The sequence below is a fragment of the Stomoxys calcitrans genome, chromosome 4 (genome assembly GCF_963082655.1).
Source record: "Stomoxys calcitrans chromosome 4, idStoCalc2.1, whole genome shotgun sequence".
Taxonomy (NCBI): domain Eukaryota; kingdom Metazoa; phylum Arthropoda; class Insecta; order Diptera; family Muscidae; genus Stomoxys; species Stomoxys calcitrans.
Genome location: NC_081555.1, coordinates 33,758,034 through 33,878,168, shown reverse-complemented (window position 1 = coordinate 33,878,168; position 120,135 = coordinate 33,758,034). Strand labels below are relative to the sequence as shown.

The following is a 120,135-nucleotide window of genomic DNA, read 5'->3' as shown; positions in this document are numbered from 1 at the left end:
GAACATTCCACTAAGGAATGGGGGCAAACTTCTCACATATCAATGAGTGCAGTCCGATTCAATTTTTAAGCTCAATGATAAGGGGCCGCCTTTTTAAAGCCGAGTCCGAACGGCATGCTGCAGTACGACACCTCTTTAGAGAGAAGTTTTACATGGCATAGTACTTCACAAATGTTGCCAGCATTAGGAGGGGAAAACCACCGCTGAACATTTTTTTGATGGTCTCGAACCCAGGCGTTCAGCGTCATAGGTGGACATGCTAACCTCTGCGCTACGGTGGCCTCCAAACGAGGATTGCCTTTTAAATTTCGGCATTAAGGTTATGCGTACTCAGAACGTTTTGACATACGAGCGCCATTTGTGTTGTTTACAGTAACTTAAAAGATTCATCTCGCCCAAAAAATGGAATAAAATCGTGAGATTATTTTTAACAATTTTCGACGTGGATTAACTCAACAATAGTGCCATTAGTGGAACCAGCATACATATAATATTGCATGTACATTTAAAATTTGTTCGCTTGGGATCCCACACAATTTGTCAATCGCTTCAAAAAAGGCTCGTATCCAAAGAAATGCTCCAAAAATACGCAACAACTGCAATTTTTTGTACCCACCACCATAGGATGGGGGTATACTAATCTGGTCATTCCGTTTGTAACACCTCAAAATATACGTCTAAGACCCCAAAAGGATATGTATATATTCTTGATCGCCTTGAGGTTCTGAGACGATCCAGCCATGTCCGTCCGTCTGTAAAAACACGATAGCGGTCGAACGCGTAATACAGCCGCTTGAAATTTTGCACAGATACTTAAAACTGATGTAGGTCGTTGGAGATTACAAATGGGCCATATCGGTTTCGATTTAGATATAGCTCCCATATAAATAGATCTCCTGATTTAACTTCTCGAGCCCCTGGAAGCCCCAATCTTTATCCGATTTGGAAATTTTGCATGTAGTGTTCGGATATTTCTTTCAACAACTTTGCTTAGTTTGGTCCAAATCGGTCTATAACCTGGTATAGCTCGCATAAAAGAATTGCTTTGCTAATTGAATTGAATGTTGGAGACCACAGTAGAAGTAGATGTGAAAAATTTCAGCCAAATCGAATAAGAAAGGGGCTCAAAAAGTAAAATCGGGAGATCGGTTTATAGGGGAGCTGTATCAGGCTAAAGACCAATTCAGACCATATTTGACACGTATGTTGGTGGTCATGGAAGAAGTCGTTGTACAAATTTTCAGCAAAATCGGATAATAATTAGGCCTTCTTGAGGCTCAGTGGCAGCTATATCAGTTGTTGGAAGTCATAACAAAACACATGCAAAATTTCAGCCAAATAAGAGAGGAATTGCGCCCTCTAGTGGGTCAAGAAGTCCAGATTCAAGATCGCTTTATATGGCATCTATATCAGATTATGGACTGATTTGAACCCTACCTGGAATAGTTATGGGAAATCATAACAAAACACGTCATGCAAAATTTCAGCCAAATCGGATAGAAAATGCGCCATCTAGAGGTTCAAGAAGTCAAGACCCCAGATCGGATTATATGACAGCTATATCAGGTTATGAACCGATTTGAACCACACCCAACACTGTTGTTGGAAATCATAACAAAACACCTCATGCAAAATTTCAGCCAAATCGGATAGGAATTGCGCCCTCTAGAGGCTCAAGAATTCAAGACCCCAGAAAGGATAATATATATGACAGCTATGTCAGGTTATGAACCGATTTGAACCATACCCATCACAGTTGTTGGAAATCATAACAAAACACCTCATGCAAAATTTTAGCCAAAGCGGATAAGGATTGTGTCCTCTAGTGGCTCATGAACTCAAGATTCCAGGTCGGTTTATATGGCAGCTATATCAAAACATGGACCGATGTAGCCCATTTACAATCCCAGCCGACCTACACTAATAAGAAGTATTTGTGCAAAATTTCAAGCGGATAGCTTTACTCCTTCGAAAGTTTGCGTGCCTTCGACAGACAGGCGGACGAACATGGCTAAATCGACTTAAAATGTCATGACAATCGAATATATCTTCTTTATGGAGTCTTAGACGAATATTTCGAGGTGTTACAAAAAGAATGACGAAATTAGTATACCTCTATCCTATGGTGGAGGGTATAAAAATATATTTGCAATGAAAATTGGCCAAAGTGCCAGGACGCCCTAATACGTTGCATTTACAATCATTAAAAGAAATTATTTCCGAATATGAACTTTCCATTTAATTAAGAAATTCACACTAAAAGATTGTTCAAAAATATGTAAATTTTACCAAATAAATAAGCTAAACTAAGAAGATAATCATTTAGCATGGATTTCTTCTTAGTTTAGCTTATCAATGTACCAAATGGTCAAATCAAATGATGACCACAGCCAACAAAGGTGAGATAATAAAAAAAGAGGGGAAATGTATCTGTGTGTATTGACTGCCCAAGAGAGAGAGAGAGGGAGAGAGAAATAATTATATTACAAGATTACAATCCTCTCACCAACTGCTAAGTTTGCTTCCACAATTACCGTTCAGTGTTCTTCTTACACTCACAACAAGTGTACTTGTGTGTGTGCTCTTGTGGCTCTTTTGCCGTTCATTTGACCCACAGAAACAACGCCGTTGAAGATTTTCTATTTTGTTTGGCGGCAAGGCGTAAGACTTAAGCTATGCACGACTCTGTGAATTGTTATAAAAAGCAACAACACATTCATTAAGTTTGTCATTCGTTCTGACGATTTTCAAACATAAACAACGCTCACTCGAGCTTTAGTTGTGCTACTAACTCACTCCTACTGCACAACAAGTATAGCGCGGCGGTATTTAGAAAAATATTGTTTTTGTAAAGTGCATTTAATAGAAAGAAGAAGTTTTAAATTTGTTAACAACTAATTTACATATTAAAGTAAAAGAAACCACCGTCTAAGAGCTTGAAAATGCCTTTCCCACGCGAGCAATTAGAATCTGCCAGCAATGAAAAACTGTGCAAATCGGAAACCATCAAATTGAGAAACAAGCATATTGGGTAAGTAACGGACGCCAAAAAACGTATTTTTAAACCAATCAGCTGCCGGAAAACGAATAGAAAAAAAAACCAAGACTTTATTTTTATGTTCCCGAAAATGAAAATTGTTATAAAACTTTGTATAATAAACATATAAGCGATATAAGTGTTTATGTATAAAATTAGATGTGTATATGTAGGTATGTACATTTCGATAATTTTGTCATTTCTTAAAGTCCACGTAACAAGGATGCCGCATCCCCAAGGTCATTTTGTTGTTTTTGGTTAGTTCTAAGTGTTTGGTATCCCTTTGCCAAGGTCGTTGCCAAGTGTTGGCTGTATGGCAAAAAAAAAGGTCGGAGAACATCTCGGAAATGTGTAAATTTTATTACTCGTACACAGCTGACAAATTTGTTAGTGCGCGTTGAATAGTTCGTTGCCATTTGGCCACTGACAGCATCAGTGTTGCCATCATTTGGTTTAATTCTTTCAAAATTTGTTGTCGTAATTCTTGGCATAGTGAGGAAGTAAATTTTCAATTTAAAAACAAAACTAAAATAAATGCAAAAATTTTATGAAAACAAAGCATTGAAAAATTAACAATAAATATAACTAAATTGAAATTAAGAAAATAAAGTACAAATGTTCTATTAAAAAATCAAATTAAGAAAAAAATTTAAAACAAGTAGAACGAGCCGAACAAATGAAAAGGTTTAAATAAAAGGCCAACCATACACAACACAGCAATTGCAACAAGTAAAAGCGTGCTAAGTTCGGCTGGGCCGAATCTTATATCCCCTCAACCATGGATCTCATTTCTCGAGTTCTTTACGCGGTATCTCTTTTTAGGCAAACAAAGAATATTGAATAAGAACTGTTATGTTATTGAAGCTAAATCAAGTTATAGTTCGATTCGGACCATAAATGAATTGAATGCTAAACATTGTAGAAGTTATTGTGGAATATTTTAGTCCATTCGGATAAGAATTGCGCCTTGTAGGGGCTCAAGAAGCAAAATCGGGAAATCGGTGCTACTAACTCAGGGAGATGTATCAAGCTATTGATCGATTCAGATCATATTATTCATTGATCGATCATTTTCTTGTCCGATTTGACTGAAAAATTGTACGTGGTGTTTTGGTGTCACTTCCAACAACTGTGCCAAGTACGATTTAAATCGGTCTATAACCTGATATAGCTCCCATATAAACCGATCTGCCGATTTTACTTTTTGAGCTCCTGGAGGCCGCAATTTTTGTCCGATTTGGCTGAAACTTTGCACACAGGGTTCTGTTGTGACCTACATTAACTGTGCCAACTACGATTGGAATCGGTCCAGAACCTAATATAGCTCCCATATAAACCGATCTCCCGATTTGACTTCTTGAGCTCTTACAAGCCGCATTTTTGTCCGATTTGGCGGTGTTCTGTTACGACGTCCAATAACTGTTCCAAGTACAGTCCAAATCAATCTATAACATGATATAGCTCCTATTTAAACTGGTTCTCGATCATTCTTGTTTGGTTCCTAGAAGTTTTAATTTTGCTGGTTTTACGAAGTTTTTTATGTAGAATTAAATTATTCCCTTCAACAAAATTTATTTTGTATAAATTTTTAGCACAATCCATGGTGGTGGGTTCTTAAGTTTCGGCCCGGCCGAACTTAGCACGCTTTTACTTGTTTTTTGTTTTAATTTCGACAATCAAAATTGTTTAAGTTTACCTCTTTCTGAACCCGAGCTAGAATTTCTTGGGTATTTTTTTATCTATTCGGCGTTAATGGAAATCAGAGTATTTCTTGCTTCAAATTTTATTTATAAAGAAGCATAGAGAAAAATGTTAATTTTCATGCGAAGCATAGAATTTAATACCAGATGAAATTCTTGTTTTTATGTTTGAGAACATTTTGATAGGATAAAACTGTGCTCGTGGCAACTCTGGCTGCCCCCATCTTCTCTATTTGTACCTGTCTGCCAGCATCTTCTCTGTTTGTACCTGCGTACTAGATAGAGAAGAGATGTCTACTCAAACTTAGAAAAAAAATTGTTTTGAGAATCATCTTTTGAGATATGAAAATAGAAATGGGGACAATAGTTCCTGTGGGTGGGGAAAGTGTTGCTTTTGGTGGTATATAAAACATACCTTTTGTTTCGATTTAATTTTTTAATAGTTTTTTTAATTAATTTTAAGGGAAAAGGAAATCATAACTAGGCCTTTACATCCAGACCATTTAAAAGTATATGAGTAAATGTTGTAATATTGCCTCGAACGATAGAAATTCATTCAACATTGCCGTTGTATCATGTAGAATGTCCATGTGCTATTGTGATTTGATATGTGTTACATTATTGTGATTCGAATGTCAAATGCATTCAGCATTGTCAGTGTGTCTACGACCACCTTTTATAACAATCCATATTATGTTCGAAGCCACTGATTCAATAGTTCTTCTGAATTTAATAGAGTTTGAGATTATTGTTATATACACCACTTGGCAACAGATTTGTATACCCACCACCGAAGAATGGGGTATATTCATTGTGTCATTCCGTTTGCAACACACTGAAATATCCATTTCCGACCTTAGAAAGTATGTATATTCTTGATCAGCGTAAAAATCTAAAACGAACTAGCAATGTCCGTCCGTCTGTCTGTTGAAACCATGCTACAGTCTTTAACACGTAAAAGCGTGCTAAATTCGGCCGGGCCGAATCTTATACACCCTCCACTATGGAGAGTTCTTTGTGCGGTATCTCTTTTTAGGCAAACAAAGAATAATGAATAAGAACTGTTATGCTATTCGAGCTATATCAAATTACAGTGCGATTCAGACCATAAATGAATTCAATGCTGAACATTGTAGAAGTCATTGTGTAATATTTCGGTGCATTCGGATAAGAATTACGCCTTGTAAGGGCTCAAGAAGCAAAATCGGGAAATCGGTTTATATGGGAGCTGTATCAAGCTATAGATTGGTTAAGACCATATTGAACACGGTTGTTGAAGATCATGGGAGAAGCCATTGTACAAAATTTCTGCCAAATCGGATTAGAATTTCGCTCTCTAGAGGCTCAAGAAGTCAATATCCCGGATCGGTTTATATGGCAGCTATATTAGGTTATGTACCGATTTGCGTCGTACTTAACATAGTTGTTGGAAGTCATAACAAAACACCTTGTGCAAAATTTCAGCCAAATCGGATGAGAAATGCGCCCTCTAGAGGCTCAAGAAGTCAAGACGCAAGATCGGTTTATATGGCAGCTATATCAAAACACGTACCGATTTGGCCCAATTACAATCCCAACCGACCTACACTAATAAAAAGTAGTTTTGCAAAATTTCAAGCGGCTAGCTTTATTCCTTCGAAAGTTAGTGTGCTTTCGGCAGACAGGCGGACGGCTGGACAGACGGACGGACGGACATGGCTAGATGGACTTAAAATATCATGACGATCAAGAATATGTATTGGGTTGCCCAAAAAGTAATTGCGGATTTTTTAAAAGAAAGTAAATGCATTTTTAATAAAACTTAGAATGAACTTTAATCAAATATATTTCTTAACACTTTTTTTCTAAAGCAAGCTAAAAGTAACAGCTGATAACTGACAGAAGAAAGAATGCAATTACAGAGTCACAAGCTGTGAAACAATTTGTCAACGCCGACTATATGGAAAATCCGCAATTACTTTTTGGGCAACCCTATATATATACTTTATAGATTCTTGGACGCCTATTTCGAGGTGTTACAAACAGAATGACGAAATTAGTATACCCCCATCCTATGGTGGAGGGTAGAGATATTGAATTGAAACTTTGCACATATTCTTTTCTTGTCCATAAGCAGGTTAAGTTCGAAGATGGGCTATATCGGACTATATCTTGATATATTCCCCTTATAGACCGATCCGCTGATTTAGGGTCTTAGGCCCATAAAAGCCACACTAATTGACCGATGTCGCCGAAATTTGGGACTGTGAGTTGTGTTAGGCTCTTTGACATCCTTCTTTGATTTGGCCCAGATCGGTCCAGATTTGGATATAGCTGCCATATAGACCGATATCTCAATTTAAGATTTTGGGCCCATAAAAGGCGCATTTACTGTCCGATGTCGCCAAAATTTGAGTTAAGTTAAGCCCCTTGACATTGTTTTGCAATTTGGCCTAGATCGAAAAAGATTTGCATATCTCTGCCATATAGACCGATCTCACGATTTTAGGTTTTGGTTCCATAAAAGGCGCATTTATTGTCCGATGTCGCCGAAATTTGGGACAATGAGTTAAGTTAAGTCCCTCGACATATTTCTGCAATATGGCCTAGATCGAAAAAGATTTGCATATAGCTGCCATATAGACCGATCCGCCGATTTAGGGTTTTAGGCTCATAAAAAGCCCATTTATTGTCGGATTTGGCCGAAATTTGGAACAGTGAGTTGTATTAGGCCCGTCGACATTCATGTTCAATTTGACTCAGGTCGGTCCAGATTTGGATATAGCTGCCATATATACCGATATCTCGATTTAAGGTTTTGGGCCCATAAAAGCCACATTTATTTTCCGATGGCGCCAAAATTTGGGACTATGAGTTGTGTTGGGGCCTTCGACATACTTCTGCAATATGGCACAGATCGGCCCAGATTTGCATATAGCTGCCATATAGACCGATCTCTCGATTTAAGTTTTTTGGTCAATAAAAGCCACATTTATTGTCCGATGTCGACGAAATTTGGGACAGTGAGTTGTGTTAGGCACTTCGACATGCATCTTCAATTTGGCTCAGATCGGTGCAGATTTGGATATAGGTGTCATATAGGCCGATCTCTCGATTTAAGGTTTTGGGCCCATAAAAGCCACATTTATTGTCCGATGTCGACGAAATTTGGGACAGTGAGCTGTGTTAGGCCCTTCGATAGCCTTCTTGAATTTGGCTCAGATTGGTCCAGATTTGAATATAGCTGCCATATAGACCGATCTCTCGATTTAAGGTTTTGGGCCCATAAGAGGCGAATTTATTGTTCGATTTGGCAGAAATTTGGAACAGTGAGTTGTGTTAGGCCCCTCGACATATTTTTGCAATTTGACTCAGATCGGTCCAGATTTGGACCGATATCTCGTTCTAAAGTCTTGGCCCCATAAAAGGCGCATTTATAATCCGATTTCACTGAAATTTGACACATTTACTTATGTTAGGCTTTTCGACATCCGTGTCTTATATGGTTCAGATCGGTTTATTTTTAGATATAGCTACTAAAAAGGCCAATATATTGTTATATTTGGTCTCAATCGGAACATATTTCGATATAGCTGCTATGGGGCATAAGGTATGCATTTTACATCGGATTTTGACGAAAGGTGTTTTACAAATTCAACAAAAATTATAATAAAATAGTAATGGCCTTATGCACAAAACGTTATGAAACCTTAAAACAGTTTTATTGGCAGTTCTATAAAGGAAATACCTTTGCCAAATAAACCTATTTCAGATATACACTAAGTTATGTGAATAAGGCCGTAACACACCGGGGGAGACTAAGGTAACGAATCCATGTTCTGTTTTGACACTCAGAACTTTTTCAAAACAATTAAGGAAAATAGCACAAAGAAATATACATATATGTGTTTATATATATAACACGAGAGGTGTTAGCATGGGGGGGTCTTTCCGACTTTTACCTTCTCATTTGTTGCCGTTGTTGCTTTTTTTAAATGGTTCATATTTTCCTTCCAAATAGTCCCGCCTAAGACAGTTGACAATTATTATGTTTTTCTTGTCTGTTCTTTGTTTAAATTTTATTTCTTCTACAATATGTTCGCACAGAAAAAAAATGCTTTGATAAAAATTACTCGTGTGTTTAAGTTAGAATGAAAAAAAATTCATAAATATACAGCTGTACACAAATATCGGTTACTATAATTCACTGCGATGGCTTTCCTTAATTTACTTTTGCTGGTCGTATGAGGTTGCCTCATTATCGGCTAGGTAATCTATATGATTATCGTTTTTAAATAAATTCTATCGACCTTTGTTGTGACAGAGTTCTTTGCAAATGAAATAATAAACAAAAATAATAATAATAATGCATAAAATATATGCGACCCGACAACAACGTTGTTGGTAAACGGCCATAGACTTACCTGCTACTGATAATCCAAAATTTTGATGACGACACAAAACTTATTTGTGTGATTTTTTTTTTCAATTGAGAATTTGTTGTTCTATTTTGAATTCTATATCATCAGACGCAGTGATACTATGGACATATTTACTAAATTTTAAAAATATATTCATAAATGATGGGTACCAGGGACGTAGCCAGGATTTTATTTGGGGATGTGGGTGCGTCACCCCACACATTTATTCAAAATCTAAATCTGCCTCTTATATTTTTATTGAAAGTTGTGCTGCAAGTACTGACCACGGTGAAAGTCAGAAATTTTGTACTACTTACCAACACACTATCCTAATCTTTCAAATCCTTCAAAATGTGGTTGGGTGGGTTATTTATTGCTCGATTATGCCAAAATTTCTGACAGTGAGTTGTGTCAGGCCCTTAGATATCCTTCTTTTATTTGGCCCAGTTCGGTCCAGATTTCAATATAGCTGCCATATAGACCGATCTCTCGATTTAAGGTCTTGGACCCATAAAAGGCGCATTTATTGTTTGATTTTGCCGAAATTTGAAACAGTGAGTTGTGTTAGGCTCTTTGACAAATTTCTGCATTTTGGCCCAAATTGGTCCAGATTTCGATATAGCTGCCATATAGACCGATCACTTGATTTAAGGTCTTGGGCCCATAAAAGGCGTATTTATTGTCCAATTTCGCCGAAATTAGGGACAGTGAGTTGTGTTAGGCTCTTCGACATCTTTCTGGAATTTGACCAAGATCGGTTCAGATTTGGATATAGCTGCTATATAGACCGATAATTCGATTTAAACGCTTGGCCCCTTAAAAGGCACATTTATAATCCGATTTTGTTCAAATTTGACACAGTGACTTATGTTAGGCTTTTGGACATCCGTGTCGTATATGGTTCAGATCGGTCTATATTTGGATATGGCTTGCAAAAAGACCAATATATTGTTCTGCAAAATTGATCAAAGACTTGTTAAACTTATTCGTCCCAGCTCTCTGTCGTGTTCTCTGTTAGCTCTCTGTCTGTGTTCTTCTACTCTACTGGTTTTACGCGGCGTTACTCGTTCGAGACATCTCTTTTTGAATGGACAGACATCTCTTGACAAGATCTACTGCAGTATCCAATACCCTTGCATCCTCCAAAGGCATATTAGGGGGACCCAGCTTCTACATCTGTTCCTTGAACTTCATCCAGTCGGTCTTCCTTGGTTTTCTGTAGGGTCTCCTCTTCCCTATTTCGTGCTCGGCCTAAAAACATATTCTATCATGATCCGAAAAGGAGCACTGGGTGGAGACGTCCCAAAACTTTTACCGAGTCACTGCTCGTCACAAAAGTTATATCTATAACCTTTTCCCTGATCCGGTTGTAAAAATAGGGGCGTTGCCCTATCAAAAAAGTTCGGCTGGACCAAATGGGTTATATGTTTCAACATTTCTATTTTTATAGACAAACGATTTCTTTTTATAGACAAAAACTACAAAATAGTTAATAAGAGGTCATGGCTTTATGTTTGATCATATTTATGATTTTATCTCTTCTACAGCCAAATTTTATTGCTCATTGCTGACATTTTAAGCCATAATTATTTTGATCAATCTATAATTATATGTTTTGGCACAAAAGTTTGTAGAATGAATTCCATTCAGTCTTTAGTAGACTATAAATCAGAAAGGTTTCCATTTGACAATGTTCTCCATTAAATTGTTATTAGTATTGGTCATTTCATTCTATGCATTGCAGACTGCAATCTGTTCGGTATGTGTTTTTTTACAAATTACTTTTAAATCCAATTAATTTTCATTTTTCGATCTCATACTCAGCGTACGTTTGTCATGGAAATCGATAACATGAGATATGAATATGATTCAAATTTAGCTAAAGTGGATTTAAAATTGATCGATCACAATAAGCGTATGAAAATTAATGGATCAGTAGAGTTTTTGAGAGATTTCTATGATTTAAGCATTTTCAATTGGGCAATGGTCATTCGTTCGAATGGGAAACGCTCTACTCTATTCAATATCACCATTAATGATGGTTGCAAGTTTTTGGAAAATTCTTTTGGAAAAAATAATCTTTTATTTATGGGTGTGGTGCAGAATGTTAGGAAATTTGTTACAAATCTTCCGAAAAAGTGTCCCATTAGCAAGGTATGCAGATACATACTCAACAATTGAATGAGCTTTAATGTTTGTTGACTTCTATTTCAGAATCGTTTATTTTCAATAAGGAACTTCCACTATGATGAGGACATGTTTCCGCCCTATATGCCTGAAATAAATTTTACCTGCGCTGCTGGCATGCTGTATAAAAGAAGTTGCATATTCCAAGTGTTTATAACAGGTCACATAGCCTCCAACAGCAGTGCAAGGGTGTACCGAAAAAGGCTTTAGGTTAGAATCTTCAAATAAACAAATAAAACTTTTCTCATATCTTAAAATGTGAAGATATTTTACCAACTTGACATTGATTTTATATAACCGAAAAAGCCAACAGCGAAAACTATCAAACCATAACATATACCACTCTCTTGCCGATTATTAAGTAAACCGAAGGGGGTTTTTACGTATGATTTAATGGATACAATGTAACGAGTGGCTTTAACTTGGCAAAGTGCCGACCTATCTGGGTTGTTCTTTCATCTAATCAATAGACACTGAACATTACGCGGTGTCACCTGATGGGTCTTTCTTTTCCGTTTATAGTGCCTCGAAATTTTGATATAAGACCCCATGGTTCTCGAACGTGATGACATTTAAAGTCGATCAAACAATGTCCCTCTGTCTATAGACAGCACGCCATATTTCTAATGAGTATTGCTGGGTTAAGTTAGGTAAGGTTAGGTTTAAGGACAGTCTGCAATAAGACTCACTAAGACTTTAACGACCATTGTGATGTCACAGGGACAGAAGAAGGAAGATGCCTGCTAGTTCATATGGTTGAAACATCAAGGGTGCCCCCGTAGGCACCCCAACCCAAATTAAGTTACCAAATTTTGTTATACCCACCACCGTAGGATGAGTGGTATACTTATCTAGTCATTCGGTTTGTAACGCCTTGAAATATTGATTTATGGCCCTATAAAGTATGCATATATATTTTTGATCATCTTGACATTCTAAGTCGATCTAGCCATGTCCGGGACAGTGTTTTGTGTTAGGCCCTTCGACATCCTTCTTCAATTTAGATCAGGTTTGGGCCCATAAAAGGCGCACTTATTGCCCGATGTCGCTGAAATTTGGGACAGTGAGTTGTTTTAGGCTCTTCGAAATTTTTCTGCAACTTTGCCGAAATCGGTCCATATTTGGATATAGCTTCCATATAGACCGATATCTCGATTTAATGTCTTGGCCCCAAAAAAGGCGCATTTATAATCCGATTTCACTGAAATTTGACACATTGACTTATGTTAGGCTTTTCGACATCCATGTTGTATATGGTTCAGATCGTTATTTTTAGATATAGCTACTAAAAAGAGCAATATTTTGTCATACACAATTGAGCAATGACTTGTACTTATTAGTATTTGGTCCAAATCGGAACATATTCCGATATAGCTGCTATGGGGCATAAGGTATGCATTTTCACCGGATTTTGACGAAAGGTGGTTTACATATATACCCGAGGTGGTGGGTATCCAAAGTTCGTCCCGGTCGAACTTAACAGCATTTTTACTTGTTTTTTAAAACGATTTGATATTCAATTAAATTCCAATTGAAAATTTTTAGAAAGATGTTTTTCTGAATAGAAAATGTACAGATTTAACCTTAAAATGTACTTCACAGTTTTACTGATTATTGGCTAAGTTTTAGGTTAAGTTTTTGGTTTTTGTGTATTCGGAGATTTATGGTAGAGTTTAACGACCATTTTGTATAATATTTTGACCAGCCACGTTATGAAGGAGCTTTTAACATTTTTTAAAGAGGGACCTTAAAGTCACCTTTTGTGAGTCGCTTGAGGGTTAAAATTTTCCACAAGAATAATGGTCGCAGTCTTGTCAATAATATTGCCGAATACACTGTACACCTGAAATGAAAGGATTACGAGAAGTCCTCGAAAAATTAGAAAAATTTCCAGAAGGGGGTAAATTTCCCCTCTAGTACGGTAACTCTACGATGTAAACTTTCACAAAGCCGACACGTGTTTCTTTTTGTCTCTTCTTTCTTTCCTGTTATTTTTGGAAAAGTGGAATTTTGTTTCACAGTGCAATACAACGCTTTATCTTTTGGTATTGTCCATCGCACTAATGCGGAATTGTTGATCTTCTACATTTCTAATAAGCATATTGCACCTTCTCTAATGGAAAGACTTCTGAAATGTCAGGTAAAGATTAGCAAATTATGGACCTTACATTTGCTGTCCCTTTTTCAGAATATTTTTTTTTTTATTTTTACAAGAAGGATCGATGTTTTTATAATTTAAGAATGCGAAGTTGCTGATCTCTTGCACTACCATTTTAGGTAAAACTTCATTAACATCAAGTATAAGATCTCTCATCGAGGGATAAAATAGGAAAAAAATTCATAAATATCAAATATAGAAGTTCGAAAATTGACTCATTAAATTAAGTTCAACAAATGGATTTGTATTTCTGAAATAATTTTAGTTTTTTTTTTGACGAGCAAAAATTAATTTGGCGTCTTTTTCAATGGCTTAAAGATCATAAAATTAATTTATGGTGTCTTATTTCATTTCAGACAAGCCTGTCAACTGTTCTATCGCTCCGATCCACTTAAGATTGTGCGGGGTCAGGGTCAATATATGTTTGATGAACAGGGAACTTGTTATCTGGATTGTATTAACAATGTGGCGCATGGTAAGTGTGTTTCTATAGAGATTTTGACCTTTATTCTAATTTTTGTGATAGTAAACTTAAAAAAAATCTCTTCCATTTTCAAGATTCTTTTTAAAGAAATTCTATCTGTCATGGGAATTTCACTGAACTGAACTTTGTGCGAAAAAAATTATTTGAAAAAAAAAAATGGAAATCTAAATATTGCGCTATATATTCTGCGTAATTATTCCAAAAATAATTCAACTGATATGAAAACAAAGGAAATCCTAAGAACTCAATTGAATTTACGCGTGCACACTTCACATATAATAAAGAGTTTAATATGAAGTCATTCATATAAAGGGTGATTCATGAAAAGGTTACGTTTCAAAATCGTAGAAAAGAAATGATAGAAAGAAGGGAGGGAAAATTACATTCTGTTTAATAACAGTATACCGCTTCATTTATATGGGGCTAGATGTGCCACCTTATACATGTCCTTTATGGTTATCGATAATGATTCGCCAAAAATAATTTTCAAGTTTGCGGCGATTATTGATCATTTTATGAGTACTGCTACTATCGAGATCATTAAATCGAAAGGTTATCATTTTGGTGTGGTCTTGTGTTTTGTTCCCATAATCAAAGCACTCGAATGCTAATAAACCCGGGGCGTACGTGCAAATATATATAAGTGGTGTTCGGTTGCTAAAACTCAATAATTGCCATGCCCATGTGAAATCTAAATATAATACTTGGATTTCCCAAGTGACAAGCATATAATATCAATATCAAGATTTGGAACTTCTGCCAAATGAATAAGTTCTTTGCAATTCATTTTTAAATGGTGTTTAGCCTATTAGTCTGCCGCATGGTCAGGGAAGCTCTTTGCACAATATCGAAAGAGAAACGTATCGATTGCCATAGATACTACGGGAGACTCTCACAGGGTTTGACCTGGCTGAGACCCATTAGCCTAACCATTTTCCCTTTGTTTTAAATTCATTGACCCCTTTTGCTCTTTGCGCTTATGCTGACACCTCCATGTGCGATGATGAACATTAATGCAGTAACCTGGACTTGTGATGGTCTAACACCTTGCTTTTTTGTGTAGAATATTTGTATCACCCATGGGCTATGTCATGGAAAAAACACACTGAGAGGTTTAAGTTTGTCAGTAACTGATTTCGAACGGACGAGACCATCACCGACCTTATCAATAATGAGAAGACTATGGTGACTCGGGAGTTTCGGAATATTGGAAAAGAGATCCGCAGACTTTATAACGGAGCACGTCGGCTTAAAGAATACAATAACATCATAAGAGTGGCAAAACATGCCTCCTGGAGGCTTTTTTGTGAACAGGTCGATAGGTTAATGGCGCCGCTAAGATGAAAAAGTTTCTCTTAAAAACCCATGTCCAAATTGAAACTAGTAGACGACATGGGAGTGAGAGCTGAAACAACGGATAACATGTGGGGATGTGATGCAAGAGAACCATTGGCAAAAGTTGGGGTTTTAGACCGCGAGTCATGCATTGGGTATATACAGCAGTTGTCAGACCTATAATGTTATATGGTGTTGTGGTCTGGTGGACAGCGCTTCAAAAGTCCAGACTGTTAGTTAGTGCATCACAGCCGCACTGAGGACGACACCATCTGACGAACTGAATTTAATGCTACATCTTATGCCTCTGGACATTGTGGCTACCCAAATTGCAGTGACCACTGCCGTGAGGTTAAGGGAGCTTTCGCATTGGTCATGTGGCGGCTACGGACACTGTGTTATCCTTGATACCAGGCAGTGTGGATTACAAACTACCTGAGCCATTTTTAGATAAAAAAGTACTGTACCACCATTCCTGATAGAACCGGATGGAACTACGATATCCATGGTAACAGATGTTACATAGACTTCTATACGGATGGTTCCAAACTTAACGACCAAGTGGGCTTTGGGATGTACTCTAAATATCTACAACTGGCTATATCGAAAATGTTACCCAACCACTGCAGTGTGTACCAGGCGGAGATCCTTGGAATTAAGGAAGTGGTGGAATGGCTATGATTTAATGTCATCAGACAGCCATTAAATCCGTGTATTTCTGAACATAAAAACCGCCATCGACTGTTGCAGATCTCTCAGCGTGATGCCTCAACAGTTCAAAATTCACCTGTTCTGGGTGCCGGGCCATAGAGATATCTCAGGGACTTGTAAAGCGGGCGAGCTTGCGAGACTACGAAATACCCTACACATTCCAGGGAAACTGGAATCTGTGGGTATGCCTCTAGCGACATGTATGCTAAGTTTTCAGGACCAGGCCCGAAGGACAACGAATGATAGATGGTCGTAAAGAGGGGGCTGTGAGCATTCCAAAACTATGTGGCCTCATCTAGACTTGAAGAGGTCTACTGCTTTGCTGTCATTGGCTAGAACAGACGTCTCAGTCATTGTGTCCGTCATGACAGATCACTGTCTAATCGGAAAACATGCTGACAGACTGATGGTTGCCAGTAACGACTTTTGCAGAAGCTGTGAGGACATCGAAGAAGAAGAGACTATAGAACACCTTCTGTGTGTGTGTCCCGCACTTGCGGTTAGAAGGAGTTTCACTTAAGGTTCTCATTTCTTTGAGAATCTGTCTTATTTAGCGGATGTGAACATTCGCAAGTTGTTGGGCTTTTTAAAGCGATCTGGATGGTTCAAGGGTATGAACTAGAAGGCATCTTCCTTCTTCTGTTCCTGTGGTATCACAATGGATGAAAACGTCTAAGTGAGTCTGATGGCAGACTGCCACTTAAACCTAACCTATGTGGAGATGTTTAATGAAAACGCATTTTCCACACAATACGACGGAACTCACTGAGACACCGGAATCTTGGAATAATAAGATTGATCGAAGGCGTATTATTGGGTTGCCCAAAAACTAATTGCGGGTTTTTCGTATAGTCGGCGTTGACAAATTTTTTCACAGCTTGTGACTCTGTAAGTTATCAGCTGTTACTTTAAGCTTGCTATAGAAAAAAAGTGTAAAAAAAGTATATTTGATTAAAGTTCATTCTAAGTTTTTTTAAAAATGCATTTATTTTCTTTTAAAAAATCCGCAATTACTTTTTGGGCAACTCAATATTTCGGAATTTATGATAAAGGAAGCCTTGAAGAGCTTCCAACCATTTAAATCACCCGGACCTGATGGAATATATCCGGTGTTACTACAGAAGGAGGCTGGCGCCTCATGTGGCCAATATTTTCACAGCGTGCCTAGGACTTGCAGGTAGGAGGCAAGAGTGGTATTTATACCCAAACCGGACAATGTGCGGACCGATACACTGATCCATTCCAGCACCGGGTGGCTCGGGTCCTTTGAGACTGAATAAACAATTTGCTAAGGAACGGGTGGATAATTTGTGGGTCCCATGACATTAATATAAGGCAGAAAGTGGCATAAGGCACGCGGCATTTTATCGCCACTTCTATTCAAGTTGGGCCAATTTGACGCTCCTCGTTTCGTAAAAAAACGACTTTGATATCTGACCTGGTCAAATACTTAGGAGTGGTCTTGGAAACTGGAAACTGAATTGGAAATGTTACATTCAGAAGCGTACCTAGAAGGCTCACAGATTTTGGACACTATATAGACGGGCCAGAGGCTCAAAATGGGGCCTGAATCCTCGGATAGTACACTGACTCTACAGTAGGGGGATTAAACCAAAGCCTACATACGCCTTAGTAGTTGAGTGGACTTCGATAGAGATAAAATGCAACGTAAGGATCTTACAACTGGTTCAGTGAATATGTTGTCATGGCATAGGGGGACCATGAGGACCACGCACACCAGACCACTGGAGACTATTCTAGATATCCGACCCAAAGACATACAGATTAAGTGAGAGGCAGCCACTGCGGCTATGAGACCCAAGGCGATGGGAGAATGGATTGAGGATGGAAGCAGGTCATACCATCGCGGTATAATCTAGGCGACGATAGAAAACTTCGATTGAAAATAATGACATTGAACGAACTCTGGTATTGCTCTGAATTGACGGACTTCTGGTATTGTCATCTGGGAGATCATGCAACACAGATGGGAGATCATGCTACAAAGCTAGAGGCCAGAGTGGGCCTGGGGACACCCAGGAACTGAGATCTGTTTTACGTAATGAGTGAGGTGGTGTGCTGTTACCGAGGGGACGATGAGTGTGAATTTCTCTGCAAATGCAAATTTTGCCCATGAACATTCCACTAAGGAACAGGGGCGAACTTCTCACATATCAATGAGTGCAGTCCGATTCAAGTTTTAGGCTCAATGATAAGGGGCAACAAATGTTGCCAGCATTAGGAGGGGAAAACCACCGCTGAAAATTTTTTTACTGATGGTCTCGCCAGAATTCGAACCCAGGCGTTCAGCGTCATAGCCGGACATGCTAACCTTGAGGCCACCGTAGCGCAGAGGTGTCTTTACGGACGGTAAAATGCCCACCAGGGAAATAACAACCTAGGCGGCGAGTTCACAAAGAGTATTAAGGAGTGTAAGAAGGATTTTGACGCCTTCTTTGAGGATGCTACGATCCACATCGTTTGCGTGCCAGACCACAGTGGAGTAAGAGGGAATGAAAGAGTAGATGATTTGGCAGTGAAGGACGGAGGACTGCCGTCAATAAACTTGGTTACCCCCAAACCTTTCGGTTCGACGCGGTAATAGTAAAGGGCGTGGGCGACGAACGCGCTTGTAACTCCGTGAAATGGCGAAACCGTAGGTAGGGCGGTGAAAATCCTATGGGGAGAACCGGATTGTGAGAAGACGATGCTATTACTGAAAGAAAGTAAGTAAGAGGTCAGTATAGTATTCACTTTCATAACGGGACACATAGGATTAACTTATGCAAAATCGGTGCGGCAAGTCATAGCATGTGTAGGGCATGCGGGGAAGATGATGAGACGTTGGAGTATTTCGCGGCAAACAGACACCGGGACTTAGGTGAAGAAACAATACCAGACATGAACCGACATACATAGGTGTGTGGTTTGGAAAACGATTAGGGATTTTGTAAGCAACACCGAATTCCTGACTTAGATTTTCTTTTTCGAGTTTACTTTTTTTGGATTTAGAGCGCACAACAAGTCAATTATTGGATTAGGAGTATGTCCATAGTAGCATAGGGCCGATTAATATCCTCATTCTCTTTTCAACCTAATCTAAGTGATTTCGCAGAAGTTGTTCGACTTTTGGATTCATATGAAGATATACTTCCTTTTGTATTACCTTAATCATCATATGCTCACAATTAATAGGCGTAATGTCAGAAAATAGTTCATATGTCATAGTTGTTTATAAATTCATTGACTTAAAATTTATAATTAAAAATTTCGTTTTACTTTTATAATCATATGGTCTTAATTAACACATTATCTTCAATTTACATTCAAAACAATTTTTTTTATAAATTTAAACTAAACTAACGGTTACAGCGTATTACCCTTTTGCTTACATGCTTTGCCTTATTTCATATGTTGATATTTACACGCTTTTGAATTCATTATCGGTTATTTGAGATTACTCAGTATTGAATTTTAATCACTTGTTTACACTTCACAACAGCACGCGATTTACATGTCGAGCAAAGAATTAGTAGGCGAATAAAGGGAGGTTTCTCATATTTAATTATTGTTTGTTGGAACATCTATTACACATTTAAATAGCTAGGAATTGATTTTAGAAACTGAGACTCGATAATACAAAAAATACCTAATGCAGCACCCATATCCGCTGTTGCACAATTTCAAAGGGCATTAATAATTCTTTGATTAAACCTTTGAAGAGGGAAATCCATTGGAAACGTGTAGTCAATTGTTGGCTTATGGTCAATTGATTGCTTTGGAGGTGAATCAGACTTGCATGCGATAGTTCTAATTATGAATGTAATTAATATAAGGCACATGTTTGAACAAACACTTTGCGTGTGAGTAGAAAGTGAGAAAGTTTATTTGTAATTACATGTTGTGTTGATAGTTGCCTTTGGTTGAAGGTTAATATCATTACATTCAGTCAGAAGATGATATTTAGCTCCTATAAGGAAACCGTAGAACTAGGAACTGATAATATATCACCGGCCGAACTACAAGTTGTGTTCGATAGAATGGCTGCGTTACACAGCTGCTAGGGCGACCCGGTGAGTTGTATTAGGTCCTTCGTATCCTTCTTCAATTTGGCCCAGATCGGTTCAGATTTCAATATCGCTCACATATACACCGATCTCTCGGTTTAAGGTTTTGAGCCCATAAAATGCGCATTTATTGTTCGATGTCGTCAAAATATGGGACAGTGAGCTGTGTTAGGATCTTCGACATCCTTCTTCAATTTGGCTCAGATCGGTCCAGATTTGAATATAGCTGCCATATAGACCGATCCCTCGATTTAAGGTTTTGGGCCCATAAAACCCGCATTTAGTGTCTGTTTTCGCCAAAAATTGGGAGAGTGCGTTGTGTTAGGCTCTTCGAAATCCCTCTACAATTTGGCTCAGATCGGTTCAGATTTAGATATAGCTGACATATAAACCGATCAAATGCAAATTTGCAAATTTTGCCCATGAACATTCCACTAAGGAACAGAGGCAAACTTCTCACATATCAATGAGTGCAGTCCGATTCATGTTTAAGCTCAATGATAAGGGGCCTTACTTTTTATAGCCGAGTCTGAACGACGTGCCTCTTCAGAGATGTCGCACCGAGGGAAGTTTTACATAGCATAGTACCTCACAAATGATGCCAGCATTATCAGGGGAAAACCATCGCTGACAATTTGTTTCTGATGGTCTCGCCAGGTTTCGAACCCAGGCGTTCAGCGTCATAGTCGGACATGCTAACCTCTGCGCTACGGTGGCCTCATTATAAACCGATCGCTCGAATTAAAGTCTTGGCCCCATAAAAGGCACATTTATAGTCCAATTTTGCTGTAATTTGACTCAGCGACTTATGTTAGGCTTTTCGACATCCGTGTCGTATATGGTTCAAATCGGTCTTTATTTGGATATAGCTACCAAATAGACCAATATTTTGTTATATAAAATTGTACAATGACTTGTACTTATTAGACCACTCAATGTCCGTGCCGAATTTGGTTTAAATCCAACCATATTTTGATATAGCTGCTATGGGGGCATACATTATGCTTTTTCACTGGATTATGATGAGAGGTGGTTTTCACATATACCCGAGGCGGTGGGTATCCAAAGTTCGGCCCGACCGAACTAAACGTCTTTTGACTTGTAGGGTATTTAATCGGGTATTTACATAATTACATATAGTATGGTAGCTGAAAACATTTTGTACCACTTTTTTATAATTTCTTATTCTTTGTATATATAGAACAGATCTTCTGATCTCATAAAATCGGTATTTGGTTATATATAGACGCTATATAGATCGATCTTCAGACTTAAAGTCTTGAGGCAATAAATTGGTAATTTTTCATCCGATTTCGATGAAATTTGGCGGTTGTGAGTCCTGTGTAAACCCCTTCACCATTTTCTTGAATTTTTTCAGATCGGAGCATATTTGGATATAGCTGCCATATAGACCGATCTCCCGATATAGAGTGTTGAGCCCATAAACGAAGAATTTGTTACATGATTTTGATGCAATTTGGTAGTGACTTTTATTAGATCTCTTATCCTTTTTGTTGAATCTGGTTCAGATCGGACCATAATTGAATATTACTGTCATATAGAACAATCTCCCGATATAAAATATTGATGTCAGCTGACTAATTTATTGCCTCAAGACTTTAAGTCTAAAAATAAACCGATCTAAACCATAAACGGCACGAATGTCGAGAAGCCTAACATAAGTCACTGTGTCAAATTTCAGTGCAATCAGATTATAAATACGCCTTTTAAGGGCGCAAGACCTTAAATCGAGAGATCGGTCTATATGGCAGCTATATCCAAATCTGAACCGATCTGAATTAAATTGCAGAAAGATGTCGAAGGGCCTAACACAACCCACTGTACCAAATTTCAGCAAAATCGGATAATTAATTGTGGCTTTTATGGGCCTAAGACCCTAAATCGGCGGATCGGTCTATATGGCAGCTAAATCCAAATCTGGACCGATCTGAGCCAAATTAAAGAAAGAGGATGTCGAAGGGTCTAACATAACTCACTGTCCCAAATTTCAGCAAAATTGGAAAATAAATGTGGCCTTTATGGGCCTAAGACCCTAAATCGGCGGATCGGTCTATATGGGGGCTATACCAAGATATAGTCCGATATAGGCCATCTTCAAATTTAATCTACTTATGGACAAAAAAAAGAATCTGTGCAAAGTTTCAGCTCAATATCTCTATTTTTAAAGACTGTAGTGTGATTTCATCAGACAGGCGGACAGACGGACGGACATGGCTAGATCGTCTTAGATATTTACGCTGATCAAGAATATATATACTTTATAAGGTCGGAAATGGATATTTCGATGTGTTGTAAACGGAATGACAAAATGAATATACTCCCATCCTTCGGTGGTGGGTATAAAAATATAAATACCCAACTTTTGGTATAAATGGGTGAACACCCGGGTATTTACCCAATTTACAGGATAAATACCTTTTGGGTATTTACCCAATTTACAGGATAAATACCTTTTGGGTATTTACCCAATTTACAGGATAAATACCTTTTGGGTATTTACCCATCGCCAATCTCTAGTCATTGGGTAAAATTTCAGTTAATTTACGCCTTGTAGGGGCACAATGAGTCAAATCGGTAAACTGTTAAACTGTTCACTGGGGGATGGAGCCTTAAACACCTTTGATTTTTCAAGTTATTACAAATGTCGCTATTATTGTTAATACGACAAACAGCCATAACATTTTTTTGCTAATATTTTTGCCAGGATTCAATCCCAGACGTTCAGTGTCGACTTGTCGACTTGACTTGTGGCGTTGGAAACATCACATTTATGGCGGTCAACGGCCAACAGTTGCCCTTTCTAAATACTCGTAATTTAATAATTGTGGTGATAAGCACAAATTGTCGCCAAAATTTTAGATTTTGCGACTTTGTGGCGATTTCAACATCCTGTACAGTGTATGACACAGCATAGCTGTGTCGGAGATTAATAGAATTGTCTGCCCATGTCTTAGATTAATTTTAATTGTTTAATTATGATTTTAATGAGATTTAAATTGAATTGTATTTAGCTGATATCTATCTCATTGGCAAAGTTCATACGAACTTAGTGTGTGTCGTCTTTAAAAACTGTAAGACGTCAAAATTGTTTTCTGCATACAGCGAAGAAAAAAAGTGTGGTATTGAAGTTATGAGTGTTGGGTAATATAATGGCAAACCATAATGGAATGCAAGGAGATGAAAAACACTATACGAGAGAAAGAAGTAGACGCCAGGCCACCATGGAGTAATATTGGGAAATATGAGAAGTGTTTGCGAAGATAATGTGGTGTCAACAGACGGACGGATGGACATCTCAGACTAACTATACCTGTATCTTAAGGTGGGTGAATTTTTTTAATCGACAAAGCGGCTATCGGATATGGATTGTCCGACGAATTCTAAGAAAATTTTCCCAAGAAACCATGGACCTAAAATCAAAATAGAGCTTCCGGTTTATAACGACAAAGTTTGTCCTTCGGGTGGACAGAGGCTATCAGACGGATGATAGCAAATTCCATAACAAATTTCGTGCAAATCTATTGAAAATTGTGGTCACTACATATTTATGTGTGTAAATAGGACGATATGTAGATATGGGAGCTATATCTTAATCTGAACCGATTTTTACAAAAATTCATATGGTTCTCCTTTAGTCTAAACAAGTAAGAGCTTGCCAAGTTCGGCCGGGCCGAATCTTATATACCCTCCACCATTTGTGAAGTTCTTTACGCGGTATCTCTTTTTAAGATAAGAATTCTTATGCTATTGGAGAATTATCAAGTAATAGTTCGATTCGGACCATAAGTGAATTGAATGTTGAAGAACATAATAGTAGTGATTGGGTAATATTTCAGTCTATTCGGATAAGAATTGCGCCTTGTAGGGGCTCAAGAAGCATAGTCGGAAGATCGGTTCATATGGGAGCTGTATCAGGCTATAGATTGATAAGACCATATTGGACATGAATGTTGAAGGTCATGGTGAAAGCCGTTGTACAAAATTTCAGTAAACTCGGATAAGAATTGCGGCCTCTATAGGCTTAAGAAGTCCAGATCCCAGATCGGTTTATATGGCAGCTATATCAGGCTATGGACCGATTTGGACCATACTTGGCACAGTTGTTGAAATTAACAACAAACAAGTGCATGTAAAATTTTAGCCAAATTGGATGAGAATTTCGCTCTCTGTTGGCTCAAGAATTCAAGATCCCAGATCGGTTTATATGACAGCTATATCAGGTTACAGGTCGATATGAATTATACTTATTGTTAATGGATATCATAGCAAACAACTTTATGCAAAATTTCAGCCAAATCGGATGAAAATTGCGCCCTCTATTGGCTCAAGAAGTCATGATCTAAGATCAGCTTATATGGTTGCTATATCAGGTTATCGACCGATTTATATTATACTCAGCTTACTTGCTAGAAATCATAGCAAAACACTTCATGCTAAATTTCAGCCAAATCGGATGAGAATTGCGCCCTCTAGTGGCTAAAGAAGTCAATATCCCAGATCGGTATATATGGCAGCTAAATCAGGTTATGGACTGATTTAAATTACACTTAGCACAGTAGTTAAAAATCATAACAAAACACAACGAGCAGATTTTTAGCTAAATCGGATAGGAATTGCTCAAGAATTCAAGACCCCAGATCGGTTTATATGGCAGCTATATCAAAACATTCACAATCCCAACCGACTTACATTAATAAGATATATTTGTGCAAAATTTCAATCGGCTATCTTTACTCCTTCGAAAGATAGCGCCCTTTCGACAGACAGACGGGCGACGGACAGACGGACGGACATAGCTAGATCGACTTAGAGTGTCATGACAAGGTGTTACAAACGGAATGACGAAATTAGTATACCCCCCATCCTATGGTGGAGGGTATAAAAAGTGATATGTGGAAAATTTTGTAATGATTGGATATCTAATGCAGGCTCCACTTTGATTACAAAAACAGACAGACGGACAAACGGTACGGAAAGAAAACACGGTTAGACGGACAAAGCCATGAATCCTTCGGCCGTTTCGTCTGGGTGTTGCAGATATATTTGTTGTTTACAGATTCTGTCGTTAAAACCCGGAAGCTCCATTTTGATTTTAGACCCATGGTTTCTTGAACAAATTTTCTAAGAATTCGTCATAGATTCCGATTTTGATAACCGCTAGGTGGATTTTTTTAGGTCCACACAAATTGACCACCCTTACTGTATATACTTAAGGGGATTATAAAAGACCCGGTAGCTGAATTGGTGGTGAGCTTGGAATGTCAGTGAGTGGGTCTTATCTTCGAATCACATCAAAGGCTTTAGTCCAACGCTTTGTGGTTTAACAATGGGCAAATATTGCTGAACTGAGTCGGAATTCCGCAATAACCACCCTATGTTTAGACAAAGCTGTTTTGAACAAACGACTCGTTTTTTCTTTACAATTTATAAGGGCAAAACGACTCGTTTGCCACAAGAACGGGTCATAACCCATAAGTTTTGCGTCGTTACACAGAATCTAATGACTGAGTGTAATTTCTGAAATTTTTTTCGAGTGTATAAATGAACTTAAATGAAATTATTGTACTTAATTTTATTCACTTGCTCTCAGGAAGTAACACAACATGACTTTCTTCTTGATTAGTTTACATAGCAAAGCCATACGTCATAGACATTTGGGACTAATGAAACCAAGTAAACAATAACAGTACGCTATACTTGTGTGTTTTTATTAATAAACTACGCAAGTTCCACTTAGTCTCTTTTGCGTTTTAGTTATGAGAATTTATTTTAATTAAATTGTTTTGACCTTTTCAACAGCTTCTCAACATTAGTCAATGATTACGTTGGCAAATAATCCACATAAAAATATTATTCAACATTAGGCGAGTCAAATTAAGGCTAAGAATGAGAGCACTTAAGTAAAGGGGTGTGAGTTTTTAGAGTGAGAGAACTATAATAAAGGAAATAAAATAACAAAAACTGTGGAATCAAGTGAATCACTGGTAGCATGAACAAAAAAAGAAACATTAATATAAAAATAGGCAAATTTGCAAAAATTTGTCCATGAACATTCCACTAGAGAACAGGGGCAAACTTCTCACATATCGATGAGTGCTATCAGATTCAAGTTAAAGCTCAATGATAAGGGGCCTCCTTTTTATTAGCCGAGTCCGAACGGCGTGCCGCAATGCGACACATCTTTGGAGAGAAGTTTCACATGGCATAGTACCTCACAGCATTAGGAGGGGAAAACCATCGCTGGAAATTTTTTCTGATGGTCTCACCAGGTTTCGAACCCAGGCGTCGTTCAGCGTCATAGGCGGATATGCTAACCTCTGCGCTACGGTGATCTCCAATATTAAAAATATGCAAACATGTATTAGGGCCAAAGGGTCATCAAGGCAGCCGAAATCTGGTATTCAAACTTTCACATTTATTTTAAAGTTTTTTTAATTTGTTCTATAGCCTAAATCTTTTTATACCCACCACCATAGGATGAGGGTACACTAATCTAGTCATTCCATTTATAACTCTTTGAAATATTGATCTGCGACCCCATAGAGTACATATGCTGGATCGTCTCGACATTCTGAGTCTAACTAGCCATGTCCGTCCGTCGCAATGATGATAGCGGTCGAATGCGTAAGGCTAGCCGCCTGAAATTTTGCACATATACTTCCTATTAAAGTAGGTCGTTGAGGATTGCAGTTGGGCTATATCGGTTCGACTTTAGATATAGCTCCCATATAAACCGATACCCCGATTTGACTTCTAGAAGCCTCAATTTACATCCGATTTGGCTAAAATTTGGATTATTTGGACTTGAGTAATGACTTCCAACAACCATGCCAAGTATGATCCGAATCGGTCTATAAACAGATATAGCCTCCATATAAATTGATCCCCGGATTTGACTTATTGAGCCCTTAGAAGCCTTAATTTTTATCCGGTTACGCTGAAATTTAGAACAACGACTTGGGTTATGCCTTTTAATATCCATGTCAAGTATAATCCGAATCGGTCTGTAAACATATATAGCCCCCATATAAACCGATCCGCGGATTTGGCTTCTTGAGGCCTTAGAAGCCTCTATTTTCTTGCGATTTGGCTGAAATTCGGAACATTGACTTAAATTATGACTTCCAACAACCATGCCTAGTATGATCAGAATCGGTCTATAAATAGATGTAGCCCCCATGTAATCCGATCCCCGGATTTCACGTCTCGAGCCCTTAGAAGCCTTAATTTTCATCCGATCTGACTGAGATTTGAGGCATAGAGCCAAAATGTTCGCCTGATTTAGCTGAAATTTGGCCCAAACCCCTATCTTATGACTTGCAACATCAGCGCCTAGTTTTATCCGAATCGGTCAATATGGTGATATAGGCCCCTCTAAGTACCGATAACCCGATTCTTGAGACCATAATAATTCAAATACAAACTTCGTTAATAACGGTACATTTTAAGCGGAAGCCATGGTGGTGGGTTCCCAAGATTCGGCCCAGCCGAACTTCGCACGCTTTTACTTGTTATACCCTCCAACATAGGATGGGGGTATACTAATTTCGTCATTCTGTTTGTAACTCCTCAAAATATTCCTCTGAGGCCCCATGTCATTTTAAGTCGATCTAGCCATGTCCGTCCGTCCGTCTGTCTGTCGAAAGCACGCTAACTTTCGAAAGAGTGAAGCTAGCCGCTTGACATTTTGCACAAATAATTTTCTTATTAGTGTAGATCCGTTGGGATTGTAAATGGGCCATATCGGTCGATATTTTGATATAGCTGCCATATACACCGATCTTGGATCTTGACTTCTTGAGTCACTAGAGGGCGCAATTTTTATCCGATTGGGCTCAACAACTATGCTCAGTATGGTTCAAATCGGTCCATAACCTGAAATAGCTGCCATATAAACCGATCTTGAATCTTGACTTATTGAGCCACTACAGAGCGCAATTATTATCCGATTTGGCTCAAATTTTGCATGAAGTGTTTTGCTATGATTTCCAACAACTAAGTATGCTTCAAATCGGTCCATAACCTGAAATAGCTGCCATATAAACCGATCTTGAATCTTGACTTCTTAAGCCACTACAGAGCGCAATTATTGGGTTGCTCAAAAAGTAATTGCGGATTTTTTATATAGTCGGCGTTGACAAATTTTTTCACAGCTTGTGACTCTGTAATTGCATTCTTTCTTCTGTCAGTTATCAGCTCTTACTTTTAGCTTACTTTAGAAAAAAAGTGTAAAAGAAGTATATTTGATTAAAGTTCATACTAAGTTTTATTAAAAATGCATTTACTTTCTTTTAAAAAATCCGCAATTACTTTTTGGGCAACCCAATATTATCCGTTTTGGCACAAATTACAAAATTTCAACGGCTTCTCCCAAGGCCTTCAACATACGTGTGCAATATGGTCTGAATCGATTTATAGCTTGATACAGCTCCCATATAATCCGATCTCCCGATTTTGCTTTTTGAGCGCCGAATCGGACTTTAACTTGATATAGCTCTTCCTCCTCCGCCCTTATTCATTATTCTTTGTTTGCCTAAAAAGAGATATTGCGCAAAGAACTCGACAGATGCGGTCCATGGTGGAGGGTATATAAGATTCGCCTTGGCCGAACTTTGCACCCTTTTACTTGTTTATTATTATAACATTTCTCTCTTCTTCTTTTTTCACTTTTGAATTTCTATCACTCCAAAAATCACCCCCTGCCATTACAAAAACCATTTTACTATATCAAACACAATAAGTCGGTCTATTTGCTGTGCTTATCACCCTTATCTTGAATAAAATTTTACAATTCTTTTGTGTGTCTATCTAAATGTCCATTCAAATGAATCAAAAGCGATCGCGTGTACTACACGTGATTCCGTTTATCAACAGCCTAGTTCGTATAGACTGTTGGGTATTTTTAATCTACTGAACTAGTTTTCCCACTTCCAAAACACTTGTAATATTATAATGGCACAAAAATAAACAGCCAGCAAGACATATGGTTTTTGAGCTTGCTTGCCCATTATCAATATGGCCACCAAAACAAGTTGTTTTCTATATATTTGGACGTCGATCGGTCTTTAGTGTTCACGTGAACATTATTTCATTTTCAAACAACAACAACTTTGTTTGAAAATTCTATTTTTCTATTTTTGTATTAATCAGTTGTTTTGCTTTGTTCGATTATTTGTATAGCTTTTATTACATATTTAATTTTGTTGTCGACATTTGAATATGTTACATGGTATGTATGTGTACAAAGTTTCACGTTTTGTGCAATTAGGCATTCAAAAGGCCAACTTTAAGCTAAGTTCATAGACCTCTATAGGAATGGTTACCAACAAGTTGACCATGAAAGTTTTTGGGGTGTTGGGTTACAACTTAAACTAAACGAAGGAAAAAGTTAAGCTGACCATTGTGGCGAGTATATAGTGGAGTTTCATGTAATTTGAGAGGTTGGTGGCAAGGAAAACGCTTTGAATACACAAAATAACTCCCCTAGTTCCAAAAGATTCGATGTGCACTGTAGGAAGAATATGCAAAGATAGGCACCTGGATTCCTGGCTATAGTAGGCTATTCATAAAAACCGTAACTGTTGGCCAACATGTAATGAAAGTCCAGCTCTTGCATTGTTGGCAAAAAAAAGTTTGATATCATCTCACGGTAGCGCTCACCATTCACAGTTACATCGAAGAAGTACGATCCAATGATGCCACCAGCCCATAAACCGCACCAAATTGTGACTTTTTCTAGATGCTTTGGTAATTCTTGCAATGCTTCTGGCTGATGTTAACTCCAAAACCGGCAATTCTGCATTGCCGGTTTTGGAGTCTGTGTGCACATGACCGCGGATATAGGATCCCCTCGCGTCCTCCGTCAAAACCATACCCTCTTATCCACATGTCTTAAGAGACATCCCAGAGACACTTCTGCAAAATCGTCCAGTTAGGAGAAAATTAAGCCTATTACCATTTACGCAACCTCTGGCCTTTAACAAAGTTCCCGGTTATAACTCTCTTAATAGTACTCGGTGATCTGTTATCAAAGGCACTTCCTTCATACTCCTAAGGTCAAAGGTTGACCGGAGTATTCTGGCAGTTTGGCATCCATGTATGATTCCCATCTTGTTAGCGCTTCCGAACTGGCCACCCCCTTTACCATGTTCAGCGGTTTGCTAGCAGTGGAGGAACCCATCTCATCAGTTTGGCATCCATGATTCCCATCTTGCCACCGGTGCTGCCCGGCCTCTCACTGAGACTCTCCATTTGATATCGATGATTGTCACCAACTGCAATTGCAACTACTTCCTCTTTATGCAACCTGCCGGATACTTATCCTCATCAAGACAGCTTCCACTGTAATAATTATGCTGTATTCCCATGTACACAATCTCTGGACCATAGAAAATTGCCCGGTTACAACTCCCGTGACAGCTCATCGGTGACCTATTATCAAAGGCACTTCATTCTTCCTCTTTATGTTAAAGGTAGACTGGAATATTCTTTCAGTTTGGCAGCCATGTATTATTCCCATCTTGTCACCGCTTCCGCACTGGCCGTCCCTTTGCCATGTTCAGCGTGGTGGAGCCCATATTTGCATATTCGTTTACCTTCTCATGTCCTGGTATACCATCGTGTCCGCGATCCCAAAGTAGTACTATGCCATAAGGCCTAGTGTATTCAGGCTTTCAAAATAGTATGCCTCGCGTTTTCACCTCCCTGTCCTCTTATCCAAGGCTTTGAGTGCCGCTACACTGTCCACGTGAACCCTCAGTGTTGGGGGCGGTAAATCACTTCTGAAGATTTCATTTGCGGTCATTGGAATGGCACAGACCTTCACTCGTCCGACAGTTTCGCTGACATTCCGATGCCGAGTTTCGCGGAAGAGCCCTCAAGCTCATCAATGACTCCATCCTCCTCGCAACTAGTATACGTCTACACATCTTCCCTTCCGAGGAAATGAATCCTTAAGATCCGATCCCGAATCGGTCTCGGTATTAGATAGTCTGAGCACTCTTCGGTCTATCCGGTGCATATATAGTATCCATAATGGAGCTGTGGCCGTGCAGTGTCTGCTTGAGCTTGCCGAGTATCCTCAACCCAAGCTCAAACTTTGGGTCCAGTTCCTTATACAGACCTTAACAGATTGCATATTCATTATCGCTTACAAATTAGCCTGCGGTATTGACCGTGAAATGCTCCCGTAATTCCAACGCAAGCCAGCCTTGCCACGCTGGTATGAGTTCAACTGCCTACAGCCTTCCCAGACATATCAAGACCATACCAGTCTTGATATGTCAGTACTGGTCTGTCTCACAATGGCTATATAGATACATTAAGTAACTCATCTTTGGATTGACTCCCCACTCCTGCAGGTGTAGAAAGTCGCCTCAGAACAGTAGAGTAGCTCGAAATCATCTGCATATGCTATTAGTTTCGTGCCACCTCCCTTGATATCAAATAGCACTTCGTTTATAACCAGGTTCCAAAGAATCAACCAGAAAACAACCCTCTTTGAGGCGTTCTCCTTGTTAACCGCCTTTCGTACCACACATTCTCTCAAGTCATCGTTGATAATCCTGCCGCTTAATATATTATGCATTCATTGGGAGATATTCGGCTGTTCCAGGAAGGCTACTATTGACCATATCTTTTTGTTGTTGAATAGCACCTCCAAATCCAGAAGGGCCTATATGGCGTACTCCTTCAGTTGAAAATCTCGACCTCTCGTACCACTTCGTGGAGGACTGTATCCTCCGACCAGCCCTTATGATGTGCATATTGTGATGGGCCTATAATTCTAACCTATGCTGTGGTTTGTTCATCCGCCTTGGGGATAAAACAGCCCTGAATTCTCTCAATGTCCTCAATACAATACATCAAATACTTTCCAGTCATGGCAGCGAAAGTTCAAGGAACAAGAGATGAATAGAGCGCCTCCGACCAGCCCTTATGATGTGCATATTGTGATGGGCCTATAATTCTAACCTATGCTGTGGTTTGTTCGTCCGCCTTGGGGATAAAACAGCCCTGAATTCTCTCAATGTCCTCAATACAATACATCAAATACTTTCCAGTCATGCCAGCGAAAGTTCAAGGAACAAGAGATGAATAGAGCGCACAACAAGTCGACTTATAATACGCACCCTCTCATATACACAAACTTCAAGGAACTACTGCAGCAGCACCGTGCTAATTCCATCCATTCGGCACTATTTATATAAAAGGCTGGAAAGTACAAATCTCCTTGTCGGCATTGTCTCAGATTGGGTCTTCTGTACATGCAGATCCTGCGGGTATGCAATATCTTGGTAACCGATCTCTTCCTGGACTCCTGGGAAATGCGTCTCCATCAGTAGTGCCACCGTGTTTTAGTTACTCTCGGTGTAAGTTTCGTCCCCTCTTCTCAGAGAGTTTGTCGTGTTGGGATATTTAGAGAGCACAGTGCGCAACCTAGATGCTTCGCCATTGGCTTCGAATTCTTGGCAGAATTTCGCCCAGGTAGTCCTCTTCGAAAGGTTTCACGATATTCATCACAGACCTCTCTCGTGTTCTCCCCTTGTTAAAAAAAACCTCCAGCTTTATGAAATTTACACAGATGATAGAGTTTAGCCCCCCCGGTGAAAAAAAGGTACCTCATTTTGTGATATCCGCGAGGGGTGCGGACCCTCCCAAGAACCACAATTTTCTAACGCCAGATCTTGGAGATGGGTGCATCGGTTTAAATGAAATTTGTGTTTGCCACAAAAACACAAAATTTGTATAAAACTTTAGGGTCAAATAACCGTGAGGGACGCCCTACCTCAAAAGGGTAGGTATTTAAGAGTAGAGTACGAACTTGATGTAACAATTTGACCTGACCTCACTAGTCAGACCGCCTCACCCCCCAAAAAAGACATGTTTACTGATTGGTACGAAGTGGATATCAAGTGAAAGGTAATTGAAAGTAGAATACGAAACTTATATAAAAATTTGGGATTCATTCCCAGGTAGGTCGGCCCACCCCAAAACTATGCTTCAAATGGACATGTACACCGAACGGGACAACATGGGACTCAAACGAAAGGTATTTGAGAGTAGAATACCAAATGGACTTGTATACCAAACGGGGCAATATGCGATTCTAATGACATTTATTTGAGAGAAATATACGAATGGAAACAATTTTCAAATGTCAAAACGGGGGCTTCTAACATTTATGGGTGTAGCGAAGCACACCGGGCCAGCTAGTAATATAGAAAAAATATATATTTTTGGAACTTTGACTGAAAAGAAAAAAAGTTAACTCAAAAACACACCCATGGCTATGACAATCATTAAAATTGAACAACAACATTCAAATAATTTTCTATTCAGAAAAATAGAAATTATCAGAGAAACGATATTTTATAGTTTCTTCAAAACTTTAAATATCAAAAAATGTCTCGCGATAGAGCAGCAAATCAACTGACTGATTACAAAACCGATTCGAAAACTCCTCCGGGAGTTATTACCACCGCCTCTGGTACACCCGTGGCTGTTGCAGATGCTACCTTATCTGTGGGTCCAAGGGGTCCCCTGCTTTTGCAGGACTTTCAATATACCACTGCTATTCAACATTTCAACAGAGAACGCATACCTGAACGTGTGGTAAGTGCCAAGGGCGCTGGGGCTTTTGGCTACTTTGAGCTGACCCATGATATTAGTAAATATTGTGCAGCCTCGATATTTGCAAAAGTCAAGAAACGCACTCCCATATGTTGCCGTTTTTCCACCTTTATGAGTGAAAAAGGTTCTGCCGATACAGTGCGTGATCTTCGAGGCTTTGCTGTGAAATTCTACACCGAGCAGGGTATCTGGGATGTGGTGGGCCAAAATTTGCCTGTATTCTTTATAAGGGATCCCATGAGTTTTCCCAGTTTTGTACATTCGCAAAAACGTAACCCTCAAACTCATCTAAGAGATGTTGATATGTTTTGGGATTTTGCCACTTTACGCCAGGAGACCTTGCATGCGCTTTGTTTAATGTTTGGAGATAGAGGTTGTCCAGATGGCTATCGCCGTATGCATGGTTATGGTGTTCATGCCTATAAAATGATCAATGCCCAAGGGGAGCCAATATTTTGCAAATTTCACTTTCGCACCGATCAAGGTATACAGAATATCGAAGGCGCGCAAATGACCGAGTTGCTGGCCAATGATCTCGACTATGCTGCCAGGGATCTTTACAATTCCATTAAGAATGCCAATTATCCCAGTTGGACAATGTTTCTACAGCTGATGACTTTTGATCAGGCCAAAAAGTTCAAATACAATCCTTTTGATGCTACAAAAATTTGGTGTCTCACCGACTTTCCCTTAATGCAAGTGGGTAAACTAGTGCTGGATCGTAATGCCACAAATTATTTCGCCGAAATTGAGCAGTTGGCTTTTAGTCCGGCAAATATGATTCCTGGCATAGAACCTTCACCTGACAAGATACTGCAAGGTCGGCTTTTTGCCTATGCTGATGCTCAAAGGCATCGTTTGGGAGCAAATTACAATCAAATTCCGATAAATTGTCCTTATCGCATTAGTGTTCAACACTATGAACGTGATGGACCCATGACAGTTAACAATAATATGGGTGAAGCTCCCAACTATTATCCCAATTCGTTTGGTGGCCCTAAAACATGTGAACATGCTAAAGCTTTGCAGACTTGTTCTTCAGTGGTTGGAGATGTTTATCGCTATGATAGCGTTGATTCTGAGAATAATTACGGTCAAGCCACTGATTTTTGGGTTTGTGTCTTGGATGAGTGTGCACGCAAACGTTTAGTCTATAATATAGCAGCCCATTTGAGTGGGGCCAGCTCGTTTATACAAGAGCGCGCAGTAAGAAATTTTACCATGATCCATGTTGATTTTGGGCGTTTACTTAAGGAGGCTTTGGATATGGCTCAGGTGGGAACTTTGTGTTTGGGTTGAGTGAGTTCAAGGAAATCGCACTTACTTTAACAATATATCTTTATGTACTTGTTTGAAATATATATTTTCTAAAACCAAGGATAAATATTGTTTAATTTAAAACCAGATCATATATAACCTCCACCATGGATATCACTTAACAGGGAGTTTGAATAACTTTTTCAAATTAGGGGATGGGTTATATCAAGTGAGGGTCCAGTCCAAAAATAGAGATATTGAGCTGAAACTTTGCACAGATTCTTTTTTTTGTCCAAAAGCAGGTTAAGTCCGAAGATGAGCTATATCGGACTATACCTAGATATAGCCCCCATGTAGACCGATCCGCCGATTTAGGGTTTAGGCCCATAAAAGCCACATTTATTACCCGATTTTGCTTAAATTTTGGACCATGAGTTGTGTTAGGCCTTTCGACATCCTTTTTCAATTTAGCTCAGATCGGTCCAGATTTGGATGTAGCTGCCATATAGACCGATCTCTCGATTTAAGGTTTTGGGCCTTGAAAGGCGCATTTAGTATCCGATGTCGCCAAAATTTGGGACAGTGAGTTGTGTTAAGCCCCTCGACATTCTTCTGCAATAGGGCACAGATCGGCACAGATTTAGATATAGTTGCCATACGGTGGTACACGCAAACCAGGAAGACCAAAAGCCCGATGGAAAGATCAAGTGGTGGGAGACACTTTGAAACTTGGTGTCAGAGATTTTAGAATGAGCGCAGAAGATCGAGGCGCTTGGAACGCTATTCTACGTTTGGCTAGTGGAACAAACATTCTGTCATAGTCAATTAAAGTAAAGTAAGATTTAGGGGTGTTTTTTTTGGGGGGGGGGGGGGTTTTGGGTTACTAAAAGAGAGCACACAAAATTTGGCTTAAATCGCACCACCCATCTCCGAGATCTGGCGTTTCTGAGAATTAGGATAAGGGGGAGGGTTTCATTAAGAATTTTCATAATATTTATGAAATTTTTCATTGAAATGATGAAAAGTTTTATTATATAACTTTTCATAATATTTATGAACAAAAGCTTATGAAACCCGTGTTTATAACCATTTCTATGTATATAACCATTTGGCGGGCTTTAGGGTGGTGTGAGCCCCCAAGGCACCCATTCCAAATTTGTGTATAAAATTTTAATTTTGGCGTATTATTAGAGTTCAAGCAATTTTGTTCTTTGAAAATTTTGAGTTTTTCTTTCAAAAAAAAGTCTTAAACTTTTTTTTTTTCAAATATCTATTAAGATTGGTTCGAATTGGCCTTTAGCCTGATAACAAGTCTCTATTAACCTTTAATATTTTTTGCTGTTTCACGTTTATTCGTAAACACGTAGATGATATTGCCTTCAGGAAATGTGAAACGAAATTGAATGCCATATCTTGTAAACATTTACCTTGTTTCATTTCTAATCTCTTAATAAAACTTTGAAAATTGTTTACAAAGTATAGTTCTTTTAGCAAATAAACTTATTACATACAAATTTGTATGTCTTGTTTGTAATATCATTAAATCTCAATAGTATTTGACTGGCTACTGAGCACCGCTCTTCTGTCAGTCAACAAGTACACGTGATTCCTTGCACAAGTGATGTTCAAGGGGCGATGTTTGTTGAAAAGAAATTTACAATTTCAAGTAAACGGCACGTCGTCTTATCAAAATGTGTCACACTAGGCCATAACATTCATGACTTAGCATTATATTGTAAGCTTATCAGCTCTATTTTTATAAAATTTTATTGAAAATTATAAAAGAAGCCTATTTGACATTTGCAAATTTGTGTTACTAACAGCGCAACAACAACAATGAAAATAGGAAACTATTATCATTTGTGTCAATGGGGTGCTTAATAAGCACTGCCTATGGCCCCAAGATGCGAGTAAGAATTGTGGTCATATTGATAACTGTTTTGAATGAAACCAAAGGGGCCAAACAGCTCTGGGGAATACTGTGAAAAATACTTTATATGGTATTGTTATTTTATGGATGGCACTTAAAAAATTCACCTGCATCACAATATTCAGTAGAAGGCAAAGACTCGTTAATCTATTCAGCCCACAGAGGGTGATCCCATTTGGGGTACTGAATGAAATTTCACACTTGAAGCTTATAGACAACTAGGGCAACTGGGCATTTATCCATACATGATGGCGGGAACATCAGAAACAAGTAAAAGCGTGCTAAGTTAGGCCGGGTCGAATCTTTGGAACCCACCACCATGGATTATGCCCTTCAAGGGTATAATTTTATTCTACATATCAAACTCTGTCAAACCAGCAAAAATCTGGGAACCGAATAAGGATAATTCAGAGACTGGTTTATATGGGAGCTATATCAGGTTATAGACGGATTTGAACCGTATTTGGCACAGTTGTTGGACCGTACTTGGCACAGTTGTTGGAAGTCATAACAGAAAACCACATGCAAAATTTCAGCCAAATCTGAAAAAATTGCGGCTGGTAAGGGCTCAAGAAGTCAAATCGAGAGATCGCATTATATGGGAGCTATATCAGGTTATAGACCGATTTAAACTGTATTCGGCACAGTTGTTGTTGTAGCTTAAACTTGAGTCGGGCGGCACTCACTGATATGTGAGAAGTTTGCCCCTGTTCCTTAATGGAATGTTCATAGGTAAATTTGCATTACCTTGCCTATATGCATTTTTCTAATTTTTTCTATATTTTTTTTCTATATGGTATCAAGTCAAGTGTTCTTTAAATTTTCCTGGAATTGTTTGTTGTTTGTTTTGACCTTTTTATGCGATTATATGTGTTTCCTAGAATTTAAAAACCATAAATGATGTATTTTGAACTCAATAAATAGTTCAATACCTTAATGGTTTGTTTATCTTCAAATTGAAATCTAATTTTCTTTTTGTGTTTGAATAGCCACAAACGGAAAATTACCAATGTTAATGCAAAAACTGGGCTATTATTATTGTAAAGCAAATCATAGAAAAAGACCTCTTGTAGATTCTCACCTAATCCTCTTACAAAGTGTGTGTGTGCTTCATAGTAAATGCTAGCATGCATGCATTTGTAGTAAATGTGTCTGTCTGTCTCTCTTATCACGCGTACATTTCCACACGAGACATGAGACGTTCACGTGTTCTCATTTTTCACATGAGAGTTCTACTACAAACACATGATAAGAAACTAACGCACTCACACGCATATTGCATTGAAACGGTCGGTCACTGCAATGATTGAGAGTGCACACACAGCACGCGATCAACATTGTATGGGGTGTATTGTTGCTGCTATTGTTGTTGTTCAGATATGTGGGCCAATAAGCACAGCTGTTTGGTTGATAACTTGAATTAGTAGGTTGCTCAATGGCCCATGAGAGATGAATTTAGAGATTATAAAAGCGATTTTATTTAAAAACAAGTAAAAGCGTGCTAAGTTCGGCCGGGCCGAATCTTATATACCCTCCACCATGGATCGCATTTGTCGAGTTCTTTTCCCGGCATCTCTTCTTAGGCAAAAAAGGATATAAGAAAAGAGTTGCTCTGCTATTAAAACGATATCAAGATATGGTCCGGTTCGGACCACAATTAAATTATATGTTGGAGACCTGTGTAAAATTTCAGCCAATTTGTATAAGAATTGCGCCCATTGGGGCTCACGAAGTAAAATAGAGAGAACGATTTATATGGGATCTGTATCGGGCTATAGACCGATTCAGACCATAATAAACACGTTCGTTGATGGTCATGAGAGGATCCGTCGTACAAAATTTCAGGCATATCTGATAATAATTGCGACTTCTAGGGGTCAAGAATTCAAGATCCCAGATCGGTTTATATGGCAGCTTTATCAGGTTATGAACCGATTTGAACCTTATTTGACCCAGTTGTTGAAAGTAAAAATAAAATACGTCATGCAAAATTTCAGCCAAATCGGATAGGAATTGCGCCCTCTAGAAGCTCAAGAAGTCAAATCCCGAGATCTGTTTATATGACAGCTATATCAGGTTATGGACCGATTTCAACCATACTTGGCACAGTTGTTGGATATCATAACGAAATACTTGGTGCCAAAAATTCATTCCAATCGGATAAGAATTGCGCACTCTAGAGGCTCAAGAACTCAAGACCCAAGATCGGTTTATATGGCAGCTATATCAGGTTATGGACCGATTTAAACCATACTTGGCACAGTTGTTGGGTATCATAACAAAACACGTCGTGCGAAATTCCATTTCAATCGGATAAGAATTGCGCCCTCTAGAGGCTCAAGAAGTCAAGACCCAAGATCGGTTTATATGGCAGCTATATCAGGTTATGGACCGATTTGAACCATACTTGGCACAGTTGTTGGATATAATAAAAAAACACGTCGTGCAAAATTTCATTCCAATCGGATAAGAATTGCGCGCTCTAGAGGCTCAAGAATCAAGACCCAAGATCGGTTTATATGGCAGCTATATCAGGTTATAGACCGATTTGAACCATACTTGGCACAGTTGTTGGATATCATAACAAAACACGTCGTGCGAAATTCTATTTCAATCGGATAAGAATTGCGCCCTCTAGAGGCTCAAGAAGTCAAGACTCAAGATCGGTTTATATGGCAGCTATATCAGGTTACGAACCGATTTGAACCATACTTGGCACAGCTGTTGGATATCATAAAAAAACACGCCGTACAAAATTTCATTCGAATCGGATAAGAATTGCGCACTCTAGAGGCTCAAGAAGTCAAGACCCAAGATCGGTTTATATGGCAGCTATATCAAAACATGGACCGATATGGCCCATTTACAATACCAACCGACCTACACTAATAAGAAGTATTTGTGCAAAATTTCAAGCGGCTAGCTTTACTCCTTCGGAAGTTAGCGTGCTTTCGACAGACAGACGGATGGACGGACGGACGGACAGACGGACGGACATGGCTAGATCGACATAAAATGTCACGACGATCAAGAATATATATATTTTATGGGGTCTCAGACGAATATTTCGAGTAGTTACAAACAGAATGACGAAATTAGTATACCCCCCATCTTATGGTGGAGGGTATAAAAAAAACGTCTTTTCGGAAAATTTTATCATGGTCTGGTAGTTTTCCAGATGAAAATTGTTATATTACTTCAAAATTATGAGCTAATTAGGGATGTAGGCTGTATGTCTGCCAAAATATTAGCTTGTGGGGTAAGATTAGCGTTAAAGGAAGAATACTCACTAGTATCAAGGGTATGCCTTAATACTAGCTTTGAGGTTAATTGCTTTGAATGATATTCACGGTATTTCGAATATTTATATCTTGATTTCATTAGAATTTTATATTTATTTTAGTAGAAACTGATTATTTTGATAACCACAAAATCTTCTTTTGTTTCTTTACAGTGGGTCATTGCCATCCCAAAGTGGTACGAGCTGGCTGTCTGCAAATGGCTACCATTTCAACAAATAACCGCTTTTTGCATGATGAATTGGTACAGTGTGCCAAGACATTGACCAGCAAAATGCCTGCACCGTTGTCGGTGTGCTTTTTCGTCAACTCCGGTTCGGAGGCGAATGATTTGGCTTTACGATTGGCACGTAACTACACCAAACGTCAGGATATCATTACGCTTGATCAGTAAGTATGAAAAAAAGTGTACATAACCGACAAAGATTAAATGTAGGTGTTTAAGGGAATTTTCTCTAAAGACAAGGTTAGGTTAGGTTTGGTTGAAAAGAGGATGCGGATGTTAATTCGCCCCATGCCACATGTTGTGCGCTCTAAATACTAAAACAAGTAAAAGCGTGCTAAGTTCGGCCGGGCCGAATCTTATATACCCTCCACCATGGATCGCATTTGCTGAGTTCTTTTCCCGGTGTCTCTGTTTAGCCAAACAAAGGAAAGGATAAAAAAAAGAATTACTATTCTACTGGGGCTATATCAAGTTATGGTCCGATTCGGACCATAATGGAATGAATGTTGGATACCACAGTAGAAGTCATTGTGTAAAATTCAGCCAAATTGAGTAAGGATTTCGCCCTTTAGGGGCTCAAGATATAGACCGATTCAGACCAGATTTGACACGCATGTTCAAGGTCATGGGAAAAGCTATTGTACAAAATTTCACCCAAATCAGATAACAATTGCGTCCTATAGAGGCTCAAGAAGTCAAGATCCCAGATCGGTTTATATGGCAGCTATATTAGGTTATTGGCCGATTTGACCCATGCTTGGCACAGTTGTTGGGAGTCATGACGAAACACGTCGTGAAAAGTTTCAGCCAAATCGGATAATAATTCCGCCCTACATAGGCTCAAGAAGTCAAGATCCCAGATCGTTTCATATGGCAGCTATATCAGGTTATTGACCGATTTGACCCATACTTGGCACAGTTGTTGGAAGTCTTGACGAAACACGTCGTGAAAACTTTCAGCCAAATCGGATAGGAATTGCGCCCTCTAGAGGCTCAAGAAGTCAAGACCCCAGATCGGTTTATATGACAGCTATAACAGGTTATGGACCGATTTCAACAATACTTAGCACAGTTGTTGAAAATTATAAGAATAAAAATTGCGCCCTGTAGTGGCTCAAGAAGTCAAGATTGCTAATTGTTCGTGACTGCTCTCAGCTGAGCTTCTCGTGATGACGATGAACACCACACAAATCGGAGCTCAAACTTTCAACCCGTGTAGTGCTCATTGTCATCGTGTGCCGTGAGATCCGAAAATCTTCTGACAGGGTTACCAAATCAGGCTTGGTAGATAGTGTGGTCGTAAGGCGGAAACAGAGAACGCCTGAAGGGATTGGACACGAATTAACCGTATATTCGGGAGATATCCGATCTAAATTTCTGTCGACGGTCAGCTAGATATTGGAAAGGGCACTGAGGACACGGTCGGTTGATGACTCACTCAAGGAAGACTGGCCGGAACTACCAATCTCCAACCAATCTCTGAGTTGTATGGGGAGCGGGCTTACCTTCGAGAAAGTGGATTGATGCGCTTACCTTCTTAGGGAATCTTGTATTCCCCCGTACTCTAAGCAGACAAAATTATAACGCTTCTAAGGGTCGTAATACGTATCAGGTATGCAAAAAGGCCGAAAGAGTCTTGGAGATGGCATGCGACTGGTTCACAGCCAGGGATTTGAACCTTAATCCAGAGAAGACTTAAATCTGCTAGTTTACGAGGAAGACAATTTGAGAATAAACTGCTCCTCAACGGAACGATTTCTAACAAATCTTAGGGGTAATAATGGATAAAAAACTGAAAGTGTCACAAAGAAAAAATAACCTTGGTCGCTACTTTCTACTTATATTGCTTCGTCTTCTTATCTTGTCTCTAGGTCTGATATGGGGACTCAAAACTTTTTCTATAACTTTCATCTGGACATCTTTTTTTTCATGCTAGGGTATCATAGTGGACCAAACAGCCCTCCGAGCAAACTCAAATTTTCTATGAATTTTTTCTTTTAAGGCAAAATTTCTTTGAGAAAAAATTTTTATATTTTTTTTTATAAACGAAGGAAGAAATTTATAAAAAATTTGTTAAGAAAAAAATTTCTTTTGTTTTTTATTTATCATTCAAATCTAATTATTTTGTTTTTCTTTTTCTCTCCTTTACTTCAGCGGCTATCACGGCCATTTAACTTCGGTCATGGAAATCTCCCCTTATAAGTTTAATCAACCTGGCGGTGATCCCAAGCCTGATTATGTTCATGTTGCCCCTTGTCCCGACATATATGGTGGCAAATTTAAGGATCGTGATTATCCCAATGAGGATATGGCGGAGATCTATACCCAGCCCATAAGGGAAATTTGTGAACAAGTAAAAGCCCAGGGAAAGGGATTGGCCGCCTTTATTGCAGAATCTCTACTTAGTTGTGGCGGTCAAGTTATTCCTCCCGAAGGATATTTGAAAGCTGCTTTTGAGACCGTACGTGCTGCCGGTGGTGTTTGCATAGCCGATGAGGTTCAAGTGGGATTTGGACGTGTGGGCACACATTATTGGGCTTTTGAAACTCAGGATGTGGTTCCGGATATTGTGAGTGTGGCTAAACCCATGGGCAATGGCCATCCAGTGGGTGCTGTTATTACCACACCAGAGATAGCTGAGGCCTTTTACAATACCGGTGTGGCCTATTTCAATACCTATGGTGGAAATCCGGTGTCATGTGCCATCGCTAATGCTGTAATGCGGGTAATCGAAGAGGAGGGTCTTCAAGAAAATGCTCGTTCTGTGGGCGAATATTTGCTGCAACAATGCCGCGAATTGAAATATGAATTCGATATTATAGGCGATGTACGCGGTTTGGGCTTGTTTGTGGGCTTGGAATTGGTTAAAAATCGTGAAACTCGCGAACCTGACACCAATGCTGCCCATTGGGTGGTAAATCGCATGAAGCAGATTCATAAGATTCTGGTCTCCTCCGATGGGCCCAATGGCAATGTCATCAAACTAAAGCCCCCCATGGTCTTCAGCCAGAAGAACGCAGATGAATTCCTTTTGGCATTCCGTGAATGCATTTCGTTCTTGGAGAAACAACGCAACGGTGATCAATTGCCAGCTTACAATGCAGCAGATTCGAGCTCTGCCACAACTACAACGGAAAGTATGGCGAGTAAAGCACAGATATTTGAACACCAAGATCGTTTGATAAAATCCGTTTAAATTTCAGAAGTAGTTTCTGATTTGTGCAATATTTTATATAAACATATTTAGTTTTTATTTTATGTCTTGTATATTTATGCATGATTTAGTTCTAGTATCTAGAATATGTAATTTTTAGTTTTTTTTTCAATTATTTTATGTTTTTCTTTTTTTGTAATTTTTTATAGGCTAAGTTTAATGATAATCACCAATTGTTATGCAAAATATTTATAAGCTTTAAAGATTGTTACATACATAATTACGAATACAGATTTTAAACAACTTTAATATAAGCCAACTACAAAAGCCAATTATTACTCTATTCAAAATTGTTGTAATTCATGAGCTTTTTTATTGAGTGAAGTTTTAACCAAATACAAATTATTAAGAGTTTTATTCATTAAAAAAAAGTTTTAAAGTAGAAGTTAAGAAATAAAGTCTAGCTACGCAAGGTGATCGTGTCTAGCTCACGAAAAATTACAAATAAACGGCCGGGACGAATCTTGGATCCCCATTACCATGGGTTCGGATGTTTGTGCTAGTTGTCGAGAGGAAATTCCGAGACATTATTAACGCAGCAGCCGCTCACTTTATACCGGCCGGTCGAATACCCAAAGTATGGCCGTACATCCGGAGCAGCTAGTGATACTCGAGACTGGGGTGATGGGGTTCGTTGTACGGACCCCGCTAACCCCAGAATCAGCGAGCTGAATCTGACAATAAACAGGGTAGTCAACGAACATAGGCGAAATTTGTGGCTGGAACACTTGGAGCAATATAACTTAGGCACCGATTTAGGTAAGCTGTGGTCTATCGTTAAGTCAATCTCGAACCCCGGTAGACGGGACAACAGGACCTCAGCCACTTTTGGCAACATAACCGTGACTGTCCCGAAGAGATGCGCCAGGTTGTTCAACGGCCAATTTAGAGTGACAAGGCAAGGAGAAGAGCCATTCACCGTATCCATGGTCTCGAGCCGATGGACAGCCATCACAATTTACCTGGGCAAAGTTACGAATGTCATCCGTGGCGCCAAATCATCCAAGGCGTTGGGCCCCGACGGAATCTCTACATTGATGTTGAAGAATCTGGATTTATCTGGAGTGGAGTACCTTACTATTGTCCTCAACCTGTCTTTGAACACTCTTATAGTTCCCGATGTCTGGAAAATGGGCAGAGTGATCCTGCAACTGAAGCCTGGAAAAACCCAAGCTTGGAGGAGTCGTACAGACCGATCTCCCTTCTGGTCACACAGTCCGACAACGAGGACGCAGAAGACGAAGACGACGACGCTTGTGATCCACTGCTGGCCATGTTCGCACAGCACCTTGCTACATATTCAGTTTGACTATATTCTCGTAGTTAGATGAGGCCAGAGCAAGATCGGAAATGTACCCAGTCCATGCACTGGTTACACCTCAACGACACCGACCGATGATGGAGGCGGTTCTGGCAAACCGAACAGAACCAGGGTCCGGGGTTCTTTTCAATCCCGGCACGGACCAGAAGCGTGAGGAGAAGGCACTCCGGGATGTGCCTCTCCCATGACGAAACCAGTAAGGAAAAGTCGGGCAGAGCCGGCTATATAATACCCTACACCACCGAGTATACGTAATACTTTTAATAGATAGCGCTTATATCCAAATTTAGTCAGACTTAAATTTTGCATACCTATTGAAATATCGCATAGAACCTTGTACGATTTTCTTTCTGCCTTAAAAGTCGAAACGCATAAAAGGTATACATGGGAGTTTTATCTAAATCGATTTTGATTAAATTTTGCACACGTATTGGGATGTCAATTAAACCATCTTATGAAAAATTTTGTAGAGATCGCACCAAAATTGTGGCTTCTACAGCCTTCAAAGGCCATATCGGATGAAAAATATATATGGGAGCTATATCTAAATCTGGACTGATTTTTATGAAACTTTGCACACATATGAGGACATTAAATAAAAAGCTCCATGCCAAATTTTGTAAAGACCGGACCAAAATTGTGCCTGGTACAGCCTTAAAAGACCATATCGGATGAAAGATATATATGGGAGCTGTATATAAATCTGACCCGATTATGATGAAACTTGCACACAATTTTGTAAAGACCGGGCCAAAATTGTGCCTGCTGCAGCCTTAAAAGACCATATCGGATGAAAGATATATATGGGAGCTATATATAAATCTGATCCGATTATGATGAAATTTTGCGCACATATTGGGAAGTCACAAAAAGCACTTCGTGCCAAATTTTGTAAAGATCGGACAAAAATTGTGTCTTCTAAAGCCTTAATAGGTCAAATCGGACGAAAGTTGTATATGGGACCTATATCTAAATCTGAACCGATTTAGATGAAATTTTGCAAACATATTGGGACGTCACAAAAAGCACTCCGTGCCAAATTTTGTAAAGATCAGACCAAAGTTGTGACTTCTACGGCTTCAAAGCGTACATCGGATGAAAAATATATATGGGAGCCATATCTAAATCTGGAACAAAATAAATAGCATTCGTCCTTGGACCAAAAAAGACACTTATGTAAAATTTGTGAAAATCGGACAACTATTGCGACCTGTACCTTGATTACAAGAATATATGGACAGACAGGCGGACAGACGGACATAGGTAAATCGAATCAGGAAGTGATTCTAAGCCGATCCGTATACTTATCGATGGGTCTAGCTCTTCTCCTTCTTAGCATTGCAAACAAATGCACAAATCTATAATACCCTGTACCACAGCGGTGGTGTAGAGTATAAAAAGACGAACACGTACACTGAGGCGGCAGCCCTTGCCGACGAAGAGTTCCATCGGGTCATTCCGGAGCGTACAATCGGCTGCCATGGGATTGCTCATTAATGTAGCCAGCATTAGTCTGATGTCCGGTATTTGAACCCAGGCGTTCGGCGTCATAATCTTAATGTTTAAAGGAAAAATTATAGTTTTTTTTACAGTACACCTGTTATAAATGTTGACTTTTTTTTAAATAATTTAAGTTGAATACATTATCCTTACAGCCTTAATAACAATAAATTACAAGCAAAAAAAAAATTAACAAAAATATAAAAATTTTTACATAAAAAATAATAAATAGATACATGCGTATTTACATAAAATGCTCGTTACAAATATTAGGGTATGCTAAATAGTAGCTAAAAGAATGCATTCCAAATTTTATCTAGGGTACAAGCCGGGTTCCTCCAACCATGTCATCTGGTTGTGTAATGTCATCATAGGTGTCCTCGACCAAAATATTTGGTAGGAGGGCGTCGGACGGTCCCTCTGAGACAACGGAGCGTGGCTGTTAATAGACAAAAAAAAAAAACGAAAATGAAAATCACTCATCAACACCATATATCAAAGAGTGGCCTCATTCATTTCACCTTGGAAGTTTCGAGATGAATTTCCGTGTTATTGTTTGACGTTGTTCGCGACAAAAAGTTTTGAATCTTGGAGCCGAAATACATTTTGTCGTGGTCCACATCGAACGAAGCAGTTGTGGTGCCTGTCGAACTTCCCGTTGCACTGCTGATGAGTCCACTGTCCATGGTTGCGGTTTTTGAAGCCCTTGAGTGTGGCAATATTGATGACAGAGGATTCTGGAATTGCAGGTTACGAATGAAATCACGGCCCTGCCCTTTGCGACGATAATAAAAATACCCCAAGCCACAAATGGCAAAAGCAGCCAACAGCAACATCAGTGTCACAAAAACGCCAACGTGAGAAGTCGCTCCTTCGTGGCCATCTGAAGATTGCTGCTTAAGCAAAACACTGGAGGATATGGCATTGGTCGAATCGCAAACCTTGCTCTCGCTGACTATGAAATCACCGCACATACACTCATAGCTAAACTCTGTGAGCACACACATACCTCGACATCTGGCCATAACACAGGGATTTCTATTCATGGGCTGACGCGAGATCCCATCCACCATAATATCTTCGGCATTGAGTATGTTCAGATTGAAGGCTTTGCATGTCTTGGAGCCATACAAATAACAGTGCACCGCCTCTTTGGCACCCAAATTTACAATGAAAACCTGATTCTCGTACCAGGTCAAACCGGAAGGATGCATAACAACATTTCCTTTGTGAATTAAGGTGGTGGGGGTACGTTCGGCCCCATTGCGATAGCTAATGGACTGCAGAGTTTTCGAAATGGACTCGGTATAGTAGAGAACTTTCTTGTAAGGATCACAGGCCAAAGTGGTAATATAGGTCATATCCTTGTAAAGTAGAGTTTCGCGTTTACCGCCACCATCCAAACTGGTGGAGGCTATGCGAGATTTGTGGCTGCCAAAGGCATGAGCTTCCATAATCACAAAGAACAATTTGCGATTGTAAGCATCTACGGCCAGAGTTTTGAGTGTTTCATGGGGCTGCATTTTGACCAGGGCACCACACATTTTAGCGGTGAAAGAGCAGACCTCTATGCGATATTGGCTAGAACGGCTGATGACATAGACGTTGCCTGCAATGAAATAAGAGAAATTAAGGAAAGATTGATAAACTGAAGCTTTTTAAACACCTCAACTTACCTGTTATCCAATCTACGGCCACTTTACTTGGCATCTCTACGTGCAGGGCCGCCATTACTATACCTGTATCCACATCGACCATATATAAAATATTTTCCATATCTGTGGTAAAATAACCCTTGCGCGTTCTTATGTTCACATCAAAGCCATTGATCTTAGAATCATTGGCCTTCCAGGCCACTTTCAGCATGATGGGTTGCTCAGTCATGCTGCGAACTTCATCGTAGGTGGAGAAAAGCAGCGACTTTTCACTCTCAATGGACTTGCAGGAAGTTTTATCGGGTCTCATCATAAATTCCGGATAGCAAGAGCAACGATATGAGCCCAGGTTATTTTCACAGACTTGAGCACAAGGATCCAATTCCTCGCATTCATTGACATCCAGACAGGTGCGGCGATCTGAATCCAATTTATAGCCGTTAAAGCATGAACAAACAGCTCCCGAAGGAGTGGCACGACATTTGTTCTGGCACATGCGTTGTCCGGATTTGGGATCACAGGCGGTCTTACACAGCGGTCCCTCGTCGGCTCCGTTTTCGCAATCTTCAAACCCGTTGCACACTCTGGACTCATCCACACAACGGCCATTGCCGCAGTCGAACATTTTCGGATCACAAGCCTTTTCGTTTGAAGGTTGAGTGCCTGTGGTACCATTCCAAGCACGATGATGTTCGCAATGATCTTCGTCGGAGCCATCGGTGCAATCTTTTTCGTGATCACAACGGAACTCATTGCGCACACACTCCTTGCTTGTTTTGCATTGGAATTCATAGATGCTGCAAATGTGACCACATTCGGCTTCATCATCGCCACGTGGACATTCGGCGGATCCATTGCATTTGGCACTCATTTCTAGGCAGACATTCGGATCACTGGAGCACTGAAACATGGGAAACTTTTCGCTGCCACAAGTCATTTTGCGTTTCATACCATAAGTCATATCACAGTTTTGTTCATCGGATGTATCTCCACAATCGTTGTTGCCATCACATACCAGGCTGCGATCAATGCACTGACCCAGGAGGCATTTGTGCATAGTTTTAGGAGGACATTCTTTGATTCCTGAAACAAAGAGGAAGAAGATACATATAATAGACGAACTAATGTAGGGGCACTTTCTTTTTATTGACAATTCTAAAGAGAGAATTTCATAAAAATATGTTCTTAAAATAATTTTTTTTCTTTAAAGACAATTTTGAAAATTTTTGGTTAGAAAAAGTTTTTTAGAATTTTTTTTTTTAAAAAACTTCACAAAAGAATTTCTTTAGAAAAAATTTCACATTTTTCTTTAGAAAAAATGACATTTTTCTGGTCTGAGACCCGACAAAGTATATATATTCTTGATCGGTTGGGATTGTAAATGGGCCATATCGGTCCATGCTTTGATATAACCGATCTCGGATCTTGACTTCCAACAAATATGCCACGGTACATAGCCCAATAAAGCCCGATCTTCCAATTATACTTCTAGAGCCTCTAGTGGGCACAATTTTTATCCGATTTGGCTAAACATTTCAACGACTTTAACATACGGAGATCGGATTATATGGGAGCTATAGAAGATTCTAGACCTATTTGGATGGTACTTGGTACCATCCAGTGCTCTCTAGGCAGTGCTCGTAGAGAGCACTGCGTTCAAACTTTCAACCAAATCGAATAACAATTGCAGCTGCAAGGGGCTCAAGATCTCAAATCGGGAGATTGGTTTATGTGGGAGCTATATCATGTTATTTATCGATTTGGACCATACTTATCACAGACGTTGGAAGTCATAACAGAACATTACTTGAAAATTTCATCCAAATCGGGCAATAGGTGTGATTTCTAGGACTCAAGCTCTCAAATCGGGAGATCGGTTTATAGGGAGCCATATCAGGTTATAGACCAACTTGGATCGTAGTCGACACAGATGAAAAAAAAAACACCACGTGAAAAATTTCAGGTAAATCGGATAACAATTGCGGCTTTCAGCGGCTCAAGATGTCAAATCGGGAGATCGGTTTATATGGGAGCCATATCAGGTTAGAGACCAATTTAAATCGTATTTGACACAATTGTTGTAAATTGTAACAGAAAACTACGTGCAAAAATTTCAGCCCAATCGGATAACAGCTCGAGATCTCAAATCGGAAGATCGGCCTTCCTCTGATTGCCAAACGCCCGGCGTTCGGAGGTTATGAAGTTGGACGATCGGTAGAAGGTTAGTTTTATGGGTTATCAAGTGTCGGAGGCCACTGTAGCGCAGAGGTTAGCATGTCCGCCTATGACGCTGAACGCCTGGGTTCGAATCCTGGCGAGAACATCAGATAATATTTCAGCGGTTATTATCCCCTCTTAATGCTGATGACATTTGTGAGTAGCTATGCCATTTGAAACAAGTAAAAATGCGTTAAGTTTGGCCGGGCCGAACTTTGGATACTCACCACCCCGGGTAAACCACCTTTCGTCATAATCCGGTGAAAAATGAATAATTTATGCCCCCATATCATCTATACCGAAAAATGGTCCGATTTGGACCAAGTTCGACACGGACGTTGAGTGATCTAATAAGTAAAAGTCATTGTTCCATTTTGTAGAACAAAATATTGGTCTTTTTGGTAGTCATATCCAAATATAGACCGATCTAAATTATATTCGACACGAACGTGTCAAATTTCACCGAAATTGGATTATAAATGTGCCTTTTATGGGGCCAAAATAAATTGAGAGATCGGTCTATATGGCAGCTATATCCAAACCTAGACCGATCTGGGCCATGTTGCAGAAAGTTGTAGAAGGGCTTAGCACAACTCACTGTCCCAAATTTCGGCGAAATCGGACAATAATAGCGCTTTTTATGGGCCCAAAACCGTAAGTCTTAAGATCGGTCTAAATGGCAGCTATATCCAAATCTGGACCAAGTTGAAGAAGGATGTCGAAGAGCCTAGCACAACTCACTGTCCAAAATTTTGGCTAAATCAGACAATAAATGGCCCTTTAATGGTCCCAAAACCTTAAATCGAGAGACCGGTCTATATGACAGCTATATCCAAATCTGGACCGATCTGGGCCAAATTAAAAACGAATGTTGAAGAGCCTTACACAACTCACCGTCCCAAATTATGGCTTAATCGGACAATAAATGCGCCTTTTATGGGCCCAAGACCTTAAATCGAAAGATCGGTCTATATGACAGCTATATCTAATTCTGAACCGATTTGGGCCAAATTGATGAAGAATGTCGACTAGCCTAACACAACTCACTGTCCCAAATTTTAGCAAAATCGGATAATAAATATGGCTTTTATAGGCCTTAGACCCCAAATCGGTGTATCGGTCTATATGAGGGCTATATCAAGGTATGGTCCGATATAGCTCATCTTCGAACTTAACCTGCTTATGAACTAGAAGAGAATCTGTGCAAAGTTTCAACTCAATATTTCTATTTTTAAAGAGTGTAGCATTATTTCATCAGACAGACGGACGGACATGGCTAGATCGTCTTAGATTTATACGCTGATCAAAAATATATATACTTTACAGGGTCGGAAATGGATATTTCGATGTTTTGCAAAAGGAATAACAAAATTAATATACCCCATCCTTCGGTAGTGGGTATAAAAATTGTATGGCAGCCATGTAAAAACTTCTCCCCAAAAAAGTTGTTGCACTGCGGTACGCCATTCGAACTCGGCTGTAAAAAAAGACCCCTTATCATTGAGCTTAAACTTGAATCGGACAGCACTCATTGATATATGAGAAGTTTACCCTGTTCCCTAATGGAATGTTTATGGGCAAATTTTCAAGTGTCTTAAAATACTTGGTGTCACATTTGACAGCTCTTGGAAATTCTCCTCACATGCCACTACAATCTGCGATAAAGTCAGAAATAGAAACAAGGTCCTCAAGTCGCTTGCCGGCAGCACTTAGGGTGCTGACAAAGAAATTTTGTTGACCACGTACCCAGCAATTGGCCGGTCAGTGGTAAGTTATGCGCCGACAGTGTGGTCTCGTCAGCTATATGGCATGCAGTGGAATAATATTCAGGTCTGCCAGAACGCCGCTGTCTCCTCAGTTCTCTCGTGGACCACCTTCATCAGAAGACAAAGATTCTACCCTTGCTCCTTGTCGGGGCAATACCTTTTGGGCTGTTATCCCAGGTGTCAACCAAATCATAATCTTGTAGATAGGTATCCACCGCTCAGAAGCTGAACCTCTCGCTCTAGATCATGAAGATCCACCTCATGATCTAGAGCGAGAGGTTCAGCGCTACAAGAAAGATTCTCTAGATCAAGCGGTATATCAAGCGGTTGTGGACAACATTCATGCAGAGACGTTAGCAGATGCGGTAAATAGCTACCAGGTGAATGTGGTCCTTGGAGAACGAACACCACCTATCGCACCTAAACAAATTGACTTGCCCCGGAAAACCAGAGTAGTACTGGCTGAATTGCTATCCGGCAGAAGAAGTTACCTCAAATCTTACAGAGCAAGGATTGATGCCAGCATGCAGGATGTGTGTCCCGATTGTGACCTGGGACCAGACGACACACAATGGAATAGAATCGAAAACAAGTAAAATCGTGTTAAGTCCGACCGTTCCGAACTTTGGATACCCATCACCATGTATATATTAATCATCCACTTCCATATCCATAGTAATATCTAAACAGGGGCTGGTCTCGATCATATTTTATTCAGGTACCGAGTACTCATATGCAAGTAACAGTTTCAACGAAATCAGGCAATAAATCCGCTTTTTATAGGATTAAGACCATAAATTGGAATATCTGTCCATATGGCAGTAATGAGTCGGATATAGTGAGGTTAGCGTGCACGCGCCCAAACGCCCGGGTTCAAATCCTGCCGGCGAAAACACCTTAAAACATTTTTCCAGCGGTGGTTATCCCCTCACCAAATGCTGGCAACATTTGTGAGTTTTTCAGCCATGTACAACTTCTCAACCAAGAAGTTTCACTTTTCAGTGACACGCCGTTCGGACTCGGCATAAAACAGGAGGTCCCCTATCATTGAGCTTAAAACAGCTCACTGATTCAAATTTCAGTGAAATCGGTTAATGAATAAAGGTTTTGTGGGGCTTCAGACCCTTTATCGGCAGAACGGGCTACATGACAGCTATATCTAAATAAAGTCCGATCTGAACCATATTTGGGTCCAAAGTCAGAGAGGCTTAAAACAATTCACTGCTTTCAATTTCAGTGAAATCGGACGATAAATGGAGCTTTTATGGGATTCAGACCCTAAACCAGCAGATCGGTCTATATGGCAGCTATATCTAAATATAGTCGGATTCGAACCATATTTGGGTTGGATGTCGGGAGGGTTGTGGGTTGTTACCCACTGTTACATATTTCAACGAAATCTGTTATTAAATAATGGTTTTATGGGCTTCAGTCCTTTTAACGGCAGATCGGTCTATATGGCAGCTACATCTAATAAATATAGTCCGATCTGAACCACATTTGAGTCGGATATCGGGAGGCTTAAAGCAATTTAATGTTTAAAATTTTAGCAAAATCAGGTTATAAATAAAGCTTTTATTGGCTCCAGACCTTTTGGTCTGATTTGGCCCGTTTAAGAACTTAATCTGTGCCAAATTTCAGATCAATATCTCAATTTTTGAAGATTGTGGAGTGATTCCAACAGACGGATGGACAGACACACAAACATCATTAAGTCGCCTTAAAATTTTACGACGATCCGAAATATATATTCTTTGTAGGGTCTTATACCACCCCATCTTATGGTGGTGGGTATAAAAACTTTTAAAAAATATGCCACTTGAGAACGGATAGAGATAACTCTTTGAAATTTGAAATGGTTGGAGCTGGGAAACGTTATCGAGATCATGTGCTATATTTCAAGGCCCTAGGTGGTCCGGGCTCCTCTTGTCAGGGCCTTAATTTCAAATATGTATTTTTAAGCACTATCCAGCAAAAAAGAATTTGGCAGCCAGAACAATAGTTCGAAATTCCGAGGTGACCACGTTTAGGGGCCTGCCAAGCGGCGCTCTAACCACCTAGGGCCTTGAAATTTTGCACATGATCTCGATAACTCCTCTGCTCTAACCATTTTGAAGAGTTATCTCTATCCGTTCTTAAATGACATGTTTTTTACTAGTTTTTTCGATTCTATTCCACTATGCGAGACCTATTCAACTCCCAGCCAGAGCCACTCGACTTAGACCCAGATCGCTCTGGACAAACCGCTCTCAAATGGCATATTTTTTACTATTTTTTTTTTTTTGATTCTATTTCACTATGCGAGACCTATTTAACTCCCAGCTAGACCCACTCGACTCAGACCCAGATCGCTCTGGGCAAAACCACCCTGGCCGCAGAGTTCCTGGATCTTGATATACAACAAGAAAGATACAACACAATACATTGCTACAATAACAACAACAACCTCTTTTTTGATAACCATATTACCGCAGTCAGTAAACTTGTCCAACTGGGAGCATTTGAGGGTGATCCCCCAGAGACCAAATTTGTATATCAAATTCGTACTCTACTTTTAACTACCTTTCATGATATTCCTGATCGAGTTGGGTTAGGTTGTCCATGCCACTAAGTTGGTTCATGTCTGGTATTGTGTTCCCACCGGTATCTGTTAGACGCGAAAGCCGGACAATGATAAAGGAAATGCTCTAACGTCTCAACATCTTCCCCGCATGCCCTACACATGCTATCATTTGCTGCACCGAGTAAATAAAGGGTGATTTTTTTGAGGTTAGGATTTTCATGCTTTAGTATTTGACAGATCACGTGGGATTTCAGACATGGTGTCAAAGAGAAAGATGCTCAGTATGCTTTGACATTTCATCATGAATAGACTTACTAACGAGCAACGCTTGCAAATCATTGAATTTTATTACCAAATCAGTGTTCGGTTCGAAATGTGTTCATTCACCGTAACGTTGCGTCCAACAGCATCTTTGAAAAAATACGGTCCAATGATTCCACCAGCGTACAAACCACACCAAACAGTGCATTTTTCGGGATGCATGGGCAGTTCTTGAACGGCTTCTGGTTGCTCTTCACTCCAAATGCGGCAATTTTGCTTATTTACGTATCCATTCAACCAGAAATGAGCCTCATCGCTGAATGGTGAATGAACACATTTCGAACCGAACACTGATTTTGGTAATAAAATTCAATGATTTGCAAGCGTTGCTCGTTAGTAAGTCTATTCATGATGAAATGTCAAAGCATACTGAGCATCTTTCTCTTTGACACCATGTCTGAAATCCCACGTGATCTGTCAAATACTAATGCATGAAAATCCTAACCTCAAAAAAATCACCCTTTATATATTTGACGTAGTCCTATGTGTCCCGTTATGATACCAATAGCTATATTGACCTCCTTCTTACTTTCTTTTAGTAATAGCCTCGTCTTCTCACGATCTGGATTTTCGCCGTCCTACTGACCGTTTCGCTGTCGACAGGGTTGCATGTGCATTCGTCGCCCACGCCCTTAACTCGGACTGCGTCCACCCGAAAGGCTTCGGGTTAACCAAGTTTATTGACGGCAGTCCTCTGGTCTTCACCGCCAAATCGTCTGCCCTTTCATTTCCCCTTACTCCGCTATGGCCCGGCACCCAAACGATGGGGATTTTGCCATAGTCAGAGAAGGCGTTAATCTACTTCTGAGGATGGCAAAATCCGCATCGTTTGGGTGCCGGGACATAACGGAGTAAGCCTGATCGAGTTATATATCAATTGGAGAGTTTTGAGGGTGTGTTTATTGCACGTATAAGAGATTTCTTGCAAATTTTGTCTTTTGTACTTACCACACTTGTCATGCTCATCTGAACCATCTATGCAATCAATTTTTCCATCACACTCCCAACTTTTGGCCAAACAAGTTCCGGTATTACACTGGAACATATCCTTATCGCAGGCCATCTTTTCGGTGCTAGCTTCTTTGCCGCGTATGGTTTTGCAATCTTTCTCATCGGAATTATCGCCACAATCATTGGTGCCATCGCACATAACGCTAAAGTCAACACAGTTGCCATTATCGCAAACATGTTGATGACGGTGGCAAAACTTGGATTTATCTGAAAAACATAAACTCTTCATTATGCCATTCTTAGGAATGTTTGATGTTTTGCTTTACCAAAATTCTGACAATGATCTTCGTCGGAACGATCTTTACATTGACCCTTGCCATCACATCTCTTATCTCCCTCTATACACTGTTCCCCATTGCGACATCTGAATTCGCCCACAGCACAAATGACCTGGGGCTTTTTACCTTTGGCTGGATCACAATTTGCTTCATCTGAAGCATCAGGGCAGTCTGGGCGTCCATTGCATTTGCGTGATAACGTCAAACATTCACCCGTATTACAGCGGAACTCACAGTCCAAAGCCTCAATGCAAGTTCTATTGCTGGCATCCTTGAAGACCAAGCCAGCTGGACATAGGCAGCTAGATGCAAATTTGCCTAGGGTAACACAAATGTGAGAACATCCACCATTCCAATGCTGGCAAGGATGATCCACCACATTGGGTGGGGAACTGGCCAGCAGAGGTATTTTGGTCGGCAAGGAAACCGCACTGTATAGCTCCCGATTGACTATTAGGTCGAAACGTTTGAGGGGACCCATGTTGCTTTTATGGGTCCAGTGTATGGTATTGGATTTCAATTCGGTCCAGAACAAATCCTCATCCACTATGGCTATGGAGTAGGGCCTCTTCAGGCGTCCTCTAAAGGTGTAGGCATGCAGATTACGATAGTCGGTAAAGGAGATGCGCCCCAGATCACTGTCGGCCCAGTATAGGGTATTTGTTTCGTAGTCAACAGCAAATTCAATGTCATCATCACCCAATTCATCCTCAAAGACATGGACATGATCTCCCTGTCCGTTCAAAGATCTTTGATCGATGTGGACATGGCGACGGGACTTCAAAGCGATAAACATCATGCTGTCATCAAAAAACATTAGAAGTCACAATCCGCTTAAGAACTGGAAATTTTTTACTTACCCATCTTCAGGCATAACAGCCAAACTTATGGGGGCCTCCAAGCCGGAGAAAAAGCAAACTATGGCCCTCTGTTTGGTTTGTAGGGAGAAGACCTCAATGACATGCCTTTCAGAGTCACTCCAGTACAGATTATAGGCCAAGTGATCTGCAAAGAACAAAAATCAACTCAGTTTAGGGTTCAAGAAGAATTCTCTGCCACTCACCAAAAGCCAAGGCTGTCACATTGCCCAAATTACCACGCACAAGTTTCGTTAGTTTCTCTCCTTTCACCTCAAACTCAGCAATGACATGCTGATAGTTATCTGCTATGAAAACAGTATTATTGATGCTGTTGAAGGCCAATTCGTGGACGAACACGTCAAGGGCATTGGTGGAGGATATGGTGTGACGACCAAAGGTGGTGTGCTCCATCTGCACCAGATTGCTGCGCACACCCAAGAACAAACGCTGTTTCTTTTGAGTTCGCATGCAGCGCATACGATTGGGTCCCAACTGCATGCCGTCGGGACAGGCACACGAGTAGCTGTTATTCTCCGCCAGCAAGCAGAGATGGGAGCAACGAGCCCTTTCACAGGCGTGTGGTATTTTCGGCTGCTTGGCCGAATGGTAAATGTGCAAAGCATAAATTGTGCGATCTTTGGTTATGATCTTGTGATCTTTTCCCGTGAACTTATTGCAGGAGTGTACGGACTTGGTACCCCAGTCGGACCAAAACAACTTCTCTTCGAAAATGGCCAGACCATAGGGATGTTTAAGTATATCTTCCAAAACGGTGCGACGATCTGTGCCATCGGAACGCACACTTTCGATGGTAGCCAGTTTGGCATCGACCCAATAGATGCGTTCGCTATGCACATCCAAGGCCACACCATTGGGCCAATGAATCTTGTCGGTGACCAAACGTTTGGAGTTTGTGCCATCCATGGAGGCGCGGGCTATCATGGGCGTAACACCCCAATCAGACCAAAATATTTGGGCACGTTGCGGCCACAAAGCAACACCGCGAGGTTGATGCACATCTTCGGTGACTAGGACTGTACAGTAGTGGCCATCATTGGAGCAGACGGCTATATGATGCATAACATTATCCGAAAAGTAAATGTTGCCTAAAGAAAATCGAAAAATAAGATCCAAAGGTTTCTTTCTTCCTTCCTCGTCTTACTTACCAGTCAGCCAATCCACTGCCAAATCTTCGGGAGCATCTAGCCCTGAGGTCAATAGTATCTCCTGTTGTGAGCCATCCGGATTTGCCCTCACTATACTTTCGGCTTCATTTTGTATATTCGTCCAGTAGATATGCTCTCCATTGTATGCCACTCCTATCACCTTTGTCAGATTCTTAGCCACTGTATAGACACGTCGTGATCTCAGATGCACTCCCATCACAGTCACCTGAGTTGTATACAGCAGTAAAGCCTCCTCACCGACCGCCTCACAGGTGTGGTTATCCTCACGCAGCCTGTAGCCTTCATCGCACAGGCAGCGATATCTACCCGGTGTATTGACGCACATTTGACTGCATACCCCATACTGTTCGACACACTCATCTATGTCCACACATAAGTCGTCACGCTTGGAATGTTTGAAGCCTTTGGGACAAATGCATTCGGCTCCGGTTTGTGGCATCATTTTGCACATGGCTGCCGGGGGACATGTCTTCGTTTTACAGCTGTTTGCTGTTTGATTGCAACGGAACGATTCATCTGAGCGATCGGGACAATCGACATTGCCATCACAGGCTTTCTCTAGGGGTAGACATGTCATGTTGTCGCGACAAAGAAATTTATCCAGCTGAGGGATGCAAGTATCGGCTGAAAGGAATTAGACAAAATAGGAAGGCTAAAGTAAAAGTTTTAAAATAAACAGCCACTAAATTTTGTTTTCTTCACCACTTTGGACTCAGAGTATAGGTAAGTTTGATTCTCATGAGTTAAATTAGGCTGGGCCGAATCTTAGAAGCCCTCTGCCATTGATCGCATTTGCCGAGTTGTCGGTAGCTATATCAGATTATTGAGGGATTCAGGCCAAACTATGACAACAATGCGTCAACCCAAAAATGCCAACTAAGGCTATGGTACCAATAAAGACCTTTCATTTCAGCACTTTAATGTCGCGATCGGCGAACATGTCCTTTTGGCGGTGGTTGGCCGCCACACCCTTGGCCTCGGCTTTAATCTCAAATACCTATTATTTGAGTCCTATATTACCGTGTTCAGTAAATAAGTCCTTTTGCCGGATACCCGAAACATTTGATCCCAATCATGGATATAAGTTCCGCGCTCTACTCTCAAAGTTAATTTATTTGAGCTCTATATTGGCATGGTTGGTAAATATTTCCGAATTGGGGGTGGAGCTGCCCCCCACACACTTGCCAGCACATTTGTTACTGGTTTCGTTTCATACTCGCAAATATTTATCAGATGAGTTCATTATTTTAGTGATTGATCCGTACATCCAATTGGCGGACGGTATACGGCGGCATCATCAGACACTCTAGCCAAATCGGACCAACTTCGGTTATGGACCAACTTCGCACGTGTGTTGAAGAAGAAGTCATTGCGCAAAATTTTAGCCAAATCGGATAGAAATTGGGCGCTCTAAAGTCTCAAGAACTAAAATCAGAATATCGGTTTATATGGGAGCTATATCAGGCGATTGACCGATTTGGATCATATTTAACACGTTTGTTTGGGCCCATAAAAGCGCCTTTTATGGGCCCTATATGGCAGATATATCCAAATCTGAACCGATCTGAACCAAATTGAAGAAGGATGTCGAAGGGCCTAACACAACTCACTGTCCCAAATATTGGCTTAATCGGGCAATAAAAGCGCCTTTTATGGGCCCTAGGACCCTAAATCGAGAGATCCGATTATATGGCAGCTATATCCAAATCTGGACCGATATGAGCCAAACTAAAGACTAATGTGGAAGGGCCTAACACAACTCACTGTCCCAAGTTTCAGCAAAATCGGACTATAAATGCGCTTTTTATGGGCCCAAGACCTTAAATCAAGAGATTGGTCTATATGGCAGCTATAACCAAATCTGGACCGATCTGTGCCATATTGCAGAAAGATGTCGAGGGGCCTAACATAACTCACTGTCCCAAATTCTGGAAAATTCGGATAATAAATGTGGCTTTCATAGGATCGGTCTACATGGGGGCTATATCAAGACATAGTCCAATATAGCCCATCTTCCAACTTAACTGTGCAAAGTTTCAGCTCAATATCTCTATTTTTAAAGGCTGTAGCGTAATTTCCACAGACAGACGGACGGACATGGCTAGATCGTCTTAGATTTTTACGCTGATCAAGAATATATATACTTTATAGGGTCGGAAATGGATATTTCGATTTGTTGCAAACGGAATAAAAAAATGAATATACCCCCATCTTTCGGTGGTAAAAGCGTGCTAAGTTCGGCCGGGCCGAATCTTATATACCCTCCACCATGGATCGCATTTGTCAAGATCTTTGAATAATTTTTTCAAATATATATGAGCTATATGAAGTCATTAACCCATATGGAACGTACCTGTCATGGCAAGTCATAGAAAAACACCAACTTCAAAATGTTAGGCAAATTGAGTAATAATTGCGCACTTCAGAGACGCAGAAAGTCAAATTGGAAGATCGGTTTATATGGCTGCTATACGAGTATCAGGTTATCAACAGATTTAGACCATACTTGGCACATTTGTTAGAAGTCATACCAAAACGGCATATGCAATATTTCAACCAAATGAATAAGAACAATCTACAAGTCCAAGAAGTCTAATCGGGAGATCGGTTCATATGACTGCTATATCAGGTTATGGACTGATTTGGGCCATGCTAGGTTAGGTAAGGTTTAAGTGGCAGTCTGCCATCAGACTCACTTATAAGTTTTTGTCCATTGTGGTACCACAGGAACAGAAGAAGGAAGACGCCTTCTAGTTCCTACCCTTGAACCATCCAGATCGGTATAAAAAGACCAATAACTTGCGAATGTTCACATCCTCTAAATCAGACAGGTTCTCAAAGAAATGACAACCTAAAGTGAAACTCCTTTTGACTGCTAGTGCGGGACACACATACAGAAAGTGTTCTATAGTCTCTTCTTCTCCGATGTCCTCACAGCTTCTGCAAAAGTCGTTGCTGGAAACCTTCAGTCTGTCAGCATGTTTTCCGATTAGACAGTGACCTGTCATGACGGGCGCAATGACAGAGACGTCTGTTCTTGCCAATGACATCAAAGCAGTAGACCTCTTCAAGTCTAGATTAGGCCACATAGTTTTGGAATGCTCACAGCACCCTCTTTGTGGCCATTTATCATTCTCGTTGTCCTTCGGGTCTGGTCCTGAAAACTTAGCATACAAGTCGCTTCCAGTATCCCTGGAATGTGTAGGGTAGTTCCTAGTCTCGCAAGCTCGTCCGCTTTACAATTCCCTGGGATATCTCTGTGGCCCGGTGAACAAGTGAATTTTTAAATGTTCAACTATCTCGTTGAGAGATCTGCGACAGTCGAGGGCAGTTTTTGTGTTCAGAAATACGTTCTCCAGGGATTTAGGCCGTACTTGGCACAGTTGTTGGAATTGATCCCAAAACGATATGTGCCAAATTTCAACCATATTTGATGAGAATCGCGCTTTCTAGAAGCTCAAAAAGTCTAATCGGGAGATCGGTTCATATGGCAGCTATATCAGGTTATGAACCGATTTGAATCATACTAAGCACAATTACTGGAAGTGATATCAAAACACCGCGAAATTTCAGCCAAATCAGATAAGAATTGCGCCCACTAGAAGGTCAAAAGTCAAGACCTAGGATCAGTTTATATGGCAGCTATATCAATGCATGGACCGATTTGACCCATTTACCTTCCTTTGAAAGTTAGCATGATGTCGACAGACTGACGGACGGACAGACGTGACTAGATCTTATGAGTTATGACGGTCAAGAATATATATACCCTGTTGGGTCTCAGATCAATATTTCGATATGTTACAAACGGAATGATGAAATTAGTATATATATAAGTATAGCAAGTAAAAAGGAATTAAGTTCGGCCGGGCCGAACTTTGGATGCCCTCCACCTCGGATATATGTATATATAAATAAATAAAAGCGTGCTAAGTTCACTACACTACATACTAAATTTTAGCCAAATCTGACAAATAATGCGGCTATCTGAGCCCCTGGTAGAAGACAAATTGGGAGATCGGTTCATATGGGAGCTATATCTAAATCAGAACCCATGTGATCTATTTGCAGCCCCAACGACCAACATCGGTATCTGTGCAAAATTTCAAGCGGCTGATTTTACGCGTTCGACCGCTATCGACAGACGGACGGACGGACATGGCTAGATTGACTCTGAACGTCGAGACGATCAAGAATATATCTATGTAATGGGGTCCTATATGAATATTTCGAGGTGTTACAAATGGAAAGTTCGAATCCAGGCGAGACTATCAGAAAAAAATTTTCAGCGGTGGTTTTCCCCTCCTAATGCTGGCAACATTTGTGAGGTACTATGCCATGTAAAACTTCTCTCCAAAGAGGTGGCGCACTGCGGCACGCCGTTCGGACTCGGTTATAAAAGGGAGGCCCATTATCATTGAGTCTAAACTTGAATCGGACTGCACTCATTGATATATGTGAGAAGTTCGCCCCTGTTCCTAAGTGGAATGTTAATGGGCAAAATTTGCATTTTACATCCCATGGTGGTAGGTATAAAAGCCTTTGGCAATAATACAGTGAAAAATGCATAATTTTTGATCCTGTAGCAACTATATCTAAATATCGCGCGATCTAAACCGTTTTCAAGAAGGCTATGTAAGGGTCTAACACAACTCATTGTACCACATTCATCGGTGCAAAAATTCACCTTTTATGGACCTTAGAGCTTAAATGGGGGGATCAGTATATGTATATGACAGCTATATCCAAATATAGACCGATCTGAACAAGTCGAGGAGCTTAAAACAGTCCGCTGTGTCAAATTTCAGAGTAATCGAGTAATAATGGCGCTTTTATTGTCCCAAGAACTTGAATCGGGAGATTGGCGGCTATATATCCAAATATAGCCCGATATTGATCATACGATCGGTAACGCAACTAAATTTGCCTAATTTCAACAAAATCTGTTAATTAATATACCTTTTATGGGTCTAAAATCTTAAATCGGAAGATCGGTATACATGGCAGTTATATCCAAATTTGGAACGATCTGAAATGAACAGGGATGTCGAGGAGCCTAGCCCAACTCGCTATACCAAATATCAGATTGCTTCTGCAGACTTTCTGCTGTTTCAGCAAATATTTTTGCTGTTTTGACTAACAAATTTCTATGAGTGTAATGTGTACATGACTGTTTCTAAATTTAAAGACAAACGATTATGGAAAGTATAAATTCAGTGGTGATTATAAACATCCACTGAGGCACACATTTACATTTGTTTTTATACCCACCCACCATTTTGTTATTCCGTTTGCAACACATCGAAATATCCATTTCCGACCCTATAAAGTATATATATTCTCGATCAGCGTAAAAATCTAAGACGATCTAGACATGTCCGTCCGTCTGTCCGTTGAAATCACGCTACAGTCTTTAAAATTAGAGATATTGAGCTGAAATTTCGCACAGATTCTTTTTTTTTGTCCATAAGCAGGTTAAGTTAGAAGATGGGCAATATCGGACTATATCTTGATATAGCCCCCATATAGACCGATTCGCCGATTTAGGGTCTTAGGCCCATAAAAGCCACATTTATTATCTGATTTTGATGAAATTTAGCACAGTGAGTTGTGTTAGGCCCTTCGACATCCTTCGACAATTTGGCTCAGATCAGTTCAGATTTGGATATAGCTGCCATATAGACCGATCCTCCGATTTAGGGTCTTAGGCCCTAAAAGCCTTATTTATTATCCGATTTTGCTGGAATTTGTGACAGTGAGTTGTGTAAGACCCTATGACATCCTTCGTCAATTTGGTTCAGATCGGTCCAGATTTGGATATAGCTGCCTTATAGACCGATCCGCCGATTTAGGGTCTTAGGCCCATAAAAGCCACATTTATCATCCGATTTTGTTGAAATTTGACACAGTGAGTTGTCTTAGGCCCTTCGACATCCTTCGTTATTTTAGTCCGGATCGGTCCAGATTTGGTTATAGCTGCCATATAGACCGATCCTCCGATTTAGGGTCTTAGGCCCATAAAAGCCACATTTATCATCCGATTTTGTTGAAATTAGACACAGTGAGTTGTCTTAGGCCCTTCAACATCCTTCGTTATTTTGGCCCGGATCGGTCCAGATTTGGTTATAGCTGCCATATAGACCGATCCTCCGATTTAGGGTCTTAGGCCCATAAAAGCCACATTTATTATCCAATTTTGCTGAAATTTGGGACAGTGAATTGTGTTAGGCCCTTTGATATCCTTCGTCAATTTGGTTCAGATCGGTCTAGGTTTGGATATAGCTGCCTTATAGACCGATCCGCCGATTTAGGGTCTTAGGCCCATAAAAGCCACATTTATTATCCAATTTGGCTGAAATTTGGGACAGTGAATTGTGGTAGGCCCTTTGATATTTCTCATCAATTTGGTGGAGATCGGTTTAGTTTTGAATATAGCTGCCATATAGACCGACCTCTCGATTTCAGGTTTTGGGCCCATAAAAGGCGCATTTATTGTCCGATGTCGCCGAAATTTGGAATAGCGAGTTAATTTGAGCCCCTCAACATAATTCTGCAATATGGCACAGATCGGTTGTCATATAGACCGATCTCTCTATTTAAGGTTTTGGGCCCATAAAAGGTGCATTTATTGTTCGATATCGCCGAAATTCAGAACAGTGAGTAAGGTTAAGCCCTTCGACTTCCTTCTGCAATATGGCCCAGATCAGTAAAGATTTGAATATAGCTGCCATATAGACCGATCTCTCGATATAAGGTTTTGGGTCCATTTAAGGCGCATTTATTGTCCGATTTTGCCGAAATTTGGGACAGTGAGTTGAGTAAGGCCCTTCGAAACTTGGCCCAAATCGGTTCAGATTTGGATATAGCTGTCATATAGACCGATATCTCAATTTAAAGTTTTGGCTCCATAAAAGGTGCATTTATATTTATAATCCGATTTCACTGAAATTTGACACAGTGACTTATGTTAGGCTTTTCGAAATCTGTGTCGTATGTAGCTCAGATGGGTTTATTTTTAGATAAAGCTACTTAAAAGACCAACATTTTGTAATACACAATTGAACTTTGACTTGTACTTATAAGTATTTGGTCCAAATCGGAACATATTTTGATATAACTGATATGGGACAAAAGGTATACAATTTACACCGGGTTTTGATGAAAGGTGGTTTACGTATATTCCCGAGGTGGTGGGTATCCAAAGTTCCGCCCGGCCTAACTTAACGCCTTTTTACTTGTTATTTTTCCTATATCGGGCTATATCGGTCCATGCTTTGATATAGCATGGATCTTGACTTCTTGAGCCACTAGAGGGCAGAATTCTTATCCGACAAATGTGATCTATGGTGGAGGGTATATAAGATTCGGCCCGGCCGAACTTAGCACGCTTTTACTTGTTCATAATTTGGTTTGAAAAACCAAACATCAAACACACCAGCTTTACAACAACTTTACCAGATCATTTCTTAATACAGAGTTGCCACCTGGGTACATTTTCCTTCCGTCCTTCTGTATTTGGAAAGCACGCTATCTTTCGAAGGAATAAAGATAGGCGCTTGAAATTTTGCACAAAACTATTTATTAGCGTATGTTGGTTGAAGTTATAAATGGGCCAAATTGGTCCATGTTTTGATATAGCGCGATATAAACCGATCTTGGGTCTTGACTTTTTGAGCCACTAGAGGGCGCAATTCTTATCCGATTTGGCTGAAATTTTTCACGTGGTGTTTTGGTAGGACTTCCATTAATGTAGTTCAAATTAGTTTATAACCTGATGTAGCTGTGATATAAACCGATCTCCTAATTAGACTTCTTGATCTTCTAGAGAGCGCAATTCATATCTGATTTGGCTGAAACGTGGTGTTCTGGTAGGACTTTCAATAATTGTGCCATGTATGGTCTAAATCGGCTCATAATCTAATATTACCTAATTTGACTTTCTGAGCCCCTGGAGGCCACAATTATTGCTCGATATTCTAGAAATTTTTAAGGTGGTATTTTTCTATGACTTCTAACGGCCATGACAAATACGGTCAATATCGGTTAATAACTTGATGTATCTCATATATAATTGACAAATGCGCACGAAGGTGGAGGCTATGTCAGATTCGGCCCGGCCGCACTTAGCACACTTTTACTTCTTGCTTTAACTAATTCTCATACTCACCACATATTTTTTCATCACTTCCATCGCCACAATCATCATTGCCATCGCATACCCATCTCTTGCTCTCCAAACAACGTTTATTGGCACAAAAGAAGCCCGCACAATTTGCCTCGGCATTTAGACAACCGGCCTCTTCGTCTGAATTGTCGGTGCAATCTTTTTTGCCATCACACATAAAATTGAGGGGTATGCATAATTTGTCCGATTTGCAGGTGTACTCGTACTGAGTACAATCACGATGTATGGTCAGCCAGCCACCGATGCCAAAATCAGTGACTCCACTGCGCTCGTGATGTGGACAATTGGCCTCATCTTCGCCACCGGGGCAATTTTCAATGTCATTGCACAACAGATCCGAAGATAAGCAGGGCCCATGTGGTGTAGAGCATTGAAACCAATTGGGCTTGCGGCACATTTTGAAGTCTACACAAAGAGGGGGAGAAATGGATAAAAATGAGGTTAGGTTTTATTATTTAGTTTCTTTCTTGCTCTTCACTTTTTTGGCATTTCTTATTCTCTTTGTTAAAAAGTGTTTTTACCCACCACAATCAATTTCATCTGAATTATCAGAGCAATCATAGCGACCATCACACATTTTGCTTTTCGGAATGCAGCTACCATCTTTGCAGGCATATTGATTGACGTTACAACGACCAGCTTGAACGACTTGACTCATAGATGAAATGATGATAGTCACACAAATGCCTGCAGCCAGATGCCAATGAAGTTGTGACATCCAGCTCAAACTTTTGCCACCTTTGGCTGCAGTGCAGGCGTTGACGGTAAATGATTTTTTGTGCACATTATATAACGGTCTTTGTAGACTACCAGCCCTGTAGTGGTGAATAGAAATTTGTTTAAATAATTTTACAGACTATTGAGGTTAAGTAAAGGAATGCAGCAGGCGCACTTACATTGACTATTTATTTTACCAATTTTTTGTATATACAATAATTAATGAAACACTTTTTACATAAATAACTTAGCAAACTTTTAATTAATAGAAACTAAACGAAATCACACACACACTTTCAGTAACAACAATTAGAGCCAAACTTTATAGTGCCCGCATTTGCTTGCACTAATAGCCTGACTTGTACTGATTGTCATTGGAACATTTGAAATGCACCTTTAGCCCTGTCTTGTCATCGTTTTTTATTTCGAAGAGTTTACTGTTACAATTCAAGATTAAGCTTTTTGTTGTTGATTTGTTGTACCTATCCATTTCCATGTACGTAGGGATGCCATGCCAATTTTACAATTGGAAAAAGATAGCTACTTTAAGAAACTAAAGTCTAAAGCCGCTATTACACGGCATGTGCTTGTCTTATGACATGCCACTTTTTGTATTACTACTTGTAATTTAAAATGTTTGTCAAAATTATTAATTTACATATTATTCATAATTTTTCCTATCACACCTGCATTTTATTGTCGTATATAACCTTAAAATGTGAGAAAATATAATTTTTTAATGGGTAAAAATTGTGGGAAAAGTCTTACATTTGTAAAAACATTTTATTTTGGGGTTGCTTTAATTCGACTGACAACAAAAACACTATATATATATTTCGTTTAAATTAGTCAGCTAAAGATTAAGGTAAATTCATGTGTAAAATGTGAATGAAAATCAATATATCTTGATTCCATCCCAATGTATACAATGCCATCTATGCGTTCGAAATAATCACTAATCGACTTTTTAAAATGCCGTATCTTTACATATTGTAGGCCTTTGTATGCAGTGATGCGATCAATTTACCAGCAAAAAGGCTAACAAAAATTTTATTAAGGGTAACGCACTGTAAAATCTTGAGAAAAAAGCATAAACAAGCACTCACCTTTAATGTTTTCGCTTGTAGATCCTAGCTATCGCTTTTGTTGGCTCAACAATACGTTCAGGTTCAAATTCTAACTTGAACATAAAAAAAAAATTGTTCAGGTTTGTAAAGATTGAGCCATCTAAAAATTCATTCAGCCACCTTTTCGTAGGAGTCGCAAAGCTGCCTGCCATTCAGTCTCGGTAAAAAAAATGGTCGCCAATTCTGTTACGGAAAGCTTTAAGTTGTAATCCCTATTTATATGTAAAATATTACAAGACTTGGCATCCCTACTAAATTTTTTAATTGTTACTTATTCAAGCTATTTATAGTTGAATCCTGAAAATATGCTATAATTTAGTTTGAAATGATTAATTTAATTTCATGCAGCATAGACATACACCACTTTTAGTACTGTAAAGATAAATTTGAAAGCCTTTACAGTATAAATCAACACGAAACTAGCATGTGAAGTTCTGTCCGAATGAATTTTAACTGTTATACATATTGAAACGTAAAAAATTGGAATAAAGAACAAAAATGCTAGTGCAAATTTGATAAGGGGCTACTTTTTATAGACTAGTCCGAACGGTGGTCCACATTGCGACACCTCTTTGTCGAGAAGCTTTTATTTGGCAACCATACCAAATGGTACAGTACTTCACAAATGTCGCCAGCAGTAGGGGATAACCATCGCTGAAAATTTTTCTGATTCTGGGTTCCAGGATTCGAACCCAGGCGTTCAGCGTTTTAGGCGGACATGCTAACCTCTGCGCTACGGTGACCTCCGAACACAACATTGAAATTGTCGAATCGTATAAGAAAAGCACCCTCAAGGCATTCAAATGGGAAATCGTTCTCACTATGGGGCTGTCTCTGACATATAGACCGATCTGCCGATAAAGGGTCTGAGGTCCATAAAAGCTTTATTTATTACCCGATTTCGCTGAAATTTGAAACTGCAAATTGGTCTCGTCCAAAGAGGGACGTCTACCATCCGGTATCTTTTATTTCCTAGTGAAGAGCACAAGCTCCGTCTTCCCTGAGTAAGTCCTCAATCCATTTCTCTTAGCCCATCCTGATAGTCTTCTCAGTGACCCTTCCATGATTTGGGTGATCGTCGACAGAAATTTATCTCGTATCAGAATCACATTGTCGTCCGCTTATGCGACCAGTTTCGCGTTACACCTTTTGAGATCCAATAGAATTTTTTTAGGATATTTCAATGAATCGGAACCTATCATAATTCTGCCGCGTGGCATACAATCCGTCCACCGGAACACATTCGGGTGGATTGCAGTACGGAGTAGGGTGGCGACTACAGACCCCATCTTCTGATTATTGCAAGTCCCCTGAATATACAGGTAGGTCGTCATCACATACTCTTTCAGTTGAAGAGATGGGGTGCTAAGTGGGTATAAATACCACCCTTGCCTCCTGCCAGACTTTCGGAGTATATGCAAGTTTTAGGCGAGCTGTGAAAATAGTGGCCAGATGGGGCGCCAGATAGTCGGTTGGAAGCCTCTCAGGTCGTACTTTACTATAAATGCTGTAATGACAAGCCTTCCATCAACCTTATTATTCCAAAATTGGGCTGTCTCCGCGAGTCCCGTCGTAAATGTTACCTGCTCTCACTTCCATGCCGTCTACTAAAGTTTCAGTTTAAACATGGGTATTTTTATACCCACCACCATAGGATGGGGGTATACTAATCTAGTCATTCCGTTTGTAAAACGTTGAAATGCTGATCTAGGACCCCATAAAGTACATATATTCTTGATCGTCTCGACATTCTGGGTCCAACTAGCCATGTCCGTCTGCCGAAATCATGATAGCGGTCGAACGCGTAAAGCTAGCCGCTTGAAATTTCGCACACATACTTAATATTGATTAAGGTCATTGGGGATTGCAAATGGGTTATATCGGTTCAGATTTGGATATAGCTCCCATATAAACCGATCCCCCGATTTGACTTCTTGAGCCCCTGGAAGCCGAAATTTTGCTCAAACTGTTCTGTTATGACTTCCAATAACTCTGTCAAGTACGGTTCAAATCGGTCAAGAACCTGATATAGCTCCCATATAAACCGATCTCCGAATCTGACTTCTTGAGCCCCTGGAAGCCCCAATTGTTGTCTGATTTGGCTGAAATTTTGCGTGTAGCGTTCTGTTACAACTTCCAATAATTGTGTTAGTACGGTTGAAATCGGTCAAGAACCTGATATAGCTCCCATATAAACCGATCTCACGATTTGACTTCTTGAGCCCCTGGAAGCCGCAACTCTCCTTTCGTACAGAGGTTCCATGTATTTTTCGGGCGTCCCCTCGCTGTCCTTACGGGTTCCAGTCTATGCAATTCATCGCTATATCATCGGGCGGTCGACGTAGGATATGACCCAACCAAGTCCATTTTCTTTTCCGGATTGTTACATCGACAGGGGAAGTGTTTATTCTTATTTGCAATTTTTCATTTGAAATACGGTTTGTCCGGAAAATTCGAAGTATTGTAAGTAGTGTCAAAAGCACGCTCGAAGTCAATTTTATTAATCAAAGGTATAGATGTGTATTAAGTTCTGCAGACTGTTTAATGATAATGCGCAAGGAATTAATGTGGTCGGTACAAGAACGTCCTGGCCTAAAACCTGCCTGTTCCTTCTTCAAAATGCTGTCAAGTGCATGCGAAATACTCTGCAGAAGAAGTCTTGCCATCACTTTATTTAATACGTTTAGCAATGTAATCCCCCTAAAGTTCTTATACTGAATGAGGTCAGTCTTCTTTGGGATTGTGTTCAGCAGCCGTTTTTGAGTGAGACCAGAACGGACTCAATTTCTTCACAGGTGGGTGGGACCGTAAATATATTCCTACGTGGGTTTGGGCGCACAGGAGGATTAAGTTAGTCGGAGCTTACGTCCTCGGTTGCTGGCCCTTCGGAGCTGAAGAAAACGCGCCATCGTTCTAACTGCTTTTCGGGTGTTGTTTATTCTGATCCGTCCTCCATAGTTTGCGATTTGACTGCGATTTGAGTCGTTACATGCCGCAATTTTTGTCCCATTTAGCTGAAATTTTGCATGCGGTGTTCTGTTCCGGCTTCCAATAACTGTACCAAATACGGTCCAAATCAGTCTATAACCTTATATGACTGTTATGTACACCGGTCTCTCGATAGGAAACCTTGAAGGAAGGGAAGAGGTGTCCGATCGGATATCTGAGATGAACCTTGAGGTGGAGTGCGAAGCACTGCTGCCTGCGGCACATTCTTGAACTGACGGAACCCTGGTATTGCCATCTGGAAGATCATGTTACACGGATGGATCAAAGTTAGAGGACAGAGTGGGCCTGGGGGTTTACATTGAGAACCCAGGGACTGAGTTCTGTTTTTGACTGCCTGACCATAATACGGTCCTGCAGGCGGAGATCCGGGCGATCACGGAATGCGTGAAGTGGTGTGGGGCTTACGCGAGGACGTCGAGTGTGAACATCTTTACCGACAGTAGAATTGCAATAACAACCAGGACAGCAAGGTCACGAATAGTCTTTCTGTGTAAAAAGGAGATTAACGCCTACTCTAAGAATGGCAAAATCCGCATCGTTTGGGCGCCGGGCCATAACGAAGTAAGGGGAAATGAAAGGGCAGACGATTTGGCAGAGGACTGCCGTCAATAAACTTGGTTAACCCGAAGCCTTTCGGGTCGACGCAGTCCGAGTTAAGGGAGTGGACCACGAATGCGCATGCAAAATTGTGGAACAGCGAAACGGTCGGTAGGACAGCGAAAATCCTATGGGGGGATCCAGATCGTGAGAAGACGAGGCTACTACTTAAAGGAAGTAAAAAGGAGGTCAGTATAGCTATTGGTATCATAACGGGACACATAGGACTACGAGCTCACTTATGTAAAATCGGTGCGACAAGTGGTAGCATGTGTAGGGCATGCGGGGAAGATGATGAGACGTTGGAGCATTTCCTTTGTCATTGCCGGATTTCTCGTCTAACATATACTGGCACTTAGGTGGAGACACAATAGCACCCACGAACCAATTTGGAAGAGTAGTATTGAAAACAACTAAGGATTTTGTAAGTAGCACGGAATTCCTAACTTAAAATTTTCTTTTTATACCCACCACCCAAGGATGGGGGCATATTCATTTTGTCATTCCGTTTGCAACACATCGAAATATATTCTTGATCAGCGTAAAAATCTAAGACCATCTAGAGATGTCCGTCCGTCTGTCTGTTGAAATCACGCTACAGTCTTCAAAAATAGAGATATTGACCTGAAATTTTGCATAGGTTCTTGTTTTGTCCATAAGCAGGTTAAGTTCGAAGATGGGCTATATCGGACTATTTCTTGATATAGCCCATATATAGACCGAAAGGCCGATTTAGGGCCTTAGGCCCATGAAAGCCACATTTATTATCCGATTTTGCTGAAATTTAAGACAGTGAGTTGTGTTAGGCCCTTCGATATCGTTCGTCAATTTGGCACAGATCGGTCCAGATTTGGATATAGCTGCCATATAGACCGATCCTCCGATTTAGCCACATAAAAGCCACATTTATTATCCGATTTTGCTAAAAGTCGGGACAGTGCGTTATGTTAGGCCCTTCGACACCCTTAGTCAATTTGGCCCAGATTGGTCCAGATTTGGATATAGTTGCCATAGAGACCGATCCTCCGATTTAGCCACATTTATTATCCGATTTTGCTGAAATTCGGGACAGTGCGTTGTGTTAGGCCCTTCGACACCCTTAGTCAATTTGGCCCAGATTGGTCCAGATTTGGATATAGCTGCCATATAGACCGATCCTCCGATTTAGCCACATAAAAGCCACATTTATAAACCGATTTTGCTGGAATTTGGGACAGTGAGTTGTGTTAGACCCTTCGACATCCTCTTTCTTTAATTTGGCTCAGATCGGTCCAAATTTGGATATAGCTGCCATATAGACCGATCCTCCGATTTAGGGTCTTAGGCCCATAAAAGTCACATTTATTATCCGATTTTGCTGAAATTTGGGACAGTGAGTTGTGTTAGGGCCTTCGACATCCTTCGTCAATTTGGCTCAGATTGGTCCAGATTTGGATATAGCATTCATATAGCCCGATCCTCCGATTTAGCCACATAAAAGCCACATCTATTATCCGATTTTGCTGAAATTCGGGACAGTGAGTTGTGTTAGGCCCTTCGACACCCTTAGTCAATTTGGCTCAGATTGGTCCAGATTTGGATATAGCTGTCATATATACCGATCCTCCGATTTAGGGTATTAGGCCCATAAAAGCCACTTTTATTATCCGATTTTGCTGAAATTTGGGACAGTGAGTTGTCTTAGGCGCATCGACATATTTCTGCAATTTGACCCTGATCGGTTCAGATTTGGATATAGCTGCCATATAGACCGAACTCTGGATTTAAGGTTTTGGGCCCATAAAAGGTGCATTTATTGTACGATGTTGGACAGATTTGGGACAGTGGGTTAGGTTATGCTCCTTGACATACTTCTGCAATATGGTTTAGATCGGTCCAGATTTGGATATAGCTGCCATATAGACCGAACTCACGGTTAAAGGTTTTGGGACCATAAAAGGCGCATTTATTATCCGATTTCGCTGAAATTTGGGACAGTGAGTTAGGTTATGCTCCTTGATATACTTCTGCAATATGGTTAAGATCGGTCCAGATTTGGATATAGCTGCCATATAGACCAATCTCTCGGTTTTAGGTTTTGGGGCCATAAAAGACGCATTTATTGTCCTATTTCGCTGAAATTGGGGAGAGTGCGTTGTGTTAAGGTTTTGGGACCATAAAAGTTGCATTTATTGTACGATGTTGTACAGATTTGGGACAGTGGGTTAGGTTATGCTCCTTGACATACTTCTGCAATATGGTTAAGATCGGTCCAGATTTGGATATAGCTGCCATATAGACCGAACTCTCGGTTAAAGGTTTTGGGACCATAAAAGGCGCATTTATTATCCGATTTTGCTGAAATTTGTGACAGTGAGTTAGGTTATGCTCCTTGATATACTTCTGCAATATGGTTAAGATCGGTCCAGATTTGGATACAGTTGCCATATAGACCAATCTCTCGGTTTTAGGTTTTGGGGCCATAAAAGACGCATTTATTGTCCTATTTCGCTGAAATTGGGGAGAGTGCGTTGTGTTAGCCTCTTCGACATTTTTCTGCAACTTGGCCAAAATCGGTGCAGATTTGGATATATCTGCCATGTAGACCGATTTAAAGTCTTGGCCCTATAAAAGCGCATTTATAATCCTACTTCACTGAAATTTGACACAGTGACTTATGTTAGGTTTTTCGTCATCTGTGTCATATATGGTTCACATCGGTTTATTTTTAGATATAGCTATTAAAAAGACCAATATTTTGTTATACACAATTGAACAATGACTTGTACTTATTAGTATTTGGTCCAAATCGGATCATATTTCGATATAACTGCTATGGGACATAAGGTATGCAATTTTCACCGGATTTTGATGGAAGGTGGTTTACATATATACCCGAGGTGGTGGGTATCCAAAGTTCGGCCCGGCCGAACTTAATGCCTTCTTACTTGTTGAGAGGTTACTTTACAGTTTTTGGAGCGCACAACAAGTCGATTACTGGCTTAGGTGTATGTCCAAAGCGGCATGGGGCGGATTAATATCTGCACCCTCTTTTCAACCTATCCTAATTACGAAATCTTGATAATCTGACAGCTGTTAATGGGCTCTAATTAGATTTCCTGATATCTGGCGGAATTTGAGTGTAAGAACCTTAAAAGACGATTCCAATTTCCTTAAAAACAATGACTTGATTACCTCAGCTATCCAATGTGTTGAAGTATGAAATGGTTAGCCAAAAATAGCAAAAAACCTCTCCCAAAATGCTTATTTCGGTTAAATGAACTTACTTTTATGATATCTTTAGTCACGATTTGTGTAAGTACACTGTTATGGCTACACTTTTAGATTTGTAGCACTCAAAACAGCTACAACGCCTAAACCATAAACGAGTACTGCCTTAATTTTGCCAGCGATTAATGGCTGATGTGAATGGTGCCTTAAAACAAGCAAAATGTAGAGAAGCATACTAAGTTTTGCATTTATTTTAATTATCTGAGGCCATTTTTTCGGAATTAGCCTTAAAAAAAGACAGGTAACTAACTTGTGCTGTAATAAAATTCAAATTAATTATCTTCAAATGTTAAAGAGTCTATTTATTGCCATTGCCTCTCTTGGCAGATGCAAAGAAGCTTCTTCTTTTGTCCATTGGCAATGTCAGCTAAACTCATTAGATTTTGGGTTAGGCTATATCCGGATTAATTTTTCTCATCAGCTCATCAGTATGGAAGGCCTTCCCACAGTTATGCGAACATTTTCTTGGTAATTGAATGAAAATAACATTAATTTTAAATGGCTTGCTGGCATATGTCATATGCCTAAAATTAATGATTCAGGGTTTTTGCACCTAGTAATGGGAAGTCAAAACAGCCTTACAATAAACATTTTGAAGATAAAAGGGTTTTTATGATGTTTATGGCAAAATTAGTTAATGAGAGTAAAAACATACGAAGAAGTTTTGCCCGGCCGAATCTTAGGAATCCACCACCCTGTACGCTAATAAAAATGTTTAAATGAAAACTTTCCGTACAATACAATTGAAGCTTCTTGGGCCGCAGAAGACTAATCGGAAGATCGGTTTTTATGGGAGCCATATTAGGTCAAAGACCGATTTGCATCACACTTACCACCGGTGTTGGAAGTTTTGGATATAAGGGTGCGGATATTAATCCGACCGATGTCACTATGGACATACATCTAAGTCAGTAATCGGCTTGTTTTACGCTCTAAATACTAAAACAAGTAAAAGCGTGCCAAGTTCGGCGGGGCCGAATCTTATATACCCTCCACCATGGATCGCATTTGTCAAGTTCTTTTCCCGGTATATCTTTTTAGGTCAAGAAATGATAAAAGAAAAGAATTGCTATGCTATTGGAGATATATCAAGTTATGGTCCGATCGGATAGTAATTGCGCCCCCTAGAGGCTCAAGAAGTCAAGATCAGCTATATCAGGTTATGGACCGTTTCAGACCATATTTGACACAGTTGTGGGAAGTCCTAACAAAACACGTCGTGCAAAATTTCAGTCAAATCGGATAAGAAATGCGCCCTCTATTGGCTCAAGAGGTCAAGATCCAAGATCGGTTTATATGACAGCTATATCAATTTATGTACCGATTTAAACCATGCTTAGCAGAGTTGTTGGAAGTCACAACAAAATACGTCGTGCAAATTTTCAGTCAAATCGGATAAGAAATGCGCCCCCTATTGGCTTTTGAAGTCAAGATCCAAGATCGGTTTATATGGCAGCTATATCAAAACATGGACCGATATGGCCCATTTACAATCCCAACCGACCTACACTAATTAGAAGTATTTGGGTAAAGTTTTAAGTGGCTACCTTTACTCCTTCGAAAGTTGGCGTGCTTTCCACGATCAAGAATATATATACTTTATGGAGTCTTAGATGAATATTTCGAGGAGTTACAAACGGAATGACGAAATTAGTAGGCCCCATCCTATGGTTTAGGGTATAAAAAGTTACTTCGAAAATCTAAGTTAGAATTCCGTTCTACTTCAAAATCCTCAATTGTTTTCCATACCACTCCCCTAAGTTGGTTCATGTCTGCTCTTGTGTCCCCAACTAAGTACTTATGTCTTTTAGCAGCGAAAGTCGGGCAATAACATAGGAAATGCTCCAACATCTCATCATCTTCCCCGCATGACCTACACATTCCCTACACATGTTATAATTTGCCGCACCGATTTTGCATAAGTGAGCTCGTAGTCCTATGATACCAAAAGCTATAGTGACCTCCTTCTTACTTCCTTTCAATAATAGCCTCGTCCTCTCACGATCCGGATCACTGTCCGTAAAGATGTTCATATTCGACGTCTTCGCGTTAGCACCACACCACCTCACGCATTCCGTGATCGTCCGGATCTATACCTGTAGGGTCGTATTATGGCCAAATGCAAATGTTTGCCCATCAACATTCCATTAAGGAACAGGGGCAAACTTCTCACATATCAATGAGTGCAGTCCGATTCAAGTCTAAGCTCAATGATAAGAGGCCTCCTTTTTATAGCCGAGTCCGAACGGGGTGCCATAATGCGACACCTCTTTGAAAGAAGTTTTATGTGGCATAGTACCTCACAAATGTTGCCAGAATTAGGAGGGGAAAACTCGTATTATGGTCAGGCAGTTTAAAACAGATCTCATTTCTTGAGTTCTCAATGTAGACACCCAGGTCCACTCTTTCCTCTAGTCATGATCCTGGAAGATCATGTTACTCTTTTAGATGGCAATACTAAGGTTCCGTCAACCCAAGACTGTGGCTCTGCCAGCAGTGCCTCGCAGTCGACCTCAAGTATCCGATCGAAAGCCTCTTCCATTTCTTCCAGGTTTCCTATTGTCGCCTCGATTATACTGTAATGGTATGAGCTGCTCCCATCGTCAATACATTCTCTCATTCTCCTCACACTTAATCTGTATGTCAATGGGTCGGATATCTAGAATAGTCTCCAGGTCCCTAGTGGACGTGGTCCTCATCGCTCCGCCTATGCCAAGACAACATGTTCTCTGAACCTTTTGTATGGTCCTTATGTTGCACTTTTTCTCCATAGCAGTCCACCAAACTACTGAGGCGTAAGTAAGTATTGATTTAATCACTCTCATGTAGAGCCAGTGGACTATCCTCAGATTCAGGCTCCATTTAGAGCCGCATGTCTACATGGTGCCTAAAATCTGTAATCCTTCTCGGTACGCTGCTGAATGTGACAGTTCCAGTTCAGTTTCCTGTCCAAGATCACACCTAAGTATTTGACCTTGTCAGATATCGACATCGTTTTATTGAGGTAACGTGGTGCGTCAAATTGGCCCACCTTCGGCTTCCTGGTGATCAGACATATTTCAGTCTTCTCTGGGTTAACATTGAGACATCTGGGCCTAGCCTAGTCATATGCCAAAGGCAAGACCTTTTTGGCCCTTCTGCATACTGGTTCGGATCCTTACCCCTAAGAAATATTAAAACATCGTCTGGGTAGCAGACGGTTTCAAATCCTTCCTCAGTCAGCATCCGTAATAGGTTATTTATGGTGGTCACCCAAAGGAGTGGTCATAAAATGTCATTTTATCGCCACAATTTTTCCACCTGTTCCTTAGCATATGGTTTATCCAGTCTTTATGGAACCGGTCCACCCGGTACTGGCGTAAGGTTCAATGTGTCGGTCCGCACATTATTAAAATCCTCCGCGATGTCAATGCAAACCGTCAATGTGTTCGTTTTGGCATCGAAGCATTCTTCTGTTTTGTGCACAACCTCGTGCAGGGCAGTCTCCACCGACTTTCCCTTGACATAGGCATGCTGTTCGTATTTGAGAAGTTCGCTGGATAGTCTACTCTTTATCATGGTATCCACAAAACGTTCCATGGTTTTGAGTGTAAAGGACGTTAGGCTTATAGGTCTGTAGGCCTTTGGTGTCGCATAACTTGCCTTGCCGGGCTTGGATATAAATACCATCCTTGCCTACTGCCAGGCTTTCGGAACATATTTATGCTGTGAAAATAGTGGGCAGATGAGGCCTGAGATATTTGGCCACCTTTTGTAGTAACGCCGGAAATATTCCATCAGGTCCGGGTGACTTAAATGGTTTTAAGTCACTTGGTTTAAGTCATGATAAGCTTTCGATCAATCTCATAATTCCAAGATTCCGGTATCTCCGTGAGTCCCGTCGAAACCTGTGGAAAATGGGTTTTCATCAAAAGCCTCAACATGTCCTCCGTTGTCTCTGCTCTCACTCCCTTGTCGTCCTCTAACGTTTCAGTTTGGATATGGGTTTTGGAGAGAGACTTTTTATACCCACCACCGAAGGATGGGGGTATATTCATTTTGTCATTCCGTTTACAACACATCGAAATATTCATTCCCGACCCGATCTAGCCATGTCCGTCCGTCTGTCTGTTGAAACCATGCTACAGTCTTTAAAAATAGAGATATTGAGCTGAAACTTTGTACAGATGTTTTTTTGTCCATAAGCAGGTTAAGTTCGAAGATGAGCTTTATCGGACTATATCTTGAATAGCCCCCATATAGACCGATTCGCCGATTAAGGGTCTTAGGCCCATAAAAACCACTTTTATAATCCGATTTTGCTGAAATTTGGGACAGTGAGTTGTGTTAGGCCCTTCGACATCCCTCGTTAATTTGGCCCAGATCGGTCCAGATTTGGATATAGCTGCCATATAGACCGATCCACCGATTTAGGGTCTTGGGCCCATATAATCCACATTTATAATCCGATTTTGCTGAAATTTGGGACAGTGAGTTGTGTAAGGCCCTTCGACATCCCTCGTTAATTTGGCCCAGATCGGTCCAGATTTGGTTATAGCTGTCATATAGACCGATCCGCCGATTTAGGGTTTTAGGCCCATAAAAGCCACATTTATAATTCGATTTTGCTGAAATTCGGGACAGTGAGTTGTGTTGGGCCCTTCGACATCCTTCCTCAATTTGGTCTAGATCGGTCCAGATTTGGATATAGCTGCCATATAGACAAATCCTCTGATTTAGGGTCTTAGGCCCATAAAAGCCACATTTATTATCCAATTTTCTAAAATTTGGGACAGTGAGTTGTGTCAGGCCATTCAATATCCCTTGTTAATTTGGCCCGGATCGGTCCAGATTTGGTTATATCTGCCATATATACCGATCCTCCGATTTAGGTTCTTAGGCCTATAAAAGCCAAATTTATTATCCGATTTCGCTGAAATTTGGGACAGTGAATTGTGTTAGACCCTTCGACATCCTTCGTCAATTTGGCCCAGATTCGTTCAGATTTGGATATAGCTGCCATATAGACCAATCCTCCGATTTAGGGTCTTAGGCCATAAAAGCCACATTTATTATCCGATTTTGCTGACATTTAGGAGTAGTCTTAGGCCCTTCGACATCTTTCTTCAATTTGACTCAGATCGGTACAGATTTGGATATAGCTGCAATATAGACCGATCTCTCGATTTAATGTTTTAAGCCCATAAAAGCCACATTTATTGGCCGATGTTGCCGAAATTTGGGACAGTGAGTTCTGTTACGCTCTTCGACATACTTCTGCAATATGGCACATGTAGACCGATCTCTCAGTTTTAGGTTTTGGGGCCATAAAAAGTGCATTTATTGTCCGATGTCGCCGAAATGACTTATGTTAGGCTTTTCGACATGCGTGTCGTATATGGTTCAGATTAGTTTATTTTTAGATGTAGCTACTGTACTTATTAGTATTTGGTCCAAATCGGAACATATTTCGATATAGCTGCTATGGGACATAAGGTGCCATTTTCACCGGATTTTGATGAAAGGTGGTTTACATATATAGCCGAGATGGTGGGTATCCAAAGTCCGTCCCGGTCGAACTTAACGCCTTTTTACATAGTATATGTACGCTGTGAAAAAAGTGACCAGATGAGGTGCCAGATAGTCGGCCACCTTTTGTACTAACTCTGGAAATATTCCATCAGGTTCGGGTGACTTAAATGGTTTTAAGCTCCGCAAGGCTTCCTTGACCATAAATTCCGTTATGATAAGCCTTCGATCAACCTCATTATTACAAGATTCCGGTATCTCCGTGAGTTCAGTCATATCCTGTGGAAAAAGAATTTTCATCGAAAGCCTCAACATGTCCTCCATTGTCTCTGCTCTCAACTATCTTCGAAGAACCCCATCTGTGCAGTAGTAATCCTGTTGGCATTTCCGTCAATGTCTTCTATGCTCGAACAATCTAAATTATCTTGCCCAAGTCGTCCTCTGAGTAGCCTTCCGAATTTTATTTAGTTGGTTTTCAAATTATTCCGGCTTTCCACATGTTAGTGGTCTCCTAGAATCGTCTGTTAAAAAATGATTAAGTTACAGGTATCCGTGAACTTTTCACAGATGGTCATTCTGATTATTATGTCCGTTTAACAGGCGATCTCCATCAAATTCTTGTAATGTAAACTGTCTGCCAGTTTTTGATATGTTATTAAGCTCAAGACATTTAAAGAGATTATAAAACCGTTAAAGGTTAAATCTAACGAAATTAATCAAAACTTATGCAACCATCTATGACTGGACAGAATATAAAATGACATAATTTTAATAGTAATAAAATCTTACAAATCAATGATGCCAATTCAAACGTCAACATTAATTTTGAACGGAATGATGTTAGGTAAATGTAAAACGCTCGTTTCCTAAGGGGAAATGTTGTTTCAAGATTGGAGCAAAGTATTATTTTTGCTTTTGGATTTCCTCTGCTGGGACGCTAGTGAACTCATCACCGTGAATAATAGAACAAAGAATCCGCACCCTCAAACGGGCCAATCAAACCTGCGCACATTAATCAAATGTCATAAATTTTGAAAATTGATGTTTTCACACACAAAATTCAAATTGAAAATGAAGCTAGCCAAGCGATAAAGCCAGGCAAGACAAATGGCAGCACGTCTAAACCAGATTTGTCTTAACAACGATGAGGTTCATCTCCAAAACTCCAACGCTATCATCATCGTCATGGAAGGCATGGCAGGTAGCTTGGTAGCTTGGAAAACAACCTCTGTGCTGTGCACTGCTCTCAACGTTAGCTATGTCTTTGATTTTAATTCGTATTAATCACTTTATTCTGTTTTTTATGAGGTCTCTTTTTTTTTTGTTTCGAATTTTAATTTGTTACCTGATAAGTTTAGTTTTTGTTTTTATTTTTTTGTTCTTTGGTGTCGTTTTTAAAGTGGCTATAACTATGGTGCAGAGCGTTGTAAGCATCTTCGTTTTGTTGCTTTTATTGAAAATTTATTCAAAGAAATACAAAAATAATTAATTTAAATTAAAATTTGGTGTTAAATCATCATTATATTCTGCACATGCGTGCATATCCATTAACACTGATGAATTGGTGTGCTTAGCCATTAAAAGTGCTAAATGTTGCGTGATTTGCATTTTTGACAATGTCTTGCGACGATTGTGGACACATGAATGATGGATGCATGGGTGTTTACTACTTTGATCAAGGACATTATTCTATGTGTCTATAAAGTAGAGCGAAATACCTATTAGGGACATAAGTGATGTAACATCACTCAATATTTATGACCCATGGTATAGCAATCCATCTGTGTAAAACATCGGCATGTAGAAGGAATATTAACAAGTAAAAGCTTGCTAAGTTCGGCCGGGCCGAATCTTATATTCCCTCCACCATGGATCGCATTTGTCGAGTTCTTTTCCCGGCATCTCTTCTTAGGCAAAACAGGATATAAGAAAAGATTTGCTCTGCTATTAGAGCGATATCAAGATATGGTCCGGTTTGGATCACAATTAAATTATATGTTGGAGACCTGTGTAAAATGTCAGCAAATTCCAATAAGAATTGCGCCCTTTGGGAACTCAAGAAGTAAAATAGAGAGATCAATTTATATGGGAGCTGTATCGGGCTATAGACCGATTCAGACCATGTTAAACACGTATGTTGATAGCCGTGAGAGAATCTGTCGTACAAGATTTCAGGCAAATCGGATAACAATTGCGACCTCTAGAGGCTCAAGAAGTCAAGATCCCAGATCGGTTTATATGGCAGCTATATAAGGTTATGAACCGATTTGAACCTTATTCGACACAGTTGTTGAAAGTAAAAATAAAATACGTCATGCAAAATTTAGGCCAAATCGGATAGCAATTGCGCCCTCTAGAAGCTCAAGAAGTAAAATCCCCAGATCTGTTTATATGACAGCTATATCAGGTTATGAACCGATTTGAACCATACTAAGCACAGTTGTTGGATATCATATCAAAACACGTTGTGCATTCAAATTCATTCAAATGGGATAAGAATTGCGCCCTCTAGAGGCTCAAGAAGTCAAGACCCAAGATCGGTTTATATGACAGCTATATCAGGTTATGAACCGATTTGAACCATACTTGGCACAGTTGTGGGATATCATAACAAAACACGTCGTGTAAAATTTCATTCCAATCGGATAAGAATTGCGCCCTCTAGAGGCTCAAGAAGTCAAGACCCAAGATCGGTTTATATGACAGCTATATCAGGTTATGAACCGATTTGAACCATACTTGGCACAGTTGTGGGATATCATAACAAAACACGTCGTGTAAAATTTCATTCCAATCGGATTAGAATTGCGCCCTCTAGAGGCTCAAGAAGTCAAGGCCCAAGATCGGTTTATATGGCAGCTATATCAGGTTATGGACCGATTTCAACCATACTTGGCACAGTTGTTGGATATCATAACAAAACACGTCGTGCGGAATTCCATTTCAATCGGATAAGAATTGCGCCCTCTAGAGGCTAAAGAAGTCAAGACCCAAGATCGGTTTATATGGCAGCTATATCAAGTTATGGACCGATTTGAACCATACTTGGCACAGTTGTTGGATATCATAAAAAAACACGCCGTACAAAATTTCATTCCAATCGGATAAGAATTGCGCACTCTAGAGGCTCAAGAAGTCAAGACCCAAGATCGGTTTATATGACAGCTATATCAAAACATGGACCGATATGGCCCATTTACAATACCAACCGACCTACACTATTAAGAAGTATTTGTGCAAAATTTCAAGCGGCTAGCTTTACTCCTTCGGAAGTTAGCGTGCTTTCGACAGACGGACGGACGGACGGAAATGGCTAGATCGACATAAAATGTCACGACGATCAAGAATATATGTACTTTATGGGGTCTCAGACGAATATTTCGAGTAGTTACAAACAGAATGACGAAATTAGTATACCCCCCATCTTATGGTGGAGGGTATAAAAAAGTCGAATGGCCTAACACAACTCACTGTCCCAAATTTCAGCAAAATCCGATAATAAGTGTGGCTTTTATGAGCATAAGACTCTAAATCGGCGGATCGGTCTATATGGGGGCTATATAGTCCGTTATAGGCGATTTTCAAACTTAACCTGCTTATAGACAATAAAAGAATCTGTGCAAAGTTTCAGCTCAATATCTCTACTTTTAAATCATTAGCGTCATTTCAACAGACAGACAACGGACAGACGGACCTAGATCAGTGGGAAACGGAGTAACGAAATGCATATAAACCCCCAACTTTCGGTGGTGGGTATAAAAATCAATGCACTTAAAGAGGTGTTCACCCATTATTCTATGTCATCTCTCAATAGCGGGGCATTGAAACAAATTCCTCATCATCATTACATTGTATAGGTAGCCCACGTTGAAAATGTATTTTAACTCTGAGACCAATCTGGCTCCCCCTAAGGAATAAGGAAATATTAGTGAAAAGAAAATTAAAAGAGACACATCCGCAAGATCACCGAAATCGGAGAAAAATTGCCTCGGCAATAGGGAAGGCATGAGCAGAGCAGGTGCTCGATCGTCTCCTCTTCCTCCTAATCATGACATCTTCCGCAGTAGTCTCTATGCGAGATTTTCATGTGCGCGGCCATAAGACCTATTGACCTATTATAACTGCTATAATAGTACTTACTGACCTCTTGCCCAAGGCTAGCAGTTCCTTCGTCCTCTTGCTATCCCCATCGCAAGACAAAATGCATATGCCCCTATTGACCCGAACGTGAGCAGAGCAGGTTCTGATCGTCTCATCGTCCTCTTCCACGACAGCTTCCGTAGTATTCATTATGCGGGATTTCCATGTGCGCGGTCATACGGCCTATGATCAGTTGTTCGGCAAGTGGCACATATAAAAGTCCTGCGTCTGATTCTCTTCCAGCGTAGGAGCCTTTCCTGGCTTTTTAGTCCGCTCTCTCGTTTTCGAAACGCTATAGTGACGGGGAACAAAAGACAGCGCAATGTCTTGAGCGTGGAGTATATTCAGGATTTCCAAACACTCTGCCACTCACCTCGAACTCCTGGTCCTCGAACCCAAGAACCATATAATGTCTGCATTGATTCTGAGTTTCGAAGACATTAGATCCCTTCCCAGAATTCTTCATGCGACTATCGTTATCGGTTTTATCGGTTCACCGACATATCGACAATCGGTTCACCGACATATCGATGTTTAGGGTCTCGTAGTATACCTCCAATCCAGTCCCTGACTCCATTTTGGAGCCATATGTTAAGACCAAGGTCTCATTCTCCTCAAAAACAGCATTAGTTTCCCATTCCTCTCTCACGGGAAAGCGAATTCGAATATCCTTCCTCGAATCGATATCGGTGGCCTGAAACCCTCCTCAGTCTTTCCACCGCATTCACAGTTTCCAGAACGCAACCATGACAGTATCCTATCTCCTTCAACATATCAACTTTCCTCAGACTTACCGCAATCTTGGCAGCATAGTACGAATATAGATCAAGACAGGTTTCATATTTAGCATTGCTTGCAAACCCGGCTAAGGCGTGCTTACGACGCAGTTCAGTATTTGCATCTTCTGTCTCTCCCTGTGTCCAGCGCAAAGTCAAAGACCTGACTTCAATTATCAGTAAACTATCCGAAGCCCCAGGATAAGCGATATATTATTTCTCGAAATATTCAGGGAACAGGAGCTAGGCCCACAGCATCAGCATCAGTCGTCATTCGCCCGATCATCTTAGAAGATGTCTATTCTACAAAAAAACTCGCATAGAGGTGGGCTCACTGATTCCGCCCAAAGTCAAGGACCTGATGTTGCAATGACCAGTCAACAGTCTGAAGTCATGCTTCCAAAGCAACAGGATAAGCGATGTCCTGTTCCCTGAAATACTCGGGGAACAGAAGTTGGATCTTCGCCACCCAACGCCCACAGCTTCATCCAACTCTTCATTCGCCCGGTCGTCATAAAATGCGTTTAGTCTACAAAAAAGCTCGGTGATTTTTGTATAATTCGAAGAAGTTCTTTGCATCTGCTCACCAGTCTTGACCTCACTAGGCCCGATGCCAGAGCCTGCAGTCTGATTGTCTGATAGTCTGGCCGGGCTTCAGCTCCAGCATCGATGTCGTTTCCAGGGGTCCGCGAGGACCTGATGGTAGTTGAAGAGAAGGGAGAAGAAGAGGGTTGCCTAGCCTAGCTAGGAATAATTGGCGTCGAATAGATAGAGACTGGACTGTCATCCGTATACTCTCAGTATTCTCTCAAATCGTGATTCCATGCGTGGAAGACTAAGGGACTGTAATCCCAATCTATCTACCACCGGCTGGAAGATCAGCCTCTTCCAATGGCTGATGGCAACCGGAGACATGCAGTATTCGTACTTAACTCTGGTTGCCTCGCAAACCTCAATAAGTCTGAAGTAGTTGTATCCTACAGACTCCACAACGTGAAACTGAAGGTCTATAAAAGCGGTGGGTTTGGAGAATCTGGAGCAGACTCAGCTGTTATTGCTGAACACTTGTCTGAGGAACTTTTGACCACATCTCTAAAGCCTGGCGGATTGCAGAAGACTGAAAATCCCCCTGCCACGATCAGAACAGGAAAGGAAGGCATTGAAACGGGACCCGAAAAGCGCTGTGCGGGTGGTTTATCCGGTTGGATTGGGCTTAAGGTGTGCGCCATCGGGGAAGGATGGAATTTAAAACGTACTTCGACAGCAGCAACTAGTAAAGCATCTATGGAGGAATCATGTACACCGCAATAGTCCATTGTCCTGAGGTAGAGTGGTTCCATTGCCTTCTCAACGGCCCCTGGATGCGTTAGGAAACTTATCATGACAAGGTCAAACGAATCTTGTGAGAATGAAACTCTGGCGGACTTTGAAGACGAGGCTTACGCAAAAGTGGTGGAAATTCTGAACGCTGTATATGGTCCGGGTTTTGGAGAGAAATATCCACCACTATAAGATCGCCTCGGGGGCACTATAAGTCCTTCTTATGGCAGAAGGTTTTGACATGGTTCTCATCCAGGAACCATAGGTGTGGGGAATAATAGTTCGTGATTAAGAATTCCTGGATTTCCACTACTCAAGTGTACTGAGAATGTGGGGGACAGACCCTGTATTGTAATAGTGGTCTAAATGTTTTTATACCCACTACCATAGGATGGAGGGTCTACTAACCTAGTCATTCCGTTTGTAACACCTCGAAATATTGATCTGCGACCCCAGGAAGTATATATATTCTTGATTGTCCGGACATTTTGAGTCGATTTAGCACTGTCCGCCCGTCCGTCAGTCCCTCTGTCGAAACCACGATAGCGGTCGCACTCATAAAATTATCCACTTGAAATTGTGCACAGATACTTTATATTGATGTAGGTCGTTGGAAATTGCAAATGGGCCATATCGGTTCAGATTTGTATATAGCTCCTGTATAAACCGATCTCCTGATTTGACTTCCTGAGCTTTTACAAGCAGCAATTTTTGTCCTTGGGTACCGGAAGCCTCCTTCAAAAAACCCATGGTACGACCAAGAGTGTTGAGGTGCTACTGAAGCCAAGAATTCGGCATATAGTGTACCCTGCAATCAGTAGCAACGCTCCAGATGAAGGAGAGGTATCTGGAGAAAAGGAGAGAGGGGAAACGTCTAATCCGCAGAAAGAAAAAGGAAATGGAAAGACGTGAGTGTGAGCGAATTGAGATGTACAGGAGTCAGAGTGAAGTCCGGAAATTCTACCAAAGAATTAAACATCGAACCGATGGCTTTGATGCAGGCACATCCTCCTGAAGAAGGAAATCTGGTAACTGACTTGCTGTTACGAGTTCCTCAGTAAGAATAGGAAAGAATCTTTTCGAACCATTTAATACCAAACGAGGTTTCAGACAAGGAGACAGCCTATCGTGTGATCTCCTTAATTTCCTGTTGGAGAAAATTATACGAGATGCAGGTATGAATATATATGGCACACTTATCACAAGAGAACACATGCTTCTCGCCTATGCCGACGACATCGATATCATAGGTCGGTCATCGAAAGTAGTAACTGCAGCCTTTGAAAGAATCGAAAGAGAGTCAGTGAAAATGGATCTAGCAGTAAATGGAGATAAGACGAAATGGATGGTTTCAACTCCCAAAAAGCTTTGCACAAGCAAGCAGATAAAGAAAATGGAGAAAGTTGGGAACCACAACTTTGAGACAGTCATTAACTTTATCTACCTCGGCACCGCCGTAACCAAAACGAATGACACCAGCTTTGAGATTAAGCGAAGAATAATACTGGCAAACAGATGCTATTTTGGACTAAGTAAGCAGTTTAGAAACAAGGTCACCTCTCGACAGACGAAGACTACACTATACAAGACACTGATACTACCCGTGCTGTTATATGGTTCTGAAGCATTGGTACTTGTGAAAGCAGATGAAGCAGTGCTTGGAGTATTTGAGAGAAAGATTCTTCGTAAAATATATGGACCAGTTTGCGTTAATGGAGAATATAGGCGACGTATGTACCACGAGCTGTATGAGCTGTATGACGACGATAGCATAGTTACACGCATAAAAATACAACGGCTGCGTTAGCTAGGTCATGTTGTCAGAATGGATGAAGAAGCTCCAGCAAAGAAGTCTTTTGAAGACAAACACGGTGGTATACGCAAACCGGGAAGACCAAAAGCCCCAGATCCTTGCTGCCCAGCCAGCAGCAAGGATCTGGAAGACAAAAGAAATTAACTGCTGCGTCCTATATTATATTTAAAATATCATCATTTTCGGATTTGAATTTTGTTTTGGAATCCGATAGAGATGAATTGAATATAATCCAGTTAAAAATACTAATGATGGTCAATTGTGTTTGGGTGTTTGTGTTTATGTGTGGGGTGATAACAATGAAAATGTTATGGACCAAGTTTAGACAGCGGCGCTTAAGCTCCCATTGTTATGGGGAATGATGACAATTGGCGGCAGCAGCAAGATCAACACCGCGAGCGATACCACTACCGCGATCTTTATCTTCATGACCACACCACAGTTGAAGGTGAGGAGGATGGTAGATGGTAGTAAGCGCCAAACGACACACTGACTGATCTGTGGTTTTTTTTGCGTCTTCTATGTTTTGTGTTTACTTAACTGCTGATCTTTGCATGTTTTAACCAACTTTGATGATTTTTGACTGATGAAATGACAAAACAGTCAAACAGACAAAACGACAAATGGCCCAAAATATTTCTGCAATTTAGTCATCAGTATCATAAAACAGTTAATGGCTTTAAGCTCATACGTCAAGGCACTTCCCCTATGTGTTGTGGCTGTACGCACAATGGGTTGAAATTAAAATCGAAATATTGAGAGTTTATGAGGACTGTAGTTCAATGTTGTCCAGAAAGCTTCATATTTATGCGGGGTAGCTGCAAATGTCAGCGATTTCGAGAGGAGAGCCTCAGTGAGGGGCCAGGTGGCACTGACTCTTACTTAAATTCTGAGTGCCAATGATACTCGAAATGACAAGGCGAGCTAATGGCGCCTTCAAATATCCAATGGCCAACATAAGCGTCTGTTCCCAGGTTAGGGGCGGCTGAAGGCTGGCGTCGGATATTGGAACAAGCGGCTCGCGACATCGAGGGGTACTTATGCGATCCCACATAACCCATGCAGTTGCGAAGCTGGGTCACTAGCCCGCACCGGAAAACTATGGGGATTACTCTGAGAAACTTAAGAATAGAAATAAGTTAAAATGAATTAAGTTCGGCCTGGCCGAACTTTGGGTATCCAGCACCATCCTTTATCATAATCTGGTTAAAAAAGTAGCTATATCGAAATATGGTCCGATTTGCACCAAATTCGGCATGGACATTCAGTGGTCAAATAAGTACAAGTCATTATTAATTTTTGGTTTAAGATTGATCTTTTCGGCAGCTCAAACCGATCTGAACCATATAGGACAAGGATTTCGAAAAGTCTAACATAAGTCACTGTGTCAAATTTCAGCGAAATCGAAAAATAAATACACCCTTTATGGGACCGAGACTTTAAATCAAGAAATCGGACTATATGGCAGATATATCCAAATCTGGGCCGATTTGGGCCAAATTGGAAAAAAGATGTCGAGTGGCTTAACACAACTCACTGTACCAAATTTAAGCGAAATCAGACAATAAATGCTCCTTTTAGGGTTCAAGATCTAAATAGAGAGATCGCTCTATATGACAGCTATATCCAAATCTGAACCGATCTGATTAAAGGAGGATGTCCAGTGGCCTAACACAACTCACTGTCTCAAATTTCTGCGAAATTGGATAATAAATGTGGCTTTTATGGGCCTAAGACCTTAAATTGACAAATCGGTCTATATGGGGGCTATATCAAGATATTGTCCGATATAGCCCATCTTCGAACTTAACCTGCCTATGAACAGAAAAAGAATTTGTGCAAAGTTTCATCTCAATATCTCTATTTTTATACCCACCATCATAGGATTGGGGTATACTAATCTAGTCATTCCGTTTGTAACACCTCGAAATATTAGTCTAAGACCCCATAAAGTATATATATTCTTGATCATCTCAACATCCTGAGTTGATCTAGCCATGTCTGTCCGTCCGTTCGTCTGTGGAAATCACGATAGCGTTCGAACGCGTAAAGCCAGCCGCTTGAAAGTTTGCACAGATTCTTAATATTGATGTAGGTAGTTGATCTCCCGATTTGACTTCTTAAGCCCATGGAAGCCGCAATTTTTGTCCGATTTGGTTGAAATTTTGCATGCGGTGTTCTGTTAGGTTAGGTAAGAGTGGCAGTCCTTTAGAGACTCACTTAGACAATGTTCTGTTGCGTCTTCCAATAACTGTGTCAAATACGGTCCAAATCAGTCTATAACCTAATAGACTGATTTAGACCGTACAACCTGTCTCTCGATCATCGTTGTTCGGTTCCTAGAAGCTTTAATTTTTGCTGGATTGACAGAAGTTTGGTATGTAGAATAAAAGTATGACATTCAACTAAATTTATTTTGTATACATTTTTAGCAGAATCCATGGTGGTGGATTCTATGTTCGGCCCGACCGAACTTAGCACGCTTTAATTTATTAAAGACTGCAGAGTGATTTCAACAGACAGACGGACATGGCTAAATCGTCTCAGATTTTAACGACGATCAAGAACATATAAAGGAAAAATGAATATACCCCCACCCTTCGGTGGTGGGTATACAAACGCACTCCCCTAACGTTGACGACCCCCGCAAACGAAAAATGGACCAAAATTTGCGGATCTGCACCTGGAATATCCGAACTCTTTATAGAAAAGAAACAGTATCTGTACTTGCGGATGTATAGGAAAAGTACATGGCAGATATTACCGCCCTACATATCGTACGATAGACAGCGAATTGTGTCACAACAACACCAAATGGTGACGAACTACACTATAGCTGCAATGATAGGAGGCATGAATTTGGTTGTAGATTAGTGGTTAGTCGTAAAATGAGACACCTTGTCTCTTGCTTTACTTCGGTTGATGAGAGTCTAGCACCAATAAAAGCATGCCAAGTTAAGTAAGGAACCCACCACCATGGATTCTGCTTAAACTTTACAAAAAGGATTTAGACCGTACGTGACACGATTTTGGAAGTCGGAACAGAACACTACTGATCACTTGGAGGCCATCGTAGCGCAGAGGTAAGCATGTCCGCCTATAACGCTAAACAACTGGGTTCGAAGCCTTGCGAGACCATCAGAAAAAAATTTTAGCGGTGGTTATCCCCTTCTAAAGCCGGCATCATTTGTGAGGTTCTATTCCATGCAAAATTTCTCTCCAAAGAGGTGTGACACTGCGGCACGCTGTTCGGACTCGGCTATAAAAAGGAGACCCCTTATCATTGAGCTTAAACTTGAATCGGACTGCACTCATTGATAAGTGAGAAGTTTGCCCCTGTTCCTTAGTGGAATGTTCATGGGCAAAATTTGCATTTGCAATAGAACACTACATACAAAATTTCAGCCCCATCGGATCAAAATTGAGGATTCCAGGGGCTTGAAATGTCATATCAGGAGATCGGTTTATATAGGAGCTATATCACGTTATATACCGATTTGGACCATACTTGTCACATTTGTTGGAAGTCTAAACAGAACCCTACGTGCAGAATGTCAGCGCAATCGGATAGCAGCTGCGGCTTTAAGCGTCTCAAGATGTCAAATCGGGAGGTCGGTTTATATGAGAGCTATATCAGGTTATAGACCGATTCAGAACATACTTGGCACTATTTTTGGAAGTCATAACGGAACACTATATGCAAAATTTCAGCCCAATCGGCAAGTTGAAGGAACGCTTTATATGGGAGCTATATCCAAATCTGAAGCGATATGACCCATTTGCAATCCCCAATGACCTACATCAATAAGAAGTATCTACGCGGTCTATGCGTTCGACAGCTATCGTAATTTCCGTAGACGGAAGGACAGGAGGACGGACGGGCGGAATGACTGGTGGTGGGTATAAAAAATTCACAAAGCCACTTGGTTATCCCCAGATTAAGAAGTAAGGATCCAAATTGATCTCGTTGGGGTAGATGGAAGGCATTTATCCAGCGATCTGACACTCTAGACATTGAAAAACTTCGACTGACCCAACTGCTTAATGAAAACATTTTTTGTCCCGAAGAAATGACGGCGCAGTGGCAAACCAATGCCCACTCCATGGAAAATGAGGCGAAATCCATACTTGGGTACCGGAAGCCTCCTCCAAGAAACCTATCGTACGATCAATAGTGTCGAGATGCTACTGAACCTAAGAATGCGGCATACAGAGCAAACCTGCAATCAGTAGCAACACGTCAGATGAAGGAGAGGTATCGGCAGAACAGGAGAGAGGAGAAACGTTTATTCCGCAGAAAGGAAATGGAAAAACGTGAGTGTGAGCTAATTGAGATTTATAGGATTCGGAATGAAGTCCATACATTTTACAAAGAATTAAACATTAAGGCGATGGCTTTGCTGTTGGCACATCCTACTGCAGAGACAGAGAAGAAAATCTGGTAACTGATACAAATAGGATATGGAAAAAACAGCTACTAGTGTCCAACTATGGCGGCAAAGAGAATACCACAGAAACAATCTCTAATGATGTTTTAGAAAGTTTACCTCCTAGTCAGAATGAGGTCCAAGTAGCTGAGACCCGACAGAAAAACGACAAGGCAGCAGGAGCCGACGGGTTGCCCGCTGAACAATTTAAGACCGGAGGCGACATGCTGATAAGGCGTATGCTTCAGCTTGTCTGTACGATCTGGGTATGATTGGAGCCTCAGCATACTAAGTTCCGTACGCAAGAGAGAAGACAAGACGAAATGTTCCAAGTACAGAGTAATAAGTCTCCTCCCCATCGCAAGGTACTGTGTGCAAGGTAAAAAAACCCATAGTCAATGAGATACATGGACCCTTTGAAAGCGGCTTTTGCCCTGGTAAATCCACCATTAGTTTTCCCCCTCCTAGTGCTGGCAACATTTGTGAGGTACTATACCATGTAAAACTTCTCTCCAAAGGGGTGTCGCACTGCCGCACGCCTTACGGACTCCGCTATAAAAAGGAAGCCCCTTATCATTGAGCTTAAAACTTAAATCGGACGGCACTCACTGATATGTGAGAAGTTTGCTCCTGTTCCTTAGTGGAATGTTCGTGGGAAAAATTTGCAATTGCAAATCCAGCATTGACTAGATATTCACACTGCACCAAATCCTGGAAATGAGCCAAGAAGGACTGCCCAACTTTTGTCATCTCTTTGTTGTCTACGAAATCGGCTTCGACAGCCCTTTACGTTTAAATGTATTTGGTATCCTTGTAAATTTAATAAGACTCTGCAGGATGACACTTGCTGGTACAGGTTCATCAGTAAGAACTGGAAATAATCGCTCCCAACCTTTCAATACCAAACGAGGTTTCAGACAGAGAGACAGCTTATCGAGTTATGTCTTTAATATCCTGCTGAAAAAGATTATATGAGATGCAGATGTGAACTGCTCACAATGGAACACATGCTAATCACCTATGCCGATGACATCGACATCATGGGTCTGTCACCGGAAGTGGTAACTACAGCCTTTGAAAGAATCGAAATAGAATCAGTGAAAGTGTGTAAAAGGAGATAAGACCAAAAGGATGGTATCAACTCCTAAAATGCCTTATACAATAGATAAAGAAAATGGAGAACGTTGGGAACCACAAATCTGAGATAGGTTCTGCGGCATGGGTACTTGTGAAAGCAGACGAGGCAGTGCTTGAGAGAAGATTCTTTGTAAAGTTTATGTACCAATTTGCATTGATCCGATTATCTACATCAATGCAAATTAGTACATAAACTTTTCAAAGAATCTTCTCTCAAACACTTTAAGTACTGCCTCGTCAGCTTTCACAAGTACCATGCCTCGGAACTTATTTCAAAATTGTGGTTACCAACTTTCTCATTTTCGTGGTCGTACGAACCACGAACTGTATGAGCTTTTGGCTAGGTCATGTTGTCAGAATGATTGAAGAAGCTCCAGCGAAAAAGTATTTTGAAGGTGAGCATTGTGATACACGCAAACCGGGACGTCCAAAACTCAGATGGGAGGACCAATTGGTGAAAGACGTCTAGAAACTTGATATCAGAGTTTTTAGAAGATGGACCAGTAGATCGACGCGCTTGGAACACTTAGTTCTGCTATCTTAATCTCATCCGATTTTTTTTTGGTTTTTTGGCAAACTTCACTTAAAAAGTGAACACAATGTTGCAATATTATTCGAAATCGGGAGTTATACCAAAATGAGAATCCATTGCGAAGACATTTTTCTTTGATTTTCTGGCCTGGATTCAAACCCAGCCTTTCAGCACCAAAGGCGGACTTGCTTTACTTTACTTCAATTGGCTATGACACAACATTTGTCCCATCAGCCGGACGTAGAGTGCGAGATGTCTCTCATCATCTTGACCTTTCTATCGGTCTTTAGGCCGTACCGGTTTGTGTATACCATTGTGATCGACCCCAAAAGACTTTTGGAACTTCCTAATGAATATATGGACATTACGGTGGCCTCCATGAAATCTTAAGTACTTCTTTTAAATCTAATACCACTGTGCTTCGCCTTCTTCTCATAGCCTTTTATAGTCTTTATGTTTAAACCAACTGTGGTTATGGCCAATATGCCCAAGATATCCACAATGAATTTATGCTCAATCCAACTCTGATGAATCGCAAAAAAAACTGATCGCATCTGAAGATTTTTTATGTGGTTTCTTCTTAGTTGGAGTTGGTGCTGAAACTCTTCACCTTTTTATACCCTCCACCATAAGATGGGGGGTATACTAATTTCGTCATTCTGTTTGTAACTACTCGAAATATTCGTCTGAGACCCCATAAAGTATATATATTCTTGATCGCCGTGACATTTTATGTCGATCTAGCCATGTCCGTCCGTCTGTCCGTCTGTCCGTCCGTCCGTCCGTCCGTCCGTCCGTCTGTCTGTCGAAAGCACGCTAACTTCCGAAGGAGTAAAGCTAGCCGCTTGAAATTTTGCACAAATACTTTTTATTAGTGTAGGTCGGTTGGTATTGTAAATGGGCCATATCGGTCCATGTTTTGATATAGCTGCCATATAAACCGTTCTTGGGTCTTGACTTCTTGAGCCTGTGGAGTGCGCAATTCTTATCCGATTGGAATGAAATTTCGCATGACGTGTTTTGCTATGATATCCAACAACTGTGCCAAGTATGGTTCAAATCGGTCCATAACCTGATATAGCTGCCATATAAACCGATCTGGGGTCTTGACTTCTTGAGCCTCCAGCGTGCGCAATTCTTATCCGATCAGAATGAAATTTTGCACGACGTGTTTTGTTATGATACCCAACAACTGTGCCAAGTATGGTTCAAATCGGTCCATAACCTGATATAGCTGCCATATAAACCGATCTTGGGTCTTGACTTCTTGAGCCTCTAGAGTGCGCAATTCTTATCCGATTGGAATAAAATTTTGCACGACGTGTTTTCTTATTATATCCAACAACAGTGCCAAGTATGGTTCAAATCGGTCCATAACCTGATATAGCTACCATATAAACCGATCTTGGGTCTTGACTTCTTGAGCCTCTAGAGTGCGCAATTCTTATCCGATTGGAATGGAATTTCGCACGACGTGTTTTGTTATGATACCCAACAACTGTGCCAAGTATGGTTCAAATCGGTCCATAACCTGATATAGCTACCATATAAATCGATCTTGGGTCTTGACTTCTTGACCCTCTGGAGGGCACAATTCTTATCCGATTTGAATGAATTTTTGCACGAAGTATTTCGTAATGATATCAAACAACTGTCCCAAGTATGGTTCAAATCCGTTCATAACCTGATATTGCTGTCATATAAACAGATCTGGGGATTTTACTTCTTGAGCTTCTAGAGGGCGCAATTGCTATCCGATTTGGCCTAAATTTTGCATGACGTATTTTATTTTTACTTTCAACAACTGTGTCGAATAAGGTTCAAATCGGTTCATAACCTTATATAGCTGCCATATAAACCGATCTGGGATCTTGACTTCTTGACCCCTAGAGGTCGCAATTATTATCTCATGACCATCAACAAACGTTGTTTATTATGGTCTGAATCGGTCTATAGCCCGATACAGATCCCATATAAATCGTTTTCTCTATTTTACTTCGTGAGCCCCAATGGGCGCAATTCTTATACGAATTGGCTGAAATTTTACACAGGTCTCCAACATATAATTTAATTGTGGTCCGAACCGGATCATATCTTGATATCGTTTTAATAGCAGAGCAACTCTTTTCTTATATCCTTGTTTGCCTAAGAAGAGATGCCGGGAAAAGAACTCGACAAATGCGATCCATGGTGGAGGGTATATAAGATTCGGCCCGGCCGAACTTAGCACGCTTTTACTTGTTTTTTATTTTATGTTATTTATGTTACAAATTTGTTTCCAAAGAAATGATTAAAATCTATCTCTATGAACAGACAAACAAAATCAATAGCAATAAGCAGAAGATTTCCGATATAAATCGTATAGAAATTTATGACTTAATAACTTTTGATTTTTATTAGTTATGGCCCGCCAAATATAAAAATAGAAGTGGTTTTTATTTGCCCAGGTTTTATGTTTATTTTCTTTTGTCTCTACACCAAACAAACCAGCACTAGCGCCAAAGTTGGATACTGTTTTGGCTGACTGCCTTTGTGAAGTTTGCAAAACTAAGGAAGTTACAGCAATTGCAAACTCACGTTGGTTTTTTTGAATTTTTATACCCACCACCGAAGGATGGGGGTATATTCATTTTGTCATTCCGTTTGCAACACATCGAAATATCGATTTCCGACCCTATAAAGTATATATATTCTTGATCAGCGTAAAAATCTAAGACGATCTAGCCATGTCCGTCCGTCTGTCCGTCTGTCTGTTGAAATCACGCTACAGTCTTTAAAAATAGAGATATTGAGCTGAAATTTTGCACAGATTCTTTTTTTGTCCATAAGCAGGTTAAGTTCGAAGATGGGCTATATCGGACTATATCTTGATATAGCCCCCATATAGACCGATCCGCCGATTTAGGGTCTTAGGCCCATAAAAGCCACATTTATTATCCGATTTTGTTGAAATTTGGGACAGTGAGTTGTGTTAGGCCCTTCGACATCCTTTGTCAATTTGGCTTAGATCGGTCCAGATTTGGATATAGCTGCCATATAGACCGATCCTCCGATTTAGGGTCTAAGGCCCATAAAAGCCACATTTATTATCCGATTTTGCTGAAATTTGGGACAGTGAGTTGTCTTAGGCTCTTTGACATGTTTCTTTAATTTGGTCCAGATCGGTTCAGATTTGGATATAGCTGCCATATAGACCGATCCTCCGGTTTAGGGTCTTAGGCCCACAAAAGCCACATTTATTATCCGATTTTGATGAAATTCGGGGCAGTGAATTGTGTAAGGCCCATCGACATCCTTCGTTATTTTGGCCCAGATCGGTCCAGATTTGGATATAGCTGCCATATAGACCGATCCTCCGATTTAGGGTCTAAGGCCCATAAAAGCCACATTTATTATCCGATTTTGCTGAAATTTGGGACAGTGAGTTGTCTTAGGCTCTTTGACATGTTTCTTTAATTTGGTCCAGATCGGTTCAGATTTGGATATAGCTGCCATATAGACCGATCCTCCGGTTTAGGGTCTTAGGCCCACAAAAGCCACATTTATTATCCGATTTTGATGAAATTCGGGGCAGTGAATTGTGTAAGGCCCATCGACATCCTTCGTTATTTTGGCCCAGATCGGTCCAGATTTGGATATAGCTGCCATATAGACCGATCCTCCGGTTTAGGGTCTTAGGCCCACAAAAGCCACATTTATTATCCGATTTTGATGAAATTCTGGACAGTGAATTGTGTAAGGCCCATAGACATCTGCTATTTGGCTCAGATCGGTCCAGATTTGGATATAGCTGCCATATAGATCGATCCTCCGATTTATGGTGTAAGGCCCATAATAGCCACATTCATTATCCGATTTTGCTAAAATTTGGGACAGTGAGTTGTGTTAGGCCATTTGACATATTTCTTCAATTTGGTCCAGATCGGTTCAAATTTGGATATAGCTGCCATATAGACCGATTTCTTGATTTATGGTTTTGGGCCCATAAAATGCTCATTTATTGCCCGATGTCCCCGAAATTTGGAACAGTGAGTTAAGTTAAGCCCCTTGACATACTTCTGCAATATCGCACAGATCGGTCCAGATTTGGATATAGCTGCCATATAGACTGATATCTAGGTTTCAGGTTTTGGGCCCATGAAAGAGGCATTTATTGTCCGATTTCGCCGAAATTTGGGACAGTGCTTAGTATTAGGCTCTTCGACATGTTTATGCAACTTGGCCCAAATCGGTCCAGATTTGGATATAGCTGCCATGTAGACCGATATCTCGATTTAAAGTCTTGGCCCCATAAAAGGCGCATTTATAATCCGATTTCACTGAAATTTGACACAGTGACTTATGTTCGGCTTTTTGACATCCGTGTCGTATATAGTTCAGATCGGTATGAGGTATATGAGTATAAGGTATGAAATTTTCACCGAATTTTGATGAAAGGTGGTTTACATATATACCCGAGGTGGTGGGTATCCAAAGTTCGGCCCGGCCGAACTTAACGCCTTTTTACTTGTTTGGATATTAATTATGCGATTTTGAAGCAATACTCTAAAGTTTTCAAGGAAATAGGAAAGAGTATTGCTTCGTCCAGCACCATTGCAGAAAGGGATTTTCCTGACGAATCCAACGGTGTTCTCAGAAAATTATAGATTTGGTTTTTGCGATGTTTTTCATAGAAAACTTTACACTATTCCTTCATCCAGCACCACTACGGAAAGAGATTTTCCCCACGAATCCAACGGTGTCTGAAAAATTGTGAAGTTTGCAAAACTAAGGAAGTTACAGCAATTGCAAACTCACGTTGGTTTTTTTTGAATTTTTTGGATATTAATTATGCGATTTTGAAGCAATACTCTAAAGTTTTCAAGGAAATAGGAAAGAGTATTGCTTCGTCCAGCACCATTACAGAAAGGGATTTTCCTGACGAATCCGACGGTGTCCTCAGAATTTTGAAATTCGCAAAACTAACAATGTTACAGCAATTTCAAACTCACCTCGATTTTTTTACCATTTTTCCAATAATAATTATACGATTTTGAGCTTGTTTTTTGAAGAAAAAACATGGGACTTGCACTAATCCGATTTTTTTTTTTTTGCAATAATCTACAATACTGTATACTCAACTCGAAAAATTTTTTCGCATCAAAAATTGAAAAATTTCATAAGGGGTAGCCTTTGCTAAAAAAATGCAAAAAAAATAAAATGTGAAATTTCACGTAATTTTGTTTATTGTTCAAATCGTTTTCGAATTTCGAACTGCGGAATGCTGGAAAATGATCGAAATTCGAAAAAATGAAGGAGTTACAGCGTTATTGACCTTAAAAATCACCTTGAATTTTTACGCTAAAATAGATTTGATTTTTGCGATGTTTTTCATAGAAAACTTTACACTATTCCTATATCCAGCACCACTACGGAAAGAGATTTTCCCCACGAATCCAACGGTGTCTGAAAAATTGTGAAGTTTGCAAAACTAAGGAAGTTACAGCAATTGCAAACTCACGTTGATTTTTTTGAATTTTTCGGATATTAATTATGCGATTTTGAAGCAATACTCTAAAGTTTTCAAGGAAATAGGAAAAAGTATTGCTTCGTCCAGCACCATTACAGAAAGGGATTTTCCTGACGAATCCGACGGTGTCCTCAGAATTTTGAAATTCGCAAAACTAACAATGTTACAGCAATTTCAAACTCACCTCGATTTTTTTTACCATTTTTCCAATAATAATTATACGATTTTGAGCTTGTTTTTTGAAGAAAAAACATGGGACTTGCACTAATCCGATTTTTTTGCAATAATCTACAATACTGTATACTCAACTCGAAAAATTTTTTCGCATCAAAAATTGAAAAATTTCATAAATTTCATTTTTTTGCCTTTGCTAAAAAAATGCAAAAAAAATAAAATGTGAAATTTCACGTAATTTTGTTTATTGTTCGAATCGTTTTCGAATTTCGAACTGCGGAATGATGGAAAATGATCGAAATTCGAAAAAATTAAGGAGTTACAGCGTTATTGACCTTAAAAATGACCTTGAATTTTTACGCTAAAATAGATTTGATTTTTGCGATGTTTTTCATTGAAACCTTTACACTATTCCTTCATCCAGCACCACTACGGAAAGAGATTTTCCCCACGAATCCAACGGTGTCTGAAAAATTGTGAAGTTTGCAAAACTAAGGAAGTTACAGCAATTGCAAACTCACGTTGGTTTTTTTGAATTTTTTGGATATTAATTATGCGATTTTGAAGCAATACTCTAAAATTTCAAGGAAACAGGAAAGAGTATTGCTTCGTCCAGCACCATTACAGAAAGGGATTTTCCTGACGAATCCGACGGTGTCCTCAGAATTTTGAAATTCGCAAAACTAACAATGTTACAGCAATTTCAAACTCACCTCGATTTTTTTACCATTTTTCCAATAATAATTATACGATTTTGAGCTTGTTTTTTGAAGAAAAAACATGGGACCTGCACTAATCCGATTTTTTTGCAATAATCTACAATACTGTATACTCAACTCGAAAAATTTTTTCGCATCAAAAATTGAAAAATTTCATAAATTTCATTTTTTTGCCTTTGCTAAAAAAATGCAAAAAAAATAAAATGTGAAATTTCACGTAATTTTGTTTATTGTTCGAATCGTTTTCGAATTTCGAACTGCGGAATGATGGAAAATGATCGAAATTCGAAAAAATTAAGGAGTTACAGCGTTATTGACCTTAAAAATGACCTTGAATTTTTACGCTAAAATAGATTTGATTTTTGCGATGTTTTTCATAGAAAACTTTACACTATTCCTTCATCCAGCACCTCAGAATTTTGAAATTCGCAAAACTAACAATGTTACAGCAATTTCAAACTCACCTCGATTTTTTTACCATTTTTCCAATATTAATTATGCGATTTTGAGCTTGTTTTTTGAAGAAAAAACATGGGACTTGCACTAATCCGATTTTTTTGCAATAATCTACAATACTGTATACTCAACTCGAAAAATTTTTTCGCATCAAAAATTGAAAAATTTCATAAGGGTAGGTAGCCTTTGCTAAAAAAATGCAAAAAAAATAAAATGTGAAATTTCACGTAATTTTGTTTATTGTTCGAATCGTTTTCGAATTTCGAACTGCGGAATGCTGGAAAATGATCGAAATTCGAAAAAATTAAGGAGTTACAGCGTTATTGACCTTAAAAATGACCTTGAATTTTTACGCTAAAATAGATTTGATTTTTGCGATGTTTTTCATAGAAAACTTTACACTATTCCTTCATCCAGCACCACTACGGAAAGAAATTTTCCCCACGAATCCAACGGTGTCTGAAAAATTGTGAAGTTTGCAAAACTAAGGAAGTTACAGCAATTGCAAACTCACGTTGGTTTTTTTGAATTTTTTGGATATTAATTATGCGATTTTGAAGCAATACTCTAAAGTTTTCAAGGAAATAGGAAAGAGTATTGCTTCGTCCAGCACCATTACAGAAAGGGATTTTCCTGACGAATCCGACGGTGTCCTCAGAATTTTGAAATTCGCAAAACTAACAATGTTACAGCAATTTCAAACTCACCTCGATTTTTTTACCATTTTTCCAATAATAATTATACGATTTTGAGCTTGTTTTTTGAAGAAAAAACATGGGACTTGCACTAATCCGATTTTTTTGCAATAATCTACAATACTGTATACTCAACTCGAAAAATTTTTTCGCATCAAAAATTGAAAAATTTCATGAGGGTAGGTAGCCTTTGCTAAAAAAATGCAAAAAAATAAAATGTGAAATTTCACGTAATTTTGTTTATTGTTCGAATCGTTTTCGAATTTCGAACTGCGGAATGCTGGAAAATGATCGAAATTCGAAAAAATTAAGGAGTTACAGCGTTATTGACCTTAAAAATGACCTTGAATTTTTACGCTAAAATAGATTTGATTTTTGCGATGTTTTTCATAGAAAACTTTACACTATTCCTTCATCCAGCACCTCAGAATTTTGAAATTCGCAAAACTAACAATGTTACAGCAATTTCAAACTCACCTCGATTTTTTTACCATTTTTCCAATAATAATTATACGATTTTGAGCTTGTTTTTTGAAGAAAAAACATGGGACCTGCACTAATCCGATTTTTTTGCAATAATCTACAATACTGTATACTCAACTCGAAAAATTTTTTCGCATCAAAAATTGAAAAATTTCATAAATTTCATTTTTTTGCCTTTGCTAAAAAAATGCAAAAAAAATAAAATGTGAAATTTCACGTAATTTTGTTTATTGTTCGAATCGTTTTCGAATTTCGAACTGCGGAATGATGGAAAATGATCGAAATTCGAAAAAATTAAGGAGTTACAGCGTTATTGACCTTAAAAATTACCTTGAATTTTTACGCTAAAATAGATTTGATTTTTGCGATGTTTTTCATTGAAAACTTTACACTATTCCTTCATCCAGCACCACTACGGAAAGAGATTTTCCCCACGAATCCAACGGTGTCTGAAAAATTGTGAAGTTTGCAAAACTAAGGAAGTTACAGCAATTGCAAACTCACGTTGGTTTTTATGAATTTTTTGGATATTAATTATGCGATTTTGAAGCAATACTCTAAAGTTTTCAAGGAAATAGGAAAGAGTATTGCTTCGTCCAGCACCATTACAGAAAGGGATTTTCCTGACGAATCCGACGGTGTCCTCAGAATTTTTTTTCCAATAATAATTATACGATTTTGAGCTTGTTTTTTAAAGAAAAAACATGGGACTTGCAGTAATCCGATTTTTTTTGCAATAATCTACAATACTGTATACTCAACTCGAAAAATTTTTTCGCATCAAAAATTGAAAATTTTCATAAGGGGGTAGCCTTTGCTAAAAAAATGCAAAAAAATAAAATGTGAAATTTCACGTAATTTTGTTTATTGTTCGAATCGTTTTCGAATTTCGAACTGCGGAATGCTGGAAAATGATCGAAATTCGAAAAAATTAAGGAGTTACAGCGTTATTGACCTTAAAAATGACCTTGAATTTTTACGCTAAAATAGATTTGATTTTTGCGATGTTTTTCATAGAAAACTTTACACTATTCCTTCATCCAGCACCTCAGAATTTTGAAATTCGCAAAACTAACAATGTTACAGCAATTTCAAACTCACCTCGATTTTTTTACCATTTTTCCAATATTAATTATGCGATTTTGAGCTTGTTTTTTGAAGAAAAAACATGGGACTTGCACTAATCCGATTTTTTTGCAATAATCTACAATACTGTATACTCAACTCGAAAAATTTTTTCGCATCAAAAATTGAAAAATTTCATAAGGGTAGGTAGCCTTTGCTAAAAAAATGCAAAAAAAATAAAATGTGAAATTTCACGTAATTTTGTTTATTGTTCGAATCGTTTTCGAATTTCGAACTGCGGAATGCTGGAAAATGATCGAAATTCGAAAAAATTAAGGAGTTACAGCGTTATTGACCTTAAAAATGACCTTGAATTTTTACGCTAAAATAGATTTGATTTTTGCGATGTTTTTCATAGAAAACTTTACACTATTCCTTCATCCAGCACCACTACGGAAAGAAATTTTCCCCACGAATCCAACGGTGTCTGAAAAATTGTGAAGTTTGCAAAACTAAGGAAGTTACAGCAATTGCAAACTCACGTTGGTTTTTTTGAATTTTTTGGATATTAATTATGCGATTTTGAAGCAATACTCTAAATCACGTTGTTTCTTTGAATTTTTTGGATATTAATTATGCGATTTTGAAGCAATACTCTAAAGTTTTCAAGGAAATAGGAAAGAGTATTGCTTCGTCCAGCACCATTACAGAAAGGGATTTTCCTGACGAATCCGACGGTGTCCTCAGAATTTTGAAATTCGCAAAACTAACAATGTTACAGCAATTTCAAACTCACCTCGATTTTTTTACCATTTTTCCAATAATAATTATACGATTTTGAGCTTGTTTTTTGAAGAAAAAACATGGGACTTGCACTAATCCGATTTTTTTGCAATAATCTACAATACTGTATACTCAACTCGAAAAATTTTTTCGCATCAAAAATTGAAAAATTTCATGAGGGTAGGTAGCCTTTGCTAAAAAAATGCAAAAAAATAAAATGTGAAATTTCACGTAATTTTGTTTATTGTTCGAATCGTTTTCGAATTTCGAACTGCGGAATGCTGGAAAATGATCGAAATTCGAAAAAATTAAGGAGTTACAGCGTTATTGACCTTAAAAATGACCTTGAATTTTTACGCTAAAATAGATTTGATTTTTGCGATGTTTTTCATAGAAAACTTTACACTATTCCTTCATCCAGCACCTCAGAATTTTGAAATTCGCAAAACTAACAATGTTACAGCAATTTCAAACTCACCTCGATTTTTTTACCATTTTTCCAATAATAATTATACGATTTTGAGCTTGTTTTTTGAAGAAAAAACATGGGACCTGCACTAATCCGATTTTTTTGCAATAATCTACAATACTGTATACTCAACTCGAAAAATTTTTTCGCATCAAAAATTGAAAAATTTCATAAGGGTAGGTAGCCTTTGCTAAAAAAATGCAAAAAAAATAAAATGTGAAATTTCACGTAATTTTGTTTATTGTTCGAATCGTTTTCGAATTTCGAACTGCGGAATGATGGAAAATGATCGAAATTCGAAAAAATTAAGGAGTTACAGCGTTATTGACCTTAAAAATTACCTTGAATTTTTACGCTAAAATAGATTTGATTTTTGCGATGTTTTTCATAGAAAACTTTACACTATTCCTTCATCCAGCACCACTACGGAAAGAAATTTTCCCCACGAATCCAACGGTGTCTGAAAAATTGTGAAGTTTGCAAAACTAAGGAAGTTACAGCAATTGCAAACTCACGTTGGTTTTTTTGAATTTTTTGGATATTAATTATGCGATTTTGAAGCAATACTCTAAAGTTTTCAAGGAAATAGGAAAGAGTATTGCTTCGTCCAGCACCATTACAGAAAGGGATTTTCCTGACGAATCCGACGGTGTCCTCAGAATTTTTTTTCCAATAATAATTATACGATTTTGAGCTTGTTTTTTAAAGAAAAAACATGGGACTTGCAGTAATACGATTTTTTTTGCAATAATCTACAATACTGTATACTCAACTCGAAAAATTTTTTCGCATCAAAAATTGAAAATTTTCATAAGGGGGTAGCCTTTGCTAAAAAAATGCAAAAAAATAAAATGTGAAATTTCACGTAATTTTGTTTATTGTTCGAATCGTTTTCGAATTTCGAACTGCGGAATGCTGGAAAATGATCGAAATTCGAAAAAATTAAGGAGTTACAGCGTTATTGACCTTAAAAATGACCTTGAATTTTTACGCTAAAATAGATTTGATTTTTGCGATGTTTTTCATAGAAAACTTTACACTATTCCTTCATCCAGCACCTCAGAATTTTGAAATTCGCAAAACTAACAATGTTACAGCAATTTCAAACTCACCTCGATTTTTTTACCATTTTTCCAATATTAATTATGCGATTTTGAGCTTGTTTTTTGAAGAAAAAACATGGGACTTGCACTAATCCGATTTTTTTGCAATAATCTACAATACTGTATACTCAACTCGAAAAATTTTTTCGCATCAAAAATTGAAAAATTTCATAAGGGTAGGTAGCCTTTGCTAAAAAAATGCAAAAAAAATAAAATGTGAAATTTCACGTAATTTTGTTTATTGTTCGAATCGTTTTCGAATTTCGAACTGCGGAATGCTGGAAAATGATCGAAATTCGAAAAAATTAAGGAGTTACAGCGTTATTGACCTTAAAAATGACCTTGAATTTTTACGCTAAAATAGATTTGATTTTTGCGATGTTTTTCATAGAAAACTTTACACTATTCCTTCATCCAGCACCACTACGGAAAGAAATTTTCCCCACGAATCCAACGGTGTCTGAAAAATTGTGAAGTTTGCAAAACTAAGGAAGTTACAGCAATTGCAAACTCACGTTGGTTTTTTTGAATTTTTTGGATATTAATTATGCGATTTTGAAGCAATACTCTAAAGTTTTCAAGGAAATAGGAAAGAGTATTGCTTCGTCCAGCACCATTACAGAAAGGGATTTTCCTGACGAATCCGACGGTGTCCTCAGAATTTTGAAATTCGCAAAACTAACAATGTTACAGCAATTTCAAACTCACCTCGATTTTTTTACCATTTTTCCAATAATAATTATACGATTTTGAGCTTGTTTTTTGAAGAAAAAACATGGGACTTGCACTAATCCGATTTTTTTGCAATAATCTACAATACTGTATACTCAACTCGAAAAATTTTTTTCCCAAAAAAAATAAAATGTGAAATTTCACGTAATTTTGTTTATTGCTCGAATCGTTTTCGAATTTCGAACTGCGGAATGCTGGAAAATGATCGAAATTCGAAAAAATTAAGGAGTTACAGCGTTATTGACCTTAAAAATGACCTTGAATTTTTACGCTAAAATAGATTTGATTTTTGCGATGTTTTTCATAGAAAACTTTACACTATTCCTTCATCCAGCACCACTACGGAAAGAGATTTTCCCCACGAATCCAACGGTGTCTGAAAAATTGTGAAGTTTGCAAAACTAAGGAAGTTACAGCAATTGCAAACTCACGTTGGTTTTTTTGAATTTTTTGGATATTAATTATGCGATTTTGAAGCAATACTCTAAAGTTTTCAAGGAAATAGGAAAGAGTATTGCTTCGTCCAGCACCATTACAGAAAGGGATTTTCCTGACGAATCCGACGGTGTCCTCAGAATTTTGAAATTCGATTTTTTTACCATTTTTCCAATAATAATTATACGATTTTGAGCTTGTTTTTTGAAGAAAAAACATGGGACTTGCACTAATCCGATTTTTTTGCAATAATCTACAATACTGTATACTCAACTCGAAAAATTTTTTCGCATCAAAAATTGAAAAATTTCATAAGGGGGTAGCCTTTGCTAAAAAAATGCAAAAAAAAATAAAATGTGAAATTTCACGTAATTTTGTTTATTGTTCGAATCGTTTTCGAATTTCGAACTGCGGAATGCTGGAAAATGATCGAAATTCGAAAAAATTAAGGAGTTACAGCGTTATTGACCTTAAAAATGACCTCGAATTTTTACGCTAAAATAGATTTGATTTTTGCGATGTTTTTCATAGAAAACTTTACACTATTCCTTCATCCAGCACCACTACGGAAAGAGATTTTCCCCACGAATCCAACGGTGTCTGAAAAATTGTGAAGTTTGCAAAACTAAGGAAGTTACAGCAATTGCAAACTCACGTTGGTTTTTTTGAATTTTTTGGATATTAATTATGCGATTTTGAAGCAATACTCTAAAGTTTTCAAGGAAATAGGAAAGAGTATTGCTTCGTCCAGCACCATTACAGAAAGGGATTTTCCTGACGAATCCGACGGTGTCCTCAGAATTTTGAAATTCGCAAAACTAACAATGTTACAGCAATTTCAAACTCACCTCGATTTTTTTACCATTTTTCCAATAATAATTATACGATTTTGAGCTTGTTTTTTGAAGAAAAAACATGGGACTTGCACTAATCCGATTTTTTTGCAATAATCTACAATACTGTATACTCAACTCGAAAAATTTTTTCGCATCAAAAATTGAAAAATTTCATAAGGGGGTAGCCTTTGCTAAAAAAATGCAAAAAAAAATAAAATGTGAAATTTCACGTAATTTTGTTTATTGTTCGAATCGTTTTCGAATTTCGAACTGCGGAATGCTGGAAAATGATCGAAATTCGAAAAAATTAAGGAGTTACAGCGTTATTGACCTTAAAAATGACCTTGAATTTTTACGCTAAAATAGATTTGATTTTTGCGATGTTTTTCATAGAAAACTTTACACTATTCCTTCATCCAGCACCACTACGGAAAGAGATTTTCCCCACGAATCCAACGGTGTCTGAAAAATTGTGAAGTTTGCAAAACTAAGGAAGTTACAGCAATTGCAAACTCACGTTGGTTTTTTTGAATTTTTTGGATATTAATTATGCGATTTTGAAGCAATACTCTAAAGTTTTCAAGGAAATAGGAAAGAGTATTGCTTCGTCCAGCACCATTACAGAAAGGGATTTTCCTGACGAATCCGACGGTGTCCTCAGAATTTTGAAATTCGCAAAACTAACAATGTTACAGCAATTTCAAACTCACCTCGATTTTTTTACCATTTTTCCAATAATAATTATACGATTTTGAGCTTGTTTTTTGAAGAAAAAACATGGGACTTGCACTAATCCGATTTTTTTGCAATAATCTACAATACTGTATACTCAACTCGAAAAATTTTTTCGCATCAAAAATTGAAAAATTTCATAAGGGGGTAGCCTTTGCTAAAAAAATGCAAAAAAAAATAAAATGTGAAATTTCACGTAATTTTGTTTATTGTTCGAATCGTTTTCGAATTTCGAACTGCGGAATGCTGGAAAATGATCGAAATTCGAAAAAATTAAGGAGTTACAGCGTTATTGACCTTAAAAATGACCTTGAATTTTTACGCTAAAATAGATTTGATTTTTGCGATGTTTTTCATAGAAAACTTTACACTATTCCTTCATCCAGCACCACTACGGAAAGAGATTTTCCCCACGAATCCAACGGTGTCTGAAAAATTGTGAAGTTTGCAAAACTAAGGAAGTTACAGCAATTGCAAACTCACGTTGGTTTTTTTGAATTTTTTGGATATTAATTATGCGATTTTGAAGCAATACTCTAAAGTTTTCAAGGAAATAGGAAAGAGTATTGCTTCGTCCAGCACCATTACAGAAAGGGATTTTCCTGACGAATCCGACGGTGTCCTCAGAATTTTGAAATTCGCAAAACTAACAATGTTACAGCAATTTCAAACTCACCTCGATTTTTTTACCATTTTTCCAATAATAATTATACGATTTTGAGCTTGTTTTTTGAAGAAAAAACATGGGACTTGCACTAATCCGATTTTTTTGCAATAATCTACAATACTGTATACTCAACTCGAAAAATTTTTTCGCATCAAAAATTGAAAAATTTCATAAGGGGGTAGCCTTTGCTAAAAAAATGCAAAAAAAAATAAAATGTGAAATTTCACGTAATTTTGTTTATTGTTCGAATCGTTTTCGAATTTCGAACTGCGGAATGCTGGAAAATGATCGAAATTAGAAAAAATTAAGGAGTTACAGCGTTATTGACCTTAAAAATGACCTTGAATTTTTACGCTAAAATAGATTTGATTTTTGCGATGTTTTTCATAGAAAACTTTACACTATTCCTTCATCCAGCACCACTACGGAAAGAGATTTTCCCCACGAATCCAACGGTGTCTGAAAAATTGTGAAGTTTGCAAAACTAAGGAAGTTACAGCAATTGCAAACTCACGTTGGTTTTTTTGAATTTTTTGGATATTAATTATGCGATTTTGAAGCAATACTCTAAAGTTTTCAAGGAAATAGGAAAGAGTATTGCTTCGTCCAGCACCATTACAGAAAGGGATTTTCCTGACGAATCCGACGGTGTCCTCAGAATTTTGAAATTCGATTTTTTTACCATTTTTCCAATAATAATTATACGATTTTGAGCTTGTTTTTTGAAGAAAAAACATGGGACTTGCACTAATCCGATTTTTTTGCAATAATCTACAATACTGTATACTCAACTCGAAAAATTTTTTCGCATCAAAAATTGAAAAATTTCATAAGGGGGTAGCCTTTGCTAAAAAAATGCAAAAAAAAATAAAATGTGAAATTTCACGTAATTTTGTTTATTGTTCGAATCGTTTTCGAATTTCGAACTGCGGAATGCTGGAAAATGATCGAAATTCGAAAAAATTAAGGAGTTACAGCGTTATTGACCTTAAAAATGACCTTGAATTTTTACGCTAAAATAGATTTGATTTTTGCGATGTTTTTCATAGAAAACTTTACACTATTCCTTCATCCAGCACCACTACGGAAAGAGATTTTCCCCACGAATCCAACGGTGTCTGAAAAATTGTGAAGTTTGCAAAACTAAGGAAGTTACAGCAATTGCAAACTCACGTTGGTTTTTTTGAATTTTTTGGATATTAATTATGCGATTTTGAAGCAATACTCTAAAGTTTTCAAGGAAATAGGAAAGAGTATTGCTTCGTCCAGCACCATTACAGAAAGGGATTTTCCTGACGAATCCGACGGTGTCCTCAGAATTTTGAAATTCGCAAAACTAACAATGTTACAGCAATTTCAAACTCACCTCGATTTTTTTACCATTTTTCCAATAATAATTATACGATTTTGAGCTTGTTTTTTGAAGAAAAAACATGGGATTTGCACTAATCCGATTTTTTTGCAATAATCTACAATACTGTATACTCAACTCGAAAAATTTTTTCGCATCAAAAATTGAAAAATTTCATAAGGGGGTAGCCTTTGCTAAAAAAATGCAAAAAAAAAATAAAATGTGAAATTTCACGTAATTTTGTTTATTGTTCGAATCGTTTTCGAATTTCGAACTGCGGAATGCTGAAAAATGATCGAAATTCGAAAAAATGAAGGAGTTACAGCGTTATTGACCTTAAAAATGACCTTGAATTTTTACGCTAAAATAGATTTGATTTTTGCGATGTTTTTCATAGAAAACTTTACACTATTCCTTCATCCAGTACCACTACGGAAAGAGATTTTCCCACGAATCCAACGGTGTCTGAAAAATTGTGAAATTGCAAAACTAAGGAAGTTACAGCAATTGCAAACTCACGTTGGTTTTTTTGAATTTTTTGGATATTAATTATGCGATTTTGAAGCAATACTCTAAAGTTTTCAAGGAAATAGGAAAGAGTATTGCTTCGTCCAGCACCATTACAGAAAGGGATTTTCCTGACGAATCCGACGGTGTCCTCAGAATTTTGAAATTCGATTTTTTTACCATTTTTCCAATAATAATTATACGATTTTGAGCTTGTTTTTTGAAGAAAAAACATGGGACTTGCACTAATCCGATTTTTTTGCAATAATCTACAATACTGTATACTCAACTCGAAAAATTTTTTCGCATCAAAAATTGAAAAATTTCATAAGGGGGTAGCCTTTGCTAAAAAAATGCAAAAAAAAATAAAATGTGAAATTTCACGTAATTTTGTTTATTGTTCGAATCGTTTTCGAATTTCGAACTGCGGAATGCTGGAAAATGATCGAAATTCGAAAAAATTAAGGAGTTACAGCGTTATTGACCTTAAAAATGACCTTGAATTTTTACGCTAAAATAGATTTGATTTTTGCGATGTTTTTCATAGAAAACTTTACACTATTCCTTCATCCAGCACCACTACGGAAAGAGATTTTCCCCACGAATCCAACGGTGTCTGAAAAATTGTGAAGTTTGCAAAACTAAGGAAGTTACAGCAATTGCAAACTCACGTTGGTTTTTTTGAATTTTTTGGATATTAATTATGCGATTTTGAAGCAATACTCTAAAGTTTTCAAGGAAATAGGAAAGAGTATTGCTTCGTCCAGCACCATTACAGAAAGGGATTTTCCTGACGAATCCGACGGTGTCCTCAGAATTTTGAAATTCGATTTTTTTACCATTTTTCCAATAATAATTATACGATTTTGAGCTTGTTTTTTGAAGAAAAAACATGGGACTTGCACTAATCCGATTTTTTTGCAATAATCTACAATACTGTATACTCAACTCGAAAAATTTTTTCGCATCAAAAATTGAAAAATTTCATAAGGGGGTAGCCTTTGCTAAAAAAATGCAAAAAAAAATAAAATGTGAAATTTCACGTAATTTTGTTTATTGTTCGAATCGTTTTCGAATTTCGAACTGCGGAATGCTGGAAAATGATCGAAATTCGAAAAAATTAAGGAGTTACAGCGTTATTGACCTTAAAAATGACCTTGAATTTTTACGCTAAAATAGATTTGATTTTTGCGATGTTTTTCATAGAAAACTTTACACTATTCCTTCATCCAGCACCACTACGGAAAGAGATTTTCCCCACAAATCCAACGGTGTCTGAAAAATTGTGAAGTTTGCAAAACTAAGGAAGTTACAGCAATTGCAAACTCACGTTGGTTTTTTTGAATTTTTTGGATATTAATTATGCGATTTTGAAGCAATACTCTAAAGTTTTCAAGGAAATAGGAAAGAGTATTGCTACGTCCAGCACCATTACAGAAAGGGATTTTCCTGACGAATCCGACGGTGTCCTCAGAATTTTGAAATTCGCAAAACTAACAATGTTACAGCAATTTCAAACTCACCTCGATTTTTTTACCATTTTTCCAATAATAATTATACGATTTTGAGCTTGTTTTTTGAAGAAAAAACATGGGATTTGCACTAATCCGATTTTTTTGCAATAATCTACAATACTGTATACTCAACTCGAAAAATTTTTTCGCATCAAAAATTAAATAATTTCATAAGGGGGTAGCCTTTGCTAAAAAAATGCAAAAAAAAATAAAATGTGAAATTTCACGTAATTTTGTTTATTGTTCGAATCGTTTTCGAATTTCGAACTGCGGAATGCTGAAAAATGATCGAAATTCGAAAAAATGAAGGAGTTACAGCGTTATTGACCTTAAAAATGACCTTGAATTTTTACGCTAAAATAGATTTGATTTTTGCGATGTTTTTCATAGAAAACTTTACACTATTCCTTCATCCAGTACCACTACGGAAAGAGATTTTCCCACGAATCCAACGGTGTCTGAAAAATTGTGAAATTTGCAAAACTAAGGAAGTTACAGCAATTGCAAACTCACGTTGGTTTTTTTGAATTTTTTGGATATTAATTATGCGATTTTGAAGCAATACTCTAAAGTTTTCAAGGAAATAGGAAAGAGTATTGCTTCGTCCAGCACCATTACAGAAAGGGATTTTCCTGACGAATCCGACGGTGTCCTCAGAATTTTGAAATTCGATTTTTTTACCATTTTTCCAATAATAATTATACGATTTTGAGCTTGTTTTTTGAAGAAAAAACATGGGACTTGCACTAATCCGATTTTTTTGCAATAATCTACAATACTGTATACTCAACTCGAAAAATTTTTTCGCATCAAAAATTGAAAAATTTCATAAGGGGGTAGCCTTTGCTAAAAAAATGCAAAAAAAATAAAATGTGAAATTTCACGTAATTTTGTTTATTGTTCGAATCGTTTTCGAATTTCGAACTGCGGAATGCTGGAAAATGATCGAAATTCGAAAAAATGAAGGAGTTACAGCGTTATTGACCTTAAAAATGCAAAAAAAAATGCAAAAAAAAATAAAATGTGAAATTTCACGTAATTTTGTTTATTGTTCGAATCGTTTTCGAATTTCGAACTGCGGAATGCTGGAAAATGATCGAAATTCGAAAAAATTAAGGAGTTACAGCGTTATTGACCTTAAAAATGACCTTGAATTTTTACGCTAAAATAGATTTGATTTTTGCGATGTTTTTCATAGAAAACTTTACACTATTCCTTCATCCAGCACCACTACGGAAAGAGATTTTCCCCACGAATCCAACGGTGTCTGAAAAATTGTGAAGTTTGCAAAACTAAGGAAGTTACAGCAATTGCAAACTCACGTTGGTTTTTTTGAATTTTTTGGATATTAATTATGCGATTTTGAAGCAATACTCTAAAGTTTTCAAGGAAATAGGAAAGAGTATTGCTTCGTCCAGCACCATTACAGAAAGGGATTTTCCTGAAGAATCCGACGGTGTCCTCAGAATTTTGAAATTCGCAAAACTAACAATGTTACAGCAATTTCAAACTCACCTCGATTTTTTTACCATTTTTCCAATAATAATTATACGATTTTGAGCTTGTTTTTTGAAGAAAAAACATGGGACTTGCACTAATCCGATTTTTTTGCAATAATCTACAATACTGTATACTCAACTCGAATCCGACGGTGTCCTCAGAATTTTGAAATTCGCAAAACAAACAATGTTACAGCAATTTCAAACTCACCTCGATTTTTTTTACCATTTTTCCAATATTAATTATACGATTTTGAGCTTGTTTTTTGAAGAAAAAACATGGGACTTGCACTAAAATCAAAAAAAATAAAATGTTAAATTTCACGTAATTTTGTTTATTGTTCGAATCGTTTTCGAATTTCGAACTGCGGAATGCTGGAAAATGATCGAAATTCGAAAAAATGAAGAAGTTATTGACCTTAAAAATGACCTTGAATTTTTACGCTAAAATAGATTTGATTTTTGCGATGTTTTTCATAGAAAACTTTACACTATTCCTTCATCCAGCACCACTACGGGAAGAAATTGTGAAGTTTGCAAAACTAAGGAAGTTACAGCAATTGCAAACTCACGTTGGTTTTTTTGAATTTTTTGGATATTAATTATGCGATTTTGAAGCAATACTCTAAAGTTTTCAAGGAAATAGGAAAGAGTATTGCTTCGTCCAGCACCATTACAGAAAGGGATTTTCCTGACGAATCCGACGGTGTCCTCAGAATTTTGTAATTCGCAAAACTAACAATGTTACAGCAATTTCAAACTCACCTCGATTTTTTTTACCATTTTTCCAATAATAATTATACGATTTTGAGCTTGTTTTTTGAAGAAAAAACATGGGACTTGCACTAATCCGATTTTTTTGCAATAATCTACAATACTGTATACTCAACTCGAAAAATTTTTTCGCATCAAAAATTGAAAAATTTCATAAGGGGGTAGCCTTTGCTAAAAAAATGCAAAAAAAATAAAATGTTAAATTTCACGAAAACTTTACACTATTCCTTCATCCAGCACCACTACGGAAAGAAATTTTCCCCACGAATCCAACGGTGTCTGAAAAATTGTGAAGTTTGCAAAACTGAGGAAGTTACAGCAATTGCAAACTCACGTTGGTTTTTTTGAATTTTTTGGATATTAATTATGCGATTTTGAAGCAATACTCTAAAGTTTTCAAGGAAATAGGAAAGAGTATTGCTTCGTCCAGCACCATTACAGAAAGGGATTTTCCTGACGAATCCGACGGTGTCCTCAGAATTTTGAAATTCGCAAAACTAACAATGTTACAGCAATTTCAAACTCACCTCGATTTTTTTACCATTTTTCCAATAATAATTATACGATTTTGAGCTTGTTTTTTGAAGAAAAAACATGGGACTTGCACTAATCCGATTTTTTTGCAATAATCTACAATACTGTATACTCAACTCGAAAAATTTTTTCGCATCAAAAATTGAAAAATTTCATAAGGGGGTAGCCTTTGCTAAAAAATGCAAAAAAAAAATAAAATGTGAAATTTCAAGTAATTTTGTTTATTGTTCGAATCGTTTTCGAATTTCGAACTGCGGAATGCTGGAAAATGATCGAAATTCGAAAAAATTAAGGAGTTACAGCGTTATTGACCTTAAAAATGACCTTGAATTTTTACGCTAAAATAGATTTGATTTTTGCGATGTTTTTCATAGAAAACTTTACACTATTCCTTCATCCAGCACCACTACGGAAAGAGATTTTCCCCACGAATCCAACGGTGTCTGAAAAATTGTGAAGTTTGCAAAACTAAGGAAGTTACAGCAATTGCAAACTCACGTTGGTTTTTTTGAATTTTTTGGATATTAATTATGCGATTTTGAAGCAATACTCTAAAGTTTTCAAGGAAATAGGAAAGAGTATTGCTTCGTCCAGCACCATTACAGAAAGGGATTTTCCTGAAGAATCCGACGGTGTCCTCAGAATTTTGAAATTCGCAAAACTAACAATGTTACAGCAATTTCAAACTCACCTCGATTTTTTTACCATTTTTCCAATAATAATTATACGATTTTGAGCTTGTTTTTTGAAGAAAAAACATGGGACTTGCACTAATCCGATTTTTTTGCAATAATCTACAATACTGTATACTCAACTCGAATCCGACGGTGTCCTCAGAATTTTGAAATTCGCAAAACAAACAATGTTACAGCAATTTCAAACTCACCTCGATTTTTTTTACCATTTTTCCAATATTAATTATACGATTTTGAGCTTGTTTTTTGAAGAAAAAACATGGGACTTGCACTAAAATCAAAAAAAATAAAATGTTAAATTTCACGTAATTTTGTTTATTGTTCGAATCGTTTTCGAATTTCGAACTGCGGAATGCTGGAAAATGATCGAAATTCGAAAAAATGAAGGAGTTATTGACCTTAAAAATGACCTTGAATTTTTACGCTAAAATAGATTTGATTTTTGCGATGTTTTTCATAGAAAACTTTACACTATTCCTTCATCCAGCACCACTACGGGAAGAAATTTTCCCCACGAATCCAACGGTGTCTGAAAAATTGTGAAGTTTGCAAAACTAAGGAAGTTACAGCAATTGCAAACTCACGTTGGTTTTTTTGAATTTTTTGGATATTAATTATGCGATTTTGAAGCAATACTCTAAAGTTTTCAAGGAAATAGGAAAGAGTATTGCTTCGTCCAGCACCATTACAGAAAGGGATTTTCCTGACGAATCCGACGGTGTCCTCAGAATTTTGTAATTCGCAAAACTAACAATGTTACAGCAATTTCAAACTCACCTCGATTTTTTTACCATTTTTCCAATAATAATTATACGATTTTGAGCTTGTTTTTTGAAGAAAAAACATGGGACTTGCACTAATCCGATTTTTTTGCAATAATCTACAATACTGTATACTCAACTCGAAAAATTTTTTCGCATCAAAAATTGAAAAATTTCATATGGGGGTAGCCTTTGCAAAAAAAATAAAATGTGAAATTTCACGTAATTTTGTTTATTGTTCGAATCGTTTTCGAATTTCGAACTGCGGAATGCTGGAAAATGATCGAAATTCGAAAAAATTAAGGAGTTACAGCGTTATTGACCTTAACAAGTAAAAGCGTGCTAAGTTCGGCCGGGCCGAATCTTATATACCCTCCACCATGGATCGCATTTGTCGAGTTCTTTTCCCGGCATCTCTTCTTAGGCAAAAAAGGATATAAGAAAAGAGTTGCTCTGCTATTAAAACGATATCAAGATATGGTCCGGTTCGGACCACAATTAAATTATATGTTGGAGACCTGTGTAAAATTTCAGCCAATTCGTATAAGAATTGCGCCCATTGGGGCTCACGAAGTAAAATAGAGAGAAAGATTTATATGGGATCTGTATCGGGCTATAGACCGATTCAGACCATAATAAACACGTTTGTTGATGGTCATGAGAGGATCCGTCGTACAAAATTTCAGGCATATCGGATAATAATTGCGACCTCTAGGGGTCAAGAAGTCAAGATGCCAGATCGGTTTATATGGCAGCTATATCAGGTTATGAACCGATTTGAACCTTATTTGACACAGTTGTTGAAAGTAAAAATAAAATACGTCATGCAAAATTTCAGCCAAATCGGATAGGAATTGCGCCCTCTAAAAGCCCAAGAAGTCAAATCCCCAGATCTGTTTATATGACAGCTATATCAGGTTATGGACCGATTTCAACCATACTTGGCACAGTTGTTGGATATAATAACGAAATACTTCGTGCAAAAATTCCATTCCATTCGGATAAGAATTGCGCCCTCTAGAGGCTCAAGAAGTCAAGACCCCAGATCGGTTTATATGGCAGCTATATCAGGTTATGAACCGATTTGAACCATACTTGGCACAGTTGTTGGATATAATAACAAAACACGTCGTGCAAAATTTCATTTCAATCGGATAAGAATTGCGCACTCTAGAGGCTCAAGAAGTCAAGACCCAAGATCGGTTTATATGGCAGCTATATCAGGTTATGGACCGATTTCAACCATACTTGACACAGTTGTTGGATATCATAACAAAACACGTCATGCAAAATTTCATTCTGATCGGATAAGAATTGCGCACGCTAGAGGCTCAAGAAGTCAAGACCCAAGATCGGTTTATATGGCAGCTATATCAGGTTATGAACTGATTTGAACCATACTTGGTACAGTTGTTGGATATCATAACAAAACACGTCGTGCAAAATTTCATCCCAATCGGATAAGAATTGCGCACTCTAGAGGCTCAAGAAGTCAAGACCCAAGATCGGTTTATATGGCAGCTATATCAAAACATGGACCGATATGGCCCATTTACAATACCAACCGACCTACACTAATAAGAAGTATTTGTGCAAAATTTCAAGCGGCTAGCTTTACTCCTTCGGAAGTTAGCGTGCTTTCGACGGACGGACGGACGGACGGACGGACGGACGGACGGACGGACAGACGGACGGACATGGCTAGATCGACATAAAATGTCACGACGATCAAGAATATATATACTTTATGGGGTCTCAGACGAATATTTCGAGTAGTTACAAACAGAATGACGAAATTAGTATACCCCCCATCTTATGGTGGAGGGTATAAAAATGACCTTGAATTTTTACGCTAAAATAGATTTGATTTTTGCGATGTTTTTCATAGAAAACTTTACACTATTCCTTCATCCAGCACCACTGCGGAAAGAGATTTTCCCCACGAATCCAACGGTGTCTGAAAAATTGTGAAGTTTGCAAAACTAAGGAAGTTACAGCAATTGCAAACTCACGTTGGTTTTTTTGAATTTTTTGGATATTAATTATGCGATTTTGAAGCAATACTCTAAAGTTTTCAAGGAAATAGGAAAGAGTATTGCTTCGTCCAGCACGATTACAGAAAGGGATTTTCCTGACGAATCCGACGGTGTCCTCAGAATTTTGAAATTCGCAAAACTAACAATGTTACAGCAATTTCAAACTCACCTCGATTTTTTTTACCATTTTTCCAATAATAATTATACGATTTTGAGCTTGTTTTTTGAAGAAAAAACATGGGACTTGCACTAATCCGATTTTTATACCCTCCACCATAAGATGGGGGGTATACTAATTTCGTCATTCTGTTTGTAACTACTCGAAATATTCGTCTGAGACCCCATAAAGTATATATATTCTTGATCGTCGTGACATTTTATGTCGATCTAGCCATGTCCGTCCGTCTGTCCGTCCGTCCGTCCGTCCGTCCGTCCGTCTGTCTGTCGAAAGCACGCTAACTTCCGAAGGAGTAAAGCTAGCCGCTTGAAATTTTGCACAAATACTTCTTATTAGTGTAGGTCGGTTGGTATTGTAAATGGGCCATATCGGTCCATGTTTTGATATAGCTGCCATATAAACCGATCTTGGGTCTTGACTTCTTGAGCCTCTAGAGTGCGCAATTCTTATCCGATTGGGATGAAATTTTGCACGACGTGTTTTGTTATGATATCCAACAACTGTTCCAAGTATGGTTCAAATCAGTTCATAAC

The 120,135-nt window shown here is 39.0% G+C and overlaps 3 protein-coding genes across 4 annotated transcripts; 2 read left to right on the top strand and 1 right to left on the bottom strand.

Annotated features, from left to right (window-relative positions):
* Nucleotides 1-2,722: 2,722 nt before the first annotated feature.
* Nucleotides 2,723-44,000, top strand: LOC106092798 (alanine--glyoxylate aminotransferase 2-like). The gene is made up of 4 exons (XM_013259724.2): nt 2,723-3,031; nt 13,839-13,957; nt 40,374-40,608; nt 42,599-44,000. Exons 1-4 carry the CDS (start codon nt 2,943-2,945, stop codon nt 43,638-43,640), a joined length of 1,485 nt encoding a protein of 494 aa, XP_013115178.1. The 5' UTR covers nt 2,723-2,942; the 3' UTR covers nt 43,641-44,000.
* On the top strand, nt 33,413-35,109 carry LOC106092797 (catalase-like). The gene has a single exon (XM_013259723.2). It carries the CDS (start codon nt 33,505-33,507, stop codon nt 35,029-35,031), a length of 1,527 nt encoding a protein of 508 aa, XP_013115177.2. The 5' UTR covers nt 33,413-33,504; the 3' UTR covers nt 35,032-35,109.
* Nucleotides 44,001-45,732: 1,732 nt separating the features above from the next.
* On the bottom strand, nt 45,733-67,612 carry LOC106092799 (putative vitellogenin receptor). Of its 2 annotated transcripts, XM_059366445.1 has the most exons (12): nt 67,419-67,612; nt 67,048-67,337; nt 66,505-66,927; nt 58,317-58,961; nt 57,354-58,256; nt 57,151-57,295; nt 56,279-57,090; nt 55,950-56,219; nt 48,156-49,217; nt 47,278-48,088; nt 47,001-47,216; nt 45,733-46,918 (listed from the first exon to the last, which is right to left on the bottom strand). In XM_059366445.1, coding segments are annotated over exons 1-12 (5,706 nt in total). In that variant the 5' UTR covers nt 67,421-67,612; the 3' UTR covers nt 45,733-46,791. The 2 variants fall into 2 exon arrangements, with proteins under 2 accessions (XP_059222428.1, XP_059222427.1); XM_059366444.1 differs by having other exon boundaries at nt 45,734-46,918; nt 47,001-48,088.
* Between the last annotated feature and the right edge of the window lie 52,523 nt (nt 67,613-120,135).

Bases quoted from the DNA above. Each gene is read 5' to 3' on its own strand.
- LOC106092797 (XM_013259723.2), top strand. From the start codon at position 33,505: ATGTCTCGCGATAGAGCAGCAAATCAACTGACTGATTACAAAACCGAT.
- LOC106092799 (XM_059366444.1), bottom strand. The intron at 58,257-58,316 runs GTAAGTAAGACG...GATTTTCTTTAG, and splicing joins GGCAGTGGATTGGCTGACTG to GCAACATTTACTTTTCGGAT. The intron at 48,089-48,155 runs GTAAGTTGAGGT...ATTTCATTGCAG, and splicing joins GGCCGTAGATTGGATAACAG to GCAACGTCTATGTCATCAGC.
- LOC106092798 (XM_013259724.2), top strand. From the start codon at position 2,943: ATGCCTTTCCCACGCGAGCAATTAGAATCTGCCAGCAATGAAAAACTG. The intron at 3,032-13,838 runs GTAAGTAACGGA...ATTTCATTTCAG, and splicing joins TTGAGAAACAAGCATATTGG to ACAAGCCTGTCAACTGTTCT. The intron at 13,958-40,373 runs GTAAGTGTGTTT...GTTTCTTTACAG, and splicing joins TATTAACAATGTGGCGCATG to TGGGTCATTGCCATCCCAAA.